This window comes from Phodopus roborovskii, unplaced genomic scaffold (genome assembly GCF_943737965.1).
Source record: "Phodopus roborovskii unplaced genomic scaffold, PHOROB, whole genome shotgun sequence".
NCBI lineage: Eukaryota > Metazoa > Chordata > Mammalia > Rodentia > Cricetidae > Phodopus > Phodopus roborovskii.
The window spans coordinates 16,738,711-16,860,606 of NW_026126461.1; the positions used below are offsets into that span (position 1 = coordinate 16,738,711).

Genomic DNA, 121,896 nt, shown 5'->3' on the forward strand with positions numbered 1-121,896 from the left:
AGACTCAGCAACCATGAGAAGGGCAGACAGCTCTCACGGCTGCTGTCTGCCTGAGCCATCTGGTTTGAGTGGATGACCTCGGCTGTGACTTCTTCAGCCCAGGGTTTGTAACTGCCTCCGATCCTATTTGCTTTCTGAGCCCTCTGCCCCAAGTTCTTGTGGTTCCATGAGCCCCTTCCTCCCTGCTGCGCTGCTATTTTTCTGAAGAATGTGGCCTGTTTCATGAAGCCAGAGCCAAGTGTTTCCATTTTGTAACTCTGAACACTACTTCATAGGTTACACTGATGTCTATCACCTTAGGATTTTTTTTTTTTTTGTATCATTTTTACTATTAACTTGTTTGTTTGTTTGTAGGTAAGATCTTGACATGTAAATGTAGCTGAGGCTGTCCTGGAACTCACTACAGAGCCCAGGCTGGCCTCAAAATTGTACTTCCTCTTCCTCAACCTAGAGAGGGCTGAGATTACAGGTGTTTGCCTGCCACCACAGCTGGCTTCATCTTGGGGCTTTGATAGCACTCGGGGACAGATTATAGAATATGTTTAGCGTAGCCTAGGATAGCAAAGAACAACCACAACAATGAGCATCGTTGTACCCAGCAAATATAAACTTTCAGACACTGTGGGGCACGCGCGGACAACAAAGCCCGAAGCGGCAAGAGTTCCTTACGTAATAGGAAAAAAATGTCAATAACAGCGGCAGGATGCTTGCAGCACAGCGTGTGTTTCAAAGCGTGTGGGTGACAGAAAGGAGCAAGTAGCTGGCCTTCTGGAACAGTCAGAAGGGTATCTAGAGAAGATGCTCGATTTGGGGCTTGGAGGATGAGTAGGAATTCAAAGGTGGGGGGGGGGAGGAGCAGAGCTCAGGGGCATGTGATGTGGATGGATGAGCCGTCTAGGGGGAAGTGGTTGGTTAGAACAGGTATTATCTGCTGAGTTTTACAAGTACAAAACTGAACACTGTGTTTTAATCCCAGCACTCAGGAGGCAGAGGCAGGGGGATCTCTGTGAGTTTGAGCCCAGACTGGTCTACAGAGTGAGTTCCGGCACAGCCAGGGCTGCACAGGGAAATCTTATCTCAAAAGTAAGAAGGTGGAGAAGACAACACAAGCTAGGGAATGCAACCGAGCCGTCTCAAAGTCCAATGCTTAACCAATTACACATTTTAGCAGCAGGCTTCGGAGTTCCCAGTACCCCGTGTTTTCCCCTCAAGAATAACTCCTGGACACACTTCCTTTTTATTAAAAGAGTGCTGTGTATCCGACCAGCAAGGCCTGTTTCTTAGTAATGTCTTCTTCCCAACTTTGGCCTACTGTGCTCACTGGACCACTGCTGGGGTGTAAGTCCAGCATTATCTATTGGATGTTTGATGGCTTCTGGATCATGGGCTCTCAGAGAACGAACAGTTCTAGAATGCTTGTCTCTATCAGAAATAAATGGAGCGGCACGATGGCTTCTAAGTGTCTCTTCTAATAAGGTAGCAGGTAAAAATGACGTCACGACAAGCCGGGATGAGCCCTTCTAAGTGAATATTCTGACATGTCAGATTGTTGGTACCCAGGTACACTTCTAACGTGCCACAGCTATTGCAAGCTTTGAAGGGTTTTATTGTCGCAGACACCCGGGAGGCGCAGATGTCCTGCAGAGTCCAGGGGGCAATTGCTGTTTACATGTCCCCATGAACAGCTGTCTTGAACCCCATCAGTTTGGCTCCCCCTTTCTTTATAAAAGAAAAACACACACCAAGTTTCCCAATGACCAGTTCCCTGCCGAATTATTTTTTTTTTAATCTTTTGCTTTTTGTTTTTTGATGTGGTTGGTCCCTCTTCTATTGTAACCCCCATCCATGCTTAGTTTTCAGAGAGAGCACCTTTCCTCCCAGCTCCTCTCCTCTGGATCTTATGGCTTCCACTCATACAAACAAGGAAGGGTATAGGATCATTTCCTTTTCTGGAGACAGGGTCTTTGCCACGTAGACGTGGGCCTTGAGTTTGAGACCTTCCTGCCTCTGCCTCCTGAGTTCTGGGGGGCATGTGCCATCACGCTTTATCATAGTTTGTCCCTAAACGTGTCCTACTTTAAGAGCCACACGCTGCAAATCCGCCCTCTTGCATTGCAGATGACATCACAGTGTCCCAACACTGTTCCACATTGCCTCCTAAGCCAAGTGATTGTGGTCCCGAGGCAGACTAGGAAGAACTAGTCACCAAAGGCTTGCTGGGTGCCAGGCACGGGGCTAGGATTTTACATTCATTATGTTCCCCTCTCCGTTCCTCCATCTCTGTACCCCCTCCATCTTTAACCCCCCCCCATGTTACAAATGAGGTCAAAACTTAAGCTTTATAAAGATCCATCGAGCAAGTATACAAGCTGTTGTTTGTCACACGCAGTCTATGCTTTTTGTGTCACTTTTTAATATGCCTTTTCTCGTGTAAAATCCGTGTTTATTTCTGCTTAAAAATATTTTAAGTATTATACTCTGGAACCTGAGCTATTTAAGATAAAATTATCTTAAGTCCCTTAAGAAATAACAAACCATAAGAAGGCGGATGGTCCCTGGCATGTTCTCTGTGGTTAATGGAAGGTAGTAGATATACTAATATTTGTCTTAAGGTGCATTAGGGCTCCATCTCAAGTGACACACACACACAAGACAGTCAAAGAAAGAGGAATGTCCCTTGGTTTGTGGACTTAAGGTAGGAGAAGCCAAGATAGCCTAAAGCTTGGCCGCCTTAAACAAAAGTCTCAGTTAGTGAAGCAGGGTGGGGAACTGAGTATTCTTCTCGTAACCTCAACTCCAAGAAAGGGGAGAGAATTATCAAGACGTGTGTGGGTGTGGTTAGGCCAACCCATAGATCCCGGACAATAGAGAAGATGGGTGTGTGGGTAGACCATCCCACTGATGTCCAGGACAATGGAGAGGCTCGGAAATATCTTGAGAGACATTGTCTAAGAATTACGGTCAAACACAAGGTCTAAACGGAATGCTGAGTACTGTCCTCCCTAGATAAGGCCGTCCCGGGCTAGGCAGGGCAGGAGGCTCTCCTGGCCCGTGTTTGCACCTAGTTTCTTCTGCTCTCTCACACATAAATGGAACTTTAGAAGGTGGAAAGTGTCCTGTCAGTGAAGCAAAATCAAGACAGACGTTGTGAGGCAGAGTTGAAGCACGGTGATAGCCACAGCACATGGCATACTGACACAAGATGAATGTTCCCAGTACCAGGCCAAGGCGGGCCAGACCTACTTGGCCAAAAAGAAAGAAAGGGGAAGGAGAGAGAAAGCAAGCAAACAACAACAAAACAAACAAGCAAACCCCCCAAAATCAAAGCAAAAAGATAAAACCCCAAACCTCAGAGGTGAAGAAAAAGTCATGGATGTTATTTTGGATATCCAGATACAGAGAAATCTTGTTTAAAGAAAAATGCCAATGTGAAGGCTAAATAAGTAATTGGAAATGTAACTGAGGGAGGCATTTCTGAATGGGCTGCAACCTGCGGTAAGACTCAGCTTTTCTTTCCGTTTGAAAATTGTTCTCAGTGAGTAGTTACCACATTATTTAATAAAGCCTAATGCATCTGGGTTTTTAATTGTAAGAGGGATCAACTTCTGGGAAAACCTGGTAGTTTACTTTTGCTACCTGCACAGGGAAAGCCTGGCCACTCTGGTTATGAGGTGCAGTGCAATGAGGATAGGTAGCTTTTAGCAAAGTGTCTACAACGTGCCCGGACTTAGGTAACGGTTTATTTCTTGAGTAGCATTGCACTCCACGCAGCAAGGCGTCTCTTACTGCATCTCCATCCTCCAAGAGTGGTCTGTAGCTGTGGAGGATGGACAGGAGACAGGGCTATGTCTGGTCCATGTAGGCCGAGTTTGCAGGCTGTCAGGAAAGTCAGATGTTTTATTAACCTCGTTTTCCACCCTGAACAGGTCAAGCCACTCTCGTGGGATTGGAGGTGATTCAGGTATTTTCCAAGCAGAGTAAGGAGTGGAAAAGTCTGTGCTGTGAACGTCCGTAAAACATTTGGAATTGAGATGTTTTTACCATCCCGTTTTTGTTCGACAAGTGTGCTATTGTGAAATTGCATTCTCCGGAAACTTCTTCATACTGAGCAGTGATAACTCATGACCTGTGTGACTCAGGAGGAGGTTTCCTGTCTGCTCCCTCCTGACCCCTTGCCATAAATACAAGCCTGAGCTCTCTGTCTCTGCTCGGACACCAGGTGTAACTGACCTGCAGGCTGTGTTTGTTTGGAGGAGTTAAGGCTCTGGGAAGCTTTCTGGGTCATTTTGGTGTCATGAGGTATAGGAAACTGAGCTAGATATCACCAGCTCTGAGCTCTAGCCCTGGATCTAACAGAAGTGGGTAAAACAGTCCTGGACTCAGCTGCTAACTGCCCCTCCATACAAAAAGCATAGAACACAGACACAAGAGTCACAGGAGATAGTATGTGAATGTGCTTGGGGAGACACTATGTGTGTGTCTAATCCATAAACCTATATAGGCAGGTATTTCAATGCAAAAACACCTGGAATGTTGTAAATGTTTGAGGCTTTGATGATTGAATAATTACTTACTTTTAAATACTCAGCTTGCCTAATAACTTATTTAACAATTAGGTGTTCATTTGAATATTTAAATAGTTAAGAACCCCCTGGATTTAAAATTGCGCCGCCATTGTATCGAGTGATGTCACTGAGCTGCAGTGGGTTTTTTTCTTCTTCTATGTATATGAATATTTTGCCTGCATGTGTGTACACATCCCACATACATGCTTATGTGGTGCTGCAAATGTCAGAAGAGGGAGTTAGGTCCCCAGAACTGAAGTTACAGACGACTGTGAGCCTGAATTGAACTCTGATCTCTGCAAGAGCAACAAGTGCCCTCGACCACCAAGTGGCCTCTCCAGCTCCCAGTAGAGCTTTTTTCAAAGGGGCGAACTCTACAGGTGTCTTTTGTACTTCCTTTTAACAAATAATAGCCATGTATTCTCATTAAATTTCACTTATCAAGTGGCTAAGGACCTGCGTGCTTAGAAACACTGGCAGTGGTAGAGATTTCAAATTAATTTAGATAACCGTCTTAAAAAAAATCTCTCTTAGAAAGAGAAAATAGTGCTTAGATTGTGCAAGACATTGTAGTATATGCTTATAGTGTGGAAATGTGTTTTGAAAACTTTTACAAGGAAACTAAGTTAATTTTTTTTTTCTAGGATTGAACGTAGTTTTTCCAAAAGTGGCACGGAGACCTGGAATCCTCTCTTTCTTCAGTAGTAAAAAATATATCTGATGATAAACCACTTGTGACTTTCTGTGCCTTCCTTAGGCAAACAAGTTAGGAAACAAATTACTACTCATTTTCTGAAGAAAAAAAAAAAAAACACCCAAAACTAAAACCTTAAGATCTTCTTCGCAGGCACAGGCTACTGCAAAGATAGACTGCACCCTGGTTAATAGTTTTGCGGCTGGGGATTGGCCAAGACTGCCCAGGGCCAACAGGCAGAATGGGGTCAAACAGGACAAATAACTTTCTTGGAATCCGCCCTCCAGGGCCAGGCTAAGCAGAAAGTGTCTTTCCCAGACTTCTCTCCCCACCTCCCTCCCGACTGGACCCTGCAGCTCTAGCAGCCCACCCCAACTGGAGTCGGAATCCGAGGGCCACCTGGGAGAGACCCCACCCACTACAGAGGGACCCGGGGAAGGCAGGGCGCCCTCTGGGGGAGGGACCCGGGCAGGGCGAGGCTCCCCCTGGAGGACAGACCCTCCCGGGGGAAGGGTGTCCCAGCAGAGTAGGGCAGCTCTCCAGAGGGAGGGACCCCAGGACGGACGGGGCGGGGCGGGGCGGGGCGGGGCGCGGCTGGGCCGGCGGGGGTGTGTCCGAGGGGCCTGCGCACCAGGCGAGGGTCGGTCTGGAAGCGCACACTCGCGCGGTGCCAGCGAGCGAGCGTGGTCGCAGCCTTTCCCGGGAGCGCAGGCAGCGGCGACGGCGACATGCGGGGCGGCGGCACGGGAGCCGCGCTCCGGGTGCTCCTGGCCTCGGTGCTCTGGGTCACCGTGCGGAGCCAGCAGAGAGGTGAGCCCCGCGGCCGGAGCACGGGGGCCCGGCGGGCTGGCTAGCGGGAGCGCGCGGGTGCCGCGGGACAAAGCGCCGGGCTCCGGGCTGGGCGCTGGGCGCTCGCACCGTGGCGCAGCGCGGACCTGCTGCGGGCCGCACGGGGCTGGGAAGTCTGCGGGGGGCGTCCCTCCCCCCGAGGACGCTGGCCGCCTGCTCCCCCGAGCCTTCAGCTTTGGTTTCTGGCTCGGGGGTGGGGGTGTCCACTGCTTTCTAGCTTCTGCAGGACCTTGCGTCCCGGCAGTGCAGTGGGCGGCGAGAGTGGGGCGTCGGGGACGTAAGAAGGGCCACGGGCTCCTCACCCAACACCCGAGTGGTTGTGACTGCAGGAGACCGCCCGGCTGGTTGACTGTGTGCGCCTCTCCTGGAATGAATGGGGACGGAGTTTTGCATTCCCCTCATTGTCCTGTGCTGCAGAGACCATGGAAGGAGAAAGGCGGGCTCCTCTGAGCCACTGGCGTCCGGGGTGGTGTAGTGGGAAATGACTGATGGAGAAGGGGTCCCAAGGCCTGCCGTTCTGGGGGGACTGGGGCGCATCCAGGACACAGACGTGTTCTCTAAAGCGTGCCCTTCGTGCAGTCCCTCCAGTGACCAAATGGATTTCCCACGCGTGTTTACACTCGGGATGGGGCAAGGGGCTAGCGTGGAAGGAGAGCGCGTCTTGTCTGCATGGAACCAGTAACTTTCTTTGCAAGGTTTGGGAACAGAACCCAACCCATAGCAAGTGGGTTTTCAGTAGGCACTGGGGATGAGAGGTGGAGGGAGAGAGGATTTGCTGTGCCACCCAGAGTTGTCCTCGAGATTATGCCCAGCCAGATGGTCACAAATGTTTGCTTGCTGAAAAACGTCTCCATGTATGCGACAAGTGACATTGTGTCCCCACGCAGGACTGCACTCTCAAGAGCACAGGTTAAAAGTGGAGCGCCGAATTCGAAATGCCCTCGTGGGAAAAATGCGCGTTAGGGCATTGTGCAGAGCTGTGAGCTATGCAGGCTACTAGCAACCCATTCATTCATGCATTCATGATGAAATCGCTGGACCGGGCTGGAAACAGGGCTTTGAATAGCCAGGCGGCTGCTCAGCTCCAAGCGGGGGCTGGGAGAGGGGAATTTACATAGTTATCTGGGAAAGAAAGAGCCAGCCTTTGGGAGGGGAAGCCTTTGACTCTGAGAGTCCAACTCCTGTCTGCAAGGTTGTTAAAAGTAGCCAAATCACGGTTCCCACAGGGTGGAGAAAGCAGCTTGCTTCGGTTTATTGTTTCAAGAAATTGAAAGTCTTAGATTGAAGAGGTGCCCCGAATACTTTCCGCTCCCCCGAGGGCTAGGCGCCTGGCCTGGGTGGTTATGAATGGTGTTTGGAGAAAGTGGACTGCATGGGGTTTTCCTGCTTGGAGGAAAGCTGCCTGGGGTAGGGCCTTTGAATTGCTCATATCTAGTCTGTATTCACCAACCCACACCTTTCCTAATGAGCAGCCTTGGGAGTTTTGATCCCTGGATGTGGTCTGGATGGTTGGTGAAATGGCATGACTTAATAAAATAGTCTTGACCTATAAATCACCTATCTAATTAACAGCCTGTGGTGTGTGTATGTGTTGTCTCTGTGTGTGTGGTATGTTTGTGTGTGTGTGTATGTTTGTATGAGCATGTGTATGTGGTGTGTGTGTATGTGTGTTTGGTGTGGTGTGGTATGTGGTGTTATTTGTGTGTATATGTGTCCTGTGTGTGTGTGTGTGTGTGTGTGTGTGTGTGTGTGTGTGTGTGTACTATAGCTAGCCTGAGTCTCATGATGTTGTCCTTATTGGTCTTGAATTTATGGGTTCAGGTCATTCCCCTGCCTCAGCTGTCTGAGTAGCTTGGACCATAGGTACCAACCATGCCTAGTGGGGTGCTTGTAGTTTTGAAACTGGTCACAAGTCTAAAAGTATGAGATCATTAAACATTCCTATCATTCCCACAGGGACTATTTTACAGCTGTGACTCTGGCTGAGATGGAAACTTAGAGTGAGCTGTCCTCTCAGTACTGGATAATAAGTGTTGTGTCTCTAGGACTGTGGAGGTAACCCAACGATAGAGCCCTTGTCTAGTGTGCCGAAGGCCCTGGGTTCAACCTCCAGCACAGCCCAAAGGAACGTCCAAGCCGCCATGTTTCTTAAAATAATGTGCTGGATTCCGTTGGCTACTGAGAGTGCAGGCAAACATCTGTGGGCAGAACGCACATTTGGTAAGCGGTGTGGTCGTTTTAGCAGGCAAACACCTACTCCGTGCTGTGCTCTAGGGCACATTCAAAGACATTGCCTCCCTTTCTGCAGCTGGCTTACTCCTTCCTGTTTCCTCCTGGTTTCTCTCCTGTACCTGAGTCCAATAATGCCACAAGGTGTGAAATCTTCACGGAGTGTCTTCTTGTGTAGCCCTTAGAATTTTGCTGTTCCATAAGCTGGAACAATCAGAGTGTATGCGATTAATTATTTCATTATGATGATACTTGAAGCACCAGTTCGTTCATGAGGTCCTATGGACATTCACTGTTATTTGCAGTAACCTTACTGGGAAGTGATGTCAGCAATACCTTACTCCCCCAGGTACCGAATTCTGCAACGTCACTGCTGCGAGCTGTGGTCCATAGCTAGTGCTCTTTGTGCTTTAGTTTTATTGTCTGTATCTGCCTGGAAGGAATGTCCACGAATAAGTGGATTAATGTAGGAAAAGACTTCAGGTGCATACTAAATGTAGATAGGCCTTGATAAACATTCATTATGTGTGCCATTATTATCAATACTAATGTTACTATTACTTACAGAGTTATGTGGGGAACTGTATTGTTTCTATACTGTTTTTTTTTTTTTAACTCAAAATCTGTATTTGAATCAAATAGCTTTGGGTGTAGCTGTTCAGATGTGTCAGACAATAGTTCTGTTCCCTGAAGAGGGTCAGTCCTTCATCTTTCTCCACCCTCGGTATTGTTCTTTTTCTGGAGAGACTGGCTTGAGAACAACACTTGCCTTCCCTGCTTGGATTTCTTCCTTGTAGTATCACTTGATGCCCCTGAGTGAAGCTCCTTCCATGGAGTACCCTTGCCTGTCCATATTCATTCCCAGGCACACCTTATGGGCTCAGATTATGTCCCAACCCCTCACTTTCAGGATGTCCACAAATGCCACCATGGTGTTGTATCACACTGGGGTAAAGCCAGGAGGCGGGAAGGCACCCTGGTCTGCTTGCTCTGTCCCACCTGAGGGTCTTGGGCACCTAAGCCTATGTTATTCAAGCCAGTGCCTATGCATTCAGACCAAGAAATGCTCTGCCTGCTGTTTGGGTTCTGGAGAACTGGAACCCTTGCATCCCTTCTGCCTCAGACTCCAGTGTTCCAAAAACGTCCTGAGGGATGCATAGGAAATGCTGGTAATGGACTTGGTCACTGTCTTTCCAGACAGCCACGGGCTGTCATTTCTTGGCTGGGCCTTCTTGGAATGACTCAATGCAAGCTATTTGTGAAAATTGCTTCTCTAATAACTATACCGATTGTTTGCAGTTAAAGCGTGAACAATAGAGACAAGAACAATGCCTTCTCTCTGCCCTCCCTATGCAAGCTACCCCCGTGTCTCTTGGGCAGGTTTTGCTACCCCACTTACTAACATGTGCGCTTTTAAACTGGTACCTGTTCAACTCTTCCTTTCCAAGCCATTCTCAGACAGACAGGTGTTAAAGGAGCAGTGTTTTCTAGAGCATTTACATTTTAAACTGGATTGATGCTGCGGACTACTTTTAAAGGCACTGTTGGCTATTTTTTTTCTTTCCTTTCGGTCATAAGGAATTTATTGACATATATTTGGGTCTATTTCTGGCACAGAGAAAGAACAGCACTACAGCTCTAAGTCAGACACAGAATAACTTAGTTTTTAAAGAAGTTACCGTTAATGAACAAACGCTAAGCCTGCCTTGTGAATACTGGAATTAGCTGGAGCCAACCACAGGAGAGACTGGAAGTTATACCTGAGATGAAGCTTCTAGCAAGTTCCATCCTTCAGCAAAGTGTACATGAGCTAGATGAACCACGGTCTCCCAAGGAAGATGCAAAGAGCTTATTTACACACTTGGAAGGGATTCCTTAGCTTGCGTCTTTTCTAACGTAATAATATACATCCCCAGACAACTGAGTAAATCAATGCACTGCAGAATTAACGAGCAGGAAAGAAGCCTCTCCATAGCAGTAGTTTAGTTAAGGTCATGAACTTTGGTTCTGTCAGAGCATGCCCGCCAGGGCGCTATTTCAGCACAAAGCGCCACACTCAAGCTGGATTCATTGCCTTCTTATTATTTTTTTCTTGTCCTTTACACAAGGGTTGACAGTCAGTGCCCAGTGTAAGCATTTAATAATAAATGACACGGAATCCTTCCACTGCATCATTGTTTTCTCAAGGCCGGGTCAGGAGGGCTTTCTCTGGGTTAACTGGTTCCCACTCTTGCTGGGGGTGGGGCTGTGGGGTGGCGGCAGACAATGGGAGCAGTGTGGAGCTTGGTGGATAACATTCTTGTCTTGGTTAGCACTTATCTCCAAGTGCTAAGGCAGAAATGGTGGCAGAGACGCGCCACCAGGCTATCAGGGTATGACTGCAGTTTGTGTGCACATTACATTAAAAAAAAACTCATTCATTTGAAGTCTGAATCTCTTCACTCCAGGAGTTACCTTTGAAGTCTGATCTGTTGTCTCAGTGAGCCTTAAACGCTTGCACCTCTTCTATCTCGGGTGGCCATGCTGCCTTTAGATCAGTGGCGATTTGTGGACAGTACCAGCTCCTCTCATTCCCGGAGGTATTTCCTGTTATTTATTTTTTTTAAAACTCTGGTTCCTTAGCTTCCTACCAGAGCCTTAGGAAATTCTCAGCAATAATAAAGATGTTAAAGGAGGCATTTAAATGCAACAGTTCATTTTTAGTTAAAGAAGAACATTCAGGGCCGTCGGCGTGTCTCCTTGGGGAAAGTACATGCTGCTGAGGATCATGACCCGAGTTTGATCCCTGGGACTCACACGGTAAACGGAGAGAACCAACTTCAGTAAGTTGCCCTCTGACCTCTACATGTGTGCTGTGGCGTGCATGTGTCTATCCACAAACATGCCCACACATACACACACATGTAACCACAATGCCGGTGGTAATAGACCACTCATTAAATGCCTTCTACCAATTTGGTGGAGACGGGAATATTCCCTCCTCAGAATGGGCCCCTCTCCTTGATTTCTACACATGCGTGTAAGGTTTTCCCCCATTAATTTGATTGTACTATCCTTTACTGGTTTGTTTGTTCTTTTATACAATTTACCCAACTTGTTTCTCTTAAGTTTTTTTTTCATTAAAATCTCTCTCTTTCTCTCTCTCTCTGAGTGTGTGTGTGCGCGCACATGTGTGTATGCCTGTTTTCACTGCAAATAACAATAGTTCAAATCTACCTTACGTGAACCATTCTCAGAGGAAGCTGCCCCGACCCCCACGGCAGGTGACACTTGAGGTCCCCAGTACTGAACAATAATGCATTATTATTATTGTCTTCTGGGTGAGCCTTAAGTTTCAAGGCCAACAGGGAGAGCAGGGTCCTCTCCTAGTGCTGGCCAAACTCCGAGATCTCATGATTTCAAAATCCAGGAGTTAAGACCAGTCACTTGTCAGATGGGGGAATGGAAGAGACCCGGCACACATTCCAAGGGGAGGGTGCCCACTTCAGGGCCTCACACATGAGACCTGAGAAGAAGTCTGCCTTCACCGGAAACACAGAACAGAAGCCAACCTTCAGAGCCATGTCATCTCCTAGCAAACCACTCAAGGGGGTGGAATCGTTTACAGCTGCAAACATCTCCAGATCGCACGCTCAGCTGTGACCCCCGGCCCTTATAACATCCTAGATTTCCTGCTACCCAGTAGATGGGAGCCAGAATTTATGGCTCAAAAGTCCTTATCCACTTTGGTATTCGGAGACACCAGTCTTTTCCCATCCATCTTCAACTCCACCCTCTAGGGTCTCCATCTCCAATATTTGTTTCCAGACCCCTCTCTGACCCTTGGCTGATTTTCTGTCCTTGCCTCTGTGTCTTGGGCTTGGGGGAATTCCTTCCCTGACCCTGGAAATCCCTAATCCCTAATCTATTCTTTCAGTTCTTTTATCCCAAATCTCCAATTCTAGCATTTCTTTGTCTTTGAAGGAAATGTTTCTCTTACTCATTACCACTCTACCCCAGGGTTCATGGAAAGCCTGTGTTCATTCTAGAAGTTTAGATTGGAGGGAACTGGAGATGGTTGTTTCAAGAGATATGATCCCCCTGCCTCAGCCTCCGACTTCATTCCTTCCCAGGAGTAGGACAGCATGCCCTATGGGGTTGCTGTCATTTCTATCTAGGTTGCTTGTTCTTTGTTTTGTGTCTTACTCCTTCACATCCATGTCTGTGCAGAGGCCTAATCTTGGAACTGTGTAACTCGGCACATGTTGAAGGATCTGTGACCTAGCTAGTTTTATGTCAACTTGACACAAGCTAGAGTTATCTGAAGGCTGTAGCGAATTTTCTCAATTAGTGATCAATGGGGGAGGGCCCAGCCCATTGTGGGTGGGGCTACAAATGGGCTGGTGGTCCCCGGTTCCATAAGAAAGCAGGCTGAGCAAGCCATGAGGAGCAAGCCAGTAAGCAGCACCCTCCATGGCCTCTGCACCAGCTCCTGCCTCCAGGTCCCTGCCCTGCTTGAGTTCCTGTCCTGACTTTCTTCAGTGATGAGCAGTAGTGATGTGGAAGTGTGAGCCAAATAAACCCTTTTGTCCCCAACCAGCTTTTTGGCCGTGGTGTCCCATCACGGCGACTCTACTGAATTCTAACTAAGACACTCTGCTCCCGGCTGCCTTCCTTGCTGCGACTCCAGAGTTGTAAGGACATCTCTCGTGTTCTAGCTGAGTTTGCTCTTCCGGCCTGAGGAACTCAAAGGTGTATGCTTGGAAAGGGACTGTCTCCTTAATGCAGTTCTCCAGACAGGAGTTGAGGGTCTGGATTCCCAGCTGGACCTGCCATTCAGGTTTTATAGCAGCCGCCACTGTTGCCTGTAGGCTACATCCTTTGCATCTATTCCCTTCCTTTCTTGGAGAATTCAGAGCCTGCCTGCCTGCTTGGCTGGCTCTTTGGATGCCATTACAGCATTTTTGAACAGTTTCATACAAGTCCCTACCCCCTTTTAGATTTCAGTGAGCTCGCTGGGTAGGAAATACAGTCGCATGGGGCAGGCTGCTGGACCTGTAGAAGCCTCTTGCTTGTTGGTGGGGTGAATGCGTCTCTGTTGCCGGTGGCCCTGATGTGGTTGGTGCCTTTTGTTGCTCATGGGTTTGGCTTTACTGGCTCAGCCAGGTCCTCATTCCAAAAATACGCTGTTGATCAAGTCTTTAAGGTCTCTCATGTTTGGGATAAGATCTGGGGCTGTTAGACTAAGGGACTCAAACAGAATTTATTGAACACCTTCCGTATTCAAGTTCTTTTCTGTCCTCTGAACCTCTCTTCCTGTCATCTTTAAATGAGCCAAGAATCCCATGAGTCCTTTTCTCTGGATTCCCAGCCTGACGGTTACCCCTGCACCTTATGACGTTTGGGGATTCCAGGGTCCAGCTGCCCCTCAATCACCTTCCTGGATGTTGTCCTCTATGGGGGTCCACTTCACACCCTTGCCTGGTTTCCCATGAGAAGTTTCTCATCCACTAATGTCTGATTGATCACTTTCCTCCCAAGTCCTCCAATGTCCGCCAGCAATGCACCAACCCCGCCTGGACCTATAGTGACTTTGCAACCAGCTCCCTCCCTGGATTCTCTGCCTCAGGTTATGATAAGATGGTGCACAGTGACTGCTTCAGGGAGAGCAAAGATAGAGCCTGGAGTCCAGTGGGGTCCACCTGCTATGCAAGCACTGGGCTGAGCCTGATTACAGCCTCTAAGACAGTGTTCAGGGACCCCAGGAAGCCCTTGGCACCTCACATCCCTTTAGAGTGAATGCACTGTGTGGGAAAGCCGGCCATGCCTTTCCAGCCCCGTGGAGTGGCTTGCTACCTACTGTCTGCTGAGTGGGGCTTACAGGGCTCGCAGCTATGACCTGCCTCACTTTGCATGGCTAACTATTACCTATCCCGTGTTGCTATAGTTCCCATGCCTGTGAACCTTGACTGGTTTTCCTACCACAGCAGAAGCCCTTCATTTCACCTGGGACACTCTGACTTTCTCCAGAGTGCTCGCTGCTGCCGCCGCCGCGCCTCTTCGCCTCTTCCTCCTTCTCTGGCGGTTCCTGTAGCCACCTTTGTATTTGCTTGCTTTCACCTTTGCAATTCCAGTGCCTCTTCCAGCAGGGTTAACTCTGTGGTGACCCATGGATGAGTGACTGTCCCAGTGCAGACAAACACCAGGAATGCAGACGGATGACATGCTTGGGGTCAGGAGACTCAGTGATAAAGGACTAAGACGATAATCTCCTGAAAAGATCAGGCTAGCCCAGGAAGCCCTGAACCTCTGAGTCACCCGGACAGGCTTGGAAAGAGGACGGGGAGAATCTGGGTGACGACGGGACTGGGCCGGGGGTGAGCAGGTATTTTTGGGATCCAGGCCTCGGTTCACAATCTAGAACAACAGCACATACAAACAGAGGCCATCCGGCAGGAGAAATAACTTCGGAAATGCTTTGGCTTAAAGTGAGGTCCTGAGAACCCTCAGAGCTCCATTCAAGTCCAATGAGTCTCTGCCTCCTGGGGAAAAAATAAGGCGTGAAGGGATTGAGCAAGACACCCGATGTAGCCCTTATACCACACACACACACACACACACACACACACACACACACACACACACACACACACAGAGTCCACGATGCGTCCTTCTTGCCTTCCAAAGGTTATTAAGCATTGCAACCATTTGTCCTATTAAACCTGCTGGCCACTGGGTACAAACAGTTCAGAGGCCACTGACCGAGGAGGCAGTGTTAGGGATGGGGCTTGTGGAGCCTGCCAGCCTGTCTGGCAGACTCAGTAACCTTGGTACAGCAGCCTCCTCGCTCCCAGCTTTGACAGCCAGTAACTGTCTGTCTTCCCATGAGAACAGGCTGACAGCCCAAAGGACAGGCAGCAGCAGGCACGCTCAACCCAGAGCACCATGTCAGAGTTGCCATCCGCAGCTAACCAGAGCGAAGGTTAATACAAACAACGCCAGCAAGCAGCGTAGAACACAGCGAGAGTCTGTGCGCTGTCCTTGAGCGGGGGACAGGCTAGTCTTCCTCGTGTGGGTCCTGGGTCCGGGAGAAGGGAGGTATGCTGAAGCACTCAGGTTGTATTACACAGAGTCTCTTCCAGTCCGGAGTAGACTCAAGTGTCTGCTGTGTGCTTTCAGACTTGGCACTGGTTGACTAGCGTGTGGACATTTGCTGACTTGCTGTATTTTCGTATAAACTTGAGGTTCTTGGGAAACGTGCCTGCCTGGCTTTAGGGCTTTAAGCGACTTGATAAAATATCAAAACTAGTAAAGATGATATGCGCTCCTTTAGTGGAAGTGGGTGAGGAGTGTTGTGCATGCCCACGGGCACCTACCTGTTCCTGTGTGGGGTCACGTGACAGGATCTGCCATTCAACTGGAGCTCACAAAGTAGAATACGGTGGTTGTCCACTGAGTTCCTGGGATTCGCCCGTCCCTACCTCCCCGGCAGCGGGATTCTGAGCATGTGCCGCATGCTGGATTTTTAATTTGGGTTCTGGGCATGGAACCCGGGTCTTTGTGCTTGCCAGGTGAGTACACGTTATGGATGGAGCTACAGACCCACCTCCCTTAGTTTCTGTGTTTGTTGTTGCTGTTGTACTTCCCAGAAGGTGTTTTCTCCTTTTGAGCAAACAGCCTTGTGTGGTGGGGAGCTAAGCTGGCCAGAATGTCCTTTTTACACTGTGTGCCCTCCGGCTGTGTCGTTTGCTCCTTTGAGACCCAGATTTCGGGTTAGCTCACCTGAGAGCTTTCCGCTGGTGGCCTTTGCTTTCTGTCTGTCCCCACTCCAAGTTAAGCCTGGTTGTGCAGCCTGGGCCAGGGCAAGGATGCAGGGAGTCTTACCAGAAACACTAGCAGCCTCCCTGGAAGAGGAGCCTCCCCAGTTCATTCTTGTTTTCAGTTGATCGTTGGAGTTCCGAGATGCCTGTAATGTGACTCAGCTACAGAGCGAATGGGGGGATTTGCTGGCCCCTTTCGTCTGTTCCAGACAGGTGTCCCTCTGCAAAATGTTAGCTGATATAGATGCCTTGGATACCATGTATTGCTCAATGAGGATGTATTTTTCGTGCCTCCTGGCAGTTACACGTGAGGAGTGGCCATTGCAGATGTACTTACCGCACACGAAAGGGATGCTACTGATCAGGGCAGATGAACAGGTGCCTCGCGAAAATGAGCCTTCTTCCTGAGAGCAATTCACAGTGATCTTAGTCTGGCTATAGGTCTAATGTTAGCCTTTTTAAAATTTGAACACTCCTCTCCCCCGCTCCCCCCCCCCTACACACACGCAGATACACACGGTCTAGACTTAATCCCAAGATGTCTTTAAAATATTCCATTTATGGTACCTGTTAATGTTACATTTAGGAGGATTTTCACTGTGAGTCAAACCTCAGTTTGAGTTTGGTCAACATGATCAAGTGACGAATTGCTGAGAATTTCAGTGTCAGAGAACGTAGGGGTGCAAGTCAGGGCTCACAGGTGCACGGGTCAGGGCTCACAGGTGCACAGGTCAGGGCTCACAGGTGCACAGGTCAGGGCTCACAGGTGCATGGATCACGGACCCCAGATGCACAGGTCAGGGCCCCCAGATGCATAGGTCAAGTAAGTGTGGATGGGCTTCCCTTGGACCTTGGGCCCTTCATCTCAAAAGAAAGAGTTATGTTCTCTGGGAGACAACAGAGCCAGGTCTATTCAGGGGTACCACCTGATAGTTGGAGAAACAGCTTGGGCAGGGGATCTTCATGCTCATCAGAAAGGGGAAAAGTCTGGGGGGCGGTGAATTTGAAACATGTACTTAATTTTTAATGAATTCATTTAGCATATGTCTGTGCATGTATACACATATATGCATATATATGTGCGCATGTGGGACTGTGCATATGTGGAGGTCTGAGTACATCCTGGGGGCAATCAGTTCTTTCTGTCCACTGTGTGAGTCTTGTCAAATTTGGCCATCTGGCTGGTGGCGAGCGCCTTTATCCGCTGAGCCATCCTCCAGGCCCTGAAGAGCAGCCTGTAGAACTTGAGGATATATACAGGACTCACAGCTCTATGTGTACACCGCCGTGTGCTGTTTGGTAAAGAAGGAAATTTAAAGAAAATATGAGATTTGTGCTTAGAAAAGGTTGGTGCACGTGGACATGGTTTATGGGAGTAATCTATTAGTGTGGCCAGTGCGGAGTTTTGAGTCCTCTATTGGTGAACCACGGAAATCGAGGAAAATGTCCTTGCTTTGTTACCATAATGAAAATGTAAGTGTTTGTGGCTGTAGCTCAGTTAATGGAGTGCTTACTTAGCACGGATGAAGCCCCTGGGCTCCATCCCCAGTGCGCCGGGCAGGTGCCATTCTAGGACCAGGGAGGCAGGCACGCGAGGCTCAGAAGGAAGCTCACTTACAAGGAAACTAACACACACTGGGTTTATGAACCCTCAAAGCCACCCCCAGCGGCCCTCCTGACCCTTCTAATTCTTTCAAACAGCTCCACTCCATGGAGACTAAGAAACCAAATATATGCAGTTATAGGGACACTGCTACTCAAACCAGCACAGTGAGTTCGTGAATATCTGTGTGCTCACACGTATGTGCAGCTGTGTGTATTTTTGTGTGTCATGTGGAGGCCAGGGGTCTATGCTGGTTAGCCTCCCCTACCATGCATCACTTTGTTTTTGGAGACAGAGAGAACGCCAGACACCTTCAGGGACACCGTGCTGGCCATGCCCTTGATGTCCACCCCGCTCCATCCCATGCGGGCAGAGTCCTCACCTGTGCGGATGGGGGATGGGCCTCCCTTTGAGCCCAGACAGTTTTTAAAAAGCTCTTTGCCTCTGTCTGTCTCCTAGATCCAAACTTTTCCTGACGCAGAAACTCAAGGTCTCAGGGCACCCAAGGAACAGCTGAGCGATTTCTACAACACTGCCAGTCAGGACATTATGACAGCAGCAGGGTTCTGTTGATATAGACCATTTTTTACTGCTTAGCAACATTGAGTCTGTCTTTCTATAAACCACATATTTCTCTTTGTCCATCGTAATCTTTTAATTTCTCTCAGAAAGTTTATGTCTTTTTTGGTGTATTGGTCTTGAATCTATTTAATTGTTTTTTTTGTTTTTTTTTAGTGGTGTGTGTGTGTGTGTGTGTGTGTGTGTGTGTGTGTGAGAGAGAGAGAGAGAGAGAGAGAGAGAGAGAGAGAGAGAGAGAGAGAGAGAGAGAGAGAGAGCGAGAGAGCACTTTGATACAACTGTGTGTCAGATGCCTGGCTGCCACTGTGTCTTGTGTGGAGAAGGTCCCTAACAGATTCTCAGTGGGCTCTGTTTATACGGTCGCCTTTGTTTTGGAGCCTTTAACATTTTTCTTTCCTAACAATAAGCTACAGATCTTTGTTTTCACAAAAACCTCCGCAGTTCTCCCAAAGATAGTTGCTCAAGGTCTCTCAGATTAAAAGGCAGAGTGGGTGTCTGGAGTTCTGGTTAAAGAGTTCCGGGATTGCCGAAGGAGGCAGGATCCTGCCAGTCCTGGTGAGGTTTATGCCAAGTTTAGCAAGATTGGCTCAACTCAGTATTAGAGCTGGGGGATGGCCCACAAGGTCCAGCCCTGCGAACTGCAAGCATCATTCCCCGGGGAGCCAGTTAGACATGGAGCTTGGTGGCCCCAGCCTGACCCACTGACTCAGCAAGATACCCAAGTGATCTGTGAACAATAACGCTGAAGCTTCACTTCTGTGTGCATCCTCAGTCACAGCGGTCTTGTTTATGGCTGGGGAGGGCTCGCTCTTCCCAGCTAGCTTTGTTGACAAGAAATCTTATCCACATGGGGTGTGTTTCAAGTCTCTTTCGGGGACTTTCTGAAACCGAGTAGCCCGGAAGGAAGTCTGTCTATATTGTTTTCCCTCTGCGTACATGTTATAGTTAAGTTTAATTTACTAAACAGGCATGGCAAGAGATTAGTAGCAGCCAGCGATAAGGCGGCATTTAGCAACATAATGCGGATTTATAGTTGAATAGAGAGAGAACGTGAGATGAAGTCCGGGTTGGGTCCTGTAATATACGGGGTCAGGCAACAGCTCCGACAGCTCCGTGTTGGAGGGCAATGCCCTTTGAACTGGAGGCCAGCGAGAATGGCTCTGAGACCACCTCCTCGAACCTCTGACGGGAGCATCTGCCTCCCTCGCTAAGTCTGTGTAACACCGACAGCCATCTCAAAAGTTCCCAGTTTGTAACGTGTGTGCTGGATTAAAAGTAGCGCCGTTAGTGGGTCCAGGTACCTTGCGGTTGAACTGGGTTACTGTTTAAGTGTGACACATCTCCGGTGTCCTCATCAGACACTCTGGGCCCTGGACTTTGGGCAGGAGAATCCCCCATGAAGCAATCAGCCGGCACGTGCATAGTAAGTTGGCACAGTGCAAAGTGAGGCTTGGTTGGAATTATTAAAAATGCCAAGGCCGTTTAGACAGAGCTCCACACCAAGGGCAAATGTGCACGTGATCCCTGCAGAAAACCACCCTCCGCACATGCCTGGGATAGCATAAATCATAACCAGAATGCAGAAGTGGGAAAAGAAGTAGAGAAATAATCAAGACCTAGGATGGCCGTGCGGAAGGTCCGCCACATGGGGAAATGTTTAGGCCGGTTAGAAAATGACAAGTGATCTGGGCATGGTGGCTGAGGCTGTCCTCCGGCACCTGGGGTAGGGGATGGCAAGGCAGGAAGAGTTTGAGTTTGAAGCCAACCCTGGCTGCAAAGCATGACCCTGCCTTAAGAAACAAAAGTTGAATTAGTTTTTAAGTAAAGTGAGGGTGGATTGTGCTTCCCTGGTCAGTGGACAGGATGTGAAGTTTGAGATGTGAGTGGATGCTGTCTTTTTGTGAAGTAATGGTTGGGTTGAAATTACTGCCCTGGCACTTCCTGATGACTGGATTGTGTGTGTGTGTGTGTGTGTGTGTGTGTGTGTGTGTGTGTGTGTTTCCTCTGCAATCAAACTTAACTGTTGGACCCAAACCTTCAATATGACCAAATGTTATTAATTAAATGCCATGATGCCGGGGAAAAGGTCCAGTGAGTAAGTAAATCACTAGTCCTGCAAGCATGGCAGTCTGAGTTTGGTTCTCAGGTACCCACATGACGGCAGGCTCTGTGGCATGTCTATAATCCTAGAGGCTCCCATGGGAGCTAGCCTGCCGTACATAGAGGCAGACAAGAGCGCGATAGTCAAGAATGAGGATTGACACCCAAGGGTATCCTCTGACCTCCACGTCTGCACCACAGTATGGGTATGCCTGCACACACACACACGCACAAACACACAGCACACTTACTCACACAGACGCACGCGCACACACATACACACACATACACACAGGCACACACACACTCACAAGCACACGGGCGCACACACACGCAAGCACACAGAGACACATACTTGGACACACATGTGCACACATACATGCACACATGTGAGCACACACCATGTGCATGCACACACATGCGCACAGACGAAACCGGTTTTAAAATCGACACACCATGGGAGCAGCAGGCCTGCACCACTGGACATTTTCCCCGACAGACAACGTTTGTGCCTAATTTGCTTTTACCCTGTTTATCAACAGTAGAGATCTATCTGACTTTGTCAAGGACACCTTGAGAGCGTCGCTATGGAAATGGGCCTTCAGCAAAGCCCGCCCCCTGCCTTTTGCTCACCACTACTCCTGTTTCTGAGATCAAACCCACATAAGAGAGAGAGAGAGAGAGAGAGAGAGAGAGAGAGAGAGAGAGAGAGAGAGAGAGAGAGAGAGAGAGAGAGAGAGAGAGAGAGAGAGAGCTGTGCTGAGCTGAGCTGAGCTGAGCTGAGCTGCACTCCCCGACCCCGGGTCTGGGCTGTCTCTCTCTGTGTGGGTCCCTTCCCTCTCCTGCAGTCTACTTTCCCTTTCTCACTCTCTGTGGCCTCCCAGCCTCCCTTCTGTCTTCTCTCATTCTCTTCCTTTTCTTGCCCTCTGTCTGTCTGTCTGTCTAGCTCTCACCACCGTCTCTCTGCTCCACCACCGTCCTCTCTCTTCCTGCCTTGTTCTGCACTGCAGTTGGCCCTGGTGTTTACACCATGCTCTCTCTGGAACACTGCAACCATTTTCTTTTACTGAAGTTATTGATGATTACATTTCTTTCCTCCCGAAAAACAAGCCTGTGCCCTGGGAAGAGAAGAGAACCTGTAGAGGATTTTTCTCTTTCTGGTGGCTGGAAGGATTCTGCCCCTAAAGGTGATGCAGGTCACTTTTGTTTAAAAAAAAAAACAAACACTCCTAAGTGTAAGCTGTTTCTTTACTTGAGTAATAAAACAACTAACTGGTAACTTTTGGATAGTTGTCCTTGGAAGTAAGTGCCCCGATTTCCATTAAACAAACAATACTTTCATGTTTATTTAAAGCTCAGCTTTGATGTTTAGTGTTTAAACATGTGAAATACTGGCCTTTGATATACAAAGCCAGTTCATTTGGTAGCAATTTAAGTAATTTTTCTTTATAACGAACACAGTTATGGCTACTTAACCACAGGGCTGCATTCTGGGAAGGACACCACAGGCAGCCTCATCCTGGGGCCCAGCATGGCTAATGCTTACACAGGCTTTCATGGGACACGCCAGCTACTCCACGGGCCCCTTGTCACAGTCAAGAGACACGCGGTCAGCAAGGGGAGGCAGATGTGAGATGTAACGCGGCGTGCTGTTTCATAGTGAGGCTTGTGTTAAAGAAGTGGATGCTGATCACGTCAAAACAACTGGCGGTAAAATAAAAGTGTAGTGGGTGGTGTGGCAAAGACACAAATGGCCACAGTCATTATGACGACCAGCCAATGAGAGCTTGTGCTTAGCTGTTGGTGCAGAGCATTTGTTTGTGTAAGCATCTCCATAAACACGGGTGAGATGTGCCGTGTCAGGCAGACCAAGTGCCTGGCAGTTAGACATACCCACCCCATACCCACCCCATTCCTGTGTATGTGACATGGCCAGTCTCCCTGTGTGAGCCCAGGATATTCCCCAGCCTCCGGAATGCTGAGACTACCAGAGTGTTCCACCATACCCAATTTCCAATGCAATTTATGGCCTCGCCAGTTCTCATGGGGTTCCTGTGTTGATGGAAACATTGTTCTAATGCACACAGCTGCCCTGGATGCAGAAGTTCTTCAGACGAACATACCTATGCTAAGACAAACACTAGTCATGCCTCATAGGAAAGGATCAGAGCAATTAAAAGTGCATATTTCAGGGAGTCCCTGCCTGACGTGGCTCGCTGGGGTGGATGCGAGGCCTCTCTGAATGTGTGTAGGATGTCTGTATGTCTGTGGTGGAAAAGCAGGGTTCCGTTGGCATCCTTCTTTTTTTGGTCATGGCAACCGTTAGTCTCAGACTCATTCCTTGGCCACTAAATGGTCAGTTTCATTCTCGGGCACTTTGATATTAAAAGCCAAGATGAAAATTCCAAGTCAGCCATTATATATTTGCTTACTAGAACGGACTCGTTCTGCACGGGAACTTTGGGACGATGCTCTGTTAATAAAGGGCTTGCCCGGTAAGCGCGCAGGCCCAGTAGATCCCTAGCAAGCAGATGGCAAGGTGGGGTTCGGTGCTGCCTGTAACTCCAGTACTGATGGGGCAGGGTGGGCATGGACAGGCTGCCCGTCTCACTAATCCAGTGAGCTCCAGGATTGGTGAGAAATATGGTCTTAAAACTGAAGAAAACAGGCAAAGTCAACACCTCTCTCTCTCTCTGCCTCTCTCTCTCTCACACACACACACACCCTTATCCTGATTCATCACTCTCTGTGTGTGTGTGTGTGTGTGTGTGTGTGTGTGTGTGTGTGTGTGCCTGTGTGCATACATGTTTTTGGGTGCACACACATGAATAATGCACCCTGTCTCTACCTTGAGCGTGCTTCTAGAGTAAATGGAGGGTCAACAGTACTTACGTTACTCTTGATAGTGCCCTGTGGATAGAGTTGAAAACGAGAAGGAAAAGGACAGGAATGCGGCGTACGGGACAAGTGGCATCGATCGGGTCTCTCACACAGCGGCGGAGGAGCCCTCTTACTCCACCGTGGCTGTGTGACATGAGCGAGCCACGTGGCTCTGGCACACTTCCTTTGGTGCTTTTAGATCGGCTGGTTTACTTATTTATTTTTTGTTTATTTATTTACCTATTTAATTTTATGTTTGGTTTTTCGAGAAAGTGTTTCTCTGTGTAGCCCTGGTTCTCCTGGAACTCATTCTGGAGACCTCACCTGCCTCTGCCTCCCTCCCGAGTGCTGGGATTAAAGGTGTGCCCCAGCAACCCCCCTTCCCCGGCTGGTGCCTTTTTTGTTTGTTTTGCTTTGCTTTGTTTTGTTTTGATGTTGTAGCGTGTACACATCACAGGAACAGAAGCTGGGTTTCTCAGCACACTTATTTTATCATATACTGGCATGCTCGCATTGTTTTCTTGAGGAAAAACAATCGGATTGGAATGAATTCTGCCCAGCATGCAAATAGCTTGCAGAACATACATGCTGGGGATGTGTTGCTATAAGTGGTTTCAGAGTAACCCTTACCACACCACTCCTTGAGACCCCTCCTCATCCTGGCCACCGAGCAGCTGGGAGGCATTATTAAAATCAGATCACTGTTATTGTTAATTCGTTTTCTATACAGTGCCCCATCCTTGTGTGTTGGTTTTCTTGTAAATTAGCAAAGCTCTGGGGTATGGGCCTGTCGGACTTCCTAACTGCCAGCAAGTGAACCTGCACTGGCCGTGAGCTGCCCTGAGCATAAGACAGCACAGACAGACAGCACAGCCACGCATGTCTGCTGAACCACACGTCCTTTGCAAAGGACTGCTGCTTATGGTCCTGGCTCTTGAATACAGGTAGCCCAGGGGCTCCCAGCAACAAATGCTCGCACACCTGGATGAACCAGTGCACCCTGGGGGCACGCCCCCTAGCAGAGATACCATTATAGTTGGCCCCAAACACAAGCCCTTATGAGCCGGATTGGTCCAAAACCAGTGGCTGTGTTTCATCAAATACACTGCGATGATTGGTCCAAGCTGCCCCTCAGGCCACGTAAACAGGCTTCTCGAGCATCAGGAAGCCACCTTTGAGATAATCTCCTGTGCTGCCTGCCACCCTGATATTGCAACGTCGGGACCAATAAAACTCTGGAATGGCCTTTCCTTTAGTGTCCATAGGGTGCAGGCAGGGGTGTGGCACAAGGAGGAAGCAGTATAAACAGCCAGGAGGACTAGGGACTAAATGTCTGGAAAAGCACAGGACCAAAGTCAGCAGCTTCCTCACTGGAGACCCTCAGGCCCTGGACACGGGCCAGCCAACAGCACGCAGAGATGCCATAAAGCACAAAGCACAGCGTGTGAAGACCCAGGGCCCACAGTAGGAACTGCACACAGGGCTGAATCTCTCCTGTGCGGGGCTTCAGTGCCATTTCCGCAAAACGCCGCCTGCTGATTCTGCCCAAGTAGAGGAGGGAAGAGACGCTTGGCAACTGTACCTTGCACCTAGCTTCTGAAGATCTTTGGGTGCGCAAGGCAGGTGCCCTGGCTCCACTTTGCTACTATATTGTGTAAATAGAGATAGGTACTAGCGTCCCTGGCCATCATAAGGGGAAGAGCAGCTGCATAGAATAGTTCAGACTGGTCAATAGGGTTGGAGAGAGGGCTTAGCGGTTCAGAGAGCAAACTCTTTTGGAGAGGGCCTGCAGTGGATTCCCAGCACCCACGACAGGCACTGTAGATCCAGCATCTGAGGTCCAGATCTCCTTATCTGGCCTCTGAAGGCGCTGCACTCACTAAAAAAGAAAGAGTGACTGGGATGAGGAGGAGGGGGAGGAGGAAGAGAGGAAGAGGGGGTGGAGGAGAATCAGCCAGCCCCAAGGAGCCTCCTCCGGTCATCAGAAGAACAATGGTCAAATCTTCAGAGCCAGTGGTCTTGGGCCCCAGTGTGAGCATCGTCCCATTGGTCACTGTTGTGTCCCAGAGGTGCTGAGAAGCTGGGAGCTTCCTTTCTTATCTGTGGATCCTGCAGTGAACACACAGACGCATCCAGGGTAAACGAGCGATGAAGCTTTGGTGAAGGAAGATGAAACGTGTTGAACGCTTACCAAGAAGCGACAAACGTTAATTGAAGAGCTTGGATCTTACTTGTCATACGTTTTTCTGAGATTTGAATCGGTAACTTGGACTGTGTTGTTAACATCTTCTTTGGTTTCCAAAATGAAAAGTGCCCGTGGCAGCAGAAGCCATTTGATCACCCAACCGTAGAAAACATTCCTGGTCTTTGTTTAATTCTAGGAGAGAAGTCATCGGAGCACATTGACTAGGTTCCTTTCAGTAGGAATTTCTCTCCTGATGGTCATATTGATTTTTATTATACATTACATAAATATGACATGTGTGCAACTCAAAACCCCTTTCCTCTCAAGCTGGAAGCATGCACTTGTACGTGTACATACTTACATACTTCCGCACACTGAACTCAAGGGTCTGAAGTACTGGTTCCTAATTATTTGAAAAGAATCAGCAAAGAAAGTGCACTTGGACCTTTGGAGATACTGTACAGGGAATTATTAATGAATTATTAAACTAGCTAGAAGTGTCTAGGACAAAGCTATGGTAACTACTTAACATCTTTTTTTTTTTTTTTTTTTTTTTTTTGTCTATAGGTTGGTGGCAATTTATTTTAAACCTAATCATACATAATCAGGGAACTTTCCAGTACAGTAACCTGTCCCTGAAGGGCATTCTAGGAGGCCAGGTGTGCCCAGTCTGTGAATAAAGGGGGTGAAAACGTGAGCAGCGCAAATGAGGAGGCATTTATTTCACGCTCTGTGGAGTTTGGTGTAACCCAGTCTCTGGGTGCTGTTCAAATGTGGACTATTCTGTAGTGTGACCCGAACGGGAGAAAAAGAGGTCTCAGTTACTTTCGCGATAACTGAATCAAAAGATGCCCCAAACAAAAGCATAGAGTCCAACATATTATGTGTGTGGCCCGCACGTGCCTGGGCTTCAGCCGTCCATCTGCCTTGAATGTTTCTTTGCAAAGCCAACCTTGCCTTCTCAGTAGGTTTGAGGGGATTCCCTGTCCGTCTGTCCCGCCACCTGCTCTATGCTCACGTGGTCGCCCTGGGTTGAAGTAGTTTGAGGGAGACTCAGCTGCCCAAGAGAACTTAAGGAGCTTAGAAAGAAAGAAGGAAAGAAAGAAAGAAAGAAAGGAAGGAAGGAAGGAAGGAAGGAGGGAGGGAGGGAGGGAAGGAAGAAAGGAAGGAAGGAAGGAAGGAAGGAAGGAAGGAAGGAAGACAGGAGGAAGCGAGGGAGGCAGGCAGGCAGGCAGCAAACAAGCATTCTTTATCCAATGTGTTCTCTCCAGTCCCTAACTCCAGCTTCCTTTTGCCTTCTACCATGTATGTGACCACACACAACAGGGAGTAATTACTTTGTATAGTGGGAGCAAACCATATGTGTGTGGGACATCATTTTTAGCCACACACAGGCTTGAGCACACCCCTTTGGTTATAGTAGAACTGCTGGGTAATTCTAATCTACTAGTGTGAAGATGAAAATCTGATGGAGCAGGACCTGGAGTAGGCTGAGCTCCCCTCAGAACCGTTTACAAGGTTGCCGCCTCTACCTCCCACACAGTGTGACTTCCGGATCTTATAGCGTCTTTGCTGTTATTGTCCTCCTTTATCAAGATAAAGTTAGATATCAGAAGAAGCCTAATGGGGATCCTGGTCTCAGAGTTCTGCAAAAACTGAATACTTTGAACCTGCAGGAGCCCAGCTGCTTGGAGATAAACACAGCTGAGACAAAGAAATTGCTCAGAGCACAGATTATCTGTGTACGGAGAGGGAATTGTACAGTTTGGATCCTTGTGTTCTGAAGTCCCATTCACCCAAGAAAACAGGGCCATCCTGGAGAAAAGAAAGGAAAATCGGATTGTACTTAATTACAGGGAAGACCCTGCCTTCCCGCCACGGCCAGGCAGCTGGCTGCCCTCTTCGAGGAAGGTGGGCAAGTTTCCTTGGGCAGTGTGTGAGTTTATAACTTGTCTTCCAGCACATTGTCTCAGAATTTTATTAGGAAAATTGCCACCGGAAAACTAGGGTTGTGCACTGAGATCCCAGAATCTTCAGTGACCACCTCTCCAACTGCTCATCTCTGTGTCGATGCAGGCTATTTTCTGATGTGTTTCAAAATGAATGGGAGGCAGAAGAATACCCCACTCCTAAACATTAAGGTTACCCACTAATAATTGTTTTTGTTACCGAAGACAAAACATATCTATGACAAGGTGCCCACATCTTCATGCATTCATCCCATTTTCTTTCACAAACTTTGATTAAAAACATGGAATATAATTACTCCAGAAAATTCCTTCATGTCTTCCAGCTAACTCTCTCACCGATGAGTCCTGCTTGTCTCAGAGTTCCACATCAGTGAGTCTTGAAAGCCTCTGGTTTCAGTGGAAGGTTCCCTCATTCAGCACGCCGACTTACAGCCCTGGCAGGGTTTGCTTGCAACGTGGGTTGCACAGCTTAGCTTGGCTGACATGGCTTTTGAACTCTGACTTTCAGGTTTGTTCCCTGCCATTCTTAACCTGGCCACCAATGCCCACATCAGTGCCAATGCGACCTGTGGTGAGAAGGGGCCTGAGATGTTCTGCAAACTTGTGGAGCACGTGCCCGGCCGCCCTGTTCGACATTCCCAGTGCCGGGTCTGTGATGGTAACAGTACGAATCCTAGAGGTAAGTACAGCTTTCTGTTCATAGAAAAGTTGCTCTGTGCAACTTACATTTGTGGGCCCTGGGATGGAGCCTAGGGCTTCGCGCATGCTTAACGTCTGTTCCCCATCTCTGAGCTGCACCCACCGCCGGCCCACACGGGGAAATTTATACTTTCCTAAGCAACGAAGACGTCTGCCGAGAACCCCCAACAGCTGCTAACCTTGGCGGTTAGCTGTGTCTTTGCACTGAGTTTAGCAGCTCAAGACCGAAGGCCCAGAGTTGAGAGCTACATGTGTTCTTGTTTTCTTTTAACAGAACGCCACCCAATATCACACGCGATAGATGGCACCAATAACTGGTGGCAGAGCCCCAGCATTCAAAACGGGAGAGAGTACCACTGGGTCACCATCACCTTGGACTTGCGGCAGGTAGGTGGGGCCAGGCCCGCTGGAGGGGCTCTGTAGCGCTCTGCTGTCTGCCTTAACACATTTGTTCTCGTCTCTCGCTGCTTCCGGGTGTGAGGGGGATGACACACACACACTCCATGGCACCATTTCCTGGCCCGTTTGGACTTGATCCGAGCCTAGAGTGTGGGGGCAGAACTGGCTGGGCGGAGAAGCTAGATGTGGTGTGGGAAGGGTCTACGGGTGGGTGCGGGGCTGGTAAGGTGGGTCCTGACAGAAACGAGAGGTTTTTACTGTGCAAGCAGGGGTGGCTAGACCAGACTGGAGCGCTGATACAGGGCAGGAGTTAGATCTGACGGGTTGGGGAGGGTCAGGCAGATGAGCGTGACCCTGGAGAAGGTCATGGAGGACCGGGCTGGGTGGAAAGGTTACTGGTGGTGTTTGGAAAGTTCTGCTGGTATGCTGTTAGATCAACCATTTATAAAACCCTCGGGGACCCAATGTATGTTGGAGTCTGGCTTTTAAGAACAAGGAATGTGCCTTGATCTGGTGAAGTAGTCAGAGTAGAACCGAAGTTTACGTGGTGGCTTGCTCTCGTTAATTCTGCTTTACGTCCGGTGGCGTGGACACACACCCTGAGCCCTAGTACTGTCACTGGTCACTTTGGGTGTTTTTAAATGGAAAATAAATCGATCAGAGGGAGAATGCACATTTCCTTTGCGTCTTGAATTTTATGGTTATCAGAAGTACTCAGACCCCGCTTTCTAAAGTGCATTTCCTGTGCGGACACGTTCAGAACAGAGGCGCTCTGATCTGAAAAATACTGTACTAAGACGAGCACACGTCACAGGAGTGAGCGCCTAAACCACCGCTGCCACTCCCGTTAGGGTAACTATTGTAACAGACAGAAAGTTGCAAGTGTGGCTGGGTGCAGCAGGGGGTGGAGCATCTGCAGGCTCGCTCCGGGTTGGCGTGGGATGATGGGGCCATCCCACCGAGGATGTGGTTCCTTAAGATCTTAAATACAGAGTCCTAATGTCCCCTCCACGGATATAACCCAAAGGACAGAAAGAGAAGCCTCAACTACTCCAGCAGCGTTGTTCACAGGGACAAAGGGTGGAAATGACCCAGATGTTCTTGAGCTGATGGCTGTGTAGACAAATTGGGGCGCACACATTCAGCCTTGAAGGCAAAGGAGCACTTGGCATGCACTGTAATATGGTGAGCGTATCTTGAGGACATCTTGTGAAGCCACTCACAAGGAAGAGATATTGTGTGGTTGGGAGGCAGGAAGTAGAGTGGGAGGAAAAATTGGGACTTTGTATTTGCTGGGGGCTTCAAAGGGTGACAAGGACGTTGCTTAGATGGGCGATAGGGGTAGTTAAGCAACCTGAACTGATGCCACTGAGTCATACCACTTAAATAGCTAAGACGGACATCTAGTGTTACCTGTATTTGATGACTAGTAAACATTTTAACACTCCCAGAACGTGGCTAGGCTTGCCGGCCAGTGAGCTATGGGGTCCTCTAATCCCTTCCTGCCTTGTACTGGGGTCACAGATGTGCGTGTAACTGGGGTTAATATGAAGAGGGAGAGACGACGTCCACACTCTGGGAGAATTACTGATAATACTGTAGTGCTGGAATGATGTGCCAGTTTACCCTTTTTTATGATTTTTTTGCTTGTAGCTCTATCTAGGCTTTCAATAACCCCCACAGGCATTAACACTTGCTAGAACTTTCCGTGCCAGGCCTGTGCTGTGTAGACCCCTGATCTGGGTTGTGTCACAGCATTCTCATGATCGTGCTCTAATCTCTGACGGTTGCCACCCCCTCCCCCACCCCGTGACACAGCGATGACTAAAGTGGCAATAGAGAGTTCGTGCAGCTTGTACAAGGATTGGAGCCCGTCCACCCAAGAGCCTGGGCCCTGGCTTCCCATCCTCAGACCCCGCCCTTCCTTCAGCTGGGAGTCTCTGATGTAAGCAGCCATGCTCCAGTGTTTTACCTCTTCGACATTTCCCAACATGACCACGACTCACTAGTAAAGCTTCTAAAAGGCGGCCTTCCTGGTCCTCTGTAAGCATAGCAGCTCCCAGGCCTGTGGTTTGGGTTGTTTCTGTTACCGATAATAACTTGAGGTTCCAGTTAAAAAGTCCAGCCTCACCCCTTGCCAAAGAAACAATGCAGCGAATAGAAACCATATTTTGAAGTTTAAATTACAAGTTCCCGGCGAGTTTTGAGGATCGTTTTAAAGGGAATATTTACCGACAAATACTCGGAAACTTATAGGTGTCCGTGGGAGACTTTACTTCCCAGCTGTCGTCTTCCATCTGCAATCAGGTCACCGGCCTGTGGCTCCTCACTCCCCCAAGTCTCAGTTCCTTCCCTCACCTGATCTCCAGTCAGGGCTGTCTGTCAAGTTGTAGCATTAAGGGAGGTGTGGCTGTCAATGTCCTTACGGTTTCTTTTCTCCTTTCTGACTTTGGGGTGCTGGGATTCTAGCCTCTCAGCAGAGCCCAGCGGTGTCCAAGTCCCTGCAGCTCTGCAGGAGCCAACACTTCTCACCATGCTTGGGCAGGGCAGGTAGAGCTGGGCGTGGGACCCAGGAGAAAACACATCGAATATTGGCATTTTGTCTTTCCTTCAAGAGAACTTTTAAAGCCTGCTGGACTATTTTCACCAGAAGGGTCATATTTGAGAGTAAATAAAAAAAGAATGCCTTTTAAGATAAAATCTGTTTCGTGAGAAAGGGAGCATGTCCCCTATGGCAACGACTGAAGGAGGCTCTGCCTTCTGCAGACGCTTCATTTCTTGTGTAGGTTTAATTAGGAAGCGGCACTTGGGTTGTGGGAACAGGATCACAGAGGACTCTTTGTTGTGCGTGAGCCCTGAGACCAGAGTTGCTGGGGGTGGGGGGCGTTGGTGGTGGAGGACTCATTAATTTAGATGTCCATTGTGTTTTGTGGCCACGAATCCCCGATAAACTGATAAGAACTGGGTGGCAGACGCTGTTGGTGTCCACACACACCATTTGCTAAGCACAATGGCAAGGTCAGTAAGAAAACTGACAAACTGCCTTCCTCAGACACCTGCAATATTCGTAGACCTCACCTGTAAATATTGCCCTAATAACAAACCGGTCTTGGCTTGATGCATAAAAAAAAAAAAAATAAAGTAAAATAAAAGTTAAGAGTTAAGATAAAATAAAAAAATAAGAGTTAAGGAAAAGGAAAGAAAAGCTCTGCAGCCAGGCACATCCCCTTCTGGAAGCCCCTGCTACCACATAACTGCTGCTATTATTGGGTCAGCGTGATGCTTCTGGAGTACTCACCCGACATCTCCCATTTCAAACAAAGTTTTTCCGGCATTTGTTTGGGAAAACAAATAGAAGAAGCCCATTGCTCTTCTTGGTGGATTAGAAGTCACCCATGCTGTCCTGGTGCTCACTCACACAGGGTTATTCTCTGGTAGTCTCCACAATGTATTGTTTTTGTTAGCCATGCCCACCGTCCCATCCTATTTATCATCCACAGTTACCCAGTGCTGTGTAAGAAATTGGTGTTGACAGCTGTGGTGTGCCTTCCTGTTGCTTGGGGGGCGGAGTTCACCAAACACACCTGTTCTTGCGTTCAAAGCCGCCTTGGACATCTCATCTGTCTCAGAATCAGCTTTTCTGGCTGGGACCTGAGTGGGATTCTGGGAAATGAGAGAGGATGGCTTGGCAAGATTCTTTCACGGTATGGGAAACATTTCCAACATTTGGCATCAAAGTAAAACTGCTCGTGCATTTGTGGACAGAAAGGGAAGTCCGCCAAAAATAAACCATTATTTTTTCCTGTTATACCAGGGCTAAGTACAAAGGTAAATTGTAAGTTCTGAAGGGCTGTATGAGAATATATGAGACAGTTTGGAACCCACTTTTGATACAGGGTCTCACTGGGTAGCCCTCCTGGGTAGGCTTGCACTGGCTCTATAGACCAGGCTGCCCTTAAACTCACAGAGATCTGCCTGCTCCTGCCTCCCTAATGCAGGGGTTTAAAGTGTGTATTAATAACCCAGGTGCCAGGTGAGTTTTATACTTCCAGTGGCTCATTTCTCTACACAGAAATACATCATTCTGATGTAGAAGTAATACATGATGTCCACAGAAACTTTAAAATAAACAAATTATAAAACAAGAGTTTCGGGAGGCCCGTGGAGGTGGCTCAGCAGTCCCCCAGAAACCCATGTAAACTCCAGGTGGGCGTGGCAGCCTGCCTCTATTTCCATCCCAGTAAAGCAGAGACTAGGGATCCCCAGAGCAAGCTGGCTAACAAGATTAGCCACACCAGTGAGCTCTGAGTTTGACTGAGAGTCTTTGTTCCAGTGAATGAGGTGGATGAGTGCCAGGTGGGTCCTGACTTCAACCCTGGCCTCCACATCACAGGCACGTATGTACATAAACACACATCCACGCATGTGCAAAGATATGCACACGCACATACACATCCCACCAACGTGAAAAGATGACGGGAAAGGGTTACTCTTCTAATTACCTGCAATTTTAACAACTAGAGTTTGTCTTCTACCCTACTCTTCATCTTTGAGCCTTCTCTACATATTTAGTAATTAAATATACCACGGAGTTGCTGTTCACTGGGTTCTGGAGTCTCAGGATTTGTTGATGCACAAGGCAATTACCATATCCACACAAAACTCTCAGCATGAAAAAAGGAAGCTCCCAAATTTGTACTAACCAATACAGCAGCATCTCTTCAGTTTGGAGAGGCCCTGGTCCCTCCCGAGGCTCGTGCTCCAGTGTGGGAACTAGGTGGTCAGCTGTTAGCTTCTGCTCTGTGGTGCTGCCAAGAACACACAGGGAGGGGCTTCAGGGAGGTATCTCACTCAGAAGAACTCATGGAAGGAAGGAAGGAAGGAAGGAAGGAAGAGAGGGAGGAAGAGAGGGAGGGGAAGGGAGGGAGGTAAGAGGGAAGGGAGGGAGGGAGAGGGGAGAGATGGAGGGAGGGAAGGGAGGGAGGAGGAAATGGGGGAGGACGTGCAGGAGACGGAACCATGGGGAAGGCTTGCAACAGAGGGTGAAGCCTGTGTGGAGTTGAGATAGCACATTCGGTCCTAAACGTTTTCTCGCACTTATCTGCGCATACAGCTATGCAAACGTCACTGTTCTCCACGGTATACTGATTTCAGGACTGGACTATCTCCCAGTATCAGGATACCAACATGCAACCCCAGTCCTTCATGCTATAAGGCACAGTACATACGTACTAATCACATCTTCGTGTATGCTTGGAGTCTCCACTAGCTGACATGTAACACCTCGCTCATCAGTGTGAATGCGGTGTGAGCATTCGCTGTACTGTTTTGCTTGGGAAGCCCGGATAAGGGAAAACCTGCATGTGGTCAGTGCAGATGACACCATCAAAGCCTGACAATAACACGTGAGCAAGATGCTGACATGTGACATCCAGTAGAGTGTGCCAAAGCCACTGAAGACCATGGCATGACAGGGGTCCCGGCAATTAGTACGTGTTATTAGCATTGGCGTGGACTCAGGTGAGGAGGATATGATGTCACCTGCAGACAGTGACTCACACAGATCTGGAGTGTACAACGGGATTTACCCCGTGCATTGATCAACTGTTCTTGGCACCCCAGAGTATTCTCCATGCCATGTTGCCTATCACGTTGTCCTCTCTCCAGCCAGAGAAACCTCTCTCAGACCTTTTCCCCTCGAGGAGTCCACGTGATGGTATGACTTCCTAACCCACATCTGGCTTCTTTCTCTGGAAGGTCTGCCGTGGCTCTCACCTTCTCTTTCTGAGCATGGCTGACTTTATGAGCTCACAGACATTTGTTTATCCATTCCTTGGCAGGGCTGTTTTCAGCTTTTGCCCATTGTGTGAGAGCTTCTTGTAAAAATCTTTTTTTCGGGGTGCGTGTTTTTGTTTTTACAAGGAACGGAATTGACCAAAGATATGAGTATGTTTAGGTCAAGGACAAATGAATAAATCATAGCTCAGAGGGTGGCTGAGGCCACAGCCCACAGGATTATAACTCCAGGTGCCTTCCAGCCTATTGCCCATGACTTGAAGACTGCCTGCATTACACACAATCACTGTTGGCTCTTCCAAAGCCAGGCACCATTGGTCATGTCTCTTGGGCCATCAGCTAAATTCCTGAAACGGTATTTAAAGGCCAAACAACACTTTATTATATAGTTACATATAGTTTATTTAATGTGTTGCCACAGCCGGATCTTTAAAATGTGTTTCCAATTTGAGACCACCCTAAATCACCCATACTTTAATATTTCTGTGTCTGTGTGTTGATTGTTTCTCTCATTGTGGAATCTTCAGTTCCAAGGGTTGCCTTACACATGCTAGGCCAGTGCCCTCCCACTGAGCTACATCCCAGCCCTCAGTTGCAATCTTTATCAATTTGGTTTATTTTTCAAAAATATTATTTGATTTTTACATCCATGTTGACGGAGAGTCTCAGAACTCCTCAGCGTCATGACTGAAAGGCCCCCTGCCTCCCTACTCCTCTTCTTCCCTGCTCCCACTTTCTTTCCTTTTGAATTCCAGAGAACTAACCAACCAATAACGCACTTTTATCTTGTCATTATACTGGACATATATCTAGGAGCTCTGGGGTCAATATGGTGCTTGGTCTTTTTAATTAGCTCCTCCTGCGTGACTGTGTTTTGGTGATTAATCTTCATCAGGGCTATCAGATTGTTCTGTAACATGGAAGTGTTGTTTTATAGTGTTTGAGTATCAGTGCCTGGATTTCCAACTCACTAACAATAGAGAATACACGATTGGCATCATTTTGAGACGTCATCTGATGAAAACTACAGCGCTTGGGGGAAGCGACGGGTCATCAGATGCCTCACACCCTCACTGTGCATTTGGTTATGTGCTTTCTTGTCCCTGTTTAAGCTGAGGCTTGTAGCATGAAAATATCATTGCTTTGAGTAATGCAGCAGGCTGTGGGAAATCCTTCTCGGGATTTATTACCGCAAGGCTATATCATGGGAAGAATTAAATTGAGTTTTACAATTCCCTAGATTGAAGGACATTTAAAGAACTCTAATCACTGGTAATGCATCGGTAGGTAGAGTGACCAAGGTGATCCAACTGTAAACCTTAGTTCTGATGGAATAGTAGCAATAGGGACAGACTCACTAGTGACCGGGCAGGGTGTTAATGAGAGTGCATTTTTTTGTAGCGCTAGGATCCCTTTGAGATCTATACATATATAATGTCGTGCAGCAACAATGTTGTTTGCCCGATGATGGTATTCACACACAAAAGTGTTTTCACAAGACTATAATGGACCTGAATTCCCACCCATGTCCCTTATTGTACAGCATGCAGAGGTCTGTCAGCACACTCTGGTGCTCAGAAAGATCACGTAATGACACATTTCCCAGAATGTGTCTCCAGTGCACATGACTGTACTTAGAGAAAGGCGCCTAACTCTGGCCTCCATTTCAACCTTGCTAAGGTGTGGCGATGGAGCCTGGGAAACCCTGAGGTCAAGTTTCAGAACTGCAAATCATTAGCTGGATGGCACAGCTGTACAAACCACCCTGGGAAATCCGGGGAGGCTGTGAGATCACTTTCCAGCTTCAAACCACCGACAGCGGTGGGCTGCGCCTTCTTAGGGTTCATAATTACTACAGCATGTTCATAATAGTTTCACTTGTTCAGTTAATAGACTCTTACGACTTTAGTTTTACAGAAAATCTGGGCAGAGGTATAAAGAATTTCCTTGGAGCCTCAGTACCATAGTGCTTGGGTCAAATTTGCACTTTTCATAATTGAGCTTTTGAAAGTAAACTATAAAATGACCGACCCAGTGTATTCTCAACAGTCCTAATGCTCCTTCCCTACAGTATCAAGGTGACCAGAATGGTCTGTCCTCGGATTTAACAGATTCAACTTTCCCTGTTTTCTCCACTCTTCATTATCGCGGGAGCAGAGATAGACGCCTTTGTTCTTTCTGTGATGGGAAGGATAGGAAGGCAGCTTCAGGGCATCCAGACGGGCTCCATTGAAACAGCAGGCGTTCTGGGTCACCACGGCTCCATTCTGGCCTTTGGTGGGTTCCCACACTGCTTAGCTGCTGTTCAGGACACAGCACCCAGGAGTAAGCATTCTGCTGACCCATGGAGCCGCTGGAAACCCCTAGCAGCTGTGGGCCCTGGGCTTTGCTCTGGGTGAAGTGTCTTCCCTTGCCAGAGCTTAGTAAGAACCTGATGGAAACAGTCACCAACAGCACACGATTGATTAAGGCATCCTCTGCACGGTTCTCTGACACCGGCTTGCTGGGATATTGGCTTCTCTCGATTTGGACCCTGCCTGGAAACACTGCATCCTGCTTGTTTCCCTACACACTTCTCCACTTCAGCGGAAAACGATGTCTATTCTTCACCCACTTTCTTCTCCCTGTGCTTTCTTTCTTTCTTTCTTTTTTTTTTTTTTTTTTTTTTTTTTTTTTTGCGCTCTTGTAAATTATACAGGATATAAATAAAGTGTTTTACGAGTTCGGAGACATTTAGCGTATGGAGCTTGTCCAGTGCAGCCATCCCCCTGCCCCACATCCTTTTAACCTTCCTGTGTTATCGAACACGGACTCTACTTTTCTCTACTACTCTCGGGCATTGCAACAACTACTCTTTCTCTTCTTTTTTTCAGAAAAATATTTTGGGGTGTGTGTGTGTGTGTGTGTTTGTGGTAGACATATGCATGTGGCTCTGGATGCTCATGGAGGCCAGAGGTATGAGACTTCCCTGGAGCTGCAGTCACAGGCGGGTGACAGCTATCTGATGTATGTGCTGGGAACTCAGTTCAGCTCCTGTACGAGAGCATCTCTCCACCAGCCCTGACAACAGCTCCTTCTGTGAATCTGACTACTCCAGGCATGCTATGAGTAGAATTTTTCTAACTTTGTGCCTGGGTTATTTCTCTTAGTGTAATGACCTCTAGGATTGCCTGTGTTGGCAGACTGTATCACATTTTTATTCCTTTTTAAGGCCCAAATAACTTTATATTGTATGTATTTCCCAAATTTTGCCCAATCAGTCATCTAGAGATGGGTATTTGGGTTGTTTCCAACCTTTGTCTATTATGGATAATGCTGCTGTAACCGCTAGTGAACAAATAACTTCTCGAACGCATCCACTCTCTTCCAGGCACATTTTTGGAAATGCTGAGCCATGTAGCAATCCTGTTGTTTGATTTTGTTTTTGTTTTTAAATGAACACAGACCGTTTTTCACAGTGGCTCACTGTTTAATATTCCCACCATGCTTCTTTTTTAAGTAACCAAAATATTTCCCCTGTATTTCTCATATTCATGTGTTGCTTTGGATGAGCCGTAAATGTCCTCACTTGTCAGCTTAGAGTTGTCCAAGAGCTTTCAGGCACTGGAGAGCACAATATGAGTTTTTCACATAGGAATTCGTATCCAGAGTGAAATCTCGCTTGCACAAAAAGGGACTCTCTGATCTCTCCAGTGCAAAAACAGTTAATGATTCAGTCAGTGACCAAAGGGAAGAAACCCGACCATTATCCTTCTCAGCAGTGGTCAATGTGTAACTCAGGGGGCAATGTTTCATGGAGTTGGTTAAGTAGAGAGTTTCCCAGCTCTTCCAGGCAGAGAGAGCCTTCAGTTGGGTTTGTGAGGTGTAATGAGGGGGCCTTTGCTGTCACCGCTTTGCTTTCATGGTGGTGTTTTCTTTTGAGGAGAGGTGTGGAGGAATAAGAGGCCCTAAGCCTTTCATGGCTGCTGTGTCTGCAGGCCCGCATCGAGTCTGTGTGCAGACTAGGGAATGTGTGCAAAGCTCGGGTTTTCAGCCCGGGTCCTCTGCACTGAGGCTGCAGTACAGACTGAAGCAAACCCCTTCCTTCTCTTACAGGCCAGTCTGGAGTTCCCGAGCCCTCTGGTTTCTCCTTTGCGTTGGCATTTTGACTCTTAGGGAACTCTTTAGGGACCTCTTGCTTGTATCTCTGCCCTGCATTTTGATCTTTTCAGTCATCAAGTGTCAGAGTCCAAATCCACGATCACCACTGGCCCTGTCCTGCCCTGGTTTATGACTCTTGGTGGTCTAAGAAAACTGCCACTGGACACCAAGACCTACCTGTGAGAGGCACACGGTTGCCTTTGCAGGCTCCCTCTGGCTCTGTCCACCCAGGCCACCTAGCACGTTTGCAATGTTTATAAGCCAGGCTGTGGCCCTGTGAGCTGTTTCTCTCCGGCGATTTGCCTCGTTGCCCAGTTATCTAGAGACCTGTTTTCTCTTTCGCACTCACTTTCGGAACTTCGCTGGCCACCTCTACAAACTAGATCGAACTCCCCTGCTGTATCCAATGCCCTCCCGGCCCCTCTCATTCTCCGCTTGACCCAGGCAGCCTGGTTCGCAGGCAGCGACCCTTTCTGCCCCTGCTGCCTCTGCAGTACCAGCCACTGCCCCTCAAACGCGGCAGATGCACAACCAGTGATTTTGAAATGAGGCTTAGTTCTGGTGCCCCTGTCCTCAATGCCATGTGAGTTTCCTAGGGTGTGTCACCGTCCGGGTCTCCCCCTTCTTTTTCCTCTGGGGACCAGAGTACGCACTGCTCTGGAGCTCCAACTGCCTTGCTTTTAAGGAACAGGTTATTATCTTCACAACACTGGGTCCCAACCACAGGCCAGAGCTCTGAGGCTCCCTCAACCGTGCACTGGATTGGAAAGTCACTTCCTGGAAAGTGTCCCCACTAAGCCACAGTCCCCAACGTTGAAGGGATATTATATATTGTCACCTCTGTGTTGATAAGAGCAAATTGGGGCTCAGTTACTGAGGAAAAACCTAGTCTAATTTCAAAGATGAAGATTTCCATAAGTGGGACCTGGGCAGGCCTGGCTGGGGGATGTGAGCCTTGCTTCTGTATGGATAGGTCCCACACTGGCCTGTGACTGCGTGTTACATCCATGTTACAGCCATAGCGCACAGCCTATCTTAGGGAGCTTCCAGAGACAGGGGAAAAAGGAAGAGCCCAGTATTGGATGTGGAAATTAGGATACTTGATCAGTAAGATGAAGTGAAGTTTATTAGGAGAAAATAACTTACATAGGAAACAAGAGACTATCGGCATCGCTCCAGCCCCAAAGATGCAGACCCACCCTGCCACCCTGATGCTCTCTGCAACCTGAAGGGGCTCCCGAGCCCCAATTCAACCCTTTTAACCAGTCATGTCCACACCTGTGACCATGCCCGTTTGGGCGTGGTCAGCGCTACATGTGTGGGGTGGGGATATGGTGTGTGTGTGTGTGTGTGTGTGTGTGTGTGTGTGTGTGTGTGTGTATCTCACTACAGCCCAACAAAGAACATTTGGTGACAAGAACGTTCCAGAACACGTAGTGGAATCGGGTCACATATATGGAGAAATATATTGAGAGTAGGGATAAAGAACACCCATGTTTTCAGTTTCATCTTCTCTGATGAAGTGGTTCTCAATATGTTTGTCTTGAAATAACACACCTTGTTAGTCACCCTCTGGTGGGATTTTGGTATCAGGCAGATGGACAGCTGCCTGTCAGGGTCATTGAACATAGCTTTACCTGCTTATGGGAAACAGGTCTACCGCCAACAGACACCTTTAAAATTCCTTTCCCATCTTCAGATCACAGATTAAGGCTGACTCTTGCTGGGCCCCGATCTCTGAGCCCTCTTTCTGGCCACATTCTTGCATGGTTACATTTCTCAACGTGAATCAAAAGTTGTTATGCTCCTGGACGCTGTGAGTTGTTCCTAAGGGTTATAGGGTAAGAAAACTGCTTGGTTTAGGTTTATCGACACAAGCTGCCAGTTGTGCAGGCCTCCCCCGACTTCCCCAAAAGAAAAGGCGGGCAGAAAGGGAAGGGGAGGAAGCCACTGGACTTTGACCCATTTACTTCCCGTGTGTTAGCCTCAATGGAAAAGTGAAAGGAAAAAGAAATCCACAATTCCTCATTGTTGGAGCTACTTTTTGTTCTTAGTTGTATAGGTTGGCCTTCGGTGAGAGGATCACAGGGAAACAGTCCACTCCCTCTTTATAGGTCCCACTCCTGGGGGTTTGTCTAGAACCAGCTTTGCAAGCCTGCCTCCCCAGCAGGAGTCTGAGCTCCCCAACTTGCTTCTCATTGCTTTCCTTGCCGGGTTCTCGAGTGATGGATGAGCCTTCTGTTAAACAACAGCGTCTTCGTTCTCCGGTTAGAGACGTGAATCCAAATGGTGCTTTGAAATGTTGTTATCTAATAGTTTTGTAAAGCAGCAAAGCTTACAGAGTATGATTTGTCGAACACTCTCAATTAACCCAGAAACGTTTTGCCTGTGACAAGTTTGCTTCCCCTGAGAATATCAGATATAAAGTGTTCTCTGTTTAGTCACTGTCAGAAAGGCAGGTAGGTCCTTCCACAAGGAATTGCCAGAGAGACTCACACCTGCCCTCAGCCCCCCATGGATTCTGTGAGGACACAGTAGTAAGCTTTGGTTGGATTGAGTCTATGTGAGTTAAGGTTGAGGCTCACACCAGCATTCCTGTCTGGATTCTTCTGTAGAAAGGCAGTGTTTGATATGTGCCGGCAATATTTATGCAACATTGTTTCTGTGCGTCCCAGCGATCATTAACGAAGGCCGGGGAGTGGACTTGAGAAGGGCTGGGTCAGCTGCAGTTTGGGCAGGACAGCAATGATACAGACTCCCATGAGAATGCTTGAGTCAACAGTGTGTGTTCAGCCAACCTTATACTGAGAGAAAACACAGTGTAGTCTCCAGCATGTGATAAAATGGGCAGCACAAATTTCATGGATTTAGACAAAGGTTTAAGATTCTGTATGTTAGCAGAATCTCTCGATTTTTCTTCGTTGTGCATAAGATCTGCTTCTCTCTAACTAGAATTGGTAAGTTAGGATTTTGTTGGTCAGTTAAGGCTGCTGTAACAGGCACCACAGGGCAACATAAAGGAGGGTAGTTTGTCCTCGTTCTGAGGTCTAAGATCGCGGTGTCTTTGGCTTGCACGGGGCTGTCTTTACTCTGTGGCTTCATGTAATACTTCCCCGTGTGTGTCTGTCCAACGTTCATTTGTCATACGTGTGCATGATGTGTGTATGGGTCCATGCACATTAGCACGCCTGTACACGCAGAGGTTGTTATTCCGCCAGCTCAATTGTATGTACATTTTTTCCCATTTATTTCGTGCGTGTGAGTAAATGTATGTAGGTACGTGTGTGCACAGTGGGGGGCAGAGGAGGATGGCCTTGGGAGCCTTGGGAGTCATTCCATAAGGAGCCACACACCTTGGGTTGGCCATACATTTTCCTGGACTCGCAGACAAGGCCGGGTTGTCTGGCCAGCAAAGCCACAGGTTTCAGGTTTTCACCCATCTCTACCCATTCTAGATTACAAGGACGTGCTATGGTGCCCCGCTTTTAAAATGTGGGACCTAGGGACCAGACTGCGTTCCTCATTCTTGCAAAGCAGCACTCTGGTGACTGTCCACTGGTCTGGGATTCACCAAGCCTTAGAAATCTGCCTGTCTCTACCTCCACCTCCCCGGAGCAGGGCTGTGATTACCCTGACATCTCTTTTTTTTTTTTTTTTTTTTTTTTTTTTTTTTTCTAATGTGAATTCTGGGCTTGAACCCAGACCTCTGTCAATTGACATTGACGTCAAGTCAATCACTTTGCTGAGCGAGCTCTCTCCAGGGCCTCTCTGTTCTTCTTATAAGGACATCAGTCATGTTCAGTCAGCCACCTTTTACTTCAAAGGCCTTATCTCTAAACACAGTGGCACTTGGTGGTAAAGGGTGGCAAGTCAGGACTTCACACAGGAACCCTGGGAAAGTGCGTTAAGTCAGCCCGCGGCGCCATTTTCCTTCTTATCAGACTTGGGGTTCAGTCCAGTTTTCGTTCCTTTTCTGGTCCGAGAAATACGGAGGCGACAGTGGCCAATGAGGAGTCGTGTTTAGAGTCCTCTTACCATCCTCTTCCGTTCTGCTGGAATGACAGCCGCCACCCTCTTTTAGTTTGCTTCCTGGTCTCCTCTGATTCGGAGACCTCGAGGACTGTTGAGAGGTCGTGAGAACGATGGCATGCTTCCTTCCCGACAGAAGTCTTTTTTTATCAGTCTGTGGGTTAGCCATCCCTGCCCACAGGCCAGGGTTTCCCACCAGGCTTGCTTGTCCTTCTGATTGACATACTGTCCCTATAAAAGCCGGTAAGGGTTTGGAAAAGTAGGAGGACTTAGTATTTCAGTAACTGCTACTCATTGCTGCTGCTGCTGCTGTAACTACAGAGAGCTCAGTGCTGAGGATGATGTTCAGGGAGGTGTGCTTGCCCCCTGGAGGCCATAGGGTCCCGAAACCTGCAACAATGGTTTCCAGCTATGCAAACCAGGCGTAGAGCCAATCCTGGTGCTTGATCAGGATTATAGGAGATGCCCGGCTAACCCTATTAACAGACTTGCGGTGAGCCTGTTGGCTCGTCTCATTTTCAAGAGTGAAACTGGGAATGTGGGTGCAAACAGATTTCATTTTGGTGTCTCTGTCACTGCCCTGTGAGCTAGCTTGTCCGATCACCATGTTGCCTGTTGCCTCCATTTGCCAAGGCTGGTTTTGCAGGAGGAAAGTTGCCACTGGCCCACACGCTCATTGGTGAGGAATAATTGAAAAACAGCCAGCCACACAGTGGTGAGCAAACAGGAGACGTGTTTCTCTGTCTTCATGTTCCAAAACCCGTTTCACTTCTGACACTCGAAATGAGGCGGCCGTTGTCTTTCGGAGTGGCACGCCACATGAACACGGTTAGAGCGTCAGGCACCCGGGTCATTCACACGCTGACCTCTGCAGGGGAATGCTTCGTGTGGGTGGACAGGTGTTTGTAATCAGGAGACACGACTGTAGGTATGTAACTGGAATAGGATGGGTTAATTCGAAGGCGCCCGTGTATCCTGAAATCCGTGAGTACTAGGTGGGGAAAAGCTTAAACAAACTAAGAACTTCAGTGACAGTGGCTTTATGCCCCATGTTTATATATTCATACACGAACATATGTGTGTATAACACAAAAGTTTTTATGTACACATGTGCATGTATGTATTGTGTATGCAAAGATCCTCCACTATCCTGAGAGCACTGTTCTAAACCCTTCAGCAAAACCCAAATCCACAGAGGTCGGGTTGTCAGTTTTTAGTGTTTCAGCAAAGTACCTGATGGAAACAGCTTCCGGCCTCCACAAATTCATGAACACACACACACACACACACACACACACACACACACACAGAGAGAGAGAGAGAGAGAGAGAGAGAGAGAGGGAGAGAGAGAGAGAGAGATTTTGGATGCTAGAGGTGATGCTTGAGAGTGGGGTTTAAATAGTTGGTGAAGGGTCACGTACCAGTGCAATCTAGCATCGTCTAACTGTAGCATAGGATTTGACAGATTTTTGAATCAACATGAAAAAGAGTTGTCTGAAAGCAAAACCCCATCTCAGACCAGAGAGTTTGCTGTGCCTGTGGATGCCCGGAGTGGTGCTGGGCTGTTGAGAGAGGATGCATCGTTCCTGCTGGATCTGGGGTTCAAATCTGCCCTTCATCCGCCCTTCATCCTTAATACCACCTTGGCCTTCCTCCTGTGTGCATCCTCCCTGGTTGGCATCACTGTTTTCTCATCCAGGGCTTTACACAGTTTTAGGATCATCGTAAAGGGAACAGCGAGTGTACAGTTCATTATTCTTCCCCCTGCAGTGGGGCATTTGCGGGACCAATGGTTCCGTGCTCATCAGCTACATCCTCCGCTGTGTTTCTGTGAAGCCTGTAGTTTATTTTCTAAGTTGTGTGTGTTCTGCATGTTTTGACCACCACGTACTGGCATATGTCCATAACTATGGACCGAATAGGGTCATTTCACCTCCATTTCACCTCTCTTCTGCTAATCTGTCCCCCCTCTCCCGAGTTCCTGACAACCTCCGGTCTTTTTTCTGCCTCCATAGATTTACCTCTTCCAGAGTGACAGACAGAGGGACTCCTGAGGCTGGCTGCCTCTTCAGGGTGGCTTCCTGTAGTTGGCCCTGTGCATGTAACACCGCCTCCTGTCTTCTGCAGCTGTGTAACTTGTCTGTCCTCTGACTGGCATGCTATTGGGGTACATCATTTACTTATGGAAGCACTTTTTATTGCTTCCGGGTTGGACGGTTATAAACGGAGTTGTTGGAATCGTCTTCTCAAGTTTTCATCTGGGTGATTGTCAGCAAGCGTGGTTATTGGTTCCCACAGAGGGTACTGATAATGTCACCTGAAAATGTGACACTGGCTTCTCATGTTGCTTTACGTTTTTGCCAGCATTTGGCATTGCCCATGCTTTGGATTTTAGCCATTCTAGTAGACGGTGATGAGCTGTCTTTCTCACATTCAGTGTTATGCCCAGTTCGTGTTAGGAAATATACTTAACATTACCATCAATGTAAAGGAACACTGCTATTGTCAGACCCAAATAGGAAGCCCGGGAAACAATGGAGCAAACCCGTATGAATACTAACAGTTGGTGGTAAGAGTTACGTATGTGTTGCTTTCGTTGTTGTTTATTTTGAAAACAGTACCACCTAGGAGATTGTCAGGTGTGAACAGTTGTCCCCCAAAACATGGAAAGACCCAGACGATCACCTCGTGATAATTCTCTCAAGGAACACAGCCCTCGAGCTTTTGCAAATGCTCATTCTGTCTTAATATTTTATGTATATAATGTCTGCAGTATAATTATTTGTTGCACCTGCACACCATGAAATAACCACAATGTATCTGTGATTCCAGCTTCATCCTCTGTGTGTGTGTGTGTGTGTGTGTGTGTGTGTGTGTGATACATGTCAGAGCACAGGTCCCTCCGTTTAGTAAATTTCAACAGAATCCTGGGATTGTTACCATAGCAACACTGCTATACTTTGGACCTGCACATCTTGCTCATCCTGCACAGCTGAAAACCTGTACCTGAAGTCTGTCACCTGTCGGTCTTTTAGCCCCTGGTAACCAGAACTCTACACTGTGTCTGTGAATCGGGCTATTTTGGGTTCACACACAAGGGAGTTCCTCTGGTATTTGCCATCTCCTGTTTGACTCTTTACTTCTGGATTTAAAGATTTTCTAATGCCTCTGTTTCAGGTCTTTCAAGTTGCGTATATCATCATTAAAGCCGCCAATGCCCCCCGACCTGGAAACTGGATTTTGGAGCGGTCTGTGGATGGCGTCAAGTTCAAACCCTGGCAGTACTATGCGGTCAGCGACACAGAATGTTTGACACGCTACAAAATAACTCCAAGACGGGGACCTCCCACTTACAGGGCCGACAACGAAGTGATCTGCACGTCGTATTATTCGAAACTCGTGCCGCTTGAGCATGGAGAGGTAGGTGCTGTGTCCGCTGCAGAAATGGCTTTTTGTCACCAGAGTCCCCCTGTCTCAAATGTTAACATGATATCCATCATGGGAGCCTATGTTGAACATTCAGAATCAATAACCACCCCTGATCCAAAGGTGTGCATGCGGCTACCTCACAATTTAAGGCTTGTTGATTTCTTCCCAGCACAAAGCTCCCCCAGCCTCCACTCTGCTGGGTTCGAACAGTTCCCCCACCCGTCCCCCCGTCCCCTACCTGCCACAGAATCTTTCCGTAAGATCAGGGCAAGAGCGTGTGGTATGTTACAAAGAAGCCACCTCCAGGCATGGTGGCATATAAGTGTAATGCTTGCACTCCGGAGGCTGAGGCGGGAGGATCAGGAGTTGGAGGGATACACAGGAAGACTTTGTCTTCCATAGCGAGAATGCGGATAGAAGACAGGACAAACGTGCTTTTAAAGATGGAGCCCTGCATTCTCCCTGCTTTTCGGGGGTGTGGAGGGTCCCCCCCCCCTGGAGTGAGGCGCTCGGCGTACGCATCAATAAACCCAGAGTGACACAGAGCTAGTGCATTCTTCACTAGCACCCAGCTCGATAGGCGCAAGCATGCTGTGAAATCCCGCAGCGCTGACTGAGGCTGGGAGCCAGGCATGAAGCTCTCCAGTTGCAGGGTAATTAAGAAAGCCGGCATCCTTAAGGTCCGGGGCATGTTTTCCTTACCCTCTCTAGCCTGCCCATGGCATTAGGCATTTGCTTCTGAGAAGCTGTAGCTTCCTGGTAAGTGCTCAGAGACCATCGTAACGTGCGGAGAAATACGCAGCTGCAAGAGCTAACACTTATCTCTGGGGTAGTGGCCTGGGTAACCCACACATTGAGACAAAATGGCGATTACTGTTTGGGTGTTGGATGAGTTGTTCTGTTTGCTTTCATACAGAACCTGGTTCTTACATCTTTGTAAAGACCCTGATACATTTAACCAGCATGTATTGTGTTTGATATGTGCACGTGTCACACACGCGAGCAAGACTGACATGTGTGTTTGGCTGCGCCCAGATTCACACGTCACTCATCAATGGCAGACCGAGCGCCGATGACCCTTCACCCAAGTTGCTGGAATTCACCTCAGCACGGTACATACGGCTTCGTCTGCAGCGCATCAGGACGCTTAATGCAGACCTCATGACCCTCAGCCATCGGGACCTCAGAGACCTTGACCCCATCGTCACCAGACGTGTGAGTGTAGTATGCTGTGTGTGTCCTTGGTCACTGTGAAACGCTTGCTTCATGGCATGTTCTTTGCTTTGATTCCCTTTGGTTGACTTTTGCCTTCCCAGCCATTCTTATTTGCTAATGACCATCACTGCCATTTGTTACAAAGCCATGTAGATGACGGACGGTCCCAGCATCCATCCTTCAGGCCTGCTTGCTCTCTGCCAACTGTCTCCCGTAGCATGGGCACCTGGAGAATGTAATGGTCTTTATCCTAAAGATCCTAGTCCGATTCCACATCTGAGCTTCGGCAACTAGGGCATTTTAATTTTTATTTTATTTGAAATGATAAGATTTGAAAAATATTCAAGAAAACAGAGTTTTAAGAGTACAGTTGAACGAACATGTTTATGACACTCCCATCACTTTGGAAAGAATTACTACGTTGTGGGGGTAACTGTATGTGTGAACTTGTTTAAAAGCAGATGCCACATCTTAGTCAGACCAGCAACATTTGAGAGCCCTGGTCCCTGTCGCACACACTTACAAATATCCAGTGTTGTCTGACAGGCCCTGTGGGCTGTTGGGATGCCGCTCATGGCTCCCCCTGGTGGTGTTTATTTGTATTTCTCTGATGACCATAGTGAGCTGACTTTTTCTTCCTTCCCTTCTTTCATTTTTTTTTTTCCTCCCATTTCAGTATATTTTTTGTTCAGATCGTACTATGGATGTCTTCTCACTGAACTTCTCTGATTACTTTTGAAACCCTGACTTTTGATGAAGAGAAATTTCATTTTTTTTTTTTTTGGTGAAATCCATCTTACCATAATTTTGGTTTTGTTTCATTGTTAATGGTTTCTGTATTCTCAAAAACAAAACAAAACTTGTTTTTTTTTCTGAGTTTCCAAAGATATTGTTTTATCTTCTTCTAGCAGCTTATGGTTCTGATTTTTGCATCGACAGTCCTTCAAAAGTAACTTTTCTGTTTGGTATGAATTCAGACTCAAGGTTCTAACAGGAATAATTGCCTTTCTTCCATTAAGCTGTTTTTATGCTCTTGTTGGGTACTACCTGACTCTTCCATTCTGAGTCTGACAACCCATTGGTTCAGTGCTCTGCATCATAGTGTCAATAACAAATGTTTGGTTGGTTGCTGTAGCTTTGCCTCTGGTCATGGACATCAGGTGCTATATGGTCCAGAGGGTTGAATTCTATTTTAAATCGTTACTTATTTGTGTGTGTGTGTGTGTGTGCTTTTGTGTTTCTGTGTAAACCTATACCCCTGAAGGCGGACAGAGGCTATTGTGTCCACTGGAGCTGGATTTGCAGGCATTTATATGTCGCCCAGCATGGACGCTGAGAACTGAAGTCTGGTTCTCTGGGAGAGCAGGAAGTATTCTTAAATATAAGTATTTATCGTCCCTTATATTTTCTTTAAAAATATCAGAAGCAGTTCATTTCTACCTAGAGATAGATAGAAATGCTTGCTAAGATTTTCATTAAGATCCCATTCTTTGGGATTATATAGGGAGAGTTTTGGGAGACATTGAAAGCATATGGTGTCATCCCATTAAGAGCAGACTTAATGGTACCGTCTGCTCTTAGGTGGCTTTGCATCAAGTCCCTTTGGCAATGTTTCATTATTAGTAAAGCTGTCACTCAGAGATTCAAAGCAAACAGACATGCAACGTGTGTGTGCAGGAGATAGTCTGCATCATTCATGTTCAGTCATGTGCAATCATGTTCACAGAATATTTACAAAAGTCACCACTGAGGTTAGCAAGGCAGTCATGCCAAATCAATCAAAAACAGTAAAGTGCATTTCTAGCCGGGCATTGGGGCTGCACACCTTTAATCCCAGCACTCAGGAGGCAGAGGCAGGAGGATCTCTGTGAGTTCGAGGCCAGCCTGGTCTACAAGAGCTAGTTCCAGGAGAGACTCCAAAGCTACACAAAGAAAACCTTTCTACACACGTGTTCACCTCCGCAGTCCTACAGGACTGACTGAGCAGAATGAGCTATGAAGGGAACTGTGTCAGCTTAAGGCAAAACCACGTTGGAAAATTCTCTTAGATTCCTAGGTTCTGTTCATGAGTGACTTGAGCGTTATTGGTTTAAACTGAGCACCAAGGTTCTTTGCGTGTGAAGTAACATTTTAAATGTGCATGTAGTTGAGTTCCAGAAGCGACTCATGAGCCCAGCTGTTACATGTGGGGTGCCGTCATTTACCGTGCACCAAAGTAACTTCTGTTTGTTATGCCCCTTCTTCTCAGTACTACTATTCAATAAAAGACATTTCCGTTGGAGGGATGTGCATTTGCTACGGCCATGCTAGCAGCTGCCCATGGGACGAAGAAACAAAGGTTAGTCCTAGCGTTTCATAGTGACTGAAACATCAGTGTAGAAGTTATAGCTACAACGTTTTCCTGTCTTTACTCAAAACAGACAGTAAGAGGCATCAAACCGTGTTAGAAAGTATACTACTTAATCGGTTTCAGTTTTAGCAGCATCATCATTTTGCTTTGATTGGCGGGCATATTTCTGAGTAAGCCCTACTGGGTTGTTTGTGCCACGATGTCCATGACAGGAGACTGACAGCTCCATGATCTTCGACGTTCTTATAAGAGAGTCAAGTAAATAACACACACTGATATAAATTATATTTGCTATTCCTGTGGTTCCCTTTCCATCTTTGTGCTACTAAATCAAGATAAAATAGGCTTTGTCAGTTTGGGTGCAATAATAGTAAATGATTGGATAACTCCTTTCAGAACACCTAGTTACTTCCACCCTTTAGATTTCTACGCCTGGTGAGTAGGAGTAGTCTGTTTTGTTGTACTTATTGTTAATTTTACTTGTTTAATCTTTGCACTGCTTGGAGGCTGAACTCGGGGTCCTATGCATACTATGCCAGCACTCCACCAGTGAGTGAGACACACCCTCAGCCAGCATTATTCTATTTTAGAAGAACTTATAGCGTTCACTTACGTAACAGGGGCATGTCACGGTGCATATGGAGAGATCAGAGAGCAACTCATGGACCACAGTTCTGGTCTCTCATCATGTGGCTCCCTGGAATGGAACTCCAGTTTTCAAGCTGGGTGGCAGGCCCTTTCACCGGCTGAGTTGTCTTGCCTGCCCATTATTCTATTTTTGACGCTGAAAAAAAAATATATTGATAAACATCAGAAAGTAGTCAAGCAAACAATGGTGAAATCTCTTACTAACTTTTGACAAGGACTCCCAATCCTAAAGTCAGAACATCCTCTTAAAGAACTTTCTTGTTAGTTAACCCATATTTTAGTTGTGTCTGTAGTCAGGTTATGCGTGCATCGTCTCCAGAAATCAAACAGCAGCTTCTCTGATACAGTCCCAAATGCCCGATTGTAAAGAGTTGCCACAGACTGTCTGGATGTGATCGCAGTTTTTTCTCCTTAAATAAAATTAAGAAAAGTACGCAGGTAAGGTTTTGATCTTTCATTTCATAACCCTGTTTTGCGTAGCAACTACAATGCCAGTGTGAACATAACACGTGTGGCGAGAGCTGTGACAGGTGCTGTCCTGGCTACCATCAGCAACCCTGGAGGTCTGGAACCATTGCGTCGGGCAATGAATGTGAGGGTGAGTGTGTTATGACCTAGAGAGCAAAGGCCCCTGCTCCGTATGTTTAAGCTTATGGCGTCTTGACTATTATGACTATTAGCTAACTTATTTTTCAGCATTTCAAATACTGCCCAGAGCTGCATGTCACCTTGGTGACGTTTAAATGTTTCATTATGGAGTCACTATTTCCCCTAAGTTTCTTTTCCCATGCATTTGTTTATCTAGCTACAAATTTGAACTTGAAATTAATTAATCATGGTACTGGGACATCCCTGGTATAGTTACTTGGGCCAGAGCTCTGCGGGTAAAGGCACTTGCCACCAAACCCAATGGCCTGAGCTTGAGCTCTGGGATCCACGTGGTGGACGGCAAGAACCAACTCTCTCTTTGCTGCCCTGTGATCTCCATGCGCAAGCTATGGCCTGGGTGTGCCTCCACCAACGCACGATAGTAAATAAAAATATGGTTAAATTAAAAAAATATATTTAACTTTATCTCCCTCTTCAGCTTTTACTTCTTCGTATGTTTTTATCTAAGAATGTACGTCATATATTAATACCTTTCTATTTCCAATGTTTCTTACATGGAAAATAACATCAATGCATGACATCCTACAGAACTGCTTTTCTTTTAATTAGCCATTTTTTTTTAATTTAGCTTTTCCATACGTCTGTGTATGTTTTGCCTGCTTGTATGCCTGGGCTTCTCTTGTGTACCTAGTGCCCAGAAGCGGGCATCAGACCCTCCCCACCAGAACTAAAGTTATAAATGGTTGTGCCTGCTGGGTGGGCATTGGGAATTGAACCTGGGCCCTCTAGAAGACCCATCTCTCCAGTCCTTGCCTATATCTTAAGGAATTACTTATGCTAGAAGTTTAAAACACACACACACACACTTATGCCATGGAGTAAGTTTCCTTCAGACAGGACACATTACGCGTGTTAACTGAGATGTTAATATTCTCCGCCTGTTAACTGAGATGTTAATAATAGTCTCCGAGTGTTAACTGAGATGCTGATATTCTCTCCTAGAGTGCAACTGTCACAATAAAGCCAAAGACTGTTACTATGACGAGGACGTCGCGAAGGAGAAGAGAAGTCTGAACACTGCGGGGCAGTACCGTGGGGGAGGGGTGTGCATCGACTGCCTGCAGAACACCACAGGGATCAACTGTGAAACCTGCCTCGATCAGTATTACAGACCTCACAAAGTAAGTGTGCCTTCTTCCCGAGCTCCACGGCCTCCGAGGCGCAAGACGCACTCATTTGTGTTGACCCCTGTTCTGAAGGACCTTTGTACCTCATGGCCCCTGAGGTCTCCCAATTGTTGTCACCTTCCCTAGCTGGCTTTCTCGCTCAAAGCGACTTGAGCTGGGGTTATTTGACTTGAACTGGGCTCCCGAGAGCTACGCGATTGCTGATAATCCTAACTCATGCACGGAGATTCAGCTAATTACTAAAGGGGCCACAGCTCATCCATAAGATGCATTCACTCCGCCCTCCATCTGTGATCGAGCCCTTGAGTGGCTTGTTCACTGGCAATGCCTAACTGTGGCAGTCGTGAGGGAAGAGGAACCGTGGAAACAAGAAAGGACGACTCCTTGACGATACTAACTGCTGTCACTGTCAAAAACATGTTTGGACCCTCTTGCTCGGGGACGTTTAATCTTCCTGACACCTACATGCCCTGTTACACAAAATGTCTTCAATAGTCTCTCCTGGAACAGGAAGTTGTTATTTGAAGTCATGCCATTCATTATCCCTGCTGAGGTCATCCGGGACACTTCTGTTTTCAGGTGTCTCCTTACGAGGACCAGCCTTGCCGCCCCTGTGACTGTGACCCTGCGGGGTCCCTGAGTGCTGTCTGTATCAAGGATGACCTGCATTCTGACATAGCCAATGGTAAGAACTTGGTCTGTGATCGGCTGCGCAGTTGATCCAGGGTGTACACGTGGGCTGCCTGTGTTGGGTAGACTTGTAGACCTGCTTCCGGGGTATAGGGATTTCAGGATCTGCATTGATTCTTTTGTTCATCAAATATTTATTATCCTCCACATGCAAATTGAGCCATCTAATATGTGGGCCTTTGGGAGTCACGTCATTCTCTTACTCTGGGTCCAGGAGGTTCATGTGGTTGTGTGGGTGTCATGTGACTATTACAGGTCTTTCTGTTACAAGAAATTTTTTTTTTGGCTACATCTCGTGTTATATATTTAAGTTTTACCGGTTGATGAATGGCGATATGAAACCTGATATTTCTATTTACTGAGTCAGTCTAAAGCATTGGCTGCAGCTATGATGTGCCCATTTACCCATCATTAGTAGGTACACTTGAACTTATTCATCCCTCCCAGCTATTATAAATAACTCTTCTACAGGCATTCACGTAGTTACTTCCATGGCTGTGTTTTAATTTACTCTGGGCTCAGGAGTGAAGTTACAGTATTACTTGATCACCCTACCTGTGGGTTTTAATCTCAGTGTCTCTTTCCACACCAGCATGTAGCAAACTGTGGCTTCTAGGTCAATCTGCATACCGTTTTTATTTGCAGAGAGAGAGCTGTGGACATTTGCACATACACTTGCCTGTGTATCATCCATGGCCGCGTGAGGGCGGAGAGCGTGAGAGAGGTTGCAGCATGCACTTGCCAGCCCATGCTTTAAACCCAGAACTTTAAATTGAACCAGGGCTGCTGTTTTCTCCCCCAGGGAAGTGGCCGGGTCAGTGTCCATGTAAGGAAGGTTATGCAGGAGACAAATGTGACCGCTGCCAGTTTGGCTACCGGGGTTTCCCGAACTGTATCCCCTGTGACTGCAACACTGTTGGCAGCGTCAATGATGACCCATGCTCAGAGCCATGTCTTTGTAAGGTAAGTGTGGAAGTCAAAGAGGCTTGGAGGCTGTCCTGGGGACTCCCGTTCCACTGGATCACATGACCAGCCTCGAGCAGAGCAGGGAGGTTTCAGTAGATGCAGCGTGTCACGGCAAGTCGGTGTCCTTGGGTTCAGACAGGCACCTGGCTTCCTCTTTTGTGGCACATCTGGGTGAGGGCCATGCATTCCCAAGGCATTTCTGTGACTTCGTAGATGAAAAGCAACACTGCATGTCATTTCTTTGGCATTGGCTCAGTTCTGTGGCATTGCCTTCCAGCTTGGTATTTGGAGGAGAACCAGGTAAACGCTGAATTCCCCAGAACTCTAATGAAATGCAGATTGGTTATCTTGAATTTCTCTTAAACGGGAATTGTGTAACTGTAGGAATGCATATACGTGGTGCCCGAGGAGGGTCATATTTGGTCATAGGATATAAATAACCATTTCCCCGGAATTCATGCGATTTCCTGTTTGTACCTTATGTCTTATTCCCATGAATGCAGAGTCTTCAGTGAAAACAAGCTTGAGTATTTATAAGTAAAACAAATAACCATATAGCCCTCTTTAAACGCTAAAATGTTTGTACAATTAAGACATGGTGTATATGCCTGAAATCAGTGCCTAAAGCGGGCTTGATAAGTGGATGCCAGCCAGCCTGGGCTACACAGTATAAGACCTGTCTCAAATAGAAAAATATCAAATCTAAAACCGAACAAAATATGAATATAAGTAAACAAATAGCTTTGGTTTCATGAAAGATTTAAAACAACACAAAACTTATTTCCACGTAGTGACCCAGCCCTATCATCTGAGACGTGTTCTCCGTCACAGAGTCAGGCCAGGTGTTGTGGGCTCCCCATTCATAAACAGCTGCTTGAGCTGTTTATGGACTTCGGATATTTATTTAGTTGACTACTCATTGCCTGTCTTTGTGGACCTTCCCTTAACAGTGCCGTGTGCCATTTTCCTCTGTCTTTCTGGCTGCACGGTCTTGCCGGCTAATCCATTTCTTTCTTTCTTTCTTTTTTTTTTTTTAATAATTACAGAAAAACGTTGAAGGAAAGAACTGTGATCGCTGCAAGCCCGGGTTCTATAACTTGCAAGAGAGGAACCCCCAAGGCTGCTCTGAGTGCTTCTGCTTTGGCGTCTCCGATGTCTGTGACAGCCTCACGTGGTCCATCAGTCAGGTGGGCGACATTGCTAGTTGGTTAGTAAGTGTGTCATGGAGGCCATCTGTGCCTGCGTTAGGGCTCCAGGAGGCCAGCTTTCCCTAAAGCGCACTCTTCCGTTTGGAGAGGCTCCCACCCAAGGCAGCCCCTCCTGAAAACCCTGATAACATTGTCATTCTGATTCATGTGTTTATTTCCATATACATTTCGAAATAGTTGGCTGAAACGGTGTTGTAGAATGCCCCCCTTGTTTCCATTTCTTCTGCAGGACCCACTTGGGGTCACGGGAATCTTTCATTTCAAAGAGGCTTGGAGTGGGAGGCATTCCAGTGGTGGGAGTAGATTGGCCACACATGACCTGGAATTATAAGGATAAGGATAGGCAGGGTTTGGGCATTCTGGGGCCAGGAGTTTAATGTGTGATGGCTGGAGGTTGGGGAGGGGCTACTGGGCTATGTGCTTAGCCACTACTGACCATTGTGGTTGCCACTCTGGGGGGGGGTGTCCTCACCCCTGGGCAAGTCACACATTGGCAGTACAGGGTCTGAGTTTTTTTTTATACATTTTCCATCATTTGGCTATAAAGCAGGGCCAACAAAGAAAGGTAGTTAGAAATAGGAAGGTGTTATAAGTAGTTTTTTCCCTCGCTGGCCAGGTCCCACAGCCACGCCAGCCCCAAATAACACACACAGACTCTGTATTTGATATAACGCCGTTGGCGTTTCTAGTTTCTTATGGGCTAGCTCTGTCTTAAGTATTAACCCATTTCCATTAATCTAAGTACTTCCATGTGGTCTTATCTTCCCAGAGAGAGGGGCTGGTGTTCTTCTCTCCGTCCTCCATCTTGAATCTCCTCCTTCCTACTTCCTTTCTCCTCCTCGTCTCCTAGTCCCACCTATCTTGCTTTCCTATTGCCCAACAGTGCTTTATTCATTAACCAATAAGAGAAACACATTTACAAAATGACATCTCCCATCATCAAGGTGTTCTAATCATGACATTTATAGACTGAGCACCCCTCAGCTAAGACGCTGGGGAGCAGAGGCATTTGGGATTTTCCTTTTTGGAATATATATTTATTCATTCATATGTCATATAGTCCATATCCACATAGTCCCAACACAGGTTTCGTGTAATGTTTTGGGTGTACTGTTTTGTGACTAAAGTGAGGTCAGGTGTGAAGGTTTCCATTTGTGACTCTAGCAATTCTGGATTTGGGGACATTTGTGGATTAGGGATATTGAGCCTGTAGTAGTTTCTCTATTCTTATTTAAAAAATCTTAACTATGTAACCGCGATCCGCGGGGTTGTGTTCTTCAGTTGTATGTGACTGACGTGGGGTTGAGGTGTGTGCCACGTGCTCAGCTTTCCTGGATCCTCTGACGAGTAGGAAATCCCTCACTGTGTTTCAGTGACAACTGCCAGTCCTGTTAGCTCTGTCTTGAGCGTAAACTCGCTCCATCTGTCTCCTCCTTGCGAAGATATTTACACAGGACCGAGTGGGACCTAAGGTGACCTTTATAAAGGTCATATTCTAAATTTCTTAAATTTTTTTTTTTTTTTTAAGGTTACCGATATGTCAGGGTGGCTGGTCACTGACTTGATCAGCCCAAATATGATCCGGTCTCAGCAGGATGCCCTGGGTGGGCGCCATCAGATCAGCATCAACAACACAGCCGTCATGCAGAGGCTGAGGTCCACGTACTACTGGGCAGCCCCTGGGGCCTACCTCGGAAACAAGGTGCGTGAGGGCAGGAACAGTGTCCAGCTAGAGACCTCAGGCAGCACTGAAGACTTGAAGCACAAGTTTGCTAGTGCTTGCAGCCTTGCTGTAGACCACACTGGGCACTGAATCTCTTCGTCCCTTTTGGGTTCTGTGTTATGATATCCCATCATCCTCTGCTCTTTGCTTTGCTTCTGGATCCCCAGCAGTGGACAGTATGCATCTCATTTTTTTCACCGTGACTTTCCCACTTAAGCCCTGGGTCCTTGAATAGGTCAGACTTTTACGGAGTGTTAGCCGCATTCCCAATTTGCCCGGTTGCAGTGGACTCGGCACGGTGGCCCACAGCACAGTGCAGGACACCCAGGGAAAGGCTCCTACAGCCGAGTGTCTTCTCAGCAAACTGATGCTCACGTGGACATCACAAATGACCAAAATAATGACCATTTTAATTTAAAGAAAATAAAAAGACAGCGATCTATAGTGTCGATTGTTCAGAGAGTTGATTTGTAAGATTGGCCCTTCCTCTCATTGATGTTTGGTTATAACTCACCAATTACTTATGCCTCATCTCTCCAGATTCTGACTAACTAGTAAATACATCGGTGTGTGTGTGGGGGGGAGTCTGTTTAAGTCACTCTGGTTTGTTTTAAGCTAACCTTGTACCTTCACAATAGACTAATCTTGTAGCTTGTATGTGTCTAGTTAATTTTATTTTCTTCTAATTTGTATATACATCTGTGTGTGAATATATATATTCCTCATCGTGATCCTATACACTAACTAGTTTCTAATGTGCCTTGAGTGAACGTCCTCCCTTACCACCATCAGGATGGAGGTATCCAGGTGGATCCTAGCAACCATTTCCCCTGACTTAAGGCTCTCACACTCTCCTTACTCTTCCAGCTGACGGCATTTGGCGGGTTCCTGAAATACACCGTGTCTTACGACATCCCTGTGGAGACTGTCCACAGTAGCCTCGTGTCTCATGCTGACGTCATCATCAAGGTGACTGGTTTGCACTGGTTTATTGTAAAGCTTGGGGTCTGGTGGAGTGGCACACACATGAACGTGTGTGTGTGTGTGTGTGTGTTTGTGCACGCGTGCACACCATACATGCACAACTGCACATACACACACAAAATAAAAAAGAATACAGTTAACTAACTGCCCCTCTGGCAACTCTGGATTGGGTCATGTACTCCGCTACCTGATTGCTGTAAGAATTTGGTTGCCGGCTACAGATTTTTCATCTCTGGTCACCGAGTTGCATTACAAATGCCTTTCCTCCCAATTTTACATTCTAGGGGAATGGGCTTACTGTCAGCACACAGGCTGAGGGTCTGTCCTTGCAACCCTACGAGGAGTATTTCAACGTGGTTAGACTTGTGCCTGAGAACTTCCGGGACTTCAATACGGGAAGGGAGATTGACCGTGATGAGCTGATGACCGTCCTGGCCAATGTGACACACCTCCTGATCAGAGCCAACTATAACTCTGCTAGAATGGCCCTCTACAGGTATGCCCCGGAAGGAAGGAAAGCAGGCTCTACAGAGGGGCTACAGTCTTGTGTACTTCAAGGTTAAGATAAGTATGAGGGGCACAGTCAAAGGGAGAAGGTGTCGGAATTGCCTTCAGGCTTGTAATATTGAAGAATTGAGGCATGAGTAATGACAACCGAGGCTAGTAGGGAACAGGCGATTTCAGGTCCAGAAACCTTCAGGCTCAGTGTTTTCAAACAATGCTTACAGCGCCTGACCCATTTTGCCTCCCTGCCCTCCTCCCTCTCTCTGTCTCTGTCTCTCTCTCTCCTTCCTCCCTTCCTTCTCTCCCCCTCTCCCTTCATTCCTCCAATGCCAAGGGTTTTGCACAGTTGTTTGATCTTCTGAATCCATCCATCCTGGGTCATTTGAGGAGGTCTGCTTGTGGAAACCAAGTGTAAAAGTGGAAACTGCTAAAGTAAACCCGGTAAAACCCAGGAGAAAGTCACCTCACATTCATGCTGAGGCAGCTGGCCTTGGGGAGGTGCTCCGGTCAGAGTTTTCCCTTGGTGGTCTATGGGCAGTGGTGCTTCTTACAACCGACTGCTGGAACATTCCCACGGAATAATGGCAGCTGCCAGAGTGCCTGGCCCTCAAAGACACCACTGGCCCATTTCCTTAAACCAAACCTCTTAGGAACCTATCTTCAGTGACGTGTGGGATGTCTTCTGCAAGCATGAGAGATACATAACATCACTTGTCTGTTTGCAGGCTGGATTCTGTCTCTCTGGATGTAGCGAGCCCTAATGCCATAGACCTGGCAGTAGCCACTGATGTGGAACACTGCGAATGTCCCCAAGGCTACATGGGGACCTCCTGTGAGGTACTGCTGGCCTCTGCTAGGCTCCTCCTCTCTCTAGTTTCTGAAGGGGAAATGTGTGCTGGAGCTGATGTGGCTAACATTTACATTTTAACTTCAGAAAACTCCCACGTGGCTTCGACTTTATTAAATTATGGGACGGTCGGGCATCATATATTGTTTTAAAGGTGCATCCTGCTCTTGCAAAGGACCTGAGTTCAATTCCCAGAAGCCACATGTAGCATCGCATAACTGCCTGTATCTCCAGTTGCAGGGGTATCTGATGCCTTTGGTCTCTGCCACCACCTACCTGCGTGTGTGTGTGTGTGTTTGTGTGTGTGTGTACATGTACGCACATACATGTTCTCTCTCTCTCTCTCTGCATGCAAGTATTGATAATGACATCTGATGAGAACATCCTGTGTATTTAGCCCAGGTCTAAGTTCTTCCCATATTCTCCCTCACTATTCATGTGTCCTGACAAATAACTCTCATGTACGAGAAATCAGCTGTAGCTGGACTCGCCCATGTTCACTGGGTTTTGGGACTGATGTACACAGGCTCATACAAACACAAGAGGCTTAATTCGGCTGTGCCTCAGTAGCCACAAGGAACTGGGCTCAGGGTCCATGGGGAATATCCCAACTTGCCAATTGCATATAAAAGGTTTAAGTGGTTTACTCATCCACTGATACATTAGACAGATACTAAATATACTTGTGCTAAATGTGCTGCTCAGCTCAGTAGGTTTATGGAAGGGCTCCATGCCTCACAATTAAAATGGGAATGGTGTTAGGACAGGGAAATGCATCTCAGTTAAAATGTTTGTTAGTTAGAAAGGAGAAATATTTCCCGGCTTGTGGAAAATCAAGGGTTTCCGTTCTCAAGTGCATTTCAAAGAACACACACACACACACTCACACACTCACACACACACAGACAGACACACAGCCCAGCCCTGTTTCAGGAGCTGACTAGACTGGCTCCTTTCTCTTGCAGTCCTGCCTTCCTGGCTATTATCGAGTGGATGGGATACTCTTTGGAGGAATCTGTCAGCCCTGCGAATGCCATGGCCATGCATCGGAGTGTGACATTCATGGAATTTGCTTTGTGAGTTTTGACCCTGTGTGTCCCTCGCCCTAACTTACTGATTTGCCTTGTGTTGTGGGTAGTGACTCCCTACCTCGGCTCTGACTCAGTAGAGGCCAAATTCAAGTCGGTATCTTCAGATACCGTAACCCGCTCCACCCGTGGTTTTAGTATGAGTTCAGCATCTTTAACCTGAAAATCCGAATTATGAAGCTTGTGTTGGCCTGAGACCCCAGAGGAGAAGTCCCACATCCAATCTTTTGTGATGAATCAGTCAAAACACTCGCATACTAAAGTTACTGTATGTATTTTCAGGCCGTGTATAAAGGCACACACACAACATAAATTAATGTCATGTTTAGAGTTGGGTTTGGTCCTCAGGATACCACTAATGTATATATTGCACATATACATACAAGATGGATAACATGTATTATATGCAAATGTACATGCAAATACTAAAGACTTCAAAATTTACAAATCCGAAGTAGAGATAGAACAATACAAGACGATAAAAGTCACATTGTGCCGTATGGAAATTTAAAGTTAGTTCAGCTAAATTCTGCAGACAAGAGCCTCTTTCAGAAGCAGTGTGGGTTGGAACAGGGCTTAACAAATGCGCAGTTAATCTTGAGCGTGAGCTTTGGGGCCAGCACAGGGCAAGGCTTGTCTAAGTTCAACTAGGAATTCCTTCTTCCCTTCTGACTTTAGCGAGGCCGCCCTCACCCTCTGTGTTCAGATGGATTCACTGCTCAGGGAGAGTGTGAGCGTGAATACTAATAACCTGTGCTCTATTGTCTGGGCAAGGAGGCCCAGCCCCAGGTTCTTTAATAAGAAAGGTTGACCGAGTCACAGGGTTAAGGAAAAGTAATTGTTGGCCCCCTCGGACATCCTGGATTATGTGCTTTCTCTTTGTTCATTGAGAGAACCTTCCTTTGGTCTGTTTGTGTCTCTGTTCTGGAGGCTAAGCACACATGGGAACTGCGTGGGGTGTCATTTCTGGGTGTTTCTGTCCCTCTGGGATGGCTTTCCTTCAGAACCTGGCTCCGGTGTCTGCGGGAGGCTGTTGCTCATTTCACATGTCTTCTGTGTGTCTGCCAGCCCCCACCCACCCCGGGCCCCAGGCTTCCCGTCAGCCTTTGAGGATGCGTTTCTGGTAGGTAGAACAGTTAAAAAGACTCCTTGTGCTTCTAGTAATATATAGTCACTGAAATATCTACCAAGTGAGTTAGATGAGTATGGACTGCAGTCATCTGCTGAAGGCATTAGACACATAGGAACCTGTGCTAACCGGGTGCTAAGTGAGCCACATACATTTAGTGTGTATGGTAACTACTCTTTTATAACACACAATTTCTGGGGTTGTAACCACTTCTTAGAAACTGTTTTAGATTTAGAGGGAAGCCATAGCATACTAGAGAGTCCCTGAGTGTCCTTATTAGGGTTTCTATTGCTGTGAAGAGACTCCATGACCACAGCAACTCATATGAAGGAAAACATTTAATTGGGTCAGTCCGTTATCGTCATGGAAGGACATGGTGGCGTGTGGGCAGACGTGGTGCTGGAGATGGAGTTGAGAGTTCTACATCTATGGCTGGAGAGATGGCTCAGAGGTTAAGAGCACTGGCTGTTCTTCCAGAGGCCCCGAGTTCAACTCCCAGCAACCACATGGTGGCTCCCAATCACCTATAATGAGATCTGGTGCCCTCTTATGGCATGCAGGCGTATGTGCAGGCAGAATGCTGCATAAATATAAATAAATCTTGAAAAAAAGAGAATTCTACATCTTGATTTGCAGATAACTGGGAAGTGAACTGCATCACTGGGCTCAGCTTGAGCATAGGAGACCTCAAAGCCCCCCCCAGTGACACACTTCCTCCAATAAGGCCACACTTGCTAATAGTGCCACTCCTTATATACGGGGCCAATGACTTTCAAACTGCCGCACTTGGGGAACTTGGCCAGCGTCCTAGCACTAAAATCTCACATAACTATGATGTTTGCACTGGTACCACGCCATTCACCAAACCAGGCATTCTGTTCTGTTCCCGTCCATCTCCATTTCCTTGCCTGTCCATTCTCTTTTAGGATTAAAACCAAGAGTCCTCTGGCTTAGCAAAGGCTTGTATCCCTTGCTTCCTCTCTCCTGTGGTAGCTCACACTTTCTGGTGCTCTTCAAGAAGGCTAGACCCTCTGCAGAATGGCCTCAGCTAGGATTTGTCTCATATGATGCGTCCCTGTGAGTTTACTGGAATGGACATTGACACACAAGGCTGTGGAAATTATACACCTTCTCAGTGTCCAGGGGACCTTCTCAGAGCATCCAGGGGACCGTGACACACTGTATCTGCTTCTGAGGATGTCTGCCGGGGCCACCTAGATACGATAGTGTGTGTTAGCCTTTTCCACCACGTTACTATTTTCCCTTTTAGAAAGTAATGTTTATTTTTAAGAGAAATGGGTGGAAATAAATAAAACCTAGATGAGGGAATTCATAATCTTGCATAAGAGCAGAGGCTTCGCTTGGTGGTTGAGTTCTTGCCTCGGGCCCTCTTGTCTTATCTATTCCAATGAAAGGAGAAATTTCTCTTTCCAAGAGAGATGACATCTCTCACCTCTGGTATCCAGATCACCAGCAGCATCAGTACCTAGAGTGGCCCACCCCAAGGAAAAGATGAAACCTGTCCCTGGGGCTTTTCAACAGAGTTGCTTGGCAGTTTAGCCAAATAGAAGGAAAGTTCAACCTGGCCCTTGTATGAGACTCCACACTCCAGCGACTTGTGTGGACATAAAAACATAGTAAGAACTTCAAAGGCAATGAGAGAGTTTATGCCCAGCGAACGGCAACCCAGGGATGCAGACTTAGGTTACTCCAAATCCATACTCTAGCTTGGTAGTAGAAGTTTGTTTAGTCACAGAACGGAGTCTTACATTAAGGCCCTTTTCAAATCCGCTGGTATAGATGAGTGATAACTCAGTGGGGAATTCTCTGCCGTCTGCTGACCCTCTTAGATGTTTGATCGATGTAAGTTAGCAATCTCTTCAGTTGATTCATTCCAAAAGGTTTGACCTGTTAGCCGCCGGGGTGTTAGGTCAGACATAGACGTTGATAAGGAGTGGCTATTAAGGGAGCTGAAGATAACCGGAGATAAATCGTAATTAGGCCCTGGGCCTGCAACATTCCAACCTTCCCACAGCCATTGGTTCTTATCATGTAACCCTTGGAGAAGTTTCTTCCCTGAACTTTCGTTCAAGCGCATTCTAGACTAGCCCTTCCAAAACGCAGTTGCGTTTGTTTTGTACAACATGATTACTTCAAACGTGGCACCCTGCCAGGTGTCAACGCATTAAAAAATGCATTGGGGCAAATGATCAAAGCCAAGACCATGGGGGGAATGGGAACAAGACTAAGATTGCATCCCCAAATGCCTGAGAACCACACGGGCTGTGCCTGGGGGTTCGTTAGAAATGCAGGCTCAGGTCCCACCTCTGAAGACTGGATCCAAACCTACAGCTCACTGCAGTCTGAGTCCACATTTGAGTTAAGGCCCCCTGGCATAGGAGAACTCCTTCTAGAAAATCTGCTACAACTCTGGTGTAGGGCAGATGTGATACAAAGTGTTTATAGTTCAGACATTAAGTTACCACGGGGAGGAGTGTCTGCCTCAGGACTTGTAGGACTGTATGCAGTGCAGAAGTGAAAATGACCAAGTATATAAACTGAGTGGCTTCAAAGAGACGTCACGAGATAGCAAGCCCTGCGGGTATCAGCCTGGAGACCCAGTGCAAGGGGTGAGGAGAGGCTCGGGTGCCATACAATGCAGTGTGGGCACGTGAGGCAACCTCAAGGGAAAGCGGAATGTGAGGAAGCTTGTATGGAGCAGGCCCAGCAGCTCCTTGAAGCCTGAGCCTGAGCAGATGGCTGGCCCACCCTGCACCTGGCCTCTGGCCTTGCTCACCTGCCCTTCCCTGCCCTGCTCATCTCTCATCCGCAAGAGGAAAACGCCATTCCGTGAAGCTTTGTCCCATGCACAGTTACTCAAACATCATATAAAGTTGAGCCGCTAGATGTATATGGAACATAGATGAATTTTGTGCTCATGTGGGGTCCAGTCCCCATGATTCCTCTTAACGGGCATAGGCACACTCTAGAAGCCGAAGGCAGTCTGAGCTCTTCCTGCCCTATGCGTTTCTGATGCAGGATAATCCACAGGCCCACTGTAGCCTCAGCAATTATGGCAACCTCCCCGAGTCGTTCCTGCTGCTTGGCAGACTCTTTCCAAACCCTCGTTTCAAAGGAGAAGCTGCATGTGGACAGTCTGACTTGTGCCTTAATCTCTCTCTCTCTCTCTCTCTCTCTCTCTCTCTCTCTCTCTCTCTCTCTCTCTCTCTCTCTCTCTGTGTGTGTGTGGTTTCTGTGTTTACTGCTTGTCTGGCTCAGGTTTTGCTGACTTGGTGATAACTTGGGGTTTGCTAAGAGTCTAGACTTAATGTGTTTGTAGTTTTATCACCTGTTTTTAAAAGTCTTGATTTTGTAAATAACTTCAATCTTACCCCAAATTCATTTATTCAAGAACAGAAGAAATGACGCCTACCATTTACGCATTTGCTTTTACCCAGCTCAAGTCTGTCTCACTGTGCGGCGGTTACTGCTCTAGCCAATCAGACCTTTGGTCAAACTAGGGAGCACACTGAACGCACTAATGGCCGGTTTCATAAACCTTTCAGTGTGCATACCAAGAAAACAAGGAGCTTAGTGCAGTCATAATCCAGAGTGAGCTAACATTAATACTCGGCTTTTATAGTCTACCACCCATTTATTGGTTTTGTTTGTTTACACAGCTGTGCCCCCTAAGCATTTTCTTGACCTTCCACTCAGGTCAGATATTGAGTTGTTTTGTATGTTATGGCTCTTTAGGACCCATGAACCTGAGTATTTCCTCAGTCCTATTAAACAAGCAAACAGAAACACGGGTCTGCAGGTTACAGACCTGACTCACGGGTTAAAAAACACCTTCTGATCTTCCAGAGGTCTCAATTGAGTTCCCAGCAGGTGGCTCACAACGAAATTCAGCCCCGGGGGACCTGATGGCATTTTCTGATCTCCATACACACCTGCACACACGCGTGAATGTACCCACACACGGACATACACACATATATGCATAATTAAAAGTGTAAGACCTGTCGGTCTGGAAACAGGTAATTCTTCCGCTCTATCATTCAGCGCTCACATGCCTTATAGCCTTTTTTAACTTGAAATCCAGCGTGTTAGTGGATGAATCTGAAAACCCTTTCAGGGGGTCTGGACTGACTTACGCTTTCATGCATGTACCCTAGGCATGTGCACACAACACCACAGGGAGTCACTGTGAACAGTGCCTGCCCGGCTTCTACGGGACACCTGTACACGGGACGCCAGAGGACTGCCGGCCGTGTGCCTGCCCCCTCTCGATTGCTTCCAACAAGTAAGTCACAGCCTCTGCTAGCTGGTTCGGTCTGGTGCGGCCAGGTCCCTGGTGATGTGTGTTCTGAGGTTGCCAAGCAAGACCGTGCCTTGAGTGACGATTGATTCAGATGAGAGACGGAGAGGAAGAATGTTTTTCTTATTAAAAACACGGTGAATTTAATGATAAGAGGAGCTTCGCTTCACACTCTGGTATATCCACCAATTCTGTTCTAGACTCTGCCACTGCCATAAAAGTCTTGAAGCTGAGTAGCTTGGGAGGAAAAGACATATGTGAAGTTCGTTCTGGAGGCTCAAGGGCATGGCACCAGCTTCTTCTAAGAAGCTCATGTTGATGGTGTGGTAGTGGCAGGACCTGTGTGAGAGAGCCAGGTCACAGGGCAACCTCAATCCTTTCCAAACGTCCTAAACGCCACTTCTCAACATTACCAGTGTGAAGCAAACCAAATGTAGGAAACTCTGAGGGACATACGCAAGACATCCCCAAATGATGGTAGAGACAGTTAATCATTACTCATGATGAGACTGAGATATTGTCAGTCTTCATTATTCAGGCCCCTCCAGGACCTCATGGAGCTGTGTGTGTGTGTGTGTGTCTGTCTGTCTGTCTGTCTGTCTGTCTACCTGTCTGTCTCTATCATCCATGTATCTCTTTCTCTCTTGTCTCTCTGTATCTGTGTGTGTGTGTCTGTCTGTCTGTCTCTATCATCCATGTATCTCTTTCTCTCTTCTCTCTCTCTCTCTCTCTCTCTCTCTCTCTGTGTGTGTGTGTGTGTGTGTGTGTGTGTGTGTGTGTGTGTGTGTCCAGAGGGTTCACAGGCTTCATGGAGGAAACAAGGTTGAGCCAGGCAGTGAGGTTGACGCAATGAGTGGTTGGCACAGACAGTCAGGGTGGGAGATGTGTGTGTACTGTGAGCTGAAGGGCGGGCAGAGGGGGAGCAAGCAGTGGCGGACTCTGGGCTGCAGACTTAGAGAACGTGTTGACCATTGGCTGGGACAGATGTAGCCAAAAATAACGGTTTTTAAATATTTAGAAATGAGCAGTATCCACTGGAAACTCACATTCATTTAAAATGTTTTGACAGTTTCAGCCCTACCTGCCACCTCACTGATGGAGAGAACGTGCTCTGTGACCAGTGTGCCCCGGGTTACTCAGGACCCTGGTGTGAGAGGTACCTACTTTGTGGCACTCCAACCCCCAGTTTCACAAAGCAGCACTAGCCATTTCAAACATCCAGCACCAAGTGTATACTTTCTTCTTAAGCATCTGCAAATCTTCAGTGTCAAATTGACACATGGCAGTTGTCCAGACCCTGAAGATACGATGTGATAATTCAGTGTATGTATACAATGTGTAGTGGTGGACACTAAAAATATGTAACTCTCGGTGTGGTCTTGGCATCTTGGTACATGACTGTTATTTCATAAGGTCATGGAGGAAAGTAGTGTTGTGCCCACTGAGAAAACAATATTCCACCTCCTGGAACACATCTGTGTTCAAAGACTTATGTAGGAGGGGATGGGCGTGTGTATGTGTGTGGAGGGGGGTGTCTGTAGTTACGGCCATCGTGTGTCTGAGTATTCAGTCACCCGGGCAATAGTGAGGGTGTGGGGTGGTTTAAGAGTCATTCTCTGGCACCCAAAGCCAACCTTGTGTTTTCCCATGTGCAAGCCTTGGTGGCTGCCTGTGGTTCAGTCTCTCCAGAGTTGGGCTATGCCCTGAGTGGCCAGGAGCAGGTCAGAATTGGCCTCGAACATGGGTGCACATCATCCTGGGTCTATTCCTGCTTTGGATCTGCTCCCTTTTCACAACGGCCGAGGGAGATTTGTGAGCGATGACTGAGTATTGTGAGCGATGACTGGATAGACACCTCTTTCCCACTGCAAATCTTAAGGGAAAGATCCAGTCTGATTTATTAGCCACCCAGGGCGTCCCTGGCTAGAGGGGTAATGTCTTGAGCCATCTGATTCATCAGATCCTGCTTTCCATCCTGGATACAGATGTGCAGACGGTTACTATGGAAACCCAGCAGTGCCAGGGGGATCGTGTGTGCCGTGCAACTGCAGTGGCAATGTTGACCCTTTGGAGGCTGGCCACTGCGACTCTGTCACGGGGGAATGCCTGAAGTGCTTGTGGAACACAGATGGCGCCCACTGTGAGAGATGTGCAGACGGCTTCTACGGAGACGCCGTGACAGCCAAAAATTGCCAAGGTGAGTATGTGAGCAGTGTGGTCACAGCTGTCACATATCGCCACATAAATCTCTCAGCGTTCATTGAAAGGACTCAGCCTGGAGGAGACCTTATCTTGGATGCGTCCTGTGCACTGACGGTGGGTCTCCCATTGGTCAGATGTAGTCCTGGCACTCAGCTCCCTCCCTCTGTGCTCCACAGTGGCTTCAGTAGCTGGCATTAGCTGTGTCTCTGAAGGTCAGTTCAGAAGTCTAGAGAATACATGGCCTTCACGACCAGGGATGAGGTTTCCTAAAGCATGGCGGTGGTGTACCCTGGTGGTCTGCCCATGCTCTGCCTGATCCCGATTTGCTAAATTCTTTTTGGAGCCTTGAACTCAGGGATGCTATAAAACCACTCACTGAGACAGCCGGTTCGTATGCCTAAAGTGATCCATCCAGCTTTGGGGCTGATTAATGCTGGAGCCCTCAGCATTTGTATTGATCAGAAAACTCTTTATTGTCTAGAGTTTTGACCATGCGTACGAAGTGCTTTGATCAAATCCGCCGCACTCCCTCGCCTCCGGATCCTCCCATTTCCTTACCACATTGGCCTCACAACTTCACACACTCTGTTTTTAAACCCACAGAGTCCGTTTAGTGCTGGTACTATGCGGATGGATTTGGGCCATGTACCGAAGCCAGTGCAAAGGGGGCTGTATCTCTGAAGCACCCTAACCTGCTAGTAGCCATCCCTTACCAATAGCTCCTCGGTGTCATGAGTCCCCACCCCGGTTCCTGCTGCAGTTTCTGCCGGCTTGACCTCGTGCAGATCTTGGTTTGCACAGTCTTAAGGAAGAGACGAATGAATGAATAATAATGCCATTTATGTATTTTGATGATTCCAGTTAAGTGTTGGTCTTACATTACAGCATAGAGACAGGGTGGTGCCAGCCGTGCAGAGAAGGATGTAGGCACACTATAGGGGATGAAATCAGCGGCTGTGGCCCACCAATCCGAGCTTCAGTGGCATGGACACCTGGATTTAAGATTCAGGGAGTCTGAAGAAAGCCCCCGGAAGATGAGCACTAAACCTCTGCTCACAGACTTTAACATTTATGGTGTCCTAGAGCCTTTGAAAAGTGACACGTTAGGAAAAAAAGGGTCCAGGAGGAGACAAAGTAAGAGACGAGGTTGATGGGTCTCCTAGGAGAAGGGAGGATGGGGAAGGGGAGGACTAGTGGTACACAGATGTGCCTTCAGAAGGATGGGTCAGGTGGGAGAATGGGAGAGGCTGGGGGGCGGGGCTCAAACACATCCATAGAGTGCATAGATAGAGCACATGTATCTCTGTGTTGACGGAGGGGGTGAGGAAAGGCTGGGGGTTAGGAGCAAGCTACAGAACGAAAGAGTAATTCCGTCCTTTCTAAAGAGCAGCAGGGAATGGGGGAACAGGGTTGCAGTTTCTCAGGATCTCAGGCAAAGCTGTGGCATCGCCCTCGCACACCAAGGAAAACCGACTCTTCGGTGAGGTGGGGTTAGCCAAGAAGCCGATCCCAGCCCTGTCTCGGGCTCTCAAGTGTCCTGTGTCCATGGTCAACGTCCCATGCCACTGCCGTGGTTGCTTCTCAAACTGGCTGGGCTCTCACTGTCTGTATGCTAGCTCTGTTGGATGTTGAATGTTTAAGCCTTTTCCCTCGGGAATTAAAAGGATTTTGCTCTAACCATAGTATACTTTAAAAAAAAAAAAGTAATAAAAACGAGCATTACGTGTCTTGTGTGCCCTAGCTTGTAACTGTCATGAAAACGGCTCCCTTTCTGGCGTGTGCCATCTGGAGACCGGGCTGTGTGACTGCAGACCTCAAGTGACAGGCCAGCGGTGTGACCAGTGTCTGGTAAGACATTTACCGACCATTGCAGGCTATTCGATTGCTTGCCAGTGTTGTGTGATTGACACTTAACCTGGGTACAGGGGAACTTGAATTCCTGGGGTACGAGCTCGCTCTGGGACAGTCTGCAGCCTGTTCCGAACCTTTTCATGTAGAGAGCATGCGTGCAGCGTGCTCAGGGGCAGTCACGTTCCAAACAGGGTGATGATTCCATGGGAACACCTTGTGTGTGTGACTTGGAGGATACTGCAGTGTGCTTGTGAGCCACTAACCCATGATCCTTCCTCTTGCAACACAGCCTGGCTACTACGGGCTGGACACAGGGCGGGGCTGTGTGTCCTGTAACTGCAGCACGGAGGGCTCCACATCAGACAGCTGCACAGAGGACGGCCAGTGCTACTGTGTACCAGGCGTCGCTGGGGGAAAGTGTGACAGGTGTTCACACGGCTTCTATGGGTACCACGATGGTGGCTGCACACGTAAGCACTCGAGTTCCTCGTGTCCCCATTAAAAAAAAAAAACCTTCTCTGTGACCTTCCTTGATGTCAGAGAAAGTTCTGTGAGGATTCGTTACTTTCTGTTCTTAGGTTCAAGCATTTGCTCCTGGGTCCCCACATACTCGTTGTGTGAACTTTGCCTTAGTTTTTGAGACCCTGATTGCAGCCCACATCCATCCATCAATGCCTGTACGCACTGAGGGCCACACCCAACACACCGGTTGGCCGATGATGAGAACCTGATGACATTAGAGCCATGGTTCTCAACTTTCCTAATGCCGCCGCCCTTTAGTACAATCCCTCGGGTTAATTAGTCCATCGCTCCTTCATAACTGCAACTTCCTACTGTTATGAACTGTAAAGATCTGACAGGCAACACTGTAAAAGGGTTGCTTGACCCCAAAGGGGTCACGACCCCACAAGTTGAGAACCACCGGATTAGAGCGCTCTGTTCTTCTGGCCATCAAGGCATGTTTGCCCCACTTCTACCACTACGAGGGCCTCTCGGGCGTGGACGGCAGCTTCGTCGGGAGATAGGAAGGGGTCTCGGGATGATTGCATCTCTTCACACAGTGGTTCTGAGCACTGATAAAAGAGGGGTCCCTTTGCGCGGTCTCCCGTCGGACATCTAACTGTGCTGCGACGCTTCTTCCATCTTAGCCTGTGACTGTGAACACACTCAGAACAACTGCGACCCCGATTCTGGAGAGTGCCTCTGTCCTCCTCACACCCAGGGTCTGAAGTGTGAGGAATGTGAGGAGGCACACTGGAACCTGGACCCGGAGCGGGGATGCCAGGTGGGTGCCGCCACCATGCCAGGATGAGAGCATACTCGGAGCAAACTTCCTTGAATCCAGTGACTTGATTTTAAGCAGTTAAATATGTCCATAGTTCATCTTTAAAAACCAGTACAGGTTGGTGCACTGGTAACGCACCCCTAGTCCCAGTTACTTGGGAGGCTGAGGCAGGGGGATGGTTTGAGCCTAGTTACAGGATAGCCTGGGACACTAGGCTAGGGAGACCCCCATAACGGGCTCAGGAATAATGCAGGAGAACACATCTTTCAAATTCCTTATTTTGGGTTTTCTTCTGTATCTATCTATCTATCTATCTATCTATCTATCTATCTATCTATCTAGGCAATACCTAGATATCTGTTTATGTAAAGGGGAATATTTATATTTATATCTATCTATAGTAGATATATAGGCAATATCCATTTTTATCTGTTGATCTACCTATAATATCTATAGAAATGTAGATATATAGATAGAGATGTTGATAGATATAGATACTACCTTTAAAAAAATGTTTTAGTCTAGTCTATATTCTATTTTCCAGTGGAGTTGTAAGTAGTTTCATTAGCGGATTACGTTGAATTTGAGGGCTACAGTTTTCTGTAAATAATTTTCTTAGGATTGAATAAGGTGTAGTTTGGGTTTTAGAGTACTGAGGCCATTGTTTGGCCTGTAAAGTCATCCTGTTGACTTGATAGCACCATTAGATTCAATTCTAGCTCAGTTTTCATGCATTGTCCACATGCCCCTAATGTACACACGTGCCCTGCAGTAATACCTCCTGTCCCATTGGTCTGGCCGAATGGCTCCGGGTAGGAACGGCCAGAGTCAGAGTCAGCTTATATGAACTGTACATCGCATGGTCCTTTTCTGGTATCTCAGTTTGTGTACTTTCTGAGGACGTAGTTTCTGCCTTTGTATTAGTTGTTTCACCTCTCTCTCTCTCTCTCTCTCTCTCTCTCTCTCTCTCTCTCTCTCTCTCTCTCTCTCTCTGTCTCAGGCTTGCAACTGCAGCATCACTGGCTCCACGGGTCCCCAGTGTGATGTCCTCTCTGGCCAGTGTCACTGCAAAGAAGGTTTTGGTGGGCAGAGCTGCCGTCAGTGCTCCTTGGGGTTCAGGAGGTTTCCCGACTGTGTCCCCTGTCACTGCGACCCGAGGGGGACAGTGGCAGACAGCTGTGACCTGGCGCAGGGTCTCTGCAGCTGCACGGAGGACAGTGGCTCCTGTTCCTGCAAGGTACTTGCTGTGGACCCTCGAGCCTCTGCTTTTGTCCCCTGGCCTCCTCATTCCCCCTCCTGGGCTTCTGCCTCTTGACGTTGGATTCCGGTGACTGGATGAATCGTTTCAAACTCTCCCTCCAACAGTTTCGTACTTTAATGTGTGACGTCAGAGTCTCCGTGTTCTCTCCTGAGCCGATGGTGGAAGATGCTTAGACTAGAGTTTTTACCCCTTCCAAGTGTCTGGTGACTGAGCATCTCTGAACACGGCTTGCTAGCATGCGTTCACGGACAGAGCAGCCATTCATTCTTGAAATAAAGTAGCTAAGGGCTTTTGGGAAGATTTGGGACTTTGGTAGCTATGCTCTTGGATAGCTTATTATTATATATTACATACATAACGTGTAATATGTATGTAATATAAAATATGTATGTAATACATAATATAGAAAATATAATTATGTATAATATATAATAACATATACGTAAAGGGAAATGATGTATACTATTCACCCACGAGGTAAGAATTTAATGTCACTTTGAGTCGCACATGTGTCTGTTGACTTTCCCATCATGCTTTGCTGTGAGGTCATTACCACCTTCCCTGGTCCTCTCTGCAAGGAGGATGGGGTGGCAGCCTGATGCTGGAGAGTTGGTGTGGGGCTGGAGGTGATGAACAAAGAGTCACCAAGGCACATTTTGTGTCTTTCCATGTGTGCTAGCAAGAGTGCTCTCTCCAGTCAGTCAGAGCACCAGGGGCCTGCCTGGACTGTCTTCCCTTAGCCTGGGGCTCCAGCTGGAGGCCCTCAGGGTTAACTGGGAGCCACTGGAGATTCTCATTAGGGAATATTTTGTTTCCGGTCCCTTCCACCCCAGTGTTGATCCTCAGTCATACTTGGGGAGCTCTGCTGTTTGTTACAAACTTCACTTAGAGGCGTGGCCACAGAGGGTCGGGTTTAGCAATGCTTGTAGGTCAGTGTGTTTTATTCGTTTGTATCTGTGTATATGTGAAAGCGCATCTCTTCTTTTTCGGGCATTAATCTCTTTGCTTTCACCTTTAGGAGAATGTCCAGGGACTTCGGTGCAGTGAGTGCCAAGCTGGCACCTTTGCCTTGCAAACTGACAACCCCCTGGGCTGCAGCCCCTGTTTCTGCTTTGGCCTGTCACAGCTCTGCTCAGAGTTGGAGGGTTATGTGAGGGCCCAGGTAAGTCCTGTACACACAGTAGAAAGGGTTTTTGCCTGTGGGAGAAGTCAGGTGGGCATTGGGAGGGAGCGAAGATATCAGGAATTGTAGGACCGTGATTTGCTTGGTACACAGTCAGAGTGTGTGTTCAGAGCACTTCTGCCATTTAGTGACGCAAACAGCAGAAAGCTTTCAATGCCTGCCTTCAGCTGATCCATGGAAGGCTTCTTCCTGGATGGAAGGAACAACTGTAACATCTCCGAGGTGTACCTCCTGTCATTGACAGTTGCTCCAAGGTCACAATAGCTGGAACCTAATCAAGTGTCTCAGGTCATCCTGATCAGACATGCAATCTAAAGGAAAAGTCTTTTACTCTCTGACCTTAAAATGAATCTCTTTTGTCTGGGGGCCACTGAGGGATCTAATAGATTAAATCTGGGTTCTTAAAGCGTGTGTGTGTGTGTGTGTGTGCGCGCGTGCGTGCTTGTGTGCATGCGTGTGTGTGCACACATGTGTGTGCGCGCGTGTGTGTGTGATGGGATACACACATGTGTGTACAGAAGCCATCAGGGAGGTGTTGAGTATTCCTGCTTCCTTACTTTCCACTTGTCTTATCCCCCGGAGCCTGTGTCTTTCACTAGACTTGGAGTTGGCTGGCAACCTGCAAGCCACAGCTCTGCTTCTTTCTCTGTTACCCCGTAGTGCTGGGGTTATGTGTACACATGCAGCAGCCTCATCCTGAGTTTTACATGGGAGCTGGTACATCATGGGTCATCATGCTTACTACACAGCAGGCGTTGTTACCCACTGAGTTATGGGTACTTGACCTGAAGCCCGTCTTTTTCCTTTCCATGCCTAGGTAACGCTAGCCTCCGATCAGCCCCTCCTGCCTGTGGTTTCACAGAGCAACCTCAAGGGCACGGTTGAAGGTGTGCATTTCCAGGCCCCTGACACCTTGCTGGATGCAGAAGCTGTCCGCCAGCACATCCATGCAGAGCCATTTTACTGGCGGCTGCCAAAGCAGTTTGAGGGGGATCAGGTGAGCACACATCAGCCTCTCCCACTGCCCTCCCAGAGAGAGGTCAGAGAGGGCTGCCTCTGGCCACCACTAAAGGACCTGGCTACTTAATCGTGCTTCAGAGTGAGGCTGGAGACAACCAGCACTGTAAAAATCCCTGCAAAGGTTTGGATCTTCAAATGTTTGAGTTTTGACATTTTTACAGTTTCCTTAATTCACGTTATACAGTTTCTTCTTTCTAAAGCGGTAATTCAAGGAGTCCATACTGTAGTTACTAGTGGCAGCTGAATGTAATCCTCAGTGCTAGGCCTGCCCTGGGGACCCCTCCAGAGACAGCAGCCTCCTGTGAAAGGGTTACAGAAGGCTTTCAGAGCCATTTCTTGTCAGTCTCTCTGATCTCGGTATCGATCTGGTTTTTCTGGTATAGGCTCAGTGTGTTAGTCCAGGCTAGCCTCAAATTTTCCATCCTCCTGCCTCAGTATCCTGAGTGCTAGGGTTACTGATCCTCTCTACCAGGTGGACTCACTTTGATCTTGAAACTTTAGAAATCCAACCCCCCCCCAGTGGTCCTGTGGATATGGATGATTTTAATTCAAAAGAGCCTGAAACTAATTAGAGTCCTTGCAACAGTGGTGTCTTCCCATACCACCTTTGGTGGAATGGCTGGAAAGCATAGCCTGGCTCGCTCTCATAGACCATTAGTGAGCAGTTTGGGCTGATCCCAGACCACATGTTTGTAATTGGATACATTGTAACGTGTAAATGCCTTTAGAGTAATGGCAAGCTTTCCAGAGAACAAGAGTTAACAGGACTTTGTCCTTTGGCAGCTCTTGGCCTATGGTGGGAAACTGCGATACAATGTGGCTTTCTACTCTACACACGGAACCGGCACATCCAATTACGAGCCTCAGGTTCTCCTCAAAGGAGGTCGGGGGAGGAAACACGTCATTTACATGGATGCCCCGGCACCAGAGAATGGAGTGAGACAGGATTACGAAGTACAGATGAGAGAGGTGACGTGTGGGGTTGGTTTGGTTGTTCCACATGCATGACAGAGCGGGAAGGCTCTGGGCTCTAACCTGCAGGGGGTGGGCTTCACATGCGGTAGTCAGGTAGTCATTTCTTGCCCATCGTGGCTTTGCGGTCCATGGCTTTGGATATTCAAATTCAACTGAAGTCCAGACGTATTAAATGGAAACTTCCAGAAATAAGCCTTAAGCTTTAAATGGTCACTGGAGGAAATCGTATGCCTTTCTGCTCTGTCCAGCCCCAAGATGTGTATCATCACTTTATCATGTTCTCCTCGTAAAGCCACCTGCCCCTCAGGTCACAGCAGATCTCTGTCAGTTCATCAAGGCTGATGTGTGATGCTTATGAAAGAGTTGCGTCCTGTTTTTTTAAGGCTCTGTGTCTGTGATGATTTGAACTCTGAATTTAACTGGACATGTTTCTCATCCGCAGGAGTTTTGGAAGTATTTTAACTCCGTGTCTGAAGAACATGTTACGCACTCTGATTTCATGTCTGTTCTTAGCAATATTGAATATCTCCTCATCAAGGCCTCTTATGGCCAAGGGTTACAGCAAAGCAGGTAACTGGAACCCTCTGGAGCGGCGGTGCTCAACCTCCCCATGCTGCCACCCTTTAATGCAGTTCCCCGTGTTGTGGTGACCCCCAACCATGACATTATATCCGTTGCTACTTCATGTCGTTTTGAAAGCTCCCTACCCTCCCCAGTCAGCGCCACCAGCAGGCGACCAAGGGTTCAGATACCAAGCCTGTGGGGGATAGTTCCCATCTCAACCCCAACACACACAGCACATTCTCAGATGAAGAGGTTTGAGTCTGTGCTTGGCTGTCTTCATCAGACTCGAGCTGCTCACCTCCTGGCAGGCAGGAGGTGGAGAGCAAGTGGTGGGGGGAGCTGGGCAGGAAACGTCCCCCTCAAAGGCATGGCTTCAGATGGGGGCCCTGTCAGGGACCTCTGAGCTTGGGGGGGCACTCCATCCAGACGAACGGGTATAATAATGGAGTTGTGTGAACTACAGGTCATCCACTTGGCATAGCAACAGGGCTTAATAGAAGTCAAACATGGTGGACTCTTAGATGAAATAAAACATTTCCTCTTTTTTAAATAAAAGCCACTTAGACCCCTGAAAGGCACACTGTCCTTTTTCTTTCTTTTCTTCCTTCCTTCCTTTCTTCCTCTCTCTCTTTCTTTTTTCCTCTCCCTTTCTCCTCTCTCTCCCTCTCTTCTTCTCTTTCCTCCCTCTCTCTCCTTCTCTTTTTCTTCTTCCTCTCTCTTTATCCCTTTTTCTCTCCCTCTCTTCCTCTCTCTTCCTTCCTCTCTCCCTCTCTTCCTCTCTTTCCTTCCTCTCTCTCCCTCTCTGTCTTTTTCCTCTCTTTTTCTTCTTCCTCTCTCTCTCCCTTTTCTTCTTTCGTAGCTGTGTGTAAGGGCAGTGCCACCTAATAGCCCACGAGGAAGTATACCACGAGTGTTGAAGGTGTTGTGACATGCTGGCTGTGGCCCTTTTCTCTGACCACACCCTGCTGCATGCTCATGCACTGCGACTGTGAGCAGGGTGAGTCTCAGGCTCAGCACAGACTCGAATGTCGAGCCGTGGGCAGTGTTTCTAGGCGTTCCTCACTTGTGGATGTCTCTTCTCCCACTTCTCACAACGGTGGCTCAGGATTGCCAATATTTCCATGGAGGTTGGCCGGAAGGCTGGAGAGCTGCCCTCTGCTGGAGAGGCCGCATCCGCGTTAGAGCACTGCGTCTGCCCTCCTGGCGCCACTGGATTCTCCTGCCAGGTAGGGAGCCTGGGGATCGCATCTGTCTCTCGGCTTCAGACGAAGTGTGCTAGTCCATAGCAGTCCTGCACGGGGAGCCGGACGCATGGGCAGCAACAGTGTCACTTTTTAGTGCCCTTTGGAGTGTTAGATAGTATTTAAATAGACGTAAATTCCGATTTATTGTCTCCGCCGACTTGTAAGTGTGGAAGTCAGCAGCATCGAGTGCATTCGTCCTGGGGATATAATTGTTCTTCAGAACGTTCCTTCTCGTACCAGACCAAGGCCTCACCTGTGCAGACGCCCCCTGCCCCACTCCAGCCCCTTATCAGCTATTCGGTCTGTGTCTGCCTCTCACTGTTCCAAGTTCCCGTATGAGTGGAACCCTGCAGGGCATCTACTTTTGTGACTTGCTGGAATTTCTTCTTCCTTTTAGAGGCCGAGTACTGTGTACTGTGCTGTTACTTGGACATGTTCACTTTGCTCACCTGTTCATTTCTCTGTGGGGCGTGGCTTGCTTTTGTGGATAGTGCTGTGAGGAGGAGACTGTGTGTCTTTCCCAGTTATTTGTGTCGTTCTCCTGACTCTACCAGAAGTAGACGTGTCCGTCATGGCTAGTGTCCTTTTAATTTTAGAGGACTCTGCACACTGCCTTTTCTCCGTACCGGCTGTGCGCGAGCACCCACTTCCCTCCCCCGCCCAATGCTTGCTGTGCTTGCGGTTATGATCAGAAGCCTGGTTTTTGTGGAGAGCTGAGGCTCTTGTTTCCGTTGGCGGGAGTGTTTTGGGACAGTGTTTCACTCGGAAGCCTAGGCTAGCTTAACACTCACTCTGTAGCCTAGGCTGAACTGAAGGTCACAGAGTCCTTCTGCCTCAGTTTCCCCAGCCGCTGGGGTCCTGGGTCTAAGCCACCGTGTCCCACCGTTAGTGGGGACTTGATTTGCATTTCTTCCTGATAGTGGCGTCACACTTCTCAACATTGCTTGCTCGTTAGCCCCCTGACTTGGCTGAGGAATGTCTGCCCCGTGCCCAGATTTTAACCAGCATCTACTTCCCTGTCCCCTTTGCCTCCCTTTAGGACTGTGCTCCTGGGTACCACAGAGGGAAGCTCCCAGAAAGTAGTGGCCGCGGGCCCCACCCTCTGCTGGCTCCTTGTGTACCCTGCAGCTGCAACAACCACAGTGATGTCTGTGACCCCGAAACTGGGCAGTGTCTGGTAGGTGCTCGTGTGGGAACTGAGCCAAGTGTGCACTAGGTTGTCAGCATGACTTCAAAGAGGGTCAGGAACCAGCAGGTCCTTGCCAAGTGGCTGCCACCATCTCAGTCTAGAAGACACTGGAATCTCTTCCCCACATCACCGGGAAACCTCAGTAAGGGTTCCTTGATTCCCTGCCACTCTCTGGGGGAGCGCATTCCATAGGGTAGGCTGGCAGCCCCCAGGAGCTCGACTCCATGGTCTGTTAGGGGAAGTGCTTCATGCTGGGTTTGACCATCAACAGCGAGAAACCCTGGAGCTGCTTCCATCCCATCTCCATATCTAGTACCTGGTCCTGTCTGTGTGTTGCTTGATGCTGACATGTGTAAGGAGTAAAGTTTTTCCTCCTGCTGCTGGTCTGGTCCCGCCGCCGCGCCAGCCCCAATTAACACACAGAGACTCTGTATTTGATATAATGCTGTTGGACAGTTACTAGTTTCCCATCAGCTAGCTCTGTCTTAATTCTACCCATTTCTGTTAATCTAATGTTTCCACGTGCTTTCGTCTTATCGGGGAATGGGGCCTATGTCTGGTCTCTGTCTGGTCTCCCCAGGCTCTTCATGCTGACTCCTCCTTCCTACTTCCTCCTTCCTCCCTGTCTCCTAGTCCCTCCCATCTTCCTTTCCCATTGGCCAACAGTGCTTTATTCATTAACCAGTATGAGAATCATATTTACAGAATGCCGTCTCCCATCAGACATGAGTATTTACTACAACTTACTTTTGAAGATACTGCAATTAGTCCTTCCAAACGGAGATCCGTTTGAGGGGCCAAGCGAATCCTAACCAAACACATCTTTATCAGCTGAAGCAGGAATGCAATTTTCAAATGAGAATGAATGCTCACATGTTTTCTAGGTGAAAAGACTGTAAAAATAGTTTTTTAAACAATACGTAGTTGGCAGCGATTTCTTGCTCTGTCATTTCTAGCTGCGGGGGAGGATACTCGGGACTGGCTCTCTGCTTTGCTGTCTCTCCTCTTCAGCTGCATCATAGGGGGAGCCCCGTGCACAGGGGCTAACAGGAGCACAAACAGTGAGGGGCTGAACAGCAGAGATTTTTTTTTTAAGTCACTCACACTCTGAGCTTAGAAATGCATCTACATACTCTTTTTAAATAGGAAGGTCACTGGTCCAACTGATGACAAAACATTTTAACTGATGTCCATGTGGTTGTTACAAGACTCCGTTGGTAATACTATGGTTTTCTCACTCACTGGTCTGCTCCCCAAGTCACCTGCTGGTTCTCTTCTCTGGCTGCAGCTTCCTGCGTGTGAATATCGAGCCCTGGGTGGGTTACTTTTCTGTTGCTGTGATGAAACAGAAGGAGGAGTTTATTTTGGTTTTCCATTCCAGAGGGGGGGAGAGTCCATACAGCAGAGAAGCCGTAGCAACAGGTAGCCAGAGCAGGGAGCTGAGGGATCACGTGTCATCTTACGCAGGAAGCAGAGAGTGAGCTCGCAATGGGACGAGGCTGTAAACTCTCAAAGGCCCCCAGTGGCTTGCTGTCTCCAGCAGGGCCCCATGTTCTGTAACATCCTCGCAAACAGCTCCACTACCGGGGACAAGCGCCCAAATGCATGAGCTTTTCTCATACAGCTCACTCGAATCCCTGGAAGGCAAAAAGGACGCTCTCTTGACCCTCCGTCTACTTTAGATCTGCATTTTAAGGATCTCAGTCCTGACTGCTTCTGGGTCCTGTGTCTGTCTCTCCCCCCTCTCCCCCCCCCCCCCGGGAGAATGTATTAGCAGTTTCTAGGCTTGTGAGGTCTTACAGTGACTGAAAGCCACAGATTTCTCAAAGCCTCCAGAGTTCTAGGAGATATAAGGAGAATGCCCCATCTTCCTAAGCACTGAGAACACCTAGCCGGTGTGAATTATGTGGCTGTTGCCTGGTGAGACCCGTGTCTGACTGTTTCCCATTGCTCCTCTTCTCCCCTGAAATGTGGGCCTTCAGAACTGCCGCGACCACACGGCTGGTGACCACTGTGAGATGTGTGCCCCTGGCTACTATGGGAAGGTGATCGGGTTGCCTGGAGACTGCACCCCATGTACGTGTCCGCACCGACCCCCTTTCAGGTAAGCCTGTGCTGGCCAGCCTTTCACGGTGGCTTTCCATTCCCAGGGTCCCCGAGTACTACCTCTCTCTCTGTTGAGGTCCCTGTGGAGATAGGAGCCGATGTTAAAGAAGAACACAGCGCCTCAGGGTGTTGAGCAGGATCTCCTCAAAAGGAAAGCATCATGTTGGGCTTGAGCTCTGGGATGGAGCCAATTTTAAAATGGGACTTTGGGGGATTTTGGCTCCCAGCTATGTGTGCAGCTGTGTAATCAACCCAGTTCGAATTCAGCGTAAGGGAACAGGGGTTGTTTGTGTATGCGTGTGCCTAGAGTGAAGCATGCATGCACTGAGAAAAGACACACGGCGTTCAGATGGCAGCTGTGATAACTTATGTGGTGGCCGGGGGGCTGCCCGTGCTGCTGAGTAGGTAACATTGCGGCACCGTTCTGGAAAAGGTAACTTCCGTATGTGTATCCCACATCTGGCTATGTGCGCCCAGAGGAGTGTGTGCGTGGCCATTTCACCGTCCACTCTGCGTATTTCCCTGTATTTCTTCAATCGGCAAAGGTTACCCGGCCCCCAGCCCTCAGTCATGATCTGTGAGGCATGAGAATGAACACACGGATCGCTTGCTTCGTCTTCAACCTATTTGTATCTCCTTGAGGCCTGCCTCGTTGTTTAAGGAGACAGAGGCTAGAGGTGGTGCAGGGCTGGTAACTCCCGCTGTGAATGCCCGCTTACTCCCTGCAAGGACCTGATTTCCCCTTGGGTCATGTGTCCAGCTTGCAGTTACCCCCTCAGCCTCCAGGTGGCGCCGGAGGGTTCATCACATGGAGGGCAAAAGAGGGACTACCAGCCAAAAGCTCCCCCTGGGTAGCTGCATCTATTAGTTTACCCCTGCTGGTCTGCCCGTGACATCTGCCGGGTGATGGCCAGCCGTGTTTCCGCGTACTGCTTTTCTGTGACCTGTCTGTCCTCTGCGCATCACCGCGGCCTGTGGAACTGTCCTGACCAGCAACACCCGGTCTTCCTGTTTTCCACGCTCTATCAACTGTTATCTCACGAGTACGGCAGCTCCTCTCTCAGAACAGGACCCCCTTTGGTTTTGGAAAGCTTTCTTGGGCAGCAGATGCCCCTTCAGATGCTGGAGTCCTCCACCATTGCCGGCAGGCTCCGTTCCCTTTTGGTCTAGATATCTGCTCTAGCGGCATATTTAACCATCTGCAATCACTTAACGTTTAGAACAGTGATGATGATGAATGAATATTTTAAGAAAGATTTGAAGCTAATATCTGAAATTCTCTATAAAAAAAATTTTTTTTTCCTTTCAGTTTCAGCCCTGCTTGTGTCTTGGAAGGTGACAGTGGTTTCCGGTGCAATGCCTGCATCCCTGGCTATGAGGGACAGTACTGTGAAAGGTACCCTGGTGAACTGTCCCAAGGAAGCAAATAAGGACAGCTGCCCCCTTCATATCATACGGGAGGGATGGAGTTATGATAGCGATCTGGGAGTTCCTACAGATGTGTGTGTTTGTAAAGACGGGGAGGGAGGCACATTGGTATACCATAGCAGCGTCTCCTGAGGCGAGTGTGTGCTCTGCATTGCGTTGGGTAAAGAGTACTGCTGCTTCGGGGCAGAGCTGTTGATGCAGACTGCTCTGCCCATACCTGCTGTCCTCTGTTCTGTAGGTGCTCTGTGGGCTATCACGGCAACCCCCGAGCAGCAGGTGGCAGCTGCCAGAAGTGTAACTGTAGCCCTCAAGGCTCTGTCCATAGCGACTGCGACCGCGCATCTGGGCAATGCGTTTGCAAGCCGGGAGCCACGGGACTCCGCTGTGAGGAGTGCCTGCCGAGACACATCTTGATGGAGAGCGACTGTGTTTGTAGGTGATTCTCCTGTGCGTCTAAAGCTGGCTTGTGCCTGCTGACCTGGCTGTGACACCCACGGCATCAGTGGGTTACCACAAGGCCCTCTGTGCCTCACACTTTTTCATGCTTCCTTGATGCCCACTGCTGCTGAATCTGCTGAACCGAACCTTTGGTTGTGCGCAAATCAGCCGAGACGGCTTTGATTGTGGTAGGGGCAGGGGCTTGTGATGCAGTCCAGGCTGGCTTCAAAGGTCACAGTTCTGCCAGGCCTACTTCAGGATGAGTGATGGCACTCAGAAGGTTGAAGTGGTGTGAAGGCATGATGCCTAGGCCACTTTGAGGCTCAGCTCTTCCTTTGTGGCCTTGATGTTGGAGTCTGCTCCAACGAGTCAGCTAGGGTACCTGAAATGGGGTACTAGGACTGAGAAATGACAGACAAAAGAAACAGAGACAGGAACAGAGAGGATAGAGGGCTGTCCGGTCGATGCCGAGCAGCCCCGAGTTTAATTTAGAACCTATTCAGGCCAGAGGCAAAGCAGAACAAAGAGCAACATAATCAGTTTTGTCCTGGAATTAGAGAGGAAGGCAGGCTCACGATCACGTGAGTCCTGCTAGCTGCAAACAGCTTGTTAGTTAGATAACACACTCTTTCCCATGGGCTCAATCAGAACTTTCTCACGCCTCTCAAGGACACCAAAACAAGCAAGCTTCTACTCTAGTGTCTTAACGAGCTGGAATAGATTCCAGGTGGAAACTGAGTCACTGTGGCTCCCACGCCGTGAGGGTGTGGCTTTGCTGAGTCCCAGTCACCATTTGGGAATTGCGGCTCCCCTGGTGGCTGGAGTGAGAATGAGGTTTGTGTGGTGTGTGTTGTGAGGTGCATGGAGCCCAGGTGAGTGTGTTCCCTTTAGAGCACACTGACTTGTGTAGCTCAGCCATCAAAGGCTATTCCCATCAGCTTTTGTCCTCTGCCCGTTTTCTCTTCAAGCCTGTGATGATGAGTGCGTGGGTGTCTTGCTGAATGACCTGGATACTATTGGCGATGCTCTTCTGTCTCTGAACCTCACTGGCGTTTACCCTGCTCCGTATGGAATTTTGTCAGGTCTGGAAAACATCACTAAATATTTCCAGGTAGGTACTAGGGATGTGGAGACGGTGGATAGGAACATCTGTCACTGAGAGAGAAGGATTGTGGGTAGTCTCCCCAACTTTTCAATCTCCATCCCACACCTCACTACTGGGGGGTCTCTGGGGGCCAGTGACGGGTCTGCTTCATAGAAACTTCCTTTGGCCGTTTTACCCATGGAACAACTCGGCAGCAACCCACCCTCCTATTTGACAGACCTCTGGGTATTTGAAAAAGCTGTCCAAATACAAATACTAGAAATAAGTCAGGACCACATCCTCTTTAGTGCTAGCTTATGCCAAAGATGAGATGTTTGTGTTACATGTGGTTATTTTTAACCGGAGTTCAAGGGTACAGACATAGTCTTCCTCCTCTGAAGACTATTAAAACCTCAAAGGGTCGGTCCTTGATTTATGTTTTATCCAAAAGATCTTGCCAAAAGGAGAGGAAAGTTAAGAAATTGAATCATAGACATTACCCTTCTCTGGAATGTTAATTCAAACTGGGAAGAAATATTGCTAAATTGTACTTTTTACCTCCACATTGTGTTTTTAAGTTGTAACTTAAAATAATCTAATCTACTCTGCCATACAGTAAGAAAAAGAATGGCCGTTACTAAGTAGTATTTTACAGAAAGAAGCTTTTCTCCCAGCGTGCTCTGTTACTCCCCAATACTCACTGCCACTCACACCACTCACACACTGGTGCTGAGGAGGAGCTGATGCACTCCAGGAAATACTTTATATTACTTTTTATCAAATATCTAAATGTGCTTTTTGAACGACGGGCGACCCTGCATTCACTAAGAAAACTCTGCAAAAAGGAAGGGAGGAAGAGATACTTCAATGTCTATTCCAACCATCATATATACAACCAATAAATGATGTTCTACAGTTAGGTCCCAGCGATATTTCCGTACTTTGAATTTCCCAAACGAAGTGAAGAGTTGGTTCAGATTTTAAGTAAGATTGACGATTGTGTTAAAAGCAATCCACTCATCCATCCCCTTCACTATGCCTTGTGTTCCTATCCAATACTCTCTGGAGGGCAGGAACGTGAACAGAATTGTTTCTACTTTTTAGCAACAGAATGAAATTGGGCAAGGTATGTGCACCCTTCCTAAATAGTAATGTTCTTACTCCGTAGCATTGTGAAAGGTTTATGTAGCTAGACAAGTAAAGAGGTTAGAATGTTGGGATAGGTAAAGCACTTAATTATAAATAACAAGGCTTTTCCTTATTGAATGCATTTTAATTTGCCTAGTTATTACTTTTTCCATGTGTTGACAATTATAGATAACATTTATAATTCAATACTAAAATAAAGCCATATTCGGTCTATGAGTGCCATCTATTTTGAGTCTGCTTATTAGATCAGAGTTCGGTCTAATTTATGTCTGTGCGAGAGCAACCCTGAAGGTGATAGCAGTGAGTGGCATTGCTGTAATTGACAACTGTTGATGAGTGAGTGAGCCCTTTTGCTTTTAGGTGACTATTAAAGGAAGCTAGAATGCCTTTCTGAAAACCAAAAAGCAATTAGCCCATGATTCCCTGAAGAGTGGAACATTTTAAAGTGATACAGTAAACAATGTAACATTAAAGTGGATGAAGTAAACAATGTAACATTGCTTCTTTTCTTTTTCTTAGAGGAATTTATTAAAAGAAAGTGCTAAGAAGATTCGGGCAGAAATCCAGCTTGAAGGCGTTGCAGAACAAATAGAAAACCTGCAAAAGGAGGTAAGTACTCTATGAAAAATCTAGCTCCCCACAACCTCCCAGGGAAGCCCTTGGGAGGCTCTGGGTCCCATCTGGCAGGTTCTGGGAGGCTCCAGAAGTCTGTCATCAAAGGGTTCTAACCCAATGAGTTCCCTTCTGTGGTGGGAAAGGTTCCTGACCAGATTACGGTTGCCACTCATGCTAAAGAACTGGGTGGTTTGCTTAGCTGCTTACTTTCTCACCTTAACCCAAGGGGAACTAAAAGATTGCTGAGGTTTCCTCCTTTCCCTAAGTTCAGTGTATCGTGGAATTTGTGGGGCAGAGTAGCTTTGGTACTTAGTGGTCCTGTGACTTGCAGGTTTCAGTCCAGGTGGGATCTGATGGTTTTATGTCCTAGATAGAATTAGGTTGGCTTTCATGTCAGCAGGAAATTACTTATTTTGTTTACCTCATGGTAAGGTGTGAGCCACCAAAACACCTCCTAGTTTATAGCAGGTAAGGGAGACCTGTTGTCAAATATAGTTTATTGTAGATTTCTCAGTATGTTCAGACATACTCAGCCATGCATGCAGAAGTTGGCTCCAGGTAATTTGATACCAAAGATGGTTTGAAAAGTGCTTGCATGTTTAAGTGTGGATTTTGGGTCCCTAAGCAAGCAGATTGTTTGTAAAAAATAATCTGATTAAAATAATTTTTTCTCATCATGAAAGAACATTCTCTTTGATCTTAAGGAGAAAATGCCTGCAGGCCCCATCCTGTCATTTTTATATTCTTTGACTTACAAAATTACCAAGAAGTGACAGCTGAGGGCAATGTGTCCCTGTCAGGACTGGGAGCTTTGTGGTCACAGCCTCACTCACACTCCTAAGGAGGGGCTGGTGTCACCCCAGTGTTACCAGTCAGGTTGGAGGTGGATAGTTCTGCTGCCTGGCAGGTTCCAGTCTAAAGCAATCGCTCTTATCTCATAGGAACTAAAACCTCATAGGCGGTGATGTTCCACTTCCTGAATTCAGTGTGAAATTCTGCACTATGCACTGACACTCTGAGTGTGAAATTCTGCACTATACACTGACACTGAGTATGAACCATGTAAAATTCTGCACTATGCACTGACACTCTGAGTGAGTGTGAAATTCTGCACTATGCACTGACACTCTGAGTGAGTGTGAAATTCTGCACTATGTACTGACTCTCTGAGTGTGAAATTCTGCACTATGCACTGACTCTCTGAGTGTGAAATTCTGCACTATGCACTGACTCTCTGAGTGTGAAATTCTGCACTATGCACTGACTCTCTGAGGGTGAAATTCTGCTCATTCACCTCTTAACTATGCCAACTTAGTGGCAAAAGGCGTTGCCCGTGTGTCTGCAGTAGTGCTGGTGTGAACAACCTACCACACTGTCAACTGTGTAAGTGTGCACGCTTGCATAAAGTATATAATAATGTGATGACAGTGATAAATGGTGATGCAGCCAGTTGAGGGATTGACAATACAACATTCCCCCTCATGGCAATGTATTCCTGCCCTGACACCAGGCTCATACATCCCTTGTTTACTGAGCCCCTTGATTTTATTCCACTCTCTTGTGCTTGATTTACTCCCTTATGATTATATTCTTCATGGCCCAAGGAGCAATGGGCTGCACCTTTTACGTGTGTGTATGCACATATATTGAGTACCATTCAGCTTAGGTGTAAGTTCACAGTGTATTCCTCTGCATGGAAGCACACAGTGTGTCTGGACAATAGTATGTTTCCTAGGGAGTCACTGCTTTTGTTGCTCTTTGGTGTATGACTGTACTCGGCTGCCAATGTGTTAAGAGTGCTTTCACAATTGGACAGAGGGAAGCACCTAGTTTTGCTAGTCACCTAGACTGCTTATGAAAATAGCATCTTTTCTCATGGTGAGTGTGTCTTAGGTGATTTCAGCATCCAGGTAATCAAATCGGAGCAAAGAAATATTAGCCTTGGTTTGCGTGATAGGGTAATTTTCATGATCTAGATATATCTTGTCCCTTTAAAGAGGTAACAGCTTGTGTTCAGAAGCTCGCATAATATTAAATCGAACTAACGAGTCTTTACTGCCCTGTCAGCTCACTAGAGTCTCAGCAAGCAGTGAGCAGCTGAATGAGGCAACGCAAAGAATTGTCAGTGGGACTCAAGCCCTGGCCTCATTCATCGAGCAGCTGCACACAAACATCGAAGGTAGGCGGGCAGCCTCTCCTTTGGGGACTTTGTGCTTGCTTGGTAGAAAGAGTCATGGTTGCCTTATGAAGCAGGTGAACAGTGTTGGGCTGGGCTTCCTAATGCCAAGGGACTGGGACATCCCATAGCACAGGGATCCTGAAATGTCTACCTTGAAGAGACTCACTTAGTGGCGAATCTTCTCTCTAGAAATCATGGAAAGGTTGGCAACATTGAATCAGACCACACAGGAAGATTCCCAGCCATCCATTTCTGCTCTTCAGAGCGTGCACCAGAACATTTCTTCTTTGCTGGAACTTATAAAGGGAAGGAATTTCACAGACTTGCATCAAAATGCTACCCTTGAACTCAAGTAAGTCCCGAGCATGACTGTTAGTGAGAACCAGGCATTTTGGTGCTGGGGAGGGGAGATAGTGGGGGGGGGGAAATGATCTCTGGGAATTAATACTGCAAGGGAGGAGAGAGGCCCAGGTGTCCAGGAGATGAAGAGATGCTTACCTGCTCCTCCAAATACAGGAAACAAATCAGTGAAACCCAGTATAGTCCATCTCTGTGTACTGTGCGATGGTCTCTGTGTCTTCGTGTGATTCTTTGATTAAATTTTACCTGCTGCAAACCACAGACAGAGCCTAGCACACCGTTATTGTAGATCAAGTACCGGGTAATAGTAGTAATATGTCAACAAGAATAATGTAGGGTACCTAGTCCGTAAACTCCAGGTCATACTAACACTATCAGAATCATAGAGCTTGGTCGTGCAAGCCATCTTAGAACCCGCAGGGTGCAGCCTTGGGGAGAACGGTTGTGCATAGACTCCGGAGCTTGTGATTTCCTCCCTGGGCCCTTTCTAGGTTTTCTCCACATGGTTATTAGCTGACATAGTTGTTTTCTGTCGGGTAGGTTGAGGATCGTTTTGACCAGTTACACGAGACTCTCTAACTCTCCGTTCTTTCTAGTAACATTTAAAGCATTTGTAAATTTTGTCACTGTAAACTTTCATGTGAGAGATGTCTTGGACAAGCATTTTCTTTTCTTTTCCTTATTTCTGTGTGTTTCAATATTGAGTGTTTATTCTACAAGTCCTCCCCTCTTCCCGCCACGTCCTCTCCCTTCCCCTTTCCTTGTCTGTCCCCATCTCTCCTCCTCCTTCCTCTCCTAGTCTTCCTCCCTTTCTTTCCTCTGTCCTTGTTTCCTTCTCCATTGAGACAGGGTCTCACTCTGTATCCCCGCTGGGCTGGAACTTGACATTTTCCCTCTCCATTCTCCTGAAAGCTGTGATTACAGTGTGTGCTCATGCAAATTCAGTCCCCCCCTTCCTGTGGTTCAGGCTATTACATTACCGGAGTAGACAGAAGGAACTAGATCATTTAGTCACATGATCTGCACTTAGAGGCTCCCTGGCGCTCATTTTCCGATTCCTTCCACAGGATGTTAAAGCCCTGTGTGCTTTCTCCCGCTCGCCATGCACATTAGGTTCGTAACTCCTCTGTCTTTGAACATATTTTATTGACCCGTTGCTTTGCTTGGGTGGAACTTACATGGAAAGGCTTGGTTGGATAGGGTTTGGAACAAGGTGCCGTGATACAGTAGCTAGAACGTTGGTTCGGAGAGCTGCAGAGGCCCAGAGAGGACTAAACTGAATGCTGTGAAGGCAGCGAGATGCCAGAGCAGGCAACAAGACCAGAGCATCCCTCCTGTGCCAGTGAGAGTGGTGGCTTTGCTGCCTGCTGCCACCCCGCGAAGGACAGAACCCTTGCCTATGAAGGCGCTTGTTGAAAGTGCAGATTCACAGGCTGGCCATCCTAGAGATTCAGAGCCATCCTGTGGGACCCCTCTTCCTCTGGCTGCAAACATGGTAGCAGGAGTTGGGGACACACAGACGGACCAGTAGAGCCTTTGTGCCCAACAGAACTTACAGGCCACTTAGGGGAAGTTTATCTATTTATTTGAGTACTCATTTGAAACAAGGCAGGAAAGGTAAGAACAGCTCCTCCTCCTCCCAGTTCCTCCACATCCCCACCGGCTGGGGCTGGGGCTGGCTGCTCTACAATTGCATCTCTCTCTTTCTGTTTAGAATACAGTTGTCAATCAGATTCTGTATTTCTCTCTTTCATCCACAAGTGAAGATATGACCAAGGGAACTTTTATTTTAAACAATGGGGGAATTCAAAATGTATTTCCTAGCCTCGACTTTCTAGTTTGCAGGGCAATCCCTCTTCCAGTGTCATGGATTATTTTAGGAATTAATATATTACTAATTATAAACTCCATGGTTGGTGCTTGAGTCTGGATAGACAGTTTGGGCACACATGCCAATTATTCTCACTCCAAGGCAGACCATTCCCACGTTCGGGGACGAACTCCCTAAACTCCATGGTTGGTGCTTGAGTCTGGATAGACAGTTTGGGCACACATGCCAATTATTCTCACTCCAAGGCAGACCATTCCCACGTTCGGGGACTCCCAGGAGTTCGTGTGTAATTGCATTAATGGCCAAGATTCTTTATGGATGTGCAGCCAGATGGGGGAAAGGATACAAGGAACCTGCAGGGATGCGTGGGAAAGTGCATTAGAGGTCACCTAGGACCTGCTGATGCAGTGTGGGGGTGATAGCTCTGCCTGAGGAAGCCATTAGAAACCCAGCATCTGTGGGCCGCACTTGGGGCTGGTGATACACAGCACTCATCCGAACACCAGCTTCCCCAGGGAAAGCGGGAACTTGACCTACATCACCTTGCTTGCACGGCTGAGTCACTGTCCTATCAGAGAAGCATGGTGACCCTGGCCTCCCCGAAGACAGCTGACTCCCTTGGAAATCTTCTTTGCACACTGCAGATTATCGCTGACAGCTCGTGTCCCCAGAGCCTCTCAAATATAGCTTCAGTACTGAAATGCGCTCTGTGACTGATGTGCGTGCGTGCGTGCGTGCGTGCGTGCGTGCGTGCGTGCGTGCGTGCGTGCGTGCGTGTGTGTGTGTGTGTGTGTGATGGGGGCTGCAATATGGACTAAACAGGCTGGTTCTTTTCTTTACTTGTGGTTTTTTCCCATGTTAGTACATTCACATACACGGAGAGTTTCCGGGGAGCAAGACAACCGAGGAATAGACCTAAGTCTGCCGTTCTTGTGGAATGAATAGTCCATGGGGTTGCAAAGAAGAGCGCTCCACGGACAACTACTTATTCTATGCAACTTAGCATGAAGCTAAGAGTGTAGCCTCGTCGATCCCACTCATAATACTGAGGCCGTTGATAACATTTAAAGAGAAATAGAAGAAAACTGTCTGCCATGCGCAGTGCCAAAAGCCTTTAATCCCAGCTCTTGGGAGGCGGAGGCTGGTGGATCTGGGTTCGAGGCCAGCCTGGTCTGCAGAGTGAGTTCCAGGCCAGCCAGGGCTACATAGCAAGATCCTACCTCAAAAACACGAATGAAAAATAAGGAAAACAATTCTTTGGATTTCCTAAAGCCTGCATTAATTGATGGTCCAATATATCTCTTAAGCAATTTGAACTTCAGTGTTTTTGCAAAAACTGTTCTATTGGCCTCAATTCTGCCCCATAAAGAAAGAAGTTGCCCTCCTCTTTCAATTCTCTGCCCAGTGAAAGACGGCAGTTGCTGTCATTAACTCAGGATACACTCGTGGATTTCCAAGTCGAGCTTCATTCACTGAGGTCATTTAATTTAATTTCATGACTAAAATGTGTCAGGAAGTTTGTGAATAAAGACAGTTGGTTAAGTAGGGCATCAGTCACTCCTGTTTTAACCATAGCTGTCCCAGAAAAATGTCCCCAGTCAAGGGCTGGAGAGATGGCTCACAGGGTAAAACTGCTAGTTGGGTCCTAGTTAGTTACCACTGCTGTGATGAAGCGCGATGACTCAAAGCAACTTGGGTATATGTGGCTTACATAAACCCATCACTGATGGAAGTCAGGACAGGAACTCAAACAGAGCAGGGACCTGGAGGCAGGAGCTGATGCAGAGGCCATGGAGGGAGCTGCTCACTGACTTGCTCTTCAAGGCTTCCTCAGCCTGCTTTCTTATAGGACCCAGAACCACCAGCCCAGGGATGGTAAATACCTGGCAGTGGTAGCACATGCCTTTAATCCCAGCACTTGGGAGGCAGAAGCAGGCAACTCTGTGAGTTCCAGGCCAGCCTGGTCTACAGAGTGAATGCCAGGACAGGCTGCAAAGCCACACGGAGAAACCCTGTCTGGGGGAAAAAAATAATGTATTACAGGCTTGCATACAGTCTGTCGTACTGAGGCATGTTCTCAGTTGAGAGTCCCTTCTCTCAGATGACCTAGCCTGTGTGATGTTGACATGAAGCTATCCAGCAGTGGGCAAGCATGAAGACCTGTGTTGGAATCCTCAAAAATCCACATAAAGCCGGGCACAGTGGCGTGGGTCTCAGAGCTCCTAGGGTGGAGATGGGAAGTGGAAATAGGAGAACCCTGAAAGCTTGCAGGTCAGCTTGCCTGGGCTGTGGGCAACAAAGAGAACCCATCTCAAACCAATACAGAGTAAGGACCAGTAGCTGAGGTTGTCCTCTGAGCTCTGCATGTATGACATGGCAATTATATATCCCCACTGCGCAGGCACGCGCACACACATGCACACACACACACACACACACACACACACACACACACACTACATCACTTATGTTCCAAGAAGAAACTGACCATATGGAAATCTCTCATTAGGGTTTCAAGGCCCAAGCTTTGTTCTTGCTTATTTCCTAAGTGAACCATTTCTGTCCACCAGGGCCGCTAAAGATTTACTGTCCCGGATTCAGAAGAGGTTCCAGAAGCCCCAGGAAAAGCTGAAGGCGTTGAAGGAAGCAGCCAGGGGCCTCCTTTCAAATCACAGCAAGGAGCTGCAGGCGGCTGAGGAACTCCTTAGGGAGGCTGAGACCAAGACCCAGGAGAGCAGCCTCCTGCTGCTACTTGTCAAGGCCAACCTCAAAGAGTTCCGAGTGAGTGTCTGGGTCTCCTCCCTGCTCAGGATCGTCCCTGAGCAGGCCAGACTGTAAACAGTACCCACATTAGCCTCTGACAAGGCCAGAGTGCTGGCTGGCTTTCATCCACCTTACATCCTTAACTGGAGGTTTCTGATGCAGGAGAAGAAGCTGAAGGTTCAAAAGGAACGAAACCTGACCTCAGAGCTCATCGCCAAAGGAGGAGAATGGGTAGATTCTGCCGCTACTCACGTGGATAGTGTTCAGGACACCCTAGAAGTAAGTCCCAGTTTGGGCAGCCACACCACGATTTCCAGAGTGGCTGCACAGCTCATTTATGTGTGTACATGTATATTTACACTTTAATTTCCCCATGCAGCAGCTGGAACATCACAGAGATGAGCTCCTTTTGTGGACCGGTAAGCTCCGGAGCCACGTAGATGAGCTAGTCATGCAGATGTCCAAACGAAGAGCTCGTGACCTGGTCCACAGAGCTGAGCGTCGTGCCTCTGAGCTGCAGAGCCTAGCAGGTGTTTCGGACAGGTAAGGCTGCACTGTGTTCATGCCCAGGAAGAGCTTGCCTACCTACCCATCGATCAGGGTGAGGACGGCTTTTTTGATTGCAGCATTGACTCACTTTTATGCCGTGTTTGTGTACACGCACATGCATGCACACTCATGTATGCCAATTCGCAAGTGTGCTGTGTGTGTAGATGCATGCATACTTAGAGGAGACATGTGTGAAAGCCAAAGACAATCTCCGATTTCGATTCTCAGATGCTGTGCACACATTTTAGAATGGCGTCTTGATGGCTAGGGGCTCACCATGTAGGCTGGGTTAGCTGGCTAGGGAGCCCTGTCTCTCTCAGCCTCCCCAGTGCCCAGATTACAAGTCACCACGCTTGCCGTTTTTTATATGAGCTCTGGGGAGTGGTGTAGCAAGGTGCTCATGCGTACAAACCAAGCATTTTACTGACCAAGCTATCTCCCCAGTGCAATTTATATATATATATATATATATATGTGTGTGTGTGTGTGTGTGTATATATATATATATATATATATATATATATATATTCCTATTTTACTAGTGTGGCCAGTCAGAATCCCTCCAGCGCCTGCCAGCTTTACCATAGGCATGTTTGCATGATGGGAAAATGCAAACCAAATACTATGCTACCATGCCAGGCTGTGAGAGCTTTCCGAGTTCCTACAGCACTCAAGTGCTTTGTGTGAGAGTTGCGCAAGGGCACTGTGTCCATGATTCAAATGGAGGATGTGGTTGCCTCACTTTACCTGTAGAAGTGCTAGCATCTCTCTGCCTGCCAGTGCTGAACGATACCACATCCAGTCGCCATCTGCTTCCTGGTGGTCTACGCCTGTAATACAGTTATTGTCTTCAAGAGAGAGACAGAGAGAGAGAATGTGTGGCAGTGTGTGTGTGTGTGTGTGACAGTGTGTCTATGTGTGCATGCTTGCATATGTGTGTGTCATAGTGTGTGTGTGTGTGTCATGTGTGTCAGTATGTGTGGTGCCCACAGAGGCCAGGAGAAGGCACCAAATCCAAAGTAGCTAACGTAGCATTTTGTTGAGCTCTGCCCCACATGATGTTGGCACCTGAACTTGGTCTCAGTGATTATTTAAGCCACCCCCCAGCTACCATTCCCAAGTTACTGTAACCAATAGCTGTAGTTATTGCTTAAACATTTCCTCATCTTGTTAAAAATAAAGTATAACTCTAGGCCACCATGGTTCCCAGGCTCATTTGTACATTGGATTTAACCTAGAGCACCTCATCAAATGCTGGTGTCTTGAACTTGGTTTGTCCTCCCCCAAGATAGATAGTGACTTAAGTGCTCTGTATTGTAACTTAGGATTTACAGTTTCTTTCCGTGTGTGTGTGTGTGTGTGTGTGTGTGTCTGTACTGGGTGTTGAACCAAGCAAAGGTCTCCTGCATGTGGGACGATCACTCTAATACTGAGCCACGCTCTTCTTGAGACAATGTCTCACTAGTTGCTTAGACTGGCCTTGAACTCACTGTGTAGCCCAGGCTAGCTCTGCATTTGTGATAATCCTACTGACTCAGCCTCCTAGGCTAGAACAGCAGGCCTAGATAATCTTGGGGTGTTAATTATTTGATGAATTTATTTCTTTAAACTTTTTTTTTTTTTAAAGAAAGGATGGATGTTCAAAACTTGGCAGGAACATTTGTGAATGGGAAAATACTCCCCATTGAGAAAAGATATCATGAATGATTAGATTACATAACAAAAGCAATTAAAAATGACTCAACAGACAGTTGCCTTACTTAGGTGCTGCACTGAGTGGCTATGAACACCATAGCAACTAGTAAGAGAAAACAGAGGCAGAGCCTCGGCTTCTCTTTATCATCGTCCATCATTCCTTAAAAAGAAGAAACTTAGGCTCTGTCCATAGCTAGATTAAAATATTTATTATTTAGTCTAAGAGTAGTGAACACAATTTGATTATGATAGTCAACATTAAATGACATTATTTTATTTATGAGTCATTGAATTTCTCAGGCAAATAGTAACTGACAATAATTGCCCAGTTCAGTAATTCTGAAGAGAAAATGAAGCGATTCCTTCAGTAGGCAAAGACACATCAATTGTCACATTTCAGTGTCGGGATAGAGCTAGTGGAAATCAAACCTTTGCCAGGTTGCAAATTCCTAGACTATTTGCCTGCTGCTAGAATGAAATCCAACTAATGGAAATATTATCTGAGCCTCCTTCAGAGAGCCAGGTGAATCTTATCAAATTGGGGTCCAGCCTTTGACCCAGCACCCCTGCGTGCGGTCAAAAAGCCTTTAGAAACCTGACACCTGGGTTACCTGGGTTGATAGAGAAATTAATTATAACCAATACACTTATGCAGGGGCACCCCAACACAAACGTGAACTAACAACATAGATCAAGGAACGTTGGGGGACAGGCGGTGGGAACTGATGATGGCTCTCTAAGGGAAATGACCATCACAAGCCTTTGTTGATTAAAAGCAGCCATCCTGAGTGTTGCCATGAGGCAGCTTCCCAAGCCTGACTTCTGTGTGTAGAGGGGAAGCCGGTGATCGCTAGTCCTGGCTTCTTTTCTAGGAAAGCAACTAGGAAACTTTCAAGTTTAATGGGCATACACTAATTATTTTTTTAATAACATCTCTAAATAATGCTGACTTGACAGAGACCTTGAAAACGTTAGAAACGTGTCCTGGAATGCCACCAGCGCTGCACACGTCCACGCCAACATCCAGATCATGACGGGAGAAGCAGAGAGACTGGCTGCCGAAGCTCACAGGAGTGCAAATAAGACAGGCTTGGTGAGAAATACCCAGGCCTTCACTGCGCCTCTTCCCTTTTTGCATGTCACGCATGTCTTCTTCTGCAACAGCAGTTCTCAGCCTGTGGGTCATGGTCCCTTTGACTCCTTTCACGAACCAACTTTTCATGGTGGGGGGTCGCCAAAGACCATTAGAAAACACAGATATTTACAGGACAGTTCATGACAATGGCAGAATTACAGTTGCAAAGTAGCCAGGAAAGTAATCTTATGGTTGGGGTTCTCCACAGCATGAGGAGCTGCATTAAAGAGTCTCTGCACTGGGAGGTTGAGGACGGCTGCTCTGGAAGTTTTATGAGCGTGTACTCAAATGCATGTACCCTCATCTTTTCTGATGGATTCTGCTTGTGTTTTTGTCTGTCCGTTTGTTGCCGTGTCTTATGCCCTTTAAAGCTTAAGTAATTTTGAGAGAACAGGGTCTCACTCTGCTGCACAGCCTGTCCTGTAATCCCCGAATTCGAGTGAGCCCCCCCCCCCATCAGCCTTCTGGATAGTTAGAAATGCGTTGCGCCCCCTCACTCCGTTTTAAGTCCTTTTTGTGTCTTTGTCCCTCCTGACAAAGATACCGATGCTGTCAGATACCCACTTGACATTTCCTATCGCTCACAGCTTTATACTGGCCGATCGCCTCCTTTAAACACTTGAACATCTCCTCTCAGGCATCGAATCTCCCCTCGGGGCTCCGAGGTGGACTTCCTGATCTGGAAGCTGGTTGCTGCTCTTCCGACCGACCGGGCTGCGCTCTCTTGGAGATTGTGATGTGTGAATTGTTCTCTTTTCCAGATCTCAGAATCCATGGCTTCCCAGGGGAAAGCAGTTCTACAGCACTCTTCCAGGGTTCTGAAAGGAAGCATCAGCGCCAGGAGGAAGCAGCAAGGTTGGTTTGCGCCTGGACGAGCAGGATGAGTGGCCGCAGGTTGATGAGCATCCTGGGAGAAGACTCTCCCTAGAGCAGTTTGAAGCTCCCTTGTCTTCCTCTCCTTGAGTCTTACTCTAGCGTGCTCGCTTGGTGAACACGCACACTTCTCTGTGCACACGAAGCCTTCCTCGTGAGCAGATCCCAGGGACTGCCCCTCCGCCCCGCAATCCCTCCTCACCCCCCCCCTGCATTGCCAGTTATTCCTGATGCATCTGGGGTCTCCCCTTTCATTCTCAAACGCGCCGGTCCCTTGAGGGAATGAACTACATCCCATGCTATCTCCACATTTTTTCCCCAATCTGGCTAGATTGAGCCATAAATGGTAAATCCTCTTCCATTAATACCTATACAGTCCCAAGAGTTCCAGCAAGCAATTTCCTGGGACATGTAAGGGCATAGCATACAATGGCGTGGCAAGAATCTGTTTTTCTATACGAGAAAGAATGCAGGCGTGGAATTTTCTTAATGTACAGTTGATGTAGGCAGTTTGTTGGGGGTAACATCGGAGCCCTCCCAAGGCTCCATGAACCAAGGGCTGGACTGGAGTCTCAATCAAGACCTAGGACCTACTGCAGCAGCCCGAAGCAAGGGTTAGGCCAGGGCATTTTTTTTTTTTTTTTGTTTTGTTTGTTTTTGTTTTTCTGTGATGAGACAGTTTAGAATTTATTCTGTCCTCAGAATGTTAGACCCTCCCAACTCTTGCTCATCGACGGTTTAAATATGTCTTCACCTTTGTGCTTTTACGAACTTAGGTATGAAATTCAAGAACAAATTAACAGTGCAAAAGGCATTATCAAGATAGACAAAATGATCAAACCAACCCCCCCACCCCCATGTCTGCAATGAGCAGAGCTAAGGACTGCTGGGAAAACTCCCAATACTGAGGTGTCGTCATGGATGGATGGATGGATGGATGGATGGATGGATGGATGGATGGATGGGGAATGATAAAGCTGATGCCTAGGTAATGTTCCAGCAAATTAAACCTAAAGCAGACCCCCTGCTTTACCCCCTTCACATAGGTATTACATCGAAGCTAGAGGAGCTGAGAAATTTGACCAGTCAATTTCAAGAGAGTGTGGATAACATTACGAGCCAGACCAACAACTCCCTCTCGATACTTAGAGAAATTCCTGGAGGTAAGCAGAAACGAGTTTCGTGGTGTAATTAACCTTCTCGTTATAAAAGTATTACACGGAAGCATGGGGAAGTCCTACCTGGTGTCTCATTAGGAGCTATGGTCAGAAATGAGGCCAGGATTGGTTAAGCTTCACCTGGAGAAGGAATGCGACTCGGAGGGGAAGATCACGAAACTGTTTAAAACAAATGCATCAAACCACACCCTTTAAAGTGTTCCTGTGCCGTTTTGTAACCACCTTAATTACTGACTTTAAAGATGGGTTGGACACAGCACTTTGAGAACAGAGAGGTCGAGAAGAGAAGAGAATATTCTTCCCTTCCCTCAAAGGGGACGCCAGCCTCACTGCGAACGCGGCTTGTCTTGTTCTCTTCCTCCCTCAGATGAGAAAACGCTGTGAACTCAGCCTGGAGATCACTCGGGGTTGATGATTTGCAAACAAGTGGTTCCCCAACACTTTAAGTTTTGACTCAGAACCCAAATGAATTGCGTGTCCACACTACGCACAGGGCCCCGGCTCCCCTCATTTGTGCCTGAGACTCAGCTGGTGCTGAGATTTCTTCTTCCCTTTCTTTCCCCCCACCCCATGGAAAGTTACCCTTCCTCTGTTTTCATGAACACTGACGTTTTTATTTGGGCCTATTTAAACTTACAGAAGGAAAGGGACTGCACAGGGATTTTCCCGCTTGCTTTCTGGGGTCTTACTTACCGTGTAGCCCGGGCTGGCATCAATCAACATCGTGATTGTGTTGGGCCTGCTTCCCGGTACTGGAATTACAGGCATGCGCTTGATTGCTGTGTACTCTTACACGGCTGAGACATTCGCAAGTGAACAAGAGCCCCGTGAAGACATTCTCTACCTGGTGCTGTTGGATACCAGAATTCTTTTTTCCCCTGGAGGCCACGCCCTCCTGCTGTCCTTTTTAGCACCCAGCTTGAGTTGTGACTGAATACTGCTTTGTCCAGCCACATGCCTTTTGATTACAGGCTTAAGTTCCAGAACCTTCTTATCCAGTCATGAGATGATGTGGGCATATGCTGAGAAGGTATAGAGAGGGGGTGACTAGGGGAGTCTCGGGCTGGAGAGGTGACTCAGTGTGTAAAACACCTGCTGCCCCCAACCTAGAGAACTTGAGTTCCATCTCTCTGGACCCGCACACTCACCAGAAGGGCAAACCTCGCACACGTTGTCCTCTGGCTTCCATATATGTACCATACCACGTGAACACACACACACACACACACACACACACACACACACACTCAACAAATACATAAAACACTTTAGTTTACCACCCCAGACTAAGGGCATGGCCACTAGCCACTGCTGTTGTCTCACTGTGCATTTGAAACCCCGTTCCAAAGAATTAAGTGTCCGAATTATTTCCCTGCTTCTTTAATGGGGGCAACAGATAGGTAGAACATATGGGAAGAACGCAGCCTTCTTTGACACGAGAAAGCCAGAAGCCTTGTTTTGTACTCAACGAGAAGGACAAGGGTTGGCGTGCGTTTCTGTGTAAAAACGTCACTGGTACTTTCAGACTTTTCTGGGAGTCTTCCGTGTCCTTTATTTTAGGTTTGAGAGAGAAGGGGAGGAAAGCCAGAGAGCTGGCCGCAGCTGCCAAAGAGAGTGCAGCCAAGACACTGGAGGGCGTCCTGGGTTTAAGCCTAAGGGTCGTCAACACATCGGCGGACCTGTCCAGAGTGAACGCCACGGTACAGGAGACGAATGACCTTCTGCATAACTCCACGATGACCAGTACGTCGGTGATCCTCCGGCCTCTGAAACCCTGCAGCCTGGCGTGGGGAAGGGGGGGTATGGGGAGCTGGTGCATAAGGAGGCACAGTGGGAATGTGTCTTCCCACTCAGGAAGGACAGGGGCCCCGGGGAATGCACACTGGCATTGTGTGCGTTCTTCAGGCATTTCAGGGCTTGCACGCTGCTCTGCCTTATCCCGTGTCTTAGTAACGAACCCCTTTCCTTCCCCTCCTTACCTCCTGCCTAACTCTCCTGCCACCCCTTACCTCCTTGCCCTTGTTAGCTCTGCTGGCTGGGAGGAAAATGAAAGACATGGAAATGCAAGCCAACCTCTTATTCGATCGGCTGAAGCCTTTGAAAACACTGGAAGAAAACCTGAGTAGAAACCTGTCGGAGATCAAGCTTCTCATCAGCCGGGCCCGGAAACAAGCGGCTTCGGTGAGCCGGGCTTGTGGCTGGTAAAACCACAGCTCCCAAAGCCTGGGCTCCTGCTCACAGGCCCTGCAGAATTCAGTGGGCAGCTCTCTCTAAACCCCATGTCCTTCTAGGCTCGTCTTGGCATATTTAAACTGTTTTTCTCAGAACCCTACCATGTCTAGTGTCTTTCAAAGATTCCTGTGTGTGTGTGTGTGTGTGTTTGGCTATCATTTTTTATTAATTTATTTTTTTACGTCCCTATCCTCAAAGATTCTTAAGAAAAAGCTGCCCTTCCTTTATGGGAATTTATGGTTAATGCCTGACCTCATAGCTTACTTTTCCTGCCATGGAGGCATTAAGTCTAGCGGTTACATCTGGTGCTGTTCCTTCAGTTTACCAATTTTTAATGCTGGAGGTACTCTTCAGGTTGTGTACCCTGGGCTGCATCCTCCAGGACTCTGAGAAAACTGTTTATACAGATGCTGTACCAGGTCCCACTTCACTAAGTTCAAGTACCAGAGAGGTCAAAGTTGGGGAATCGCTCAGTAACTATGCGTAGATCCATTCAAGCTTTTAGTAAGGCTCCTGAGAAACTACAGTTGCCACAGTGCGGGCCCTAGTGAGGAAGATCATGACCCTTGATCTCAGCTTAGTCTTTCTGTAACTCTCCAGGTAAAGGCACTCTGATCTCTCCAAGAGTCTGCCCTTCTATAAAACGATGCAGGCTTGCTTTCTCTGACTTCCCTCTGCGTCATGGTTTCTGGGTATGACTAAGTCTTTTAACTTAAGCTAACCTTTTCCTACCTTTTGCCTCTGGGCTGTAACTGCCTGTAACTCCAGCTCAGCTCCAGGGGCTCTGATGCCCCTCTGGCCTCTGGGAATTCTTGCACTCACAGGCATATATCCACACATAGACACACACACACACACACACACACACACAAGCAAATTAAGTAAATCCTTAAACAAAACAAAAACAAGGAAAAGCTAAGTTCTTCATAGTGGCACACGCCTATAATTCCAGGCTGAGGCAGGGAGGATCAGGTGTTTCAATTGGAGGTCAGCCTCATCTGCATAGTGAGACAGTGTCTCCAAATAAACAAATAAAGCAAAGCCTAATTTAAATGACTATCCTGTATCTAAACAGACACCGTCTCACTCCGTGAAGCCAAAAGCGTTATGAATTATGCATAGAGAAAACCCTCCCCAAACAAAGTAGGCGGGCATCTCAGGCATCCTGAAAAACTGCCCCCCCCCATGTCACTAAGTCACGGGACACTTTCTCTTTCCTGTTAGATCAAAGTTGCCGTGTCTGCAGACAGAGACTGCATCCGTGCCTACCAGCCTCAGATTTCTTCTACCAACTATAACACCTTGACACTGAATGTTAAGACGCAGGAACCCGACAACCTGCTCTTCTACCTGGGCAGCAGCATCAGCGTGAGTGAAGTCAGAGATAACCTTTGCCACACTGTCATGTTGAATTTCAAATAAATGCAAACGTAACCACCTGGGGCTTGGGCAGCTAGTCCAATGGTAACCTGTTTGCCTGTTGAGCCTGGGAATCTGAGTTCAATTCCCAGCTCCCACTCAAACAAAACCTGGGCATCATCGGGTGCATTTGGGTTTCCAAAGCTGGACAGGTAGAGGGAGGCAGATCCCCGGGGCTCTCTGGCAAGCTGGCTTAGTCTGCTTAGCCAAGTACCAGGTCAGTGAGTACCAGGTCAGTGAGGGGCCCTGTTTTAAAAGGTAGGCACACCTCAGACTGTCTTCTGGCCTCCTTTGTGAAAATGCCATGCTAATATGCATACATGTGAACTTACACACACGTATGAACACATGCCCCCATACAGTGAACACCACAAGAAGGAAAGGGATGTATCTGATCAGTGCCCCTATCTGCCACCTTATTGGTATACTGTGGGTACCTCTGTCAACCTGAGGGAATTCTCAGATTGCCAGGCACCTTCCTGCCAAGTTGCTGCCTATGGTCCCCAGATGAGAAGAAGCTTTGTAGAGAAGACTACAGCTCCTGTGGCTGTACTCAGGAGGGATCCAAGCCCTTGGGACTTGGAAATGTCAGGGAGGAGATTTTAAGAAGCACGTTATAGCTTTTGTGGCTCTTGTCTTAGTATGCAGGCCACACCCACTGGTATCTTCTGAAATAGGCAGTGCAGTGCGTTTGCTGCCTAACCCACTTGTGGCTTGGTGCCCCCCCCCCTTTGAGTGTTCTTGGGAACTTCCTGAGAGGCATAGTGGATGGTCAGTCTGCAGCAGCACTAAGGTCAGGTCTGTCCCTGTCTCAGGAATCTCCACGCTCCAGCCCCAGGGCTGTGATTACACACACACACACACACACACACACACACACACACACACACACGAGAGTACTAATGCATTGTACTAGCTGTGTAAATAGCAATATGCAACATGTCCCACTCATTTCCTGCCCCCCTCCCCAGTCTGATTTTCTAGCAGTCGAGATGCGGCGGGGGAAATTGGCGTTTCTCTGGGACCTGGGCTCCGGGTCCACAAGGTTGGAATTCCCAGATGTCTCCATCAATGACAACAGATGGTACACAATCTACATAACCAGGTAGCAGAGAATGTCCTTGGACATCTGTCTTCTTTCTCCTGTACCTTATAAACACATTTATTATATATATATATATATATATATATATATATATATATATATATATATCTCACAGGCTGTTAGTCATTGGGAAAGTTGGATGGTAAACCACCAGTGTAGATTCATAGTAACTATAGGAATGAAAATTTTAAATTACAGAACAAATCCTCTTTTTGCCAGAATCAAGGATCAAAAGAAGGAAAACATGCATAGTTTAGATTACTTTCTATTTCTACGCAGGAGTGTTTATCTGTGTATGTGTATGTGCACTGTGAGGGTGTGGTGCCTTCAAAAGCCAGAGAGCATTGGATCCACAGGAACTGTGTTTACAGAGGGTTGTGAGCCACCAGGGAGATGCTAGGAATGGAACCCAGATCCTCTGCGAGAGCAGCCTGTCTCCCCGAGCCCCCGGATTATTTAAAATAAAATACTTTAAGAAAGTATAAGTCCAGGGACAGCCATTTTTACCAGCCTTATAAAATGGTTCCTTCCACCGAAGAGGATTTAGCAAAAGGCAATAGAAGAGGGGAGGAGAGGGCGGTGAAATGGGAAATGTGTTTTCTTAAAATTCAAATACAAAGCCAAATGCTTCCTTTTAAAGCCCCTTTCCCAGAAGTAACTTCCTTTAAGCCATCTTGCACAGGACTTTCCTCTTGCTTTTCTGCAACACTGTGGGGTTTTGTTGATGGTGTTGGAGGAGGAGGAGAGAACACGGAGAGCAGGGGGAGGAGGAAGGGGAACACAGAGAGCAGGAGGAGGAGGGAAGACGGAGAGCAAGGGGAGGAGGAGGGGGGAACACGGAGAGCAGGAGGAGGAGGGAAGACGGAGAGCAGGGGGAGGGAGGAGGAGGGAACAGGAGATCAGGAGGAGGAGGCAGGGGCCTGGAGAGGCTCACACATGTGGTGACGTGAAATGTTCCAAGTCCCTCTTGCAACTCTTTGGTCTAAGGTTTGGAAACGTGGGGTCACTGAGCGTGAAGGAGATAAGTTCAGCTGAGAACCCTCCAGTCAAAACAAGCAAGTCTCCTGGGATGGCCAACGTCCTGGACATAAACAATTCAACACTAATGTTTGTTGGAGGGCTCGGAGGTCAAATCAAGGTAACGTTCTCCGAGCGCGTCTGAACAGGACCCACGGCTAATAGGCTTGCACGCGGTGAAGCATACTCTCCACAAACCAAAATTGTCTGCTTTTATTACTGTTCGTTTTTTGGGAAGTGAGACTAAAGAGCAGGCTGGTTTTGTCAGGGTAGAAGGCCATTTTCAATCATGAAGATGAATCCTAGAGAATTCAATGGTGCTGTTTGCCATGTAGAGATCTCTTCCAATGATAAACAGGAAATTAAATGAATTCACAGTAATTGCTGTAAAGTCCCTTTATCTCTAGTGGTTAATTACGCTAACGGGTGTTTGGCAAGAAATGCCTGGTATTTGTTTTATGATATCGATTAGTTGGATGGGGTTCGGTGTTCTGAGGTTGAAAGGAAGGTCTGCATCCCAGGACCAAACTGCTGGCCCCTTGTCTGGTCTGCTGATCACCTATAACAGGCTTTCCCCAGAAACCTCACACTGAGTTCATCTTTAGGATGCCATCCGGAGCTGGGTCTGGCCATGTGCACACACACACAAGTCTGTACTCCCGACATTCTCCAGGAGAATGGAGACTGTGAGGCCAGCCTGGGCTACATGCATAACAGCTCCCCCTTCTCCTCGGGAAGCGAAACAGTGCAAGCTGCTCCTGCTCGCAAATTAATCCAGTTGTTGCAAACTGGCCATTTCAGGGAATGTTCTCTTGGAATTTGGGGTTGGGGATTTCAGCTCCCAGGGCAGTTCTGGAGAATGTATGCTTCCAGGCCAGTGGGGTGAGCGTTACATGTTCTGTGTTTGCTTTCATCTGTACCTCAGAAGTCTCCTGCTGTGAAGATCACGCATTTTAAGGGCTGCATGGGAGAGGCCTTCTTGAACGGCAAATCGATTGGCCTGTGGAACTACATCGAAAGGGAGGGGAGGTGCAGTGGCTGCTTTGGAAGGTGATCAATCCGTCCCCACATTTGGTTGCTGGTAGCCTCTCTATTCTATAGGTCCTTGCAAGGTTGTGCATGGAATCTTGGTGGCTGCAGCCCTTGAACTAAAAGGAACACTGGGTATGGAGTACAGCTTTCTCAGGCTGTTGGCCAGGCCATCTACCAAGTTTTTCTTAGTGACTTTAACCAATTAACCTTGTATGGCTTGTTCCATGCTTGTCTTACCACCCCATCACACCCCCTCCCCCACCACGACGCCACTCCCAGTTGGATAATCGCATATGCGCAATGAAGTATCCTAGAGGCATTGGCTTTGTGTTATGGATGCACGTAGCCCAAGATGCTCTGTGTTATAAACCATCTCTCTTCTTCCTTCCTTCTTTCCTTCCTTCCTTCTTTCCTTCCTTCCTTCCTTCCTCCCTTCCTCTCTTCCTCCCTCCCTCCCTCCCTTCCTTCCTCTCTTTTTTATTTTAAGAAACAAAGTCTCATGGTGCATGCTGTCCCCCTCCTGTCTTCATGTCTGTCAGAGCTCAGAGCTCTTCAGATCCTGAGTCCTTCAGTTTTCAGAAGTTCAAATTAGGGGTACGATGTGTCGTGTCTGACACTTCACACTTACTCTCAGTGGCTTGGGATGAGGGAATTCCTTTACTCCCCACCCTCCCGGGGATGAATGGCATTTCACGGTTCCCCCTCTGCAGCTCCCAGAACGAAGACTCCTCCTTTCACTTCGATGGAAGCGGGTATGCGGTTGTGGAGAAGACGCTGCGAACCACCGTGACTCAGATCATCATACTCTTCAGTACCTTCTCCCCCAATGGGCTTCTCTTCTACCTGGCTTCCAATGGCACCGTGAGTCCTTCCGGGAGCCCTTGGCCCTCTGTGTTTGTACAGGCCCATTGTCTTGAGATTACGTGACTCTTCCTGGGGACATGCCTGTTCGCTCCAGAGGAGAGAGCTCTGCTTCCGCCAGAGTTTATGGGGTTGGCTTACAGGAGTGTGAATGAGGAGTTAGTAACAGGACTCTGAGTCCCCAGCACAGCTGCAGGACTGAGACAGCTCGCCCCAGCATGTGCCATGCGCCCCCAAACACTGCACACAGGAGAATCCTTGCCATCGGCTCTCCTTCTCTTAAGTGTCCCACTGTGCCCTAGATCCATAGGCAGCCGGGGGATCACACACAGGGAGGAGGAGCGCACAGAAGGGGGGGTGATTGATTGGCTGCAGCCTCAGGGGAGGGAGTCCACATGCTCTGAGGGAACATCAACGACCCGAGCTTGTCAAGCTCTCATCTGGGTGGCCGTACCCACTGTAAAGGACATGGCTTGAGGACAGTTCCAAAACAGTCTCACCGGGACTCGGTAATATGGTGTATGCAAGTTTATCTTAGCCGGTCTCCAGAAGCACATGCTACTGTAATCTGCACAGACAGGCTGTATGGGTTCCCATTTAAAATCAGTTACCGGTTAACACGTGTTCACTAAGAACTATGAGGAACGCACAAGAGCCCTGAGTAGCCCTGTGCCTTCCGTCAGCACGGGTATCGGTTGAATATTTGCTCTTCAGTTCGAGTCTAGATCATGTCTCGTTCCTTGTGTGAGCACCGTGGCCCTGCATTTTGTAATTATTTTTATTATTATCTTGTTGTGTGAGAGAGTAGTCTCTCTGCCTGTGTGTGTATGCACCATGCGTGTGAGGCCGCCTGTGGGAATTGGATCCTCTGGGTGTGAGCCACGAGGTGGATGCTGGGACTAGAACACAGGCCCTTTGCAAGAACAGCCAGCATCCTTAACTGCCAAGCCATCCCTCCATCCGCCACAGCAGCCTCAATTGAGTCTCATCTACAGGAATGTGCCCCCTTTCTGTCTTGTGTGCTGGTCGTTTTCAGAAACAGCCCACTTGTCAATAAAAACTCACACATAAAGTCCAGTTTGTCTACTAAAATACAGATCTGGGTAACAATGGGTAGCAGTTCATTTAATTCTCAGTAAGATCCTACAAAACCACTGGGGACATTTTCATTTTCATGTAACAGACTAGCTATGGGGTCAGGCTTCATTTCCCCTGGTTGACTTCAGGTTACTGCCACCCCTAACTTGGGTGGAAAAAGTCTAGGGATAAAGTTGAACCTGCAGAGAGCTGTTCTTTCCTTCACAGAAGGACTTCCTGTCCATCGAGCTGGTCCGTGGCAGGGTTAAAGTAATGGTGGATTTGGGGTCAGGACCCCTCACTCTCATGACGGACAGACGGTATAACAATGGATCCTGGTACAAAATCGCCTTCCAGCGAAACCGGAAGCAAGGTGGGTGCATAGGGAAGAAGGCCTATGATGTCGGCTGGCCCTCTAAGAACAAACAGCACTCCCAAATCAGTGATGGATATGCTCCCTTACCTTCCTGGCTGCATCTGAATTATATTAGAGTACATCACCATCACCATTCACCACCTGGCCACACACACAAAGTAGATTCTTGAGTGACCTTCCGATTGAAAGCCACCTTTGCCTATGGAGCAAGAAGCTGGGAGACAGTGTTAATCCATTTGTCTGTGGCTCCAGTGTTTCTCATTAAGTGCCAAATTGGAAACAAGAATCAAATCCTGTTTTCTTTCACACACCTACCTACCATTACCATTCAGCCCTGTGTATCTGAATCTGCCGACCTTTGTCTTTTAATGATGAAGAATAATGCCCGTCAAGTTTGCAGAATTTAAAAGGACATGCGTTGTTTTTATCTGAGTTCTTCTACTACCAATAAAGACTCAGAAGTCAGATGTTGCGGTGAAAACTTGATAGATCAAAGAAGAGTAGGAGGAACAACCAGCCGACCTTCCCTTTTTCTGGAGACCCACAAAGGAGGCTCCCTCTCCACACATCCCAGACCAAAAGACCGCAAATCTCTAAGTCCCTCCTTACTCCTCCAGTCTATCCTCATCCCTGGGTCCTCCAAACTCCCTATGGCTAATTCAACTAGTCTCTGGTTTTACCCCCCCCCCAACCAAAGTTAATTTTATTAACACAGTCTCCTCGGAGTTTCACAAGTGCAGTCAAATACCCCCACATCAAACATGTCTTCATACACGGATTGTGTTAACAGGATCTTACATTGACATTAACTGTTTCTTTCCGCTTCCCCCTAGGACTGCTGGCTGTCTTCGATGCATACGACACCAGCAACAAGGAAACCAAGCAAGGAGAAACCCCAGGAGCCTCTTCTGACCTCAATCGGCTGGATAAAGACGTGATTTACGTGGGCGGAGTACCTCACTCTGTGTCTATGAGGTACGGTGTGAATCTGGGGATTGCCTCTCTGTGGCCCTGTCTCACGTGGAATTTCCAGGCCTCTCTTATCAAGTGTGTGAACGGTTGGTCCTTATGTCCTTGACTCCAGGAAAGGGTTCGGCAGCAGAAGCTATGTGGGCTGCATCAAGAACCTGGAAATATCCCGGTCCACCTTTGATTTGCTGAGGAATTCCTATGGCGTGAAGAAAGGCTGTGCGTTGGAGGTAGGAAGCGAGCATTGTCACGGGGGTCTGGATAATTTTTGTAAATGCCCAATGGCTCATCTATACAACAGAGCTGCAAGCTCTCAGCCAGCCTGTGGGTGGGAAGCAAGGGAGGAAAGGAGGCAGGTAGTCCGGCAACAGCAATCCAAAGTCGCTGCTGTCCCCTCTGTCTCCAGCCCATCCAGAGTGTGAGTTTCCTGAGAGGTGGCTACATGGAGATGCCACCCAAGTCTCTGTCACCAGAATCATCCCTGCTAGCCACGTTTGCCACCAAGAACAACAGTGGCATCATCTTGGCTGCACTGGGCAAGGACCCGGAGAGGGCTGGTTGGTCTCAAGCACATGTGGTGAGTAGCGGTGGCCCATAGAAGGAGATGCCTTCCGGAGTCTTCCAAAGACATGCGCGGGGAATTCCCGACTCACAAATTCACTGAAGCTGCTCCCAAGTGGTTATGTATGAATGCTTTTAAATCTATGAGTATATGTTGTGCTCATGAAGCCCTGATTTTCTGAGCTTCGTGATGGATATCCCACACATCTAGAGGCAGGTTCAAGGCTGCTGCCCTCCCAACTAAAGCAACTGCCGATGGCAGAGCCCGAGTTTCTGTGTGCAGCACTTGTAGCAGAGCGAAAGCTCCTATCCTACATCCTTTGGGGGGATTTGTTGTTGTGATAAATGTGAAGGGAGCAGACAGATGTGGCCTGTGATGGACACAGTAGTCCAGCAACAGCAGAAAAAAGCAGAGACGAGTTTGACCCCCTACAGGAGGGTGTGGTATGACTAAAAGAAATGTTAGCAGACACTAGCGTGTGGGCTTGATGAAGGAGAGCCTTCACAATGTGTGTTCTGCTGCTCAAGACACAGCTGTGTCACCACCACCATGGAAAAAAACAAACAGGTTCAGAAAACCCAATTACGCCACCCAAGGTCACACAGCCTTTAGGTGTCAGAACCAGCTTGCAGACCCTTGATATGGCATGGGTCACCGTAACCAAGGGTGGTGGGGACCGGAATTGGTTTTGTGGTTTTCATTATTCTATTTTTTTAAGTTGAGGTGAAACTCGTATAAAATGAACCACTTTAAAGTGACCTTGCATTCAGTAGCACGTTGTGCATTCGGTGTAATGAAGTCACCCCCCCCCCCTTAGCTAGTTACACATGTTTTCATCACCCAAAGTAACAAACAGCCTGTGGCCCCATGGAGCAACTCTCCATCCTCCTCTCCCCACTCCTGGCCACCCTCTGCCTGTTCTGCATCTTTGGATGGGTTGCATATTATAGTTTTTTTTTTTTTTTTTTTTTTTTTTTTTGCTGTTGAGCCAAATTCGGTATCTTTTACAGTTATTACTTAGCATGTTTTCATGTATCATCCACATTCGACTACATGTTTGATTTGTTCTATCCCTTCCTATTTCTCTGTGTGTACATACCACAGGCCATCATTAGTTCTCTGATGGCCATGGTTATTTCTACTCTGGGGCACTCAGGAGCGATTCTATTATGATCCTATGTGGATAATGTTGGTTTGGGCCCCTGCCTTCTGGGCCTGGACCTTCAAGCGGGATTGCGGTTCTGTCTTTCTGGTGGGAGAGCGGTTCTGTCTTTCACCTTCTGAGGAACAGTTGGCATCTGCCCTCCACCAGTCCCTGACAGAATTACACGAGTCACATTTTTTTTCATTAAGTCAGTGAAAAGGGTCGGTGCATCTGCTGTTGGCCAGGGCCATTGGGTAAGACATTTCGGTTCTGGGGCTGGCTTTATAAACTCTCCGTGCTTTTTGTCAAAGCTGAAGGAAGCGCCAAGAACTTTAAATGTCTTCTGACCCTTGTAGCCCTTAGTGCCAGTATTAGAACTATTAGGAGCAGTCCGCAGGCAAAGGGAAAAATCAAATGAGGTGGTCACGTGTATGCTAATACGAAATTAGAAATTTCTTAAAATTTCCCAAGTGAGAAAATAAACTGCGATGTGTCATGTAGCAGTCAATGGCAAGTAAGGGGCTTTGCAGAGCTACAGCGTGATGCAAAGCATCCGTTACAGGAACACGGATTAGAAAGCGGTATGCCAGATCCAAAATAGTGTGACAGGTGGTGACACTCATATGTCCTTGCTTGCCTTCCATTAGCATGCCTACATTATCCATAGAAGGTAAAAATGTTGCAAACCCCTCAGCAATGCATTTTATCTTGGAAAACGTATCCCCACCCTGCAGCCCTTCTTCTCCATCATGCTGATCGAAGGCCATATTGAAGTGCACGTCAGTTCCGGGGACGGGGCCAGTCTGAGGAAGGCCCTACTTCATGCTCCCACCGGCTCCTACAGTGACGGGCAAGAACATTCCATCTCCTTGCTCAGGAATCGAAGGTAATCTCAGCTCTCAGCAGTTTGTATCAGGACCTGAGAGGAGCTTAAGGAAGCGCCTTAGCAGGAACCCGGGTACCCGGTGTGTTTAAGAGAAGGGGGTGGTTCAGGTGCCATTAGCAACCATAGTTGTTACTGTTTCAAGATAATGCTAGGGATTTGCTAGAATCCTACCAGAGAGTCAGCTTTCTTCTACTTTATAGTAATGAGTTTATGAAATTTTCCTAAATTAAGAATTGTCCTTTACTTAAGCCCAAGGTAAACTGTTTACAAACTGGATGAATTTAATGGCGAATAAGTCTGTTTCTTTTGGTAGGAAGTATCATGCCTACAGTAAAAGCTATCCTATCAATATTCCGTGTATGTCTCTCTTCAACTGGGCACCTTGTGCTTTTGAGGCACACGGGGATGTTTTCGTGATAGGAAAAAGAGGTGTCTGAATACACATTTACCTATAGTACTCAAATTCAGTGACATAGTCACAGATTTTATTCTTTTACGTTGTGTGTTGAGCTGCAGCTTTCATTTGTGGGATTCACACACAACGTCATTTCAAAACTTATCTCTAGGAAAATCTACTATCCCGAAGGGCTTTGCTAGAATTGCATGTGAAAATGGCGCTATTCACTGTGACTTAAGAGTGTTCCTCTGTTAATCTGGCAGAGTCATCACCATTCAGCTGGATGAGGGCACCCCCGTGGAAATGAAGTTGGGCCCCTTAGCAGACAGGAGGACAATCAACATATCCAACCTCTACATAGGGGGACTTCCTGAGGATAAGGGGGCTCCCATGCTCAGGACGAGGGCCTCATTCCATGGCTGCATCAAAAACTTGGTCTTCGACGCTGAGTAAGTACAACTGGCTCTTCAGCATGTTCTTGAACTTTCTCATCTGCCTGCTGAGCACACTGTGGATGTCTCGAGTTCTACGAGCTCTTCTGTAACAAGTGCATCTTCTTGTTCTATCATGACAGTCTCTTCGGTGAAAGGGTTAACGTGGTGGGCTGATCTGTCCATCAGATTTTATTAGGAAAAAAAAAAAAAAAAACCAAAGATCATGATTGGCCCATTGTGTGTACACAGTAAGGAGCACTGAGCCGGGCTTTGATGTGTGCTGGGCAATCACTCTACCACTGAACTATATCCCATCCCCAAGGGTTACCTCTGTATCACAGCTATGCGTTATCCATGGCTCTCCCTACAATTAAACATTGCAAGTCTCCACTCTCTGGGAAGAGAATTATTTTCGGCCAAGTAGCTGTTAATTTCTCCACTCCCAAGTTCTAGCCAAACTGAGATGGGAGGAGCTGCTGTGCCTGAATCTATAGGTACCAAGATCTGCCTACAGTAAATCATAGTGGACTCAACTGCAGAAGACACCCAGCCCATCCCTGCTGGGCTGCTGGCCTGTAGGTGACTTTGAGCAAGAGCAGGGGTCTTCCCTAGCCACTAGTGCCCTTCTCTGAGACATCGCCTCCCCGGAACCCCTGAACACGGGCTCCAGTGCAGTCACAGAGCCGTACTCAGCTGTTTGCAATTGCCCACCCTGTCACTGATGGCGTAACTTCATATTCCTGGAGAAAGCCACGATGCTCCTGATTCCGCAGGCAGACACAGCTTTGTGAGGTGTCTCGGTGGGATCCAGGCCAGCTTAGGGCACCCAGCTAGAGCTCCTAAACTGTGCTTGTCACAGTTCAGAATAAGGACCCAGTGTTGAAATGGAAGCTACTGTGCAGAGATGTGGTGGCCAGAGACCAGAAGGCCTGGGACCCCAGCTGCGGGAGGTGACAGCCTCGAGGCCACTCAGAGACCAGGGGGATCCAGATCACCAGCAAACGTAACAGTGTGACTTGGGTGCTGTGAAGGATGGCCACTTTGGTTACTCTAAGAGAAACGGATCAATGGTTTAAGACTTTAACTACACAGCAGTGAAATGATTGGGCTCCCAGGCTGCTTTGTGGGGTTTTTATTTAGACGCTCTCTCGTTTGTCTGTAGACTTTTGGACTTCACCCATGCAGTAGCTTCTGAACTAGTCGAGCTGGACACTTGCTTGCTGGCAGAAGAGCCCACGCAGGACTTCCGTGGAGACCACGGGGAACCCCCTCCAGAGCCCCCGACTCTACCACAGCCTGTAAGCACGACCTCCTTCAATGGTATCAGGACAGCTCGAGAGAGGCACAGGGAGGGAGGAGGGAGAAACTGGAACTGAGTCCTAAGGGGACCGCTGAAGCTGGGAGCCGGGGGACAGCGCCCCAGCTGCGTGCGCCTCCGAGGGCAGCAGAATAGCCCAGAACCCTTTGGCTGTGGAGCCTGGGAAGTAACTCCTTGAGGAACAGCCAGCAGGGATGAGGTAGCAGGGCTGGTCTGAGTGTGCCTCGGGGTCAGCCCTGATGCTCAGCTCCCAGAGTGGCTAGCACACCAACCACAAGGGTTTCCCTAATCTTCCTTAGCGCTTTGGGTTTAGGTGTGTGTGGGAAACATGCAAACAAGCCTCCCCCTTTTTTTTGTGAGCCACTGTGTACTCCTCAGTGTTTAAGGAAGAGTTTGATTCATTGAGTAAACTCTAGTCATGTCCCTTCCGATTCTCTCCTTTACACATTTATTAATTTAGAAGATGGTATGTTACTCGCCCCCTCCCCACCAACCAGCATCACTGGTGCAGGGCCACAGAATTTAAGACAGTTTTCCTAGTAGTGGATATCTTTATCTTAAGCCACAAAACCGAGCAAGGGACTCACTTGACTCGGGGTTCTGTATGAGAGGCTGTGGGGGCGGAAACCAGCACTTCCTTGTGCTCTTAGCTTCTGGGGCCCTTTGAGCCCCGCCCCTCTCTCTCGCCCAGCACTGTGAGACCCGAGGGCGCTGCCCGCCGCTCCCTGTGGTGTGCCAGCCAGGGCTCCCATTTGGCCAGCGGCATCTTTGGGCCATCCCCGTGACCCATCAGGCCCAAGGAAGGCCCACAGAGGAACTCTGTCATATGTGTTTGAAGGACAGTGAACTTGAGTGATGAGGGGAGGTGGAAGAGAGCTCAGACTGCTCCCTGGGGAGAGAGGAGAGAAAGGGTGCTCACTTTTAAAACAGAGCTCGGGGTTAGTCCAACCACAGAGGTGCAGCTGCTGTTCAGTGACTCCTGTGACACTTTCTTTATGGGGGGACATGTCTGTGCCAGTGGGGTCCTGCTACAGTGTGGCTGAGTGAGGGCCCTGATACACCTCCTACAGGAACTGTGCTCAGTGGACGCTGCTCCAGGGTATGTTCCAGGCGCTCACCAGTTTGGCCTCTCCCAGAACAGCCACTTGGTGTTGCCTTTTAATCACTCCGATGTCCGAAAGAGGTAAGCCTTTTCCTGAGGTCCCTCTGAGGTTGTTTCCATTGCCAGATGGTGGGAAAGTGTGTTGTCTTCTGAAACATGCAAATTTGCTCACGCCAGACAGGTTCAGTACCCACGGGGACCCAGGCAAGGATCCCATCTGTCAGCCCTCACCAGGCTCGTCGCAGTAACACTCTGCATTGTCCTCAAATGAAGGCCTTCCTGCTGGCCTGTGGGGGAGTCTTACTCCTTTTGTTTTGAGGTTCAGAGCTTAGCAGAAATGTCATCTTTTCAGAGTGTCCACCCTAACAACTTCGCACAGCCACCAGTGGGCCTCTCAGCCATGTGCTGTAACTGTGACGTGGTCCTAGCCTTGGTTCAGGCTTAAGGGACTCCTCCTCGTTGACTGTCTTATAGCAGACGGTGGCCAAAAGGCTGTGCCATGAACGGGCTCACGAGTGAATGGAACGCCTCTCTCTCTGGAGAAGCTAAATATGTTCTCTGAAGCGGCAGTGGGCAATGTCTTAGAGGTCACACCTTTCTGGTCCCTGTTCTCCCCCAGGCTCCAGGTTCAGCTGAGCATCCGGACCTTTGCCTCCAGTGGCCTCCTTTACTACACGGCTCATCAGAACCAAATGGACTACGCCGTCCTCCAGCTCCACGGCGGCCGCCTACACTTCATGTTTGACCTTGGCAAGGGCCGAACCAAGGTCTCTCACCCTGCCCTGCTCAATGATGGCAAGTGGCACACAGTAAGTCCTCGGGAGGCCCCGTCTCCTGTCCCAAACTTTCTCCCTTCTTCCCTGGCACTCTTGAAGGGAAGCTGTGCGTTGGCCTTAACCATTGTCATCTCCAAATGATGTAAGCACCCTGTTAGCAGGGCCCTTTTCTGCTTCCTGGAGCCTTCCAGGCACTTGTTCTGACCTGAATACCTGATAAACATTCAACAGCTGGCTATGGACTTGAAGGTCTCAAAAAACAATGACTTGGCAGGAAGCCAGTAAAGCCCACCTAAGGCTTGAAAGGAACAAGCTGCTCCCTGTGGCATCTGCTGATAACCAGGCCCCTGGAGCTCTGATTTAGAGCCCGCCCATTGTCCACAAGCTCAGCATCAGCTGTGCCACAGGCAGAGCCAGCCACGGGGCTTAGTCTGGGCTCTTACAGATAGATCTAAGGAACACATGCGGTACAGTTTTCTCACACGGTTTACAAATTCTGGATGTTTCCCCCTTGTGCAGGTCAAGACGGAATACATTAAAAGAAAGGGCTTCATGACCGTTGATGGTCAAGAGTCGCCGACCGTGGCTGTGGTGGGGAACGCAACTACGCTGGACGTGGAAGGGAAGCTCTTCCTTGGAGGACTCCCTGTCCACTACAGGGCCAGGAACATTGGGAACGTAAGCAGTGGCTTCTGTGCAGGGCCCATGTCAATTTGTTGTGGTTGTGTTTTTGTATGAGACCCTCATTCTCCAATTGCTTTAAGTTGTTCTGTCTGAACCTGGGGTTCACCAGAAGGAGCAGGCCTTTCCAAGGGTGAGCATAGCTCATGTGCTGGGCTTCCCTTGGATGGTGTAGCACCTTTCCCAGCATGTACATAAGTCACGTGCTGGGCTCCCTTAGAAGGAGCAGACCTTACAAGGCGTGTGCATGCATCATGTGCTGGGGCCCTTAGAGCCACCAACCAGCTTTTCCTGCCTCACAGCTAATGGACTTTTCCTTTTCGGAAGAGACACAGTCCCAAAGCAACTCAGGAAAAGTTCAGCCAGCTTGTAGGGTTCGTTAGTGAGATAAGCACTTTGGAGCCAAGGAGTATTTTAGGAAAATGGAGGAAAATGACTTCCACCGCATTGGCACCAGAGTCCCGGAGTGAGACAGGAAAGAACATGTGTGTCGCTGAGAGAGGTTTGATGAAGTCCAGGAAGAAGATGCCCCGTGTGGTCATCCCCACCTCCTCTCCTGTCTCTTGATTTAGACAACCCACAGCATCCCTGCCTGCATTGAGCAAGTGACAGTAAACGGCAAACAGCTGGACAAAGACAGTCCCTCGTCTGCCTTTGCAGTGGACAGATGCTATGCAGTGGCCCAGGAAGGAACTTTCTTTGAAGGAAGTGGATATGCAGCTCTCGGTACGTGCTGTTAGCGCTCTGGAAGGCTCGGGAAGGAGTGCCCTGGGTTTTCCGTGTGCTCTAAGTTGATGCAGGTCCAAGAGGAACTGCCAGGATTGGACGCAGCTGGAAGGGCTGCCCAGGGCCACATTTCTTTCACTCAGCGCTCTGTTTCCAGTGCTTTGCCTGTCTTGCAAAAGCCTGTACCAGTTTTGTAGTCTGCGGACGGCCTACAGAGGCCTTCTCCCTCCAGAACTGGGCGGTCACAAACTCTTGGCTTCATCTGCACATTCCCTGAGTTTATGTAGGGCAAGGTTCCCGTCCGAGTTAATAAAGACCTTTGAATTAAAAGGCAGGTGTGTCGGCTGGGTGGCGGCGGCACACACGTTTAATCCCAGCACTCAGGCAGGTGGATGTCTGTGAGTTTGAGGCCAGCCTGGTTACAGTTAGGACAGCCATGTCTGGACACAGAGAAACCGTGTCTTGGAAAACAAACAAAAGCAGAAGTGTGCACCTATAATTCCAAAGGATGCAAGTAGGACTAGGCTATGATAACACCACCCTTCCCATCTCTCATTTAGCCCCAGGCATGGTGACAAATGCCTTGTGTTGTCACTTAAATGGATAAACTCATTCAGTCCCCATTTTATAAATATCTAATGAAGAGGCTGATACAGTGAGCAAATGATGCTATCCAAAGTATACACAAATCAAGAAGCTAAAGACTAAGGGGAATGCATCTACAACGCAGGGAAAGACCACCAGACTGGATGCATCCAGGGCCAAAGGGACAAGATGTCCCCAGGGCTGCAGGTGGAGGAAGTCCCCTGCCCATGCTCTGTTCTGGTTTGTGACTGAACACCTTCTTTAGAGGCAGTGTTCCTAGTGGTTGTGCACACCTGTGATCTAGGCACCCAGGAGTTAGGACGATTGCGTATGTGATGTCAGCCTGAATACATACATAGCAAGACTCCATCTTAAAACAAAATCAGAAGAGAGAAAGTGTTTCTTCTTACTGAGGAATGTGAGAGCCTGGAGGATGGGGTGGAGCAAGATCTTCAACTTGGCCAATACGGCGAAGGCTTAGCCAGCCCAGTGCAGCGCTGTGTCTTACGGGTTCTCACAAGGACAGTGTTTTTCAGTCAAGGAAGGCTACAGAGTACGACTGGATTTAAACATCACACTGGAGTTCCGGACCTCCTCCGAGAATGGCGTCCTCCTGGGGATCAGCAGTGCCAAAGTGGATGCCATTGGCCTGGAGATTGTAGATGGCAAGGTAGGTATCCCATCTCTGTGCCCTTCTCACCCCAGCAGAGGCAGAGCAGGAGACAAGTGGTAGAAATGCTTAGATCCAAGTTCCTCGTTACCCACTCCATTAATGGAGGCAAAGGAAATTTCCATTTTAAAATCAGGTAGCCCTAGAAAGCTATTTTCAGAGTGACTTCTTTTCGAATATTTGAATTAAGATTGCTGTAACCCTTGGCATGTCTGCCTGGACCTTACCAGGAGCAATGTTAGCGCCCAGGCCATTTGCACTTGAACCCTTAGGGATTAATCTTCCCAGGTATCTTTGCCAGTGCTTGTGTCTTCAGCCAGAGTTGCTAAAGCCCTAACTACTAGCGCCTCTCAGGATCTGACCGTATGGAGACTTGAAAGATGTAATTAGGAGCCAGCCAGTGGCTTAGTGGGCACAAATGCCTGATGCCAACCCTAAAAACCTCAATTCAGTCCCCAGGACCCACAGGATAGAAGAATCAATTCTAGCAAATTTTCTGATTTCTGCGTGTTCATGTGTGGAACACATATACACACAATAAATGAATATAAATATATAAGAGGGTAATTCAGTTAAAATGAGGTCACTAACATAGGCTGAGCCAATCTGTTGTAAGTATGAGGTACTAGACACACAGAGAAGACCAGAAGGTTCCCGGTAGTCTCCCATGAGTTTTTTCTTGTTTTAGTCTTTCTTTTCTAGGTTCTTGGCCCTTAGGGTTTTGCACAGTGGGGTCAGGGGAGACTAGCAAAGTTCTATGTGCCTTGTCCTTCCCCCTTTCCCTCTCACTTCAACTGAAAAATAAATTATCCCGTGACAGATTGCTGCTTCAATGCTACAAATTAGAGCCAAGTTCCCCCCTCATCCTATACTTTAAAACTTCTGAAAAACCTGACACACACACTTACAAGCTTTTATGCACATTATTACAAAGTTATCAGAAGTGTTATAGCTATAAAGTGTATTTTTGCATTGTGTTCCATTTTTACTTTTCTGTTGTGTTCTAGCTACGACTTCTTGTTCTCTTTAACTTTATTTTAGTGTCTTGTCCAAAGGTCTGCAATACCACATTTGTCCCAGCCTGTTCTGAAATAGTGGTCTCCTAGGTGTCAAGTCCAAAAGAATTTTGGGACAGTTGGCTAACTGTGGTGTCGATTAACATCCCAAGGCACATGCTGGCCTCCAGGCTCACTCGGTATCTGTGACTCTTATCGGCTGTTCTAATCCTGCCTCTGCCCCAAGCTCTAAAACTTCTCTAGCTCCTGGGCTTCCCTTCCCCCAGGCTTCTGATTCCCGTATGGCCCTGCCATTTCAGCCGTGGGCTTCCTGGCTCCCCCTCTCCACACCCCCTCTCTCCTCTCCCCTCATTTCAGTCTACTGGCCAGATTTGGTCAACTGCTTTTCCTCCTGCCCTGCACTCCTCCGGATGCCCCAGGCAGCCCTGTCTCACACATCTACGTGCAACAGTCACGTCCTCTCTTTTTACAGTAGCTAGCATGAGAAACGGTTTCTTTTCGAGCTACCAACCGCTCCCAAACCATGACACGGAGACTTCCCATTAGCTGTGAATGCTCAGCCTAGCTTAGGCTTCTCTCTGGCTCGCTCTTTTAACTTAAATCAACCGGTTTCTCTTTATCTACCTTTTTGCCATGGGGCTTTTTCTTTCCTCTGTCTATCTGATTTTCACTGCTTCTCGTGTCATCTTGCCCAGGGCATGTGCCCTTCTTTCTCCTGGTTTTTTTTTTTTTTTTTCTTCTTTCTCTCATTCTTTTCTCTTGCCTAGATTCTGCTTCCTATTTATTCTCTCTGCCTGCAAGCCCTGCCCATCCTTTCCTCTGCCTAGCTATTGGCTGTTCAGATTTTACTAGACCAACCAGGTGCCTCAGGTAGGCAAGGTGAAACAGATGTAGCACATCTTTGCATAATTAAATGCATAAACAAATGTAACACACCTTTACACAGTTGAAGTAACATTCTGCAGCAAAAAACAAATGTAACACATCTTTGCATAGTTAAATGCAGCATAAATAAATGTAACACATCTCAACACTTATTAAAGAAACATTCCTCAGTAAAAAAACAAAAACAAAAAAACAAATGTAACACATCTTCACATAGTTAAGCAAATGCAGCCTAAACAAATGTGACACACCTTTCTATAGTTAATGTAACATCCTGCAGCAAAAACAAAGGTAACAATACATCTTTGTCTAGTTAAAATAATATTCCACAACAACATGATTGAAATCCTTCCCTCCTCCCTCAGTCATCCTGAGCTGCTAGAACCAAGAAATAGACACAGGAGGTTTAAACACTAAATCTGACTCCCGGGTCTGGCGGCCGGAAGTCTAGGGCTTGGAAGGATTGACTCCTTCTGAGGCCCCTCTCTTTGGCTTGTGCGTGGCTGACTTTTCTTCACCTTATCTTTTCTCTGTGTGTCTGTGTCCTGGTGCTTCTTATAAGGGCACAGACTGGATTAAAAACGACCTCCGTGGCCTCATTAAGGTTTTCATATCCAAATAGCATCACATCCCGAGGGATGCTAGAGGTTGGAACTTCAACATGGAATTTTGGAGTAACACTGTTCGGCCCACAGGTCCTCTCCGCCTTTTGCTATGCCCTGGCTTTTTGTTGGCCACTGGCTGTTGTTAGACGTTAACAGGCTATCGATCGTGTATAGATACCACCAGTGCTCAGCCTACTGGAACTACAAACTCCCATCAAGTATCTGCTTTGCCCTGAAAGCAGCAGTTTCAGAGTTGTGGGGACAGGGACAGAGTCCAGGTCCTCGAGGAGGTGACTTTCCACAACTATTGTTGGTTTCTCATGGCCAGTGCATCTCATGAGAACAGTGCATCAGTGCCCTGTGCCTCATGGCTTCGTGGCTAAGAGCCAGTGAAAAAGACAGAGGTCCTAAACATAGAAAAACTCACCCAAGTATTTGCATTTCTCAGGTCTTATTTCACGTCAACAATGGTGCTGGTAGGATAACAGCCACATATGAGCCCCGAGCCTCCAGAAATCTCTGTGATGGGAAATGGCACACGCTCCAAGCCCAGAAAAGCAAACACCGCGTTGTCCTGACTGTGGATGGCAATGCTGTTCATGCTGAGAGTCCTCATATTCACTCCACCTCAGCAGACACCAATGATCCCATTTACGTGGGTGGCTACCCTGGTATGTATGATGCCCGGATCTGTTTATCTACAGAACAGGCCCTGTCCCAGGGAGGTATGACCTCAGGGGAATGCGGGCTAGGGATCGAGGAATACACAGTTCAGTGACAAGTCTCACTGTCTTAGAAAAACTGTTCGAAATACCATACCTAAAGCTTTTGGGGAATTTAGCATAACTTTCACATACATGTTTCTCAGTGAGAACTTTGGCTCTGATGTCAGATTAGCAGGATGATCCACCTTTACCCTAGGTGACCCCCAAGGTGGGGTCTAAGTCACGGGGGTAGACTGGCTTTCCTCTTGAACCAATTTTGCATTAGAGTTGGGCATGTAAGATGTCCCAAGAAATTATGGCAAATCCCAGATGACTGTTGCATGACTTTTCTAGTCACAAATAGCTATGCCTTCAAGTAACGTGTTCACAGTTCCAAGCAATTCTGCTATCCACTAAAGCTACATATGTGGGAAATATTCTGATGTGATACTGGGTCCAACTTGAGATTATCTTTGTCCCTAATGTACAATTTACCCTATCCCAACAAAATTAAGCAAGACTTGTCTGGTTTCCTGAACAGCCCAAGTCAAACAGAACTGTCTGACCAGCAAGACCTCATTCCGGGGTTGCGTGAGGAATCTGAAGCTGACCAGGGGCCCGCAGGTGCAATCCTTGGACTTGAGCAGAGCCTTTGACCTCCAAGGAGTCTTCCCTCATTCTTGCCCTGGGACGGAGTCCTGAGCTACTGCAGGGACCCTCATTTGGAGTCATCGCTAATGTGTGGAAGAGAAACAAGTTTGTGAACTAAAGTGTCTTCCGTTCAGATTTCATTTCCAACTCAGGTTATGTTTCCAGAGAAAAAATGGTGTATTTATGCTGAACTAAAGCCACATGTGCAACAGATACCTCTATTAAATAGTGCAAACTGTCAGTTGAATTCACGGTCTCCTTCTTTTTAGGGTTTCAACCCTGAAACCCTTTGGGGATAAGGAATAATCTCCTGAATACTTGGCAGTGTTTCCTGGTTTGCAGTTTGAGCATAAAAAAATAAATAAATAAAACATCACTGCAGACTGCATTAGCTTATAGCAAAATATGGATAATTTCACTTCTTCTCTCTTTAGGTTTCATACAGTATATTTACGGGGTAGCAATTAGGATCTGAGCACAGTCTAGTTGGTTTCTTACCAAAACAGAAAACACTGGATCCAGAGTCCAAGAGGCGATAGTACTAGGGTTGGGATATGATTGGATACCCCCACCACAACCAACCAGGAAAACGAAACCAATTTTTCAAGGGACGGAAATCAATGAATGCCAGTCTCAAGAGGGAATTCATCAGACAAAGCTTCTGTGCCCACATAGACACACCTTCCTGGAGCCCAGTATTGAGATATCCACAATGCCCACACAGGTCCCCATGCCCCAATGGGTGTGGTTAGTGCAACAGGTGTGGGCAGGGTGGATTGATGGGAGATGTCATTCTGTAAATATGTTTCTTGTATTGGTTAATGAATAAAAGCCCTGTTGGCCAATAGGAAAGCAAGACAGGCGGGACTAGGAGACTAAAAGGATTTGAGGAAGTAGTAGGGAGGAGTCAACATGGAGACACTTGAGAGAGCAGAGGTCTGGACCCCCTCTCCGGTAAGATGAGACCACGTGGAAATATGGGTTAATATTTAAGACAGCTAGCCGATAAGCAATGCTAGTAACAGGCCAACAGCTTTATATCTAATACAGCGTCTCTGTGTGGTTTTGGGGCTGGCACGGCTGTGTGACCAGGCC

General features: G+C 47.8%; 1 protein-coding gene across 1 annotated transcript; it reads left to right on the top strand.

Annotated features, from left to right (window-relative positions):
• Positions 1–5,898: 5,898 nt before the first annotated feature.
• On the top strand, positions 5,899–121,042 carry Lama1 (laminin subunit alpha 1). The gene is made up of 63 exons (XM_051190903.1): positions 5,899–6,069; positions 27,962–28,132; positions 28,427–28,539; positions 45,694–45,936; positions 46,981–47,160; positions 49,409–49,498; positions 50,639–50,756; positions 51,770–51,948; positions 52,534–52,639; positions 53,447–53,607; positions 54,657–54,797; positions 56,347–56,520; positions 57,409–57,510; positions 57,810–58,021; positions 58,755–58,866; positions 59,842–59,952; positions 65,272–65,399; positions 66,484–66,570; positions 67,400–67,611; positions 69,358–69,464; positions 69,757–69,937; positions 70,616–70,752; positions 71,753–71,989; positions 73,032–73,175; positions 74,014–74,193; positions 75,000–75,185; positions 75,634–75,761; positions 76,861–76,981; positions 78,039–78,176; positions 80,171–80,292; positions 81,604–81,690; positions 81,961–82,154; positions 83,129–83,271; positions 84,913–85,002; positions 87,076–87,187; positions 87,377–87,539; positions 91,949–92,159; positions 92,304–92,420; positions 92,521–92,684; positions 95,343–95,478; positions 96,282–96,375; positions 97,440–97,556; positions 99,132–99,314; positions 99,598–99,752; positions 101,028–101,171; positions 102,194–102,327; positions 103,315–103,465; positions 104,270–104,394; positions 105,087–105,237; positions 106,543–106,687; positions 107,524–107,665; positions 107,775–107,889; positions 108,066–108,236; positions 110,100–110,251; positions 110,912–111,097; positions 112,245–112,380; positions 113,471–113,583; positions 114,122–114,311; positions 114,798–114,956; positions 115,532–115,685; positions 116,807–116,940; positions 119,895–120,117; positions 120,692–121,042. Exons 1-63 carry the CDS (start codon positions 5,988–5,990, stop codon positions 120,850–120,852), a joined length of 9,255 nt encoding a protein of 3,084 aa, XP_051046860.1. The 5' UTR covers positions 5,899–5,987; the 3' UTR covers positions 120,853–121,042.
• Positions 121,043–121,896: the final 854 nt, after the last annotated feature.

Excerpts from the sequence above, each read along its gene's own strand:
- Lama1 (XM_051190903.1), top strand. The coding sequence starts at position 5,988 with ATGCGGGGCGGCGGCACGGGAGCCGCGCTCCGGGTGCTCCTGGCCTCG. Across the intron at positions 74,194-74,999 it reads AGCAGTTTGAGGGGGATCAG|CTCTTGGCCTATGGTGGGAA; the intron begins GTGAGCACACAT and ends GTCCTTTGGCAG. Across the intron at positions 116,941-119,894 it reads TGGAGATTGTAGATGGCAAG|GTCTTATTTCACGTCAACAA; the intron begins GTAGGTATCCCA and ends TGCATTTCTCAG.